The 127,294-nt window shown below is 39.6% G+C and overlaps 3 protein-coding genes across 3 annotated transcripts in view; 2 read left to right on the top strand and 1 right to left on the bottom strand.

Moving 5' to 3' along the window:
• The first annotated feature begins 5,698 nt into the window (after positions 1-5,698).
• Positions 5,699-105,952, top strand: LOC115762869 (protein bric-a-brac 1). The gene is made up of 7 exons (XM_030705244.1): positions 5,699-5,892; positions 5,968-6,883; positions 6,926-7,285; positions 103,194-103,251; positions 103,339-103,763; positions 104,466-105,050; positions 105,108-105,952. Exons 1-7 carry the CDS (start codon positions 5,699-5,701, stop codon positions 105,492-105,494), a joined length of 2,925 nt encoding a protein of 974 aa, XP_030561104.1. The 3' UTR covers positions 105,495-105,952.
• A 7,012-nt stretch (positions 105,953-112,964) lies between these two features.
• Positions 112,965-114,309, bottom strand: LOC115762614 (oxysterol-binding protein-related protein 11). The gene is made up of 3 exons (XM_030704912.1): positions 114,059-114,309; positions 113,551-113,947; positions 112,965-113,491 (listed from the first exon to the last, which is right to left on the bottom strand). The coding sequence occupies exons 1-3, from the start codon at positions 114,144-114,146 to the stop codon at positions 113,287-113,289; spliced, it is 690 nt and encodes a 229-aa protein (XP_030560772.1). The 5' UTR covers positions 114,147-114,309; the 3' UTR covers positions 112,965-113,286.
• A 247-nt stretch (positions 114,310-114,556) lies between these two features.
• The window catches only part of LOC115762604 (triple functional domain protein), a 61,632-nt gene continuing 48,894 nt past the window's right edge, over positions 114,557-127,294 (top strand). The window contains exons 1-6 of the mRNA XM_030704897.1: positions 114,557-114,711; positions 115,543-116,023; positions 121,644-122,199; positions 122,269-124,368; positions 124,684-126,597; positions 126,660-126,863. Coding sequence (XP_030560757.1) covers positions 115,845-116,023; positions 121,644-122,199; positions 122,269-124,368; positions 124,684-126,597; positions 126,660-126,863 — 4,953 coding nt within the window. The 5' untranslated portion in view covers positions 114,557-114,711; positions 115,543-115,844. The remainder of the gene's footprint in view (positions 114,712-115,542; positions 116,024-121,643; positions 122,200-122,268; positions 124,369-124,683; positions 126,598-126,659; positions 126,864-127,294) is intronic.

Raw genomic sequence — 127,294 nt, 5'->3', positions numbered from 1 at the left:
GGCGTTCATTTGTATATAAATGCGAGTGGAGAGGCTGCCGCCAAAGAAGCGACAATGGCCCAGAAGGGCGTGGCGACCAGGGGGGGGGGGGCGGTAGACCAGGGAGCTGCAGGATAGGCAATGCAATCAAATGGCGCAAAATTTACAAAAACTGCACAAATACACACACGCAGAGAGTGAAGAAGGGGGAGGAGGACGGGGGGCACACATGCAGCAGGCGCTGGCAACATGCAACGCACGCGAAAATCTTTGCCTGGGGGCGCAAGCACTGGACATGAACAGAGACAGCGAACGATTGGGGCTGCCTGGCCGGTTGTGTGTGTGTGTGTGTGTGTGTGTGTGTGTGTGTGAGGGAAGGGCAGTGGAGGGTGACCATGTGGACTTTGGAGCATGTTGCCTGTGCCTGGAGTACAGTTGCGTCTAAGCCAACTGCTGGCAGGAGTTGCAGCTCGTCCTGGACTCGGCTTTTGCCGCGTTCGTTTTTGCCGCGTTAACTGTCCATCAATGCGGGCAAGCGAGGGAGGGGGTCGGCTAGAGAAAGGTGGAGGCTGGCTGCTGTCTATTTGTTTGTCTGTGCGCCGTGCACCCCTCTACCTAGACTCAGCCTCCCACGCAGCAGCAGCCGGCGGCGGCGGCATCGTTAGCGCTGCCTCCGTTCGGACTTTTGCCTGCATTCGAACTTCGTTTGGATTTATACAAACTGGACACACACACACACACAGCGGCACACACACGAGCACACGTTAAGCCCTTTTTCATTGCTGCAGACACCCTTTGGCCCCAAGCAGCGGCACGGCCCCCGCCGTACCAAATCGTAACCCTGCCTCGAAGTTTGCGTTTGCGTTTGCGTTTTATTGCGCTAGGCAGAATTTTTGCATATTTGAGGCATCATCGCTCATCGCTTTTGTTGCGCGTAAGCTAACTTTGTGCAGCACACCCCCACCCCATCCCTCTCTTAACCCCCCCCCTTTAGCAGCTTGACCCCCTCTAAGCTGCAGTCGTCGTCTCTGCTGCACGCTTCTATTTGGCGCTTTAATATGCGGCATTTCTTTTTATTTTTTTGCTGTGCCCCCTCCCCCCCCCCCCACCCCCACGCCCATATGATGCCACGCCTACTGGCCCAAGCAGCTGCCCTAGAGTTTGGTCACCTTCACACACACACACACACACACACACACTCGCTCACACACATTTTATTTGTTTGTTTGCGTGTTCGTTCAGTCATGTGTGCCGCAAGCCTCTACAATCCAGCAACACCCTGTGCCATCCCTCAACACTCTACCCCCCCCCCCCCCCCCCCCTTCGCCCTGCTGTTGTCTGTTTGTCGTCTTTGCCTGCCCTTCTCCCCCCCTCCCACCACTACGCCGGCCATCATCATCAACGGCTGCCGCTGTCGCCTTGTCGCAACTGCCTTTCGTCGCGCCACACAACACCAACCCCGCCCTTTACCCTCCGCCCAGCCCTTGGCCGGCGCATCCTTGCCACATGCGTCCAGCATCGCGCGTCATCGTTTTGCTCGTCAGCGTCGTCGTCAACAGTTAAATACATAAATTTTCGTATAAACGCGTTTTGTGTCTCAGCGAACCCCAAAAAAGGCTATTTTCCGCATTTTCGCCAAACTGCACACAATTCTCTGCGATTGCCAACAACAACAACAACAGCAGCAACAATATTTGCAACAAAGTGCGTGTGGCAAGCAAAATTTGTTGCAAGTTGCAAATGCGACGCACAGTGCCGCGCAGAGCCAGAAGAAGAGTGCAAAAGGAACAATAAAAGGTAACTAGAGGATACCAGAAAGGCTTTAGAATTTATAAATAATTAAAATATTATAAATAATAGGAATATTATAAACTTCACTTACAAAGCATTCCAGATATGCTAACATTTTTCGAATGTAGCGAGAATTTTATCTAGAAAAAGAAAAATTTCTATATTAAAATAAGATTTTATGAACTCGATTAAATGAATATAATTAATATGGATAATATAAGCAAAAATTAAATTAAATAAAATAAATTAATAATAATAAAATAATTTAATTAAAACTAAAATTTAAACTAAAACTTACATGCAAATCAAATTACAAATAAAATTAATTAATAATATTAATATTTTTTTAAAAATATATATATACATAAATTACATGAAAATAAACTTAAATTAAAATTGAATTAAATCAAACTCATCATAAAAATCAAATTGTAATTACAATTAAGAATTAAATACGATAAAAATTAAATTTCATTAAAATTTAAGTTCAAATAAATTAAATCAAAATTAATTTAGCATAAAATAAAAATTAAACTTAAAAAGTAAACTTAAATTCAAATTTAATTAAATTAATATAAAAATTAAATGAAAATATGCATATAATTCAATAAATGCATATAACAAGCATTTCATTATCTTTCTATAAAACTTTTTGTCTATTTTGTCTGATAATAAGAATTCGAACTTTGTATTAAAACAAACTTGTGCATTGAAAGAAGAGATTTTGAGGAATTTATATATACTCAAAGTTTGAATAAAGAACAGCGACAGCAAAGGAGTTATAAAGTCTTATTCAGAAACGAGCGAAAATGTTAGCTGTGCGTCGGACGAACAAGCGAGCAGTCGCCGGTTCAAATCCAACGACAAAAGTCTATAAATGTAGCACAAAATTTTTTTAAAACGCTTTTGTCAACGCCGGGTAATTTCTGTTTCAGATAATTTAAGTAGGATTTTTAGGCAACCAAAAAAAAATAAAATACTGCAAAATATTCGCAACTCTTTTAAAATTTTTTAATATAATACCTGGGCAAATTAATATGTGTTCAAGCAATCGGCCTGAGATCTCGTGAATCTAAAAATTTTTCCTTAAAGAATATTGTTCAAATATTTTGCAACAAATAATAAGAAATTGCACAATATATAAAGAATATATTGATAATATATAAAGAATTTAAGCAACAATTAATAAGAAATGATTTTTGTTTCTTTTTTTTTTCATTAAAAGTATATTTTTTGTATTTTTGCATTGAAGTATTTCGAATAAAAAAAATGATGCAATAATTTTAAATATATGCAACAGCTAATGGGAAATTACAAATGTATTTTTATTAATATTATATTTTCATTAATAATAAGAATTAATATATGTATTTAAACAAAATTGTACAAAAATTAATAACAAATAATAAACGCTTTAAATAATGGAAAATTTCGCAAAGCAAACATTAAAAATAAATAAATTGAATGCTTCGTTAAATTAATGAAAACAGCTGCTTGAAATCTTTGCCAAAATCTATTTTCAAATCTATTCTCAGATCATTTTAGGCACAATTCATTTAGCTGCCTCTTCTTTATGTCTTTATCTGCGTGCCCCCCTCACCCCACACCCCTCTCTCAACGCCCTCTCACACGCTCATTCGCTCATTTTGTGCACTGTTATTTATAATAATGTAGTCAGCCGCCATTTGCTAGTCGCAAAAAATTTTGCATAATTTATGACTGGCTGAGGCTGAGGCTGAGCCGCAGCTGGCTGTCTCGCTCTGGCGCTCGCACTCGCCGCTTCGTTTGTCTCGCTCACGCAATGGTTGTTTTTTTTTCGCTTTGTTTTGATTTGTATTTTTCTTTATGTTATGCATTTTATGCCCAAAACAATAATCAAAATACAATTGCAAGACACACACACACACACACACGCACACACACACACACATGCACATGCACATGCACACGGAGTGACCAGTCTCCAGTGACAGCCCCGCAGTGTGGGCAGTTCCAAAAGGCGAACGAGCGAGCGAGAAAAAAAAAGAAAACGAAAAAAAAAACGTCGTCGCTCAAACTGCAGGTGCAATGCCACCTGTGTCGCGCGCTGCCCACCACCCACCCACCCACTCGCTGGCTCTCGCTTCCACAAACATGCACTAGCCGTCGTCTACTAAATGCTCGTGTGTCTTTGCGCCGCACGCAAAAGAGAAGTGTGTGTGTGTGTGTGTGTGTGTGTGTGCAAGCAGAGCAGAGCGCACAGTACAGCATTTGGTGCGTCTCTTAAAAACAAAAGAGCGCAACGTTCAAAGATTGCGGCGAATTGGTGTGCTGCCGCTGCTGAGAGCGCAGCGACTGCAGCTCAAAATTGAGCGCCAGCAACAGCAGCAGAACATACAAACGGAACTAATTAATGAACAATCTTTGCTGCTGCGGAGACGGCGACGGAGACGGCGACGGCGACGACGACGTCGGCTGCTGTCAACTTTTTTCTTATGTTTATCGCCGCGCCAAACATGCGTGTGCGTGTGTGTGTGAGTGAGAGAGGTATAGATTTCGGTGATAAGATCATTTCTTATAATATTTAATTGTATTTTTTAACATATTACATATCATCATAGAGCTGTTGCCTGTGCGCCTTTCGCCGCAGAAACTTTCAATTGTAGCTGCATTTGCTCACGCACTCACACACACGCACGCACACACACACGCGTGTGCTCAATTATTAGGCGACCCCCTTCGCACGCATTGCCGAAAATGCAGCGCGTTTGTCTCATCTCTGCGCCTTTGAACTAACGGCAACAACAAACAGCTGCGGCCGCTGCTGTTGCTGCTGCTGCCGCTGTTTTTTGGGGGTTGTGCGCGCACGCGGCGGTTTCTGTGTGTGGGAGAGCGAGCAGCGACGAGCGTACTTCGCCTCGCCTCGCCAAGCATTCGTTTCGCTTCGTTTTTCGTTTTGCCGAGTAAAGGAATTTTCAACGTTTGCCGGCATTTGATTGTCGCCGCACGCCGCACGCCGCACGCCGCTCTTTGCACTATTTTCGCTGACGTCGCTGTCGCTGCGCTGGCTGGCTGGCTGGCTGCGCTCCTTTGCCTTGAAAATGCAACTGCAATTGCGAGCTGCGACGTCGGCAGCGAACTATTTACGACTTGGGGTCTCGCGGCTGGCGTCGCGACGACGACTCAGCGAATTCGCATTCGCAACTCTCGACTCCAACAAAACGCGACGCGACGGCAACTACAACAACAACAACTAGGCAAGCAGCGCCTCTGCGTTTTCCGCCGTCGTCGTCGTCGTCGTCGTTGTCGTCGTCGTAGCCCCAATCGACGTCGTCTGCTGCTGCTGCTGCTGCTGCTGCCCGTGTGTTAAGTTTGTTTTGAGTTTTTCCGTATCAAAATGTGCAAAACGTTTTCAGTCTAATTCAGACACTCGTGCTGAAAAGACTTTTTTGGGGGCACGTTCCGTTTGCCAAATAACGAGACGAGACGTCACACGACGAGCCGCCACACAAGCACGCACACACACCAAACACACACAAACATTTATTTAGCAAATTTTAACTTAAAAAATATTTAAGAAAATTAAAAAAAAAAATTAAAATTAAATTAAACTAAAATGCACGCTACGTCGTGCGCGTAACGTAACGTAAGCCACACACACACACTCATACACCCACTCTCTCACACACACACACACCTGGGCACACTCACGTGTACGTTAATTAAAACGCGACTTTAACGCGAGCGCATGATAAACGCGTCGTCTCGTGCAAGCTCTAGTGTTTAACACACACACACACACACACACACACACACACCCATGCACACACCTCTACCGTTACATTTGCAAATGAAAGATTTGCCGCTCTCACGCGCGCACGATCAATAGACACACTCTCGCTCTCTCTGTCTTGATTCGCACACGCTCTCTTTTGAGCGCACACACAAAATGGCGTCAACGGAGACGCCAACGTCGCGACAAAGCAGCGATCGCAGCAACGCCGCAGCGACTGCGCAAACGGACAGCGAAACCTATGCAACGGAGCAGGCGCAAGCGGCGCAGCGACAGCGCAGCGGCGGCGGCGGTGGTGGCGGCGGTTCGCCAGCATCGCAACAGGATAAATCAAAGACCGTTAGCCCGCCGTTAACAACGCCACCGGACGCCAACGCCAACGCGAACGCCAACGCCAATGTCGACGTCAACGTCAACGCGGGCAGCTCCTCGCCCGGCTCCCGTTCGACGCCGCAGCATCAGCTGCCGCAACAGTTCTGCCTGCGCTGGAACAACTACCAATCAAATCTGACAACGATATTCGATCAGCTGCTGCAAAACGAATCCTTTGTCGATGTGACGCTCGCCTGCGACGGCCGCTCGATCAAGGCACACAAAATGGTCCTATCCGCCTGCTCGCCCTACTTCCAGACCCTGCTCGCCGAGACCCCCTGCCAGCATCCGATCGTCATCATGCGCGACGTCAGCTGGTGCGATCTGAAGGCCATTGTCGAGTTCATGTATCGCGGCGAAATCAATGTTAGCCAGGATCAGATTGGCCCGCTGCTGCGCATCGCCGAGCTGCTCAAGGTACGCGGATTGGCCGACGTCACCCAAATGGAGGAGATCAATACGGCAGCAGCAGCAGCGGCAGCGGCGGCGGCAGCGGCAGCAACTGCCTCCTCGACACCGACTGCACAACATTCGCCCAAGAATTCGCCGGCAGAGCGCGAGGGCAGCGAAGAGCAGCTGCTCTCTTTCATGCAGCCCGAGAAGAAGCTGCGCAGCGGCGACTGGGACTGCGGCGAGCTGCGCTTGTCGCCGCTGGAACGCCAGCAGAGCCGCAATGTGCGCAAGCGTCGCTGGCCCTCGGCCGACGCCATATTCCAGGCGCCCGCCAGCCCGCTGAGCAGCCTGATCGCCGCCGAGCGTTTGGAGCAGGAGCAAAAGGAGCGTGAGAGACAGCGAGATTGCGGCATTTTGACGCCGCCGCCAAAGCAAATGGCGCTGCCGCTAGGCTCATCGGGCAGCGGCAGCGTTACGCCGCGTCGTCTGACGCCCGCTGCAGCAGCGCTGGAAACGGCGCTGCACGGCCTGGACATGCCATCACCCGCAACAACGCCAGCGCCAGCTGGAGCGGCAGCGGCAGCGGCAGCGGGTCGCTGCCAACGCGCGCTCGCGCAGTCGCTGCCCAGCCCGCAGCAGCAGCAGCAGCAGCACCAACAGCAGCAGCAGCAGCAGCATCTGCATCACCTGCAACAGCATCAGACGCATCACGGGCTGGGCCATGCGCCCGGCACTTCCACTTCCGGCGCTTCCGTTCATCCCGCTGCCGCTGAGTCGCGCTTTCCGCTCGGCTCTGCCGCCGCCATGGCCGCTGCCGCCATGGAGCTGAGCGTCGCAGCCGCAGCTGAGCCGCGTCTGCCGCCGCCGCTGCCGCACCATCATCATAGCGGACCCCCCACCGGCGGCAGTGCAGCATCGCTGGCCGACGATATGGAGATCAAGCCGGGCATTGCGGAAATGATACGCGAGGAGGAGCGGGTGAGTACAACAAATACTCTCTTCCAAACTTTCAATTCTCTTCAGATATTTTTTCGCGCATTTCATTCACAAACGCGATCAGCTTTGCGCGCTCTCTTAAGTATAGTAGCAGCAGCAGCGCAGTTGCAGCGCTGCGCCGCGCTCACGCGTCAAGCAGCACTCACTCTCTTGCGCTCTGGCGCTCTCTCTCACTCTCTGTCTCTGTTTTGTTTTGATTTACGTTTCGCGATCTTCATTTTGTTTCGGCTGCCTTTTGCCGACGGCATTTCGCCGCGTGACGTCACGAACGCGGCTACCGTGGAATGCTGTTGTTGTTGTTGATGTCGCTGACTGCGCAGCGCTCTTGATTGACAGCATTCACGTGCTTCACGTCGTCGCCGGCGTGCTGCCGCTGCCGCTGCTGCTGCTGCCACTCATTGTTGTTGCCGGGCCACGTCTTTCCGCTCGCGATCGTTGAAGGCATTTTAAACATTTTTCGCCTTGTCGTAGGTTCCCATTCGGAATTCCTTGTCCCACACACTAATTGATCTTAAATATGAATACATTTATTTATGAATATGAATATTCATTTGTAGGCATTATTTACTTTGTTTTCATTTTACTGCAGCCCCTTTTTCGTCGAACGTGTTTCCTTTGAATTATTTTCTTAAGGATATATTTAATTAGCGAAAGCATTCAAAATAAACAAGGCCAGTGTTGAGTAGCGCGATGTACTAAGCTTTATAGGTCACAGCTCGATGCACAGTTAATATTCAAAAACTTTTTATATAAATATAAGTTTTAATTGGAAAATTTTGACTGACTAGTGTTGATTAAAGCCAATACTAAGCAAAGCTAGTGTTAAGTAACTCTTTTTTCTTGCACTTAGCATTAAATAAAGAAACACTAAATTAAATAAATTGACACAGAGTTTATGTTTGAGGCATTTTAGTCTATCACTACAAAAATAATCTAATTAAAAATCCTAACAAGAAAAAATATCATCTATATAATAAACCAAGTCAGTGTTCAACAACAGTATTTGTTTTCGTTTAACATAAGCATATAGAAAAAGTGTTGAAAACGGATGTGGCTCAGCTTAAATAAACTATATTTTGACTTTGGTCCATTTACAACACTCTTATATCTGCAAAAAAAGGAATCGGGCAACACTTACATTCGCACTTTACATGACAATAAAACAGGTGGGTATATAGAAGGATTTACCATTCCGAAAATCTATTCTTTATAAAGAAGCTAAAAAAGAACCAAGCCGGTGTTCAATAACACTTGAATTTATCAAATTAATGCTAAACAACACTAGAATTAAACAGTCTAGTGCTTCAAAGCACAAGATTATACCGAACCAGTGTTGAACAACACTAGAATTTACCGAGTCAGTGTTCAACAACACTAGAATTTACCGAACAAGTGTTTAACAACACATGACTTTACTCAATCGATTATGGAGTTACATTTTCTGGATAAATTATGAAGAATTTCTCAGACATTGTGCAACACTACAAACGAACAGTTAAGCTCTTCTCAAGAAACTGACTCATGGTCCTAGTCAAAAGTTATATTTGGAATATTATTAATGGAATAACATCAAATTTTAAGAGAAAGAGAGAGAGAGAGAGAAGGGAACTCCTCTGCATAAATTGTTGCAAAGTAATATACGAAATTGTTTGTTTCTCATGTCTGATTGATTTTTATCGGCTCCATCGAGAAGCTGCAGCTCACAGTTGCCCCTCCGCCGCCACGAACCGGTTTTGATGGACTAGTCGATGGTTATGGGGCAACAACGGCAACATGTCAACGGTTCGCCATGGTCTCTTCTAGCAGCTAGCTCCGAACGTTCCATCAACATTAAGCGCACCGCAGAATTCGCACTTTAATAAAAAATTTTCTTTATTTATTTATCTAATAGACGTCGACGAACCCAGTTTTCTTCAGAGTTCTTAAAAAGCCGTTTGGCTTCACATCAATTGAGCATTCACATTCGATTTGTGTGCAGTGGAATGCGATATTTGTTTGTCTGAACGATCTGGCACTCGACGCAGATCCCACTCCAGGCCCAGAACCCAGACCCAAGCCCAGACCAGGCCCAGGGCCAGGCCCAGGCACTCGGCAGCGTCCAGAGTTGCCAACTATGTTCGTTTGTTCTTGTTTATTGTCGCTTTCGAGTGCATTAATCAAATAAGCGAAGGCTGGGTTAGACTGCGACTTGACTGGGTTCTTGAGCGCATTAGCATGCTCATATGTTCGAATTCGAAAACGTTTGTTTATCTCATTTAATATTTTTATGCCCTATACCCATTGAAAAGGCGCTAGAAGGAGGGGTATATTGCAGTCTGAGACCAGAGGAGCTACAGACACAAAATATTGAAGGTGGATGATCGATTATCAAGGAAATAACTTATTTCGATAAATCGATGAACAGATTTCTAAAAGACAAAGAGCTTAAAACTGACCATATTAAATATAGTTGTTTCTTCCTCAAAAGTAGATGAACTGTAGTCTTTCTTCGATAAATCTTCGCATTCTCGCAAAATCGATATATATCGATTTGTACGTTTAAGAGCTCAACTTTTAAAATTTGGACTGAAGTGACGCGTTTGTGATAAATGCAGTCGTTCGTTCATCAAAAGCAGATAAACTGTTGTAATTTTTCGATAACACGTCACATCGATATTTATCGATTTCAAAGTCTGAGAGCTATAAACTTATAATGTTGAATGTAGTTCTTCGTTTATCAAGAACACAACAGCTGAAGAATTTTGGTAACAAGCCACATATTCCCGTAATCGATAAATATCGATCTCTTCAAGAAAAGCTAATAACTGAACATGTTTGGTGTATATATTCTCAAAATAAATATATATCAATTTCAAAGTCTTTTAAATGTTGACAACAATTTCTCGTCTATCGAAAGCACATCAACTGAAGCCTTTTTTTTCGATAACAGGTCGCATTTAACCAGAATCGATAAATATCGATTGAATGTAGTTTTCTCAATTATCCAAAGCACATTTTACTCAGATAGCGCGGGCAAAGTAGTTTTTCGTTTATCAAAACCAAATCAACTAAGGAAATGTTACATATTCCCAAAATCGATAAATATTGATTTACAAAAATTATCCTTTGGGATAATATGATTTAGAGTCACAAAACTATGCTAGCTGTAGTTAAAAATAGGCAAAGCAAGTGTATACCCCATTTTCGACAATTAAGTTCGAAATAATCCAACTAAGCACAACTCTAGGATAAAGTGAGCTACGTCGAAAATTCTCAAAGCTAAAGCCTTGACTTTTGGTATACAAAAATATTGGAATGTCAATTCAAACGCCCGAAAGTTTCACGATAATCGCACAAGAAACACAAGAGTTACAATAGGATGTATATACGAATCGATTGATATTTGACTGTTACAGGGTATCTCTTGGTCGTTCAATGATTGCGTGGCGCACGCTTTCTTGTTGCATTCCCGTTGGCTTGTTAGCGTCTAACTCGCTCCGTCTTTCATTTCTTCAATAAATATTTTGTTTTTATGCATTTTTAAATATTTTTTCAACGCTGACCGCTGGCTTTGATATTGTTGTTGGATTTTGATGTGCTTAGAAATTCTTTGGAAATGCATCTGCATCTGCATCGGCTTCTTGCGTCTTTGTTTGTTTGCCTTGGTATTAGTGTTGGCCATGTTTATGCTTTCCTGCTGTTTGCCTACCCAATTCTTATGCCACTTCTTCGTCTGCCCCTTCTGCTTCTTCTTTGTTCCTCGAGGCGTTTATTTACACATTTCATTTATTAATAAAAATCGCTGCATTTCTGCCCCTCTCCACTCACCCCTCACCCCTTGCTGTTCTGTCAGGCAATGCCATATATAAAAATCAAATATTGACAGGCGGCATCCGCATGCAAAATAATCAATTCCCATGCAGCCGCAGCTACTTTTCCTTACTTTTATAATTCTTTTTTATTTATTTACAAGTTTTTTAGACCCTGAACCCAATTCAAAATGTGTGGTTAGGGTATGATGGGTTTGGCATAGGCTGTGTAACAGGCAGAAGAATGCAGATCGGATTTTAAGTAGAGAGTATATATATTCTTGATCTTGAGAGTCGTGCTAACCTTGCCTCTAGAGAACAAGCGCTTATCATTTATGTTTCGATATTTCCTCTCATCTGCGAAATATCGATAAAAATCGATTTATAGGTTAAGTTTTTCAAGCAAATCTCGAGAAATATAAGAGATAGACACACCAAATTTTGTATGTAGAATCTCAATTAGCATATACATCTTAAGAAACTTCCACTTTTTGGATACCTCATTATATATTTTCAAAATTGGATGAAATTCATTTCTAAAGATAAACCCTTGCGCTTTGGTCCAGAAAATTGCAAAGAGATCGGACAATAAATTCCGAAGTTACCCAAGACTACATTTCCTATAGATAGAGAATGCTTCCAACAGCTGCTTGGCCAATGCTAGGGCATCTCCGAGTCGGCTCTCCGCTGCGCTTTTTGTTCTCCTTTGTGGCATGCCACACATAAGCAGATAAGGCCGATAAATGTCAGCCTTTGTCTCCATCAGCCGAGTTCCACATGCCACATTTCCCCTCGTCCCAGATTCTCGATCTCCTGCTTCGGTTTCTGTTGATTAATTGCACTTTTATGATATTTCTCATTTCTCGGCTCTTTTTGGCTTTTGTTAAAAGTCACTTTTGTTTTATTTTTATATCAATTTTTGGTTTTTGGTTTTTTATTCTCGCATCTTTCGTCTCTGCTGCTTCATCTTGTGCCTTTTTCATATTTTATTGCGGCTGCATTTTATGTGTGCATCATTAGAGGTAATATTTTATTTTTATTATTATTCCCAACGCTCGGTTCACTGAACTTTTTGCAGAGATCACCAGCGAGGGGATCTCTGCCCAGCAGCAGCCGCAGTCGCAGCCGATGTAGGTGTAGGTGATGAGGGTTAATTAAATTTTAATTGAATTATGTTGAAAGAACAAAAATTAATAATCGTATGTGTATGTCAGACGCAGCTGTTCATAGAGCTCACACATATTTGTTTAAGAGGCGGAAATATAACTAATTCAATATATTATTCAATTTTTATGGTTTTGATATTAATTATTAGCATTAAATTATTTCTAAATTTTTCCACTTTCGTTTAAAAAAGCTAAGTTCGAATATTAAAATTTAAAGTAATAGTGCGTGTTTTCCATATTCTCACCTATCTTTCACCCGAAGAAGTGTATTTCTTATGTTCGCCTCAGAAATGAATATCTTCATCAAATTGAAAGAGTTGTTTACCTTACATTGAGATTCCCAAAATAAAGTATTTTAACGTAAATTCACCCAAGTCAAACATTTTAGAACATTCATCTTAAATGTTTTCCATTTTTCACACATTTTCCGCCCGAGAACGTGGATTCCCTTAACAAAGCCTAACAAAAGCCGAGCCCTATAAAATAAAGCTATGTAGCATTTTTTGATTTTTTTTTACTATAAATACATTTCTTACAAATCAAAATCGCACTTTGAATTAAAATTTGGGCAAGCGCTGAAATAATGATAAACATGTTTTTTATGAGCTTACAAAGCGTCTGTTAATCACTTTCAATTTCGCTGCAGAAAAAAAAAAAAAAAAAAGAAGTAAAAATGAAGCAATATATAAGACCCGAGGCAATTGGTTGGCTGTCAATTATACAGAAACCAGGAGTCGCAATAACCCGCACGCATATCCTTATGATTCGCAGCCCAGTTTAAAGCTCAGACTGAACATAATAAGCGAGTGTAGCTTACAAAAAGTTGTGTAGACAAATTACCCCAGCTGGATATATAAAGAGGGGGGGAAAGGGGGCAAGTGAGAACAAATCCAAACGTGCCACATTCAAACTACTTCAGCACACAAAAAAAGTAGAAAGAAACACAAGAAGGACGCTTGAGTTGCAAGTGCAAGACTGGGAGATACCCTGAAACGAGAGACAAACTGACTTTACGAGCATTTTCGCAGACTTATACTCTATACTCTATACTCTATACTCTATACTCTATACTCTATACTCCAGATCAACTATACTCTATACTCTATATTCTTTTTGCCTTGGTTTCACACTTTGTATAGGATATACATCCCTGATTAACTCGGGTTTTTATAGTCCGATCTATTTAAATTTTCCCTGGCTTAAATATGTCATATAAGAGTGTGTGCATACCAAAGCTCAGGGCTCTAAAATGGATATTTCTTTCCAGTTTTAGGGGAATTAGGAGTTAACAAAATCGATATTTATCGTTATCGATCAAATTGCAAATTTAAAGCGCTTGCGACCGCCATCAACACAGACGGACAGAGGTATATATATTGACTCAACTTGTGCTCATCAAATATATATATATAAAGATTTATACACCTTTTCTGCCCGTCACATACAATGGCACGCCAGCATAGTACCCTTTCTGCACATTTGCAATGAATGCAGGGCATAAAAAGGTGAAGAAAAAAAACGGCAGCAATCAAAAGGCAGCAGCAGCAGCCGGGAACAAAATGTGTGGCATGCATAAAAATTGAAAAAGATGCAACTCACAAAAAAAAAAATGAAAAGAAAAGAAAAGAAGGAGCATTTGAATTGGTGTGTGCGTGTGTGTGTGTGCGTGTGTGTGTGTGTGTGTGTGTGTGTGTATCTGTGTGTAGGTGCGCAAAGGAAGCCAACAAGCCACTTAACCCAATCGACAAAAGTCATTACACTCGTCACTCTCGGCTGCCAGTTGTTGCCCCTCCGTAGCGCTCTCTCTGCAGCTTCTTGCCTTGAGTCGGAGACTGAGGCAAAATCGACGACGCTTCCGCTGTGCGTCGACGTCGACGGCGACGCCGACTGCGCCCGATCTTTGCCTGTTAAATTGGCCTCAAGTGGCAGCAACAGAGCTCGTCGTGGCTCTGCTCTCTATACATATATAAATAAATATATATATATATATATATGTGTGTGTGAATAAAATAAAATAAATAATGCAATTTATTACAAGCGCAGCGTGTGTTTTCTAATGTATCTGTATGTGTGTGCATCTGAGCATCTGAGTATCTTTGTATCTTTTAGCTGTTGAGGAGCGCCTGCTGCATCTGCTGGCTGCGCTATTGTATACAACAACTGCTCAATGCACATTGCTGCTTAATGAAAAATAAATAAATAAAATAAAAATGAAGAAATATATACAAAGCAAAAAAAAAATAACAAATGTTGAAGAAGAAGAGGGGCCGAAAGATGGGCAACTGCGGCGCGAAGCGCATAAAAATAAGAGCAAATATAAATTGTATAATCCGCTTTGATGTATCTGCCTTCTGTTTTATATTATTCAGCCATATTTAATTATACCCTCATACAGCCTGTGGCATAACGAATTTTTTATACATGTTGTCACGAATTACATCGAGGCCATTAAACTTAGAACTTTAGAATTGATAAGCTCCTTAACAATTCCAATTTTTCTGCCTGTTCGTTGTGAACTAATTTATGCTAGAAGATATCCTCTTGGACTTTGGTACAGCTGCTAAGTTTAAAGAAGATAGAGTATACTAAGCACAGAGTACAATAATATTAACTAGGGGAATAAATATTCAAAACATTTAGAAATGTTGGCTATATATTCTTGTTTATATTCAAAAGCCGCATATGGGCAGGCAACAAAATTGAAGTAATTTTACATTTTACGCCTTTTAACAGATGCAGATACAGATACAGATATGGGCTACAGATATGGACTAAAGATACAGATACAGATACAGATTAAGATACAGATGCAGATGCAGATGCAGATACAGATACAGATACAGATACAGATACAGATACAGGTACAGATACAGATACAGATACAGATACAGATACAGATACAGTTACAGTTACAGTTACAGTTACAGTTACAGTTACAGTTACAGTTACAGTTACAGTTACAGTTACAGTTACAGTTACAGTTACAGTTACAGTTACAGTTACAGTTACAGTTACAGTTACAGTTACAGTTACAGATACAGATACAGATACAGATGCAGATACAGATACAGATACAGATACAGATACAGATACAGATACAGATACAGATACAGATACAGATGCAGATGCAGATACAGATACAGATACAGATACAGATACAGATACAGATACAGATACAGATACAGATACAGATACAGATACAGATACAGATACAGATACAGATACAGATACAGATACAGATACAGATACAGATACGTGCTACATATACGGATTCAGATGCACAGATACAGATACAGATACAAATACAAATACGTCCTACATATACAGATACAGATACATTAATTTAGTTTCCAATTCTATAAACATTTAATTTAAAAGGAAAATCCCATAAAAAATAGCCAACATATTTTTGCTGCTGTTTATATTTATACAAAATAGAAGAGGTGGCTGAGGGAGGGGGAGGGGAGCAACATTTTAGCAATTTTCAATTTGATGGCTAAGCCAAATAAATGGTAAATATAATAGCCCAGCTAAATGTCTATATCTATGCATATCTTTTATTATTATTATTGGCTTTTTATTTTTTTTCTGTTGGGTTTGGGGCGAGTTGCAGCTGCTGCAAGAAAAAAGGTTGATTAATCTATAAAAATAAATTTGTATCTTGCGGAGAGCTCAGTTTGGTTACGCTCTCTGTGTGTGTGTGTTTATTCTAATCGGATTTAGAGAGTTGCCTGGTCTTCATTTATTTTATTTATTTTTATGCTTGTAATGCGGCATAAATAATTTATGCAGATAAATAACCCAAAACCAAAGCCGAAGCCCAAGTCGGAGCCGAGGCCGAGTCCAGAGCCAAAGCCAAAGCCAAAAGCCAGGCCAGCTCCAAGGGGCGCCCCAGCTGCACACAACTGTTGGGAGACTCAGGCAATGCCATCATAAAGCAAAACAACAAACTGACGCAAGAGTTGAAGCAGGGAAAGGGCACAAGCAAGGGGGGAGAGGGAGGTGGGGGGCAGCCAAGGAGGCAGCAAGATTGACTCCAAATTCAGAAGGGTTGGGCGGCAATCAAATCTTTTTCCATATGTATGCCTGTCCGTAGATATATAAACATATAAACCTATATATGTATATATATATATATCCTTCTACAAATATTTATTTATTTATTTTTCAACCCACACACACACACACACTCGCACACAGGCATTTATTTGTAACTTTGTATAAATTTATTATATTGCATTAGTTGTAAGTCAGCCTCCGCACTCAGGCCAAGAATTCTGGCTAGCCGAGTGTCTTGGCTTGTACTTGTTGTTGTTTCTGTTGTTGTTGAGGTTGCGCGTGGGCAGGGGTAGCCACAGTCCCGCTGCCAGTCTACAGACACAGGCACAAGCGCAAAAAAGGTGCGTAAAGAAAATAGCTTATTATAAATTACGGTTAAAAATGAAGGGGGGGAAAAAAAAATGGAACATGAAAAACTGAAAAACCCCGCAACCAAAAGGACCGGCTCGTAAAGTTAAGGTAACAACCAGGCCAGACTTAGATACATATACATATATACATAAATATATATATAGACGGGGCGAGCTCTCGATTTGCCACAACAGACAAATTAGTTCCAAGGCGAGCAAAGCTAACAAAGGGGAAAATTTAGCTTGTTATGTATGTATAATATATAAAAGTTAAATTTGTAAAATATAAACCCATCTAATATGGCTAAGAGTAGCCCATGGGGACAGGGACAGGGTATCCCCTTAGTCGAGCACTGCCGACTAGAGCACTCTTACTTGTTTTATATATATTTTCATATATTTTGACTTTTCAACTTTTCAACTGCACTAGATCATCTGCATGGAAGACCGCGATAAGCACCATGTTTAGGGTTTGAACCAGCGACACAATTGGAAAACATAAAGCCAGATTTTAAAATGCACTTAAAAGACAAGTTAAACGCGCAAAGAAAACATTTATGAGCAGCCTTTTTGAGTGGCTTTGTACGCTTATATTATCGATTTCAACCGTGCAACGCCGGTTAATTTCCTATATTTCTATCAAAATTAAAGGCACTTTTGTTTAAACCTTAAGTCATTTGCATTTGAAGTGCTCAAAAGTCTGGCAGCTTCGAGAATCGGCAAAGAATGTGCTCGAGAGCAGGTTCGCGCGCATTGCAGTGCAACAAACTAAAGACAAATATTTACAATGAGCAGCCGATTAATCACACATAGCGGCCCGGAGGGGCAGAGGGGGGGGGGGGGGGGGGGGGTGCAAGGGGCGAGGCAGAGAGTATTAAATAAATAAATTAATGGCAGAGCTATGGCAGGCAACGAGGACGGCGACAACATCAACGCAACAACAAAAGATACGTGTGAGCGTGTGTGTGTGTGTGTGTGTGTGTGTGTGTGTGTGTGTATCTTAAAGATGCAAGTTTTTAAGTTGGCTTTTGTCTTTGTGCACGAAGCTGGCTTTGTGACTGTGCGCGCCTGCAAACATATCGACAAAAATAAATTAATTAAAAATGCACGCGAACAAACAGTCCGTGGGGAGGGGGGAGGTTGAGCCAAGGGGCGGAGGGCGGAGGGGAGCGGGGGGGTTGCCTGGAACAGTGGCAAGTGGGAGGCTAAAGATACATATTTTTATTTATATTCCGTTGTTGTTGTTGTCTCTGATTGAAAATGCAGCTGTGAGTCGGTGCGTCAGCAACTTTTTATTTTTCTTTTTTTTTTATGTAATTACATTTGTTTATTTACAATAATTGCGTGGCGCATTTATTTATTTATTATCACTTTATAGAGCACAGAAACACGCTCGTGATAGCCATCGGGAAATTGGGAATCAGAAATCGATCGTTGCTTGCAAAACAACGTTGTTCTCTTTTTATTATATGGCCACGATTCGATAAGATAGCCTTAATGCGATTGGGTAATCTACGCAAGTAAATGTTGAGTGTACTGCAGTTGGGCGCTGCCTGACTAGACGATACCCTGTGCACAATTTGTGAAATATGCAATGACGAATGCTTCAAGCATTCCGGGTTAACTTTGTTGTTTGTGCTTCAATCACAATACAAATTTTAGGGTTTAAGTATAGCTTGCATAAGTGCGTACATACCAAGGCGCAAAGCTCTATCTCTCAAGACGAATGTTTGTAAGATTCGTGGAGTAGGGAGTGATATATCCAAAAAATGGAAGATTCTTCGTCTGGGTAGGCTCAAAAAGGACCTACATACCAAGTTTGATGTAAATAACTTTTAGAATCCTCGAGTTATGGCCAAAAGACATATTTTAAAAACCAATTTTTATCGATTTTATTCGAAGAAGAACGATAAACTCTAACGATGTCAGGCCTGGTAGCTTATATATATTTAAAATTCGGAACAGATGGACTCGGATCCCGGGTCTGAGCAGGAATATATATACTTTGTATAGCCAAAGATACTTTCCTCTTCTCTTTCTAGACACTTGCCTCTCCTCTTTCTACAGAAAAACATCTGCCCACACACCCTCTATACCCATATCCAATATTTTCCAGGGCATGAGACCAGAAACCTTGTCTTGAAAAACGATTTGAAATATATATATAAATATATGTTAAACTTTAAAATTAGTTCATGATTGATTGGGCCAGGCAGATAGAGCTTATCGTGGCCTAAAAAATAAAGTATTTCATAAATCTAAAGATTAGAAATGCAATGCGACAGGCGCACAGCTAAAAAGATACTCGACCAACAGCCCAAGATACTTAGATACTTTTTCTTTCACTTGTGCTCGTTTTGTTGTTATCTGTATCTTTATCGTCTTCCTTATGCCCAACGTCTGTTGTCGCACGCTTTTGGCTATTGTGTGTGCCTGTGTTGTTGCTGTTGTTTTTGTCTGTGCCGAGCCATAACCTGCCGCAACATTGAGCAACGCGTAAAACAACAACAAGCACAACAAAGACGCAGCTAGAAATACGTAATAGCGAATTTTGTATACTCTAACATATGAGAAATACTCAAGGAATACTTGAGCAATAACTACCACTCAAAATAACTATATAGGTACACCTTGAAATACCTTTGCCCCATTTAAAGCGTACTTTCTTCATATAATTTGCCTATTTCCACCAATATTCCACCAAATCTTGTGGATTTCTATACTGAAGAAACACATTTAGAGAATTGAGCTAATCAAATAACTGACAGAAGTGAAAGCTTGCGAGCGCGTGCCAAGTTGTCAGGCTTTAAGATACATCTAGCAAAAAAAAACTAGAAAATATTACCCGGCTTTGCCTGGCTCATTTTGCGACCTAAGTGCATTATATAGAACAAGAACATAGAAATATTCGAACTCCTACTGGATGAAAATGTAGGTCAAAGTAGAACCAACAAGCGAAAAGTTGCCGGTTCAAATTCAGTAAAAAATCTGGTCAAGGTCGAACAATGCAATAAAAACGGTTCGAGTCCAGTAAAAACTTTTAATATTTGTTCACAAGGGAAAAAGGGAATGGTAATAAATTTAAGCGTTTTGCAATTCTATCGATATATATATATATCGTTTTTATGATATGTTTTCTTAGGCATAACTCACAGATCTAGATAGATCGCATTTGGTATATAGGCTTACTTTTGCAATTAATACTTTATTTTTACAGCCCCTCTATACAAACACAAAACGCCTAGCACAGCTGAGGTAGCTCAAGGGTCAGGTTAATGAATCAGCGAAAACGGCAACAACTTTTCATTGATGTCGACTTTGACTTTGATGCGTTCGCCACACGCCGCACGCTGCTTGCCACCAACTGCCCAAGGCCCGCAGAGCGACTAAGAGAGAGAGAGAGGGGGGCAGAGAGTAGTGGAGGCGTAGCGAGTGCTTGGTGGGGGCGGGGTGGCATGCTCTCACGCTCCACTAACAACAACAGCGCGTGGTGTGTGCTTGGAGCTGCGTGTTAAGAGCAAATCGTTCGCTGCGTCGCTTTCATTCAATTAGATACATTTGTATCTTATGACATATATTTTCACACCTTTTGCGCTACGCTTTAATTGTTGCCAGTGCGGCAGGCGGCAGGCAGCATCAAAGGCAGCAGCAGCAGCAGCAGCTGTATCTTTGTATCCGTAAGATACATTAATGCTGCATTGTGCAATAAAAATAAATACAATTTTTTTTACATTTATTTTTTTTTTGTGTTTTTTTTTGGGAATTTTTATAACATTTAACATGGTGCAGAGCGCACATTTTTCTCAACTTATTTATGAGCCGAGGCACACAAAGCAGCACAAGAAGAAGAAGACGTTGAAAAAGAAGAAGAATGGGTGTGTGTGTGTGTGTGTGTGTGTGTGTGCGTTGATCTCCCCCAGCGTCTCGCGAACGCGCTGCGTGTGTACCTACGTTTAAATTTTTTATGAGTTCGTAATAAAGTTTCAACATTTTTCATCATTAAAATAAAATATAAAGCCGAAATTATATTTTATCGTCTTTGCATCATTCTTTTTCCTTAAATACATGGCACACACACGCGCACGCACGCACACACACACACACACACACACGCGAGCGCGCTCGCAGATACAAAGATACAGATACAAAGTTGAAGTTATGTGCAGCGAAGTCGCAGTCGACGTCGCGGCCGTCGCAGTCGCAGCAGCAGCAGCAATAATAATGAATATATATGGAGAAAGACAAGAAACCGCACTTTAAGCGAAGACGGGGCTACTCTTGCAGCCGAAGAGCGGACGGTGGGTAGGGGGAGAGGGGGGGAAACAAAAATAATAAATAAAATAACACAACCGAATAAAATAAGAAGCAGAAAAAAAAAATATACTCAAGATGAAGCAGTAAAAAGGCAGCAGAATGAAAGAAATATTCTTTAATTTAGACCGCGCCCCGCTTCTTGGGGGCGAATGAGTGTATCAAAAGGGAGAAGGGCAAAGGAAAAGAAAAAGAAAAAAAATATATATATATAAAACGAAAAACGTAATATAAAATAAATATTTCAAGAGCCACGACTACATTGTTGTTGTTGTTGTTGTACTTGTATTATTGTTGTTGTTGTTGTTATTGTTGTTGTAGTAATTTATAATATTCCTTAACGATGTGCAAAGGGCAAAAACTGTGCACACACGTTGCACAGTGGAATAAAGTGGATACAACACTGTGCGGCACAGTGGGACGCAATCAATAAAAATATATATAAAAATACAAGTATTTTGCACTTAATTAAAATAGTCTCATGAATAACTGATAAGTTGTAAGACTGATAATTTTAAAAATAAAGACAAAGATATCAAAAAAGATAATGATGTCGATAAAGATATCGATAAAGATAATGATAATGATAGCAATAAAGATAAAGATACTGATATATATAAAATTATAGATAAAGCTATGGCTAATGATATATTAGTAGATATATTAATAGATACAGATACAGATATGTATAAATAAATAAAGGTAGCTAGATTTCTATATATAGATAGTTATAGATTCAAATAGAATTCGATGGATTAAAGATGAAAAAATTTAAGATTTAAGGTTCTGCAGTAGATAAGGAATTATATACGGATAAGATTTAGATGAATAATAACACAAACTTTTGATTCCAATTGAACTACTTGATTATGATATAGCTGAAGATTGAAAGTAGAAATAGCAGAATAGTTTGACGATATCGCTTTTGATATGAAACTATATTCAGTTTGAGTTAGTCATAGAAAAAACTGAAGATTCTATCAAAAATCATGTGGATTAAGACGAAGTCTTATAATAGACATTTAATTATATGGGAAACATGTAATATTTCCAGAATAATTATTAGGAGATTTTGTGATAAGACTTCAATCTATTACTATAGATCTTATATTTAGTATAATTTTATGATAGGGTTTTATAGAGATTTGCAAAGTTATTAGAAATCAATTTATAAGTTTCTTTTACTTCCAGCTCAATCTATTTTTATAGATCACATTTCTGGTATAATTTAATAGAGATTTTGTAATATTTGTTGTAATAAAATTAAACATCGATATGAGGAAATTTAATACAAAGAGGTTAACTATATTTCTTGATGGATTAAGTTCTGGATTAATCCATTTTTATGGATATTTCTAGTTTTATAGAGTTATTGATAATCATTACACAAATTATATTATATATAGGGCTTAGATTCCATTTCAATACATTTTTATAGATTACATTTCTGGTGGAATTTAATAGAGATTTCGTAATATTGATAGCAATAATATATGGAAGTCTGTATTATGATATATATAAATCAAATTAAGGGGCTTTAATTCTAGTTCAATCTGATTTATTAAACCGCAATTAGTTGAGGTGCTGACAAAAATTATTAACTAAATGCGCATTTGACATTGAAATTGCCCAGTTTTAATTGTTTATTTTAACGAGAATAACAACAACAACAACAACAACATTAATAATAACAATAACAATAACAACAACAATTGCAATCTAGTTCACAATATCAGTTGAGGAATTTAGCAAACTCATGTGTGTCTACTGTGAATGTTAATTCACTTTATTATTCCGATTTTTTATTATTATATATATATATACTTTTTGTTGTTGTTGCTTTTGAGCTGTTGTATATATATATTTTTATACGCGCAGCTGTTAAGGAAATGATTTTCGAAAATTGAAGTTTATGACGATGAATGGAATAATTTTCTCTGCGTGTGTGTGTGTGTGTGCCAGCGTGTGTGTGTGAGTGTGTGTGTGTTAATACACAACGATTTATATTAATATTGTAAACAATAATTTTAAAAGCTGTAAACTTAAGTTCTGTGCCGCGGCGCATTGAACTTTGAACATGTATTGTATTTTGGCCCCTACAAGCACACACACACACACACACACACACACACACACACATAGTCACACTCACACACACACACACAGATAGAGAGAACCTGGCATAAGTATCTTAACACGTATTTACTTGTAGGTTTCTGGCTTTGAGTTTAATTTGGCTTAATTGCGTGCAAGTCGCCGCCTCTGCCGCCGCCTCCGTCGCTGCCGCTGCCGCTGCCTCTGTCGCTGCCTTGGCTCGTATCTCATTATCAGGCAGCGTCGGCGGCGTCGTGCGATTAATCAAATCAAACGAAATCAAATCAAAGGCGATTTAACTGCACACAGGCCGCATATGAAGTGCTCCCGCTCTCCCCCGCTCTCCCACTCTCTCTCGCTCCTTCTCGCTCTGCGACTGAAGTATCTGTGAGTCGAGCGGGCCGGGCCGGGCCTGGCTAGGAGCAGCTCATGGAGTGCAGCTATGACAAAGCATTTTTAAGCCATTTGATTGACTGACGTTAAAATATTCACGTGCAGCGATTTTAATCGCTAGCAAAACGGGCGCAGTGCAGTTTTTTTTATTTACTTTTTTTTAGCCATACCCTTTAGCATTGAAATGCATTAAGTGGGGTATGACAAGCTCTCTTGTTAGTTTGTAATAAGCGGCGGAAAAGAAAATGAAAGTAAAGGCAAGCTCCTCTCATTCTCTGTCTGTGTATCTGGCTCTCTCTCACTCTTCCTTGGCATCTCTCTTTCTTTCTCTATCACTCTCCCATTCCCTCATGCCTTCTGGTAGAGTACCGTTAATATAAGTGTTGGAAAACTGCAAGCAGCTTGTGCATTTTCAGTGTGATAAACTAATAAATTTCTAATGAAATAGTTAATTGAAATAAAGAGCAATGTTTAACCTATATCCTGTAACATTAAGGCACACATAGGTGTGTATGATAAGATTCACAACATGACATGTTACTTAGAATGTTAAAAAATTGCATATAGGGTAAGACCTAGTCCTACACTTTCATCTGGCTGGAGGTCTTAAAACACATTTAACAGGGTAACAGCTAGTCGCGCATTTCGCCTAACTATGTGGCTTAGGATCTTTAAGCAGTTAATGCAGGGTAACACCTAGTCGTTCACTTTTGACCAAGAAAAGCTTCCTTGTTGGTTTTCCCTACATTTTTTTGCAGCTCTTCAAATCTCTATGCAAAAAAATGAGAATAATTATTATTAAAAACATATGAGTGTGCGTGCATGTGTGTGTGCGTGTGCGTGTGTGTATCTATGAGTGTGAGTTTAACATAAAAAAAAAAAGAAAATATAAATGAGTGCAGATGCAGGCGCACAACGTTGTCGTTGTCAAAGTTGTTGCCGTTGTTGTTGTTGTTGTTGTTGCCTTTGGCTGCATTTCTTCAAGCTGTTGTTGTTGTTGTTGTTGTTGTAGTCAGTGCCTGGGGCCCTGCTCTGTATTGGGGATTAATGAATTTGATATAATGACATTTTAGATTGCATCTGCATAACATTTAATTGTGTGTGTTGCCTGTCACAGACAGACTGAGAGACGGACGGACGGACGGACAAAGCATTTCGCTGCAAACGCATTTTGTGCCTTGTCATTTAGGAAAAATGAAAATATTCTGCGCACTCTACAAATTGTATCAAATCGCTGCTGTGTGGGCGGCAAAGGGGTTGTGAGGGGGGAGGGGCATTTACCTGGCCCAAGTCGCAGGTCTATCGATTTTGTTGGCGCCCAAAACTTTTTCACAATTTTCATATGCAAATCGCGCACTTATTATACACATACATATATATATATATATATAAAGTTCATGCCCAAGACCTAGTTCTAAACTATATTCAGTTCTTCTTCTTTCTTTTTTGAGTGTATAGGTTTGTTCCAATTAAAAATCGTTGAGCACTGTAAATGCCTGTGTGTTCGTGTGTATTTGCCTAATTTGCCAATTAAGTTAATGGGCATTTATTATTTAGCAATAAAATATGCAAAGCAATTGCTGAAATGTGGCACAGACACAACTGAGCAACTGAACACAACTAACTGTTGTACGTATTACCACCACAAAAAGCAACAATAATACGTGAAATACTAACAACTACAACAACAACAACAGCAACAACTACGAAGACAACAGCGACAACCACCTGGCATAATAACTTTTACAAAATGACAGCCAACAAAGTGCTGCAAAAACAACACAGTGTAGAACACGACGCACTTTTAATGCTCTACAAATGATTATTTCCTAAAAGTACACATAGAAAACAGATAGTGTGAAGTGTAAAAAGGATAGGGTAGTGTAGTGCTGGGTAGTGTTGTGTACTGTAGTGTTAGATAGTGCAGTGTAGTGTTGGGTGGGGTAGTGTAGTGCTGGGTAGTGTTGTGTAGTGTTGTGTAGTGTAGTGTTAGGTAGTGCAGTGTAGTGTTGGGTGGGGTAGTGTAGTGTAGTCTAGTGTAGTGCTGGGTAGTGTTGTGTACTGTAGTGTTAGGTAGTGCAGTGTAGTGTTGGGTGGGGTAGTGTAGTGTAGTGTAGTCTAGTGTAGTGCTGGGTAGTGTTGTGTACTGTAGTGTTAGGTAGTGCAGTGTAGTGATGGGTGGGGTAGTGTTGGGTGGGGTAGTGTTGAGTAGAGTAGTGTTGAGTAGGGTAGTGTTGTGCTAAGTAGTGTAGTGTTGTTTAGCGTAAGTAGTATAGTGTAGTGTTATGTAGTACGAATAGTGTAGTATTGTGAAGTATAAATAGTGTAGTGATGGGTAGTTTAGTTTAGTCCAAGCTGTGTAATGTAGTGTGAGCTACACTAATTTGTTCTTCAGATCAAATCAGTTGATCACTTTATGGAATAATTTGTCTAACTAATGCAGCAGGCGAAGTTCGGGGTTCGAATCTCAGGATAATACATTTTCTTATGCCTAGTCTATATCATAGTTGTATATATTTCTTCAATAAAAGTAACCACACATACTTCCCAAAAGATTTTATACTTTTACATACAAAGTTAAGTATATTTGCCACACAGACATGTGAACATAAAAAGTTGCTGGTTCAAACCCACAGCTGCTGTATGCTTGCAGTCTTCTCTTAGACCATTGCCATTGCTCTTTAAGAGTAAGTCTGATACTTTTCTTAGCAAACTCTACACTAATCACACAAATTAAATTAAATATAAACAAATTTATTTTGTGTATACATTTTTGCTTTGAGCATGCGCTGTGAGCTCAAGAAATGGTTCTCTCAACAGGTAGAACAAGTTTAATTATTATTTTTATATTTTCTATGCATGTTTTCTCTCGAAAACCATATTTATGTTATAGATATAAATATGCATAGCTATAAAGTGCGCTTTTTTATTGTGTTTAGATTCTAATTTATGTATATAAATTCATTTGGATTCCTAAATATATGAAACATTTTAATATTAGTGCGTTTTGCATATATAGAAAATATTTATACGGATTAAAATATTTAAGAATAATCTATATATAATATGTAAGGAATACCTTAGGTAAGTTTCTATTGTGCCCCCCTCACTAAGTTTTATTAAAGCTTTAAATTTATGTTCCAACTGCAGCTGGTCAAGTTGAATGCCGCAGCTAAGCAACTCTTTGGCCAGACACTAACAAAAATAAATACAAAAGCTGCAGCGACGACTTCGAGTTTTGTTTCGACTTTGCTGAGCGATGCCGCGGACAAAACATAATTTACTTTCGGCTGCATAAACAATGCAATAAAATAAAAGAACCGATGCGAAAAGGCAGCCAGATCCAGTCGAAGAAAGAGGCAGAGCGAGATGCGAGTTAGGGGAAGCGGCAGTAAATAAAATATATGGCATTGGAATAAAATATTTGTAACAAAAATAAACGCAACGAGTTGGCCAAGACACCGTCGCAGACAGCGGCCGCCTTTTGCGGCCAGGCGGCGTTAGGAGCTCGAATCGAATCGAATTGAATCGAAGTCGAGTTGAGTTCGTCTCGAGTTGAGCTCAGTTCAGACTTGGCTCACACAAATTGGCAGGGCAAGGCAGAGGCGGCGGCATCAGTACTCAGTTATTAGGCGCAATCAAAATGAGAAGGAATTCAGAAATTATTATCCATAAGGCAAGCGGAAGGCGCAGCGGTAGAAAAGGGGGAGGGGGGGCATGCGGCATGCGGCATGCGGCAGTCAAGGTGCAGGACACGATGCCGCGGCGCTGGGTCCGCAATTTTCGATGCCGTGCGATTTGTTTTGTGAATAAAACTTTTTCAAATGTATCTGTATCTGCAACTGTATTAGCTGTATCTTTTGATGCTCCTTGAAAATGGGTTTAACGGGGTATATTGGTTATGTGGAAATGTTTACCTGTGACAAGCAGAAGCAAGCATGCTGTCGGGCATATACTATATTTAGTCTCGATCAATGAAATATACTTTGCGAGAGATGGTTATATCAGAAATATATATATTTAAAGGTATTTATATAAAAAAGTATCTATATAAAAAAGTGTTTGTATATAAAAGTATTGTATATATATAAATTTATCTTTATATATATATACGTATCTATAACAAAAGTATTTATATTTATATTTGTCTAGCTATGACAGTCTGTGTAAGCTTTGATATCCTTAACTATAAGAGCCACAGATATGTAGATCACATGAAGAACCAGTTCATCATTCATCTTAGCTCGAAGATTATAAAACTAAGGACAACGAGCTGAGCTAGAGTCAACTAGAGCCCAGAACTTCACACATGATATTTGCAGACCGAGTTTTTCATTCTATTTTAAATCAAAGATTATACGCGCTAGATACTTCCCACCACTCGTTTTCTAGCTTCTCGAGTAGTATACAAATATAAAGAGTATTTTACCTTTTGGATACCACTTTCCTTTTGCTGAAGAATTGTTAAAGCAGACTCAGTAATAATAGTGCCCTGTACATTGCTATATACCTACTTTTTTATTCCATATAAAGATGCTTTAGATTTCATAAAGATCGGACTATAAATGCCGACGTTAATCTAGTTTGCATTTTCCAAACATGGCGAAGAAGTTCCCAAAAAATCGAAAAGATCCATGTTTAAAGGCAGAGCAAATGCACACAGTTTACTGGCATATATAAAAGCACAGCAAACTTTATAATAATGATCGGACTCTAGAGTCCGAAGTCAATGCACTTTATCCACAAATTGGAACAAGGGACAGAAGAAGCACAGATGCGCAGCCTGCAGCCTGTGTGTGTACGTGTCTATAAAATCTAAGCGCTTGGTAAAGGGCATCTCTTAGTCGGCGACGCCCGACTAGTCTACTCTAGCTTGTGGCAAAGCTGTAGTAGTGGCTTCGTCTCTGCTGCGAGACGCACAAAGTTTTCTCTAGCTACCTTTCTGTCTTTTTTTTTTCTTGTGGCAAAATTCAAACAAAATATACGTGGGCCAATAAATTTAGTTAGCTGCTGCTGCTGCTGCTGCTTCTGTTCTTTTACGTTTTTTCGTTCTTCCTTTTTTTTTTTTAATATTTTATAAATTATTACACTTTTGCGCAATTGCTTGTTATTTTAAATATGTATTTGTAGGTGCTGCTGGCCGCTTCGCATTTTTATTGCATTTAGTTTTTGGGAAATTTTTATTTATGCGCTTATAAAATAAATTACGCATACGCTGAACGTGCGCACTTTGTGCTGCTCTACACAAACAGGAGGAGGGGCGGCTTCCCAAAGGGGGTTGGGGGGTGTGGCATGCCTCAAATAGTTTGCGCATAATTTTCAAGCGCATTAAATTTTATATGCGATTTTTTTTTTTTTGCTTTACGACTCTCAACAACTTATACATTTATTTTATTTATTATGTTTTTGCAATGGAAAATTGAGTACGCCGAAAATGCAATGAAAAATTATGAACACAATTTATGGCAGGCGCCATATTACCAAGGAAATAACAAAGCCATTTATATGTAGACACTGGAAAAAGTATTCGACAAACAACAGCCAAGATAAATAATACGCCGACAAGGTCTTTCAGCTACATGTTGTAATATATTTAGAACAGCAAAGAAGAAGAATTTAATTGTCGAACCAATAAACCATATATTTTGAAATAATTGAAATAACTAGAGCATGCGCTTTCTAACGTATGCCACAAAAATCCATAAGCCAACATTGACAAGCAATAAAAAAAAACAAAATTTTCCATTTAAGGAAAAGAAAAGAAAAAGAGAAAGAAAGAAAAGAAGAAACAGATCTTAACTAAATAGCACACAGCTTGCAAGAGTTCGTTTAAATATAGTTGAATGCAAATAAAATATGTTAAAACAAAGTAAACGCTGCACGAGTTTGACTGTCAAGACTGTCAAATACCCTGTAATAAATATGCGCTTCAAATAAGATTTAATTCATGAAGAGAATGCATTAAGAACCAAATAAATTCTTGAAAATTAATTTCAATAATTCAATAAAAATTACTTTTAACTTTTATAAACAGCTCTTAGGTTTAATAATTAAATATAATATATATATAGGCATATAATTAAATATCAAAGAATTGATAATCCAGAGTTGATACATAAACTAAAGCTAGTCATGAGCTTTATCTACAGGTATATGCGACCCATTTAATCAACTACTTCCAACTAAATTTTGACACTCTCTCGAACAAAACAAAAGCTGTTGCTACAGGGTATATGGAGTCGAGCAAGTAGATTTGAGACGTCGTTAACTGGAGCCCATTGAATAGACGCGCAGTCTCTCTAAAATACACCGTCACCAAGACCTAACCATTTGTTTGTGCAGTGTCTAGTTTGCCTGCGACTTGGCTGTGTCAATATTTGTAGCTGAAGTGCTTAAAAAAGAAACGAGCGTGCTCTAGGCGGGCGTGCGCGACTATGCAGATACCCTAGGTTTAACTGTGTCTATGAAGCAGATAGCCTTAAAAGTCCAGCGAGGAGCTGCCCTGAAACTGACGGCATTTCCGCCCTGGGTTTTATAGGGTATCTGCTAGTCGGGCATGCTTCGCTCTGTACAAAGGTAATCACACAAATAAACATACAGCAGCTGTGCTTCTTATATAATATTAATATAATAATTATTGGTCTAAATATAACATAGAAGACTCCAGCTCCCAAAAGCTGCAAGAGATGCTCAAAAACAGGTTATCGAAGTAACGAATTTGATCGATTTAACGTAAAAGAAGCAAATGATCGATAAATGTTAACAAATTCCATCTGCTCGGGCATGACTCAGCTTGTCATCTTGATCAACAATATATAAACTTAATTGATGCAGAGATACTTCCTTCTGCCTGTAACACGTATGTGCCTAAAATATCATACCCCATTTACAGATGCAATGGTAACAGGGCATAAAACGACAAAAACTTAAAGTTATTATCTAAATAGACTGAGATGTAAATATTGGAGTAAGTGTAAGGGCTAGCGGAGTAGGTTATATGTGGAGTACGAGAGTCGGGCAACGTCAATGGCCTGGCCATATATCCATATGTATATATATATATGGGTATATATATGGTTATATCTCGTAACGTCTCGCACACGTTCGACCCATTAATAAAACGACAAAAGTTACGAATTTCAAATTATTATTATAACAATAACATTATTGACATTGTTATTATTATAATGGCCCGGGCTCGACTTGGTTCAGTTTGGATTTGGCTTTGGCTCTGGCTCTGGCTTTGGTTTTAGCTGTCGCACAGGGGCAAGTGTCGTAAAAGCCAAAAGCAAATACAATTTGAATTTGTTTGCTGCCCATGCGAATGCCTTGCTGTGAAGCACCCGTCCCGCCCCGCCCCCACCCCACACTCACACTCCGTTTATGTCTAACTGTATCTGTGTTTGGAAATCCAATATAAGTCTGTAGATAATAATTATTTATATTTATAACTAAATGCATAAAGTTTTATTGCTCAGTTTGCTAGCGACAAAGTCGTCAACAAAACTGCGCATAAAAACAAATTACAATACATTTGCCATACTTGCTTATAAATATATATTGCGCATATATATAATACATATTTATATATATGCCAGGCCGATAAACAGTTGGCCCATAAGATATATATTGCACAATATATATTTACTAGAAATACTTGATGGGTTTCTTTTTTATTGCTATAAAAATACAAACAAACCTAATTCGAACTCAAAATACCCTAAAGTAGAGATATCTTGACTTTCTTTTGGGGCAAATGCAAAAATGTAATTTATATATAAATTAAATAATACATAAAAAATATATATAAATAATTGTTTTTCTAAATACGCAATGCAATTGCATTTGTTTTAGTTGAACTAAGCGACAATTTAATAAAATTTAAAATGTTAAGTAAATTTTTACTTATTTTAGTTCTTGAAGTAATTTAAATTAATTAATTTAATAAGCTTTAGTTTAATTGGAATAAATAATACAAAACTATTTAAATTTAACAGTAATATAATTTAATTTGGTTTTATTTTAACTAGAATAACATCAGTTAAATATAAATAAATTTTGAAAGTAATTTAATTTACCTAAATAATAATAACAATAAACTAAACTTGAAATTAAAAATTAAAGTAAAAAATTGAAATTTGTTTAAGTAATTCAACTTCAATCAACAAGACAAAAGCACTTCAAGTTTTAACGTAAATATTACGTTAATTTTATTTATTTCCGAATTATTAATATTAATTGAAATTTTAAAGATATGTAATTTATATTCCTTTGCCTTAACGAGAATCAACAACAAATTTTAATTGAAATATGATTGAATTTAAAATTTTTAAATTAATTTACTTAGAATCAACAATAATATACAATTAAATTTTTAACGTAATTGTTTTATTATTTAAAAATGTATTTATATGGAAAACATGTTCTTTATATATAAAGAAAAAAAACTTTTGTTTAGCAGACATTTTAGGCTTGCCAAATATTGATTTAAGAAAGAATTAAAATGAGTTCAATTAGTACATGGTTTAAATCTTTCTCCAATTCTCCAGAAATACTTTGGATCAAGCCCAAGAATTTGTTTTTTTTTTTTTCAGAAAGAAGTTGATATAAAAGTATTTTTTAGTTTCATTAATTTGCGGTTCTAAATATTAATAAAGTTCGTTTATATTTGACGCATAGTTATATATATATATATATATACATATATATACTTATTGCCTTAATTTTCTTTAGCGCTTCTTTTGCAATTTTCCATTATTTATTATTATATATTTTTTTTTATTTTCTTTAGTTATTTTTCTTTCATGAAATGTTTTCGGTATAATTCTTTTCATTATGGTAAAGTAATAAATAACAAAAGTGTATCTGGCTATAAACGAAAGTCAGGGCTAGGTATGGCATACTGTGTGTGTGTGTGTGTGTGTGTGTATTAGAGTAGGTGTAATAAAAATATTTGTGCTGCACATACAACATTTTCGAAATAAATTCCTTTTTTCTTTCGTTTTTTTATTTTTTTGTTGTATTTGCGGTCGTAAAACTCATCGGGGGCATTAGCACGCCATAGTTGTTGTTGTTGTTGTTGTTGTTGTAGTCATAGCCTGTGCGAAAAATCTAAACATCTGCCCCCTTAGTGCCACGCCCTTAATCAACTAAGTAAGCATATAAAAATGGCTCGTAAAATCGTCAAATGCAAGTTGCAACAGCCGCCTGCAACATTGTTGAGGCCAAAAGCTCTTGCCACTATATATAACAACAAATAACTGCCACAATTAACTTGGGCCAGTGTGCGGCACGCTGCCTGTGGCGCCACAGAAACAAAGCAGAAGAAGAAGACGAACAAAGTGTCGGAATAGGGAAAAATGCCCGATTTTATTGATTGCCATTTCATTTTCATGTCGCATATCATTAGAATTAATCATTAAAATGTAATAATATGGCGCATAAGTGTTGCAACATTGTGTGGCACACACAATAAAAGCCGCAGAACAAAACGCTGCAGCAACGCTGGCGCTCATTTTACGAGCTACTGCTGCTGCTGCTGCTACTGCTGCTGCTGGTGCTGCCTCTTGCCACTTGCTGCAATGTTGCCAGTAGGCAATGTTGCCGCGCAACATGTGACGCAGCAGCAGCAGCGGCTGCTGCTTGCAACTTTTTATGGCAGCGTGCAGCGTTTTACAGCTGAGCTGTGCGAACTGAACTGAACTGGCGGCTGCTTTGCCAGCCCAGCGCCAGCTTTTTTTATATTAAAAGTAATAAAAGTTAAAATGGCAGGCAGGCAGGCAGGCAGGGCAAGACAAGGGAGGGGGGGCACAATTTATGGTCTTAAAACTAATTTAACTTTTATAAAATTACCAAACACGCATAAACACAATTTTTATGCCGGACGCACGTTGCACGCTGCACCACGTTGCACGTTGCAAGTTGCACGTTGCACATTCTCCGAGCACTTACTGTATACTATGCAGAGCAGTAAACTGTTCTTCCTCTTGCTTCATCTGTTTGTGCCTTTTGTTGTTGCTGTTGTTGTTATTCATATAAATTTTATTTCATGCCATTTTTTGTTGTTGTTTTTTTATTTGTGCGCAATTTTTTATGAGCCGCAACTTTGTTGCTGATTTTTATGTGTTGCAGCAATGGGCGAGAAAGCGGCAAAACAGTTGGCCTACATCCCAGGGAAAGGGTGTGTGGTGGGGTATAAGGAGGTGGGGAAGGGTGTTGAGCTGGGCATTTGTCTAATTGATGATGTTGCCTGCTGGCGGGAGACACGATAAAGATCTTAATGCCAAGAGATTGACGCAACAACAGGAAATGCAACAAATTATGATTGCAATTGCAGCAACTATTTAATGAACTTAGATTAAAATAATTATTGCCAAGAATTTCTATATATATATCATTAAAGTGTCGGCTAGATGATTTAGATATTGCATTGATAGTAAACTTAACTGGGCGCTGTCTATTAAATGCAATAAAAATCAAATGAGGCAAGTCTTGCCATTAAAATAATTAGTTTGTTCAAGCGGGCTTACTTTTGACTTTTGCTAACTTTGTTAGGTTTTCAGCAGCTGCGTTCGTGAATCCCTTCAATTGTCCTTGTTCTGGCAGTTCTTGACAGTGTGACCACATTTTATGTTTGCTATCATCTGGCAACGCTGGCCAACGATCAAAGTTAGCACAAATCAACAGGTTCTCTCTCTAGAAAATACTCTCAACTGCTTGATATGCACCACAAGGGCCCATTACAAATATACTAAAATGTACTCTTAGCATCTTAAAGCTTTGAAAGCTTGAGCTTCAAAATGTATAGACCTTTGGTTATGTAATGAGCTTTACTCCGCTTAAAGCACAAATCAACAAGAACTTGGGGAACAGAGAAAGCACCTTTAATTCCAACGTAAGCTTTGATTAAGTACTCGAAAATAAAGCTCATTAAGAACTAAAAAATATACTTTTTAGGGAGAAGCTTTACAAGCAGCCTTAAAGCTTATAGGAGCTTAAGTTAAGCAACTAGCTTTAATCAGCTTAAAGCACAAATCGACACACAGATCCTAAGACAGCTTTCTCAATTAAAATAAAGCTCAATAAAAGCCCAAACTTACTCAACTGTACTTTCAATACAAGACTAACAGCAGCCTTTCGCTAAACTCACGCCTAAAGCTTTCCATCAAACAAATGTCAAAGATTTGTATCAGTAAATACGCTCAGTTATCCATCCAAATACAGGTCTATGGCAATTGGCATTTATAATAGATACATTTCGTAAACGGAAGCAATTAACATTTCCTCATAACAGCATGTAATTAAAATTATAATAAGATGCTTTGCCAAAGATAAAGAAAAATACAAAAAGCATGCGAATGCGATACGTGAGTGTAGAGCAGGGTTTGTGTGTGTGTGTGTGCGAGCTGAGATAAATTCGTGGAAAGACAAAAAGTATATGTATCTGTAACTATTGAACTATAGAGAGATGACTGCAGCGGTAAACAAACAGAGCAATTGCCGGAGGGAGGGGCGGAGCTGCGGGCTGGGAGCTGGGGCAGACAATTATTACGAGCATTTTCTACAAAATAGCGGCGATAAATTTCAATATCTCGCAGCAGACGTCGTCGTCGTCGTCGTCGTTGTAGCTACACGTATGTAGAAATGGAAAAATAATAACAATAATAACTAAAAACTACTTGAGTGCAAACACAGCAACAGCAGCAGCACCACCACCAGCTACAGATACAGATACAAATGCACGACGCATCAGATACAAAGATATGACGGCTACGAAAAAAAACAAAACAAAAAGATGTAATTAAATTCGTGTGTTGTTGCTTTTGTTGGCGTTGCTACATTTAAACAAATATCAAAAGTACGCACACCAACAGAATGTATCTATGAAACTTGCTCCAGCTGCAGCTACAGATACAGATACATTAGAGGTTCTTGCATCTAAAGCTAAGTACCACGCTTTATTTCACTTCTTTTTTTTCGTTGTTGTTGTTTTTGTTTTCATATTGTATTTAATTTTATTTCCACTTGTCAGGCAAGAAACTAAAGTAGGCTAATTGTTTTTGTTGTAGGAGTGCGCGGCTGTATCTTCAAGATGCAGATACTTCTACACACACACACACACTCGAGCAGAGCTCTTCTCGCTCATTTATTTGCTTCATTATATGGTTATTATATGGCTGTTGGCTGCGGCCTTCTTAGAAATAATGTACAACGAAAAACTAATATTATGCAGCATGTTGCCGCGCTGCAAAGATACAGATACATGTACAGCTACACAGATACACAGGTACAGCTAGTGCTGCGGCCTTTCTGCCAAACTACATTTGGCGTAATTAATGCCGGCAATCCAGACCTGAGCGGCCATGGTAACTAGAGAGAGGACTGCCCGACTGGTAGATACCCTAAACCATCCGGCAAACGACTTTCACGATTAATCCAGCTTCTATACCAGCCCAAATTCTCCGCTGGGAATAAAGTATTTGGTAATCGGGCGTGCCCGAATAACCGATACCCTTTACCCAGCTGCGAGCTACGATCACACTTGTTAAAGCTTCTAGCAAAAGTTTTTCTTTCATTAGTTTCATTCTAACTATAGGAGATGTTGACTTGAGTAGACGGCAGTGCCTGACTGGGAGATACCCTAAACTCATCATTCTAGCTTATATGCATACATGCATATAAGATCTGTTTCTCACTATCTATGGGATGTCTACACTTGATGATTGGGTTGTGCCCGACTTAAAGATACCCTTCTTGCAGCAGCAAGCTACATTTAGAATAATTCTAGCTGGATGTATATAAGATGGGATCAAAAATGAACAAAATATACTTAAGTCCTTCTAGTTTTGGTATAGAAAATTGCAAGTCTTTAGCTTTTGTAGTCTCCGACGCATTTTCAGATCAGGTAAGATAAACTCAGCTCGTCATGCTAATCGAAAATATATATACCTTATGGACAAAACGATGCCTTCTTCTTTCTATTACAAGCATTAGCACTCAGCCAATATAACTACTTGATCGTAATTCATGGATTTAGGGTATCATAAAGGCAGCAGCAGAGCGAGCGAGAGAGAGAGAGAGAGAGCGCAGCGGAAATTTGTTGTAATATTTAATTGAATTTCTTTCTCAAAGCCGCTTTCGGCCGCATCATTTGCCTGCCATTAGAAAAGCAACAAAATTATTTTGTTTTTTCTTGTTTTTTTTTGTACAATTTATAATAATAAAATGCATAAGTGCAGCGTCGGCAACGAAATTGATGTGAATGTTGTTTTAATGTTTACTTCAACTTCGTTTTGATGTTGCGGAGCAGCAGCAGGGACAGAGGGCGGCACAGGGGGGCGGGGGGGGCAGGGGCTGGAGCAGGCACACACACACATTTTTCATGGCAGCATGTGCTGTAATTTATAAAATGCATCTAAATGCAATTAAGTAAAGCATAAAAGTAAATTACAAACAAATGCGGAAGATGCTGCAGCACGGACGTAAAAAGTGGCCCAGTGGGAAACGAAAGCCAGGGCGTATTTATAAGCTGATTTTGATATTAAAAAGAAATACATATATATGTTTGTGCATGTTTATGATTTTCTTTGGCGCTGCACTGTTCGAAAATGATTTACAAATTAAGGCAGCTGGCTTTGGGCCCGACAGCACGGCCGAGACAGACAGTTGCAGATGGCCCGACGCAACTTTATTATTTTTAGATAAATATCTTTCGATTTCGTTTTTCCCATTGCTGCAGCAATTATTTATTTACTTGATTTTCTGTATTTACTTTTTTTTTTATTTTTTCTGTGTTTCTTTCTGTAATTTATTTTTAATGCCTGGCCAACTCTTTTGGCAGCTCTATTTATTATGCCGCTTTGGCTTGAAGATAAAGCTACAGCTGGAATAATATGTAGATACAATTGGACGACTGACTGCGCGCCGCACAACATTAAATTAAGTGAATGTGCCACCAATTGTGGCAGCTACTGTTACTAGCTAGCACCGACAACATAATTAATATATTACGTTTTTCAGAATTTTAACTGATTTATCTTGGCAGCTTTTTTAATTGTGGTACCTAAAAAGTATGGATATCTTCGATAGGCCGAAGATTTAATACCCTCTCGGTCAGCAGAGAAGCTCGTATATTCTGAGTTTGATGCTTATAGAGCTGAAAGTTCTTTCTTAAGGAAGATCTAGAATCTATAAATCTATCTATAAATTGATTTACACAATATATAAGATACATTGGGGGATACATGATCACTAGAACTTTTTTTTAAGTTTCTTAAAACAACAACTTCGATCTATAAACTAAGATCTAATGTAAGATCTATATGGCATATATGGATATAAGATATGGTAACTCTTATAGGATATCAAAGCTTAGTTGGATCTTTTTAAGTTTCTGCTTGGGTACTACGAGTCCTTGGAAACTACAGATCTGTAGCTAAATGGACTTGTAGGATGTTCAGTTTTAATGTGATCTATTCAAGTTATTTAAGTAATTTTTTCGGGTCTTCGGGTCTTTCATTAAGACCGAATGAACCAAGGATCTATTCATATACATATATTTATATATATATTCTTATATTCCTGTAATCCCTACAAAGAATCAGTCTTTCCTTTATTACTCGATATCTCCACCCGTTTTCATAATTTCGATAAATACCGATTTCGAGAAATGGTTTTCTATAGGATATGATATGATATGAGCTCAGGGTATTTCCCAGACGGCTTCCTATTTCATATCAGCCTCTGCCAGAGACTTCGAATTGGCCAAAATGTATTCTGACAATGTGCCTATATATGTCTTTCTTAGCTAGAAAGACAAGCCGAATTCCTCTACAAACTTGGCAGCTCTCGTTTAAGAAAACCTGATTTCCAAGATCCACTTTATACAGAGCTCAATTAGTCTAGATTAAACTTTACCTCCAGAAAAAGAGTATTGATTATCCTTCCAGGCCAGGCAGCGAGATTCAAAGTTATCAAAGTGTATACAAATATAGCTCAAATAGTTGCTTCTCTCTCTTCTTCTCACTATTTATTTTTACACCGGGCCAGTGTAAAAATATTGCCGGAATTAGTTATGCAGCTGGCAAAAATGCAACTAAACTAAAGTAAATTAGGCGCTGAGCACATATTTGATTTACTTACTTGCATTTAATATTCGAATGAATAACGAATGCCAGGGCCGGGCCGAGCCGGGCCCGGCCTGGTTGCCGTGTCGACAATATGGCCATAAATGTCAGCGACGTCACAAATTGGCTAAAAAGCTAGCAACAATTCAACGGAAGGCCTGGACAGAGGGAAATGGGTGTGCAAAATGCATGGGTCAGTTTTTCGGTAAGGGTAGCTGGGGGGAGGAAGGGTGGCAGGGAGGCAGGGGGGGAGGCTGGTGGAATGGCCAGCACGTCGACAAGTTGAAACGTCGAAAGCAATTAAAAATGTAGAAAATTCAATCGGAAAAATCTAATTCGATTTCTATGCCGCGTTTTGCCAATGGATGTTGAACCGGGGCTGCAAACGGAACACGGCGCTGGAATGTTGCACATACACACATATAGAGACACACACACACACACACACACAGAGAGACATACACTAAAGTAGAGAAAAGCAATAACTGCCAGGCTGTGTGTAGGCCAAGAAGAAATATGAACATCGCAACGTTTTTCTTGTCTCACAAAAAAATAGCAAGAAAAAATAGAAAAGCTAAAAAAAAAACAAGTAAGAGGTTCTAGTCGGCAGCTCCCGACTAGGGAATACCCTGAACCCTCCTTTTTCAACATCAAATGCATATCTATATTCTATTTTAGAAGCTATATGTCAAGTTTGGTGACTCTAGCTCTTATTATTTACCAAAATTGCCCAAAAACAGGATATCGATATCGATTTTTATCGATTGCTTGGAAACGGAGTAAGTTATCGATTATCGGAAACAAACTCGATCTGCGCGGGAACTAGGAACATCTACATCTAAAGTCTCTAGCTCTAGCGGACAGACAGACGGACATGGCTAGATCGACTCGGCTATTGGTGCTGATCAAGAATATATATACTTTATAGAGTCGGAGATGCTTCCTTCTACCTGTTACATACATTTGGATTTTTCACAAATACAATATACCCTTATACCCATGTTTAATGGGTTCAGGGTATAAAAAATATATAAAGGAAAAATGACAAACTGACGCCTGGCGCTATATTTAGAAATATAAATACTAATGAAATTATATGGCAGCGGGGACGGCATATATCCTGCCCAGGCGCACAGACAAAGCAAAAGTGCCAATAATAACATTTTAAGCGGGGAAATTACAAAATGTTACAGCCCACGTTTTGGCACCGAAAGAATGGGTGGCAAAAAAGGCAATTACAAGCGAAGATACAATGCTTGCCGTTGAGATAATTTTGCCGAGATGAGTTCAGTTTGATTTGTAGGTAGCATATATAAATATGTATTCAGGTAGGCTTAAGTGAAAAGAACTCCTGATAGAGCCTAATACGTATTACGCAAAGTTTAAGATATGGACGCCACGCCTTGAACAAACTCGGGAAACTCGTGCAGATCGGAAGAGATTTGACCAAGTTATAGGTTGGGCACGCATATATCCGAATCCTAGGGGTAGGATTTTGACATGAATTTCGACCCAAAAAATGTGTTGTCGGATTTAAATGCACGATTATTTAAGAGGGAAAACCATGAATAAAAAGCCAATCCTCATGCAAATCGGTTGATTTTTGGCCGAGTTATGGAGGTGGGAAATTTCGACCAATGTCCTTTTACGAATCCTAGGGGTAAGATTTGGACATGAATTTCGACCAAAAAATCGGTGTCGAGATTTGAATGCCACATTAATCTAGAGGGAAAACCATGAAGTAAAATCCAAACTTCGTGAAAATCGGATGAGATTTGACCGAGTTATGGGGGTGGTAATTTTTGAACCATGTCCATATACGAATCCTGGGCTAAGATTTGGACATGAATTTCGACCAAAAAATCGGTGTCGAAATTTGAATGCCATTTTGACCCATGTCTATATACGAATCTTGGGCCAAGATTTGGACATGAATTTCGACCAAAAAATCGGTGTCGAGATTTGAATGCCACATTCATCTAGAGGGAAAACCATGAAGAAAAATCGAAACTTCGTGAAAATCGGATGAGATTTGACCGAGTTATGGGGGTGGTAATTTTTGACCCATGTCCATATACGAATCCTGGGCTAAGATTTGGACATGAATTTCGACCAAAAAATCGGTGTCGAGATTTGAATGCCACATTAATCTAGAGGGAAAACCATGAAGAAAAATCCAAACTTCGTGAAAATCGGATGAGATTTGACCGAGTTATGGGGGTGGTAATTTTTGACCCATGTCTATATACGAATCTTGGGGAAAGATTTGGACATGAATTTCGACCAAAAAATCGGTGTCGAGATTTGAATGCCACATTGATCTAGAGGGAAAACCATGAAGAAAAATCGAAACTTCGTGAAAATCGGATGAGATTTGACCGAGTTATGGGGGTGGTAATTTTTGACCCATGTCCATATACGAATCCTGGGCTAAGATTTGGACATGAATTTCGACCAAAAAATCGGTGTCGAGATTTGAATGCCACATTAATCTAGAGGGAAAACCATGAAGAAAAATCCAAACTTCGTGAAAATCGGATGAGATTTGACCGAGATATGGGGGTGATACATTTTGACCCATGTCTATATACGAATCTTGGGCCAAAATTTGGACATGAATTTCGACCAAAAAATCGGTGTCGAGATTTGAATGCCACATTAATCTAGAGGGAAAACCATGAAGAAAAATCCAAACTTCGTGAAAATCGGATGAGATTTGACCGAGATATGGGGGTGATACATTTTGACCCATGTCTATATACGAATCTTGGGCTAAGATTTGGACATGAATTTCGACCAAAAAATCGGTGTCGAGATTTGAATGCCACATTAATCTAGAGGGAAAACCATGAAGAAAAATATAAACTTCGTGAAAATGGGATGAGATTTGACCGAGATATGGGGGTGGTAAATTTTGACCCATGTCTATATACGAATCCTGGGGTAAGATTTGGACATGAATTTCGACCAAAAAATCGGTGTCGAGATTTGAATGCCACATTGATCTAGAGGGAAAACCATGAAGAAAAATCGAAACTTCGTGAAAATCGGATGAGATTTGACCGAGTTATGGGGGTGGTAATTTTTGACCCATGTCTATATACGAATCCTGGGCTAAGATTTGGACATGAATTTCGACCAAAAAATCGGTGTCGAGATTTGAATGCCACATTAATCTAGAGGGAAAACCATGAAGAAAAATCCAAACTTCGTGAAAATCGGATGAGATTTGACCGAGTTATGGGGGTGGTAATTTTTGACCCATGTCTATATACGAATCTTGGGCCAAGATTTGGACATGAATTTCGACGAAAAAATCGGTGTCGAGATTTGAATGCCACATTCATCTAGAGGGAAAACCATGAAGAAAAATCGAAACTTCGTGAAAATCGGATGAGATTTGACCGAGTTATGGGGGTGGTAATTTTTGACCCATGTCCATATACGAATCCTGGGCTAAGATTTGGACATGAATTTCGACCAAAAAATCGGTGTCGAGATTTGAATGCCACATTAATCTAGAGGGAAAACCATGAAGAAAAATCGAAACTTCGTGAAAATCGGATGAGATTTGACCGAGTTATGGGGGTGGTAATTTTTGACCCATGTCTATATACGAATCTTGGGGAAAGATTTGGACATGAATTTCGACCAAAAAATCGGTGTCGAGATTTGAATGCCACATTGATCTAGAGGGAAAACCATGAAGAAAAATCGAAACTTCGTGAAAATCGGATGAGATTTGACCGAGTTATGGGGGTGGTAATTTTTGACCCATGTCCATATACGAATCCTGGGCTAAGATTTGGACATGAATTTCGACCAAAAAATCGGTGTCGAGATTTGAATGCCACATTAATCTAGAGGGAAAACCATGAAGAAAAATCCAAACTTCGTGAAAATCGGATGAGATTTGACCGAGATATGGGGGTGATACATTTTGACCCATGTCTATATACGAATCTTGGGCCAAAATTTGGACATGAATTTCGACCAAAAAATCGGTGTCGAGATTTGAATGCCACATTAATCTAGAGGGAAAACCATGAAGAAAAATCCAAACTTCGTGAAAATCGGATGAGATTTGACCGAGATATGGGGGTGATACATTTTGACCCATGTCTATATACGAATCTTGGGCTAAGATTTGGACATGAATTTCGACCAAAAAATCGGTGTCGAGATTTGAATGCCACATTAATCTAGAGGGAAAACCATGAAGAAAAAGCCAAACTTCGTGAAAATCGGATGACATTTGACCGAGATATGGGGGTGATAAATTTTGACCCATGTCTATATACGAATCCTGGGGTAAGATTTGGACATGAATTTCAACCAAAAAATCGGTTTCGAGATTTGAATGCAAGATTAATCTAGAGGGAAAACCATGAAGAAAAATATAAACCTCGTGAAAATGGGATGAGATTTGACCGAGATATGGGGGTGGTAAATTTTGACCCATGTCTATATACGAATCCTGGGGTAAGATTTGGACATGAATTTCGACCAAAAAATCGGTGTCGAGATTTGAATGCCACATTGATCTAGAGGGAAAACCATGAAGAAAAATCGAAACTTCGTGAAAATCGGATGAGATTTGACCGAGTTATGGGGGTGGTAATTTTTGACCCATGTCTATATACGAATCCTGGGGTAAGATTTGGACATGAATTTCGACCAAAAAATCGGTGTCGAGATTTGAATGCAAGATTAATCTAGAGGGAAAACCATGAAGAAAAATATAAACTTCGTGAAAATGGGATGAGATTTGACCGAGATATGGGGGTGGTAAATTTTGACCCATGTCTATATACGAATCCTGGGGTAAGATTTGGACATGAATTTCGACCAAAAAATCGGTGTCGAGATTTGAATGCAAGATTAATCTAGAGGGAAAACCATGAAGAAAAATCCAAACTTCGTGAAAATCGGATGAGATTTGACCGAGATATGGGGGTGGTAAATTTTGACCCATGTCTATATACGAATCCTGGGGTAAGATTTGGACATGAATTTCGACCAAAAAATCGGTGTCGAGACTTGAATGCAAGATTAATCTAGAGGGAAAACCATGAAGAAAAATCCAAACTTCGTGAAAATCGGATGAGATTTGACCGAGATATGGGGGTGGTAAATTTTGACCCATGTCTATATACGAATCTTGGGGTAAGATTTTGACATGAATTTCAACCCAAAAATGTGTTGTCAGATTTAAATGCACGATTATTTAAGAAGGAAAACCATGAACAAAAAGCCAATCCTCATGCAAAATTTCGACTCATGGTATATACGAATCCTGGGGGTAAGATTTTGACATGAATTTCGACCCAAAAATATGTTATCAGATTTAAATGCACGATTATTTAAGAGGGAAAACCATGAACAAAAAGCCAAACCTCATGCAAATTGGTTGATTTTTGGCCGAGTTATGGAGGTGGGAAATTTCGACCAATGTCCTTTTACGAATCCTAGGGGTAAGATTTTGACATGAATTTCGACCCAAAAATGTGTTGTCTGATTTAAATGCACGATTACTTTAGAGGGAAAGCCATGAATGGGAAAACCAGATACTTGTGTATCTATATATCTCTATCGATATAGCTTACATTAAATAAAAAATGAAGCAAGGCTTCAGACACTTTTAATGTTAAATAAGGTATACGCAGCTATATTTGAATTGTATACAAGTGTTCGCCTAGCTAGATACTTTTGCATGTAATTCAAGCTGGTTATATAATTGTATCTATTTTACCATATACCCATTAATTTTCTTTGAAGCGCAACTGCGAGCCTGGGTGCGTTGTGTGTTTCATTAACACTTTGGCCGAAAGGTGCGTAAAAAGGCGGCGCAGTGGCTGCCGCCTCCATCCAGGCCGGAACGCTTGGCTCGATGGCTGGGCATGTGTTTTAGCTTCACAAATGAATGCGTCTGGCTATTGCCGTCGGGTGCCTAAAGAGCTGATGATGCACCATGCCTCATGCCGCATGCCTCATGCGGCAAATACATGCGCGTATATGGTGTGTGCTGCATATGGATTTAGCTGTAGGGCCCCGTCATGGTCAAAGGAAAAAAGTTTAACGAATGTAACGTTGCGCCTGTTATTGGCAACTGGCAACGGCCCGTGTGTGTGTGCGTGTGTGTATGTGTCGACGTCGACTATTTGAACATGACCAACAGCTATGCCCCAGCCTACATGAGTCTCTGCGCCTTCGCTGGCGCAACAGAGACTCGAGTTGCAAATGCCGCACGGCTTGCACCTAATATGCAAACACACTCACACACACATACACGCACACACACAGAAGCCAAAGCAGACGCAGACGCAACGCAGAGGCGGGTGGGGCGTGGTTTTAGACAGGGGCTACCTCGTCTAACCATATCGAGCCGTGTGTCTGTTGCGGTCGCCGTTAGCAACGCGTTTTCTCTACAACTGCACACAGATACACACACACACACAAACTCACGCACACATATATTTATATATATATATATTAGATATATATAGATATGGATATCGTGCGTTAGGAAAATGCATTTATCTCTTGCAGTCTGCGCCTAGGCTCTAGGCTAGGCTCGGGTTTTTGGGCAGCGTTAAAAATTTTATGCATTTGGGCAACAGCCCGAGGGCGGCGGGGCGCGGCGGAGCTCAAGAGCAGCCCGCAGAATGTAGTCATCTGTCTGGAGTATATAGAGACCCACACACACACACACACCCAGGCACACACACATACATAGCTTGGCATTGCGTATACGCACAGGATGTGCGCGGCTGCACAATGTGCGCCCATAACTAGGCAGCAATAATTTTTACATCTTTGCCAATGCACACACACACACACACACTCAGATACACCTACATCTACACCCACACACACACACACTTAAGCAGGCTTTAATTGACGCTTGGCCACTTTACAACTATTTTGACGCGCAAATTGCCGTCCAAATGCAACTTGAGCTGGCGAAATGTGCGGCGCCCAATTATGCAAAAGGCGTTCCAAAGGGCTGCAGCACTTGCTGCCGAGCGTAAATTAATGAACACTGGCGCCGAAACAACAACAACAACAACCACTTGCAACAACAACAACAACGCGTACAGCACTTGCAACAATAATAACAAATCGCTGGCCAGGTCGATAGTAATTGCCAAAGCAAATAATGCAGCACACAAGTCAGCTGACTGCGCCGCAGTCCAACCCTCCCTGCCCCCTACCCCTCCCCTCATCAACACACTACAATAACTAACTAAATATATATATATATATATGTGTGTGTGTATGTGTGTAGAATTCACTTTTGCAATATGTAAATGATTTCAATAGAAAGCTGCCACACAGACCCCAGGCGCAGACCCAACGAACCCAACTAAACTCAAACTCAACAAAACAAAACAAAAAAAAATAGTATAAAATAAAGCAGAAAAGAAAACTAATAACAAATTACGACAAACGGCCAAGGCAAAGAAGAACAAGCAACGCAAAACTAGCACAGAGCACAACGAATCATGAATACTCTAAGCAGTTAAAGCATATTCGCAACTCAGCACCAAAAGGAACAAAATGTGCATATCTAAACAAATCAATGCCCAATCAACTCTCAGCTCTCTCTGATATAACTATACTTTTATCTCATATTATTAAAAACTTTCTAGTCTTTCTTCCTGTTGCATAATCTCAAAGTAATATGAATCTTACCTCAGCATAACTTCACCTTACTTCAATATAAATAGATCTAAACTTAGCCCGAATTATTTACCGAAACTTGATTTGATATGGAAGCTTAAGTTCTGCAAAAATGTCGAATTCCTTAAAGCTTGTCCCGGCACAATTTCAGCTTTCATTTTTAACCTATAAGATATTGGCTTCCTATCTTAACTTGAGCTCAACAAAATTTAACTTAATATATATAATATATTATAGCATATAGCTTACAATAAACTCAGCCTAAAGAGTTTGCTTATGCTGCATTTGTAAGAACCAAGATACCAAAGCTAGAATTCTATGCCCAAAACTTAAGGTGCATTATATGGTTCTATAGCGAGTCATGCTGGACAGAAAAGTGAATTAACTTGCCGTCAGGGTAAACGACATGAAAGCAAAGCCAAATGAGCTAGCTGCAAATGCAAAAACGCGCGAGAAATATGGCAACACAGCGAAAGAGAGAGCGACAGAGGGAGGGAGGGAGTGAGGGAGAGAAAGAGAAAAATTAATTCATATCCGGTACATGATTATACACCAAAACTCTAAGAAATCTATAATCTATGTGTGGATGCAATTTGTAATTTGTAATTCTCATTTCGCGCTGGCTACAACAACTAATTGAGTGTTTGGGGCAGCGATTACGTCGCCGAAAGGGGTTCACAAAATGGGCGTGGCGCAATGAAAGAAAATCCAAATGAATTTATATATATATACATGTGTATATATAAAATATGTAAATCGTAAAGCTCAAATAAGCCAGCGACGCATTTGGCTCAGTTTCAGTTGTTACAAAAGGTTGACAGAAGATATTTAAGCTAAGTGCAACCCCTAACAAAGGACGGGGCAAGGAAAAAAACAACAAGCTGCCACCACCAAAAGCACTTGAGGGCTATTTTGCATAATAATATAATATATATATATATATATACATATATATATATATATGTATGTGAAGCAAATAAAGTATTTGCGTTGCAGACAATGGCACATGTATAAAATAATCGCATAAGTTTAATGCAGATGGCTGCGAGATGGTCGCTAGCCCAAAACCGGGGGCGGCAACTTCATGTGGCATGCCACACACACACACGCACATACATAGTGTATTTACATATATTCATAATTTAAATGTGTTCCATATCTCATCGGCGCGCAAAGTGCGTGGCTTAATAATCCTGCAACCCGTTGCCGCACACACCCTGCCACGGGTTAGCACTCGATTGCAGAGCAACTGGTAATTTATAAAAAGAGATTTCAAGTTGACGATAAGAATAAACAAGTTTGGCTCAAAAAACAAATAGAAATATTCAACCTGTACGCAGGTCGAAGGCGTTATAGGAAAAGGGATTGCAATCGGAATTTGTAATTTATTTGCGAGCGGAGAGTTAGTTATGAGAAGTCTTTGAGCTATAAAAGTAACTATATATATATATAGTATATATATATGCTCACTTTTTAGCTCTGACGCTTACAATCTCCCAGTTCAATGAGGTCATGCAGTGCACAGGGGAAGGAGCACAGCTTTTGTGTAGATAAGTATCTCGTGACTTGGCTATTGTACAGATAGATTATATATATTTAGCATAATGAGCACAGCTCTTGTTTAGATAATTATCTAGAGATTGGGCTATTGTATAGATTGATGTGAGATAAACTTTATGGGGTTGAAGAAAAACTTACATTGTATGAAGAAAAAATCTCTGAGATTGAATGCGTCACACATTCGTCATGAATGTGTATAGATCTATATCTCTATATATCTGTGTCGATATATCTATAAATATATATATTTTAGATATTTTCGTTCAATTCCCAGATTTATTATGAAATTCAGTCTCCTTTTGTAGACATAGACTAATAATATATAACTATTAAGAACGGTTTTTTAAAAAAACTCACCTTATTGTAGAGGAAAATATCTTCTGGTTGTTTAATTTATCAGCTATTACTCTTTCATTGCTAACACACACACACACTTAATTACTAATAATTAATTTACTTTTTGTAAAAAAAGTTTAACTGAAAATAAAATAAAAAAATAGTGCACTTATTTTTCTTTCATTTTCTTATATAATATAATTCACTTATTGTAAAAAAAAATTTATTAAAAAAAAATAAATAAATAAACAAGAGCACACTCTTATTCTTCTTTTTTTCACTTTTTTCACATTTTTGAAGATTTTTTCACACTTTTTTCCACTTTTTCACATTTTTGCACTTTTTCACTGTTTTGCACTTTTTCACCTTTTTGCACTTTTTCACTTTTTTGCACATTTTCTCCCATTTTCACTTTTAGTTGCGGCTATAAACACTGAAAGAGACAAATAAAGAAAATTGATTAATATAATATTATAACAAGAAAGTAGGGAAATATTCGTGTAGACATTTGCCTTACGGTTTTGCAGATTTGTAACACATTAGACGCAAGACATTTTATGACAAAATTGTGGTACCCTCTACAAAAGGTTGCCAAAGATTAAAAGCTCCGGCTCAGCATAATATATGCTTAAGTATCAGATTTAGCTAAATAATTCTATGCCTAGAAATTAAATTTTAAATCGATGCTAAGCAAGTTCATAGTCTACTGAATATATGTTAAGACAATAGTAAAGCTCAATTGAGCTAAGAGGAAATTAAAAAAATAAAGTTTTTGCTTTAAAAAATTATGTTTGTACGACTTCGAAACGGCAAAGTCCCGTCCGCAAGCAAAAAGAGAGACAACTGTGCGAAGTTCCTTTTTTGAGAATTCACCCAAAATTAAGGTTGAAGCTAACCATAAAAATAGTTATCTAACTAAAATATATGTATTTCTTATGTCCTTACCTCGGCAAAGACTTAAACTTCCATGAACCTGTGGGCAAGTGCATTGCCTTCTTCCACACGCACACACACACACGCACACACACAGCCATAATTCATAAGCAAAACTTTTACAAATATAATAATTCAACTAAAACAAAATGAAATTGTTTTCCCAACAATAACAAACGATATAACGCAGGCTAAGAAAACTGCGTGCAGCATCTGAAAAACTTTTTCACACGTTGCAGGCAACTTTTCAGCGGGGGCGAGAGGTTGAAGGGGCGAAGAAGCCGCGCGCGGGCATAAATTTCGCATGCAACGGATTTCTCAACCCTCCCGCCCTCCCCAAAAAAAGAAAACAAATGCTTGGAGTACAGAAAATGCTCAAGAGCAGCTGATAAAATCGATGCGACAGCGAATGCAACCAACTTAAGACAACTTTGAACCCGCAACCTGCTCACATTTTATTAACCGCGCAATGGCATCGGGGGTATTTTTTTTTTGGTGCGTGCTGCTGCATTTCACGTGCGGTTGCAGTTTTTTCCGCGCCGCAGTCGCACACACAAAAATGCAGTTGAATGCAGATGCTGCGCCAAAACCAGGCGAGCAGAAAAACCAGCCGGCAGCTGCCCTCCGATGTGCAGCGCAAGCTTTCGAGGTCGACGCCAAGCGAAATGCAGTCGCAGTTCGCAGTTTCAGTCTCAATTTCAGCAGCAGTTCCCCCCTCTCAGCCCTTAAGCTGCAGTTCGTCCCACACACTTTGTTTGCAGACGCAATCGCAGTCGCACTCGAAGTCGAACTGAAAAGTCGCCGAAGATGTTCGCCTTAAGAAAAGCGCGCGCAAAATTTAGCGTCTGCTTTGCGAGTGTGTGTGTGTGTGTGTGTGTGTGTGTATATATAAATATGTGTGTGTGGAAGGAAACTGTGTAGCGCAAGTATATGACGCCATCGTCGTCTCAAGTTTTAGTTGAGTTTTCCTTTTGAATAGCTTTCGGTTTTGGCTCGGGGGCTGCCCTTTGCTTCTAACGCACTTGCAACACACAAAAACAACAACAACAACAACAACGAGAAGAAGAAGAAGAGCAACAACTACCGACTATACTTAATTTGTTTAGTTGGCTTTCGTCATCAGTTTTATGGAGGTTACGTCTGATGGGTTTATTATACCCTATGAAAGCGTGTGTAAGCACGCATAGATCCCACAATTATATACATAACATTAACTGAATAATATACTAATATATAATATTAAAGAGTATTTGCGGACGGATAGAAATTTTGCTGTAAACACTATACACATACTCTCATTCTTGACGCATTTCACCATCAAGAGTGGAAAATGTGTGAAAAAAACAAACATTAAATTTATGTGATATAACTTCGAACGGGTTTGAACTTGTATTTGAATTGAGGTCATCTTTTTTTAAATTATTTTTTATATTGTAATTTGTATATTTAAATATTATAAGTGAAATATTTGTAATGCTGATTTTGAGGACTTTCCATTAAAAAATAAATATTCTAAGCTTGCTCGAAGTCCCGAGCTTAATTAAAATGGAACAGTATAATATTCCCAAAATATGCATTCATTTCCACAGCCAAAAGAAATCCAAATATTTTCAGTTATAGACTACAATTGATTGTAATTTTATACAGAGAGATATACGACTGCAATCTATTCTGAATATTAGAAAGCAAGAAAGCGTTTCTAATGCATCAACTTTTATTTGAATGCAGGGTATGCTAAGGTCAAAGTGGCTAGAGTGTAGGGTATGTTTAAGTCCACGTGGATAGAGCAAACTTTAACAAGTAGTTTGACTTGTGTTTCTTTGACGCTATTATTTGACTCTCAACTACCCTTCGTAAATGGATTTATTCATGAGCTCAGTTCTTGTTGTTGTTCTTGTTGTTGTTGTTGTTGTTGTTATCGTGACTTTGTTGTGCGTGTGCAGCAAGTTGTCTGCTGTTGTTGTTGTTGCTATTGCCCTATACAAATAATCAATAAATCTAATTCAATTATTATTATAATTATATTTTGAACATTCATAGACATTTGTATAAGGCTGACTAAGCATTTTCTTGGTAAATAACATATAATAATATTATGAGCGTGCACACACACGAACGCACACACGCACGCACACACGCACACGCACACACACACACACACACACAGTAGCAAGGGCTGAGTGACACCCTCGTTAATTATTCAAAAGCCAGCACCCAGTCGCAGGATTCACGAGCCTACCCAGGCCCACTAATAGCCCTCTATAAGTGTGTGTATGTTTGTGTGTGTGTGTGTGTGTGTGTCTACATAGATAACGCATGTAAACTAACTATTGTTGTTGTTGTTGCTGCTGCTGCTGTTGGTATTGGAACAAAATTCATTAGTCCGCATAATGAATAAACATAAAGACAAATAAAATTATTCCAATTAAAATAAATTGCGCAGCAATATTAAAATAAATTCCCATTTCAAGGCAATCGCCCGCAACTGATGACGCCGCATCTAATTAGGGGAAAACATGGGGGCATATATCCATATATATATATGTATATTTGTAAGATATATATATATATATATATATATATATATATATATATACATATATGCATAGAAGAAGAAATGGTTCGACGTCGTCCGGGTCAAATGAATGAATGTTGAGAATGCAAGTAGCTTGTGTAATTCGCGTTTACCTCAGAACGAAAGAGACGGAGAGAAAGAGAGAGGGCGAAAGAGAGAGAGAGAGAGAGAGAGAGAGAGAGAGAGAGAGAGAGAATGCCGTAAGCGCTCTATCTATCTGAACATCTTGTCTCAGGCCAAACACGCTGCTCAATCAACGGGTTTAACATTTCTGTTAAATTTGAACCAGCGATTTCTCGCTTGCTAGTTCGACGCTCAGACTTTGCGCTGTCAATCAGTCAACCGTCAGAGCACACTCTTTAACACATATAAATATATGTTTTTCAGTTCAAGTCGAAGTTCAGCAGCTTCATCCAATTAATCCGGCTCAAACCTGCTCGGTTCAAACTCCGTTTGCCGCCTCGGCTGATATGTTGCATGCTACAACAAAGTGCTGTTCTTTAAGTGCTTTTGCACATCAAAATGGAGCAAATATTTTATTGTAATTATGCACCTGCAGGCAATACCTCCAGCCTGGCCCCCTCCACCCTCCCCCATCCACCATAGGACACGCCAAACAACCCCCCTTTGACAATTAAACTTTTACAGCGCAGCGCAGGCATTTGCCAGTTTCTTCAACTTCTAATGCCGCCATCTGTAGTCGCAGCTATAAAACTGGCATTGTTGCTGAATTATATTTAATTAAATTTTATTGCACGTCGTCTTCATTAAAGTATAAAAAGTTGTGCGTGTGTGTGTGTGTGTAAGTGCATTGCATGTTGCAGCTGCACTTGCCGCTTGGGAGGCCGCTTTTGGGGCCAGTCTTTTAATGCTTGCAACAAAATATTCCTATTGTAAATACAGCAAGTCGAGCGCCAGCAACAGGCCAAACCTCACCCAACCCCCCTTTTATTTATCCTTAAGCATCAGTTGCAATTTCATGCCCCTCATCCTGCTCCTGCTTCTACTCCTGCTCCCCCTCTGCCTCATCAATGTTGCTGTCGTCGTCGCCGTCTTGGCGGCCATAAAAGCATTTCTAGCTTGTTTAATGTTTATTTTATAGTTTAAGTTTGCATTTATTTGGTCTTTTAGTTTTTATACGCAGTCGATGATGCCAAAGACAAAGCAACAAAGTGCACACAAAGTAAAGCAAAAATGTCACGAATTGAAATACCCTACAAAAAATGCGAGTTACAATATAATACAAATAAATTGTTGCCTAAAGCAAAGCACAAATTGAGAATATGCCCAATTAAAATTTAAATAAATATATATATATATATATATATATATATATATATATATATATATATATATATATATATATATATATATATTCAAATCCATTAATTTAAAGAAAATATAATAAAGAATAGATAGATAGATAGATAGATAGATAGATAGATAGATAGATATCTTGATTTTAATGTGGATTAAATTATTTGATTTAAATTAATGGATATCTTAATTTATATCTCATATAATATTCCAACAAATTCTTTGCTTGATATCTGTATATAAATTAACATAGATAGACGTCTTAACTTTCAAGTGAATTAAATTAAATTCTTCTCTGATTAATATCCAAATAAATATTCATAAATTTTACGAAAAAACTCTCGACTTTTATCTTAATACAAATCTTATCTTCAATTGATTTTCATTGAATTTTATTTTGTTGCACATGCCACATGCAACAATAGGTAAAACCAACAAATAACTAAAATAACAACATCAATGCAGCATTGTCGAAAATGACTTTGGCGTTGCCCATGGCTAGCAATTAACTATTTGCGTTGAAAGAAATCAACGGAAGCCGTTTATTTGCTCAGCCTTAATTACAACAAACAATTACAGCCCAAAAAAAAAAAACACACAACAAATACACACAAATATATATATATATATATATATATATATATATATATATAGAGATATTTATATGTGTGGAAAATAGTAAAGCAACCCCTTAAAAGCAGACAAGTCGCGCAGTTAAAATAACAATAACTAAAAGGGAAATAACAAACTAAAATGACAATGACAAAATGAGGGAAAAACAATCGAGCGAAGAAGAAAAAATTTGTGTGTATTTTTTGTTTCTTTTTTTTTTGTACATTTAGTTTAAATATGAGGGCAAGCCCCACGCGCTCTCAACATTACACACGTATTTAAGTTAATTATATTGCAACAACAAGCATTGCAGTCAAATGATAATCAACACAAGCAACAAACACATAACTCAACTGGAATATACCCTGTAAGGTTCTATCTAACCATATATACATACTATATATATATCATTTTGATGTTCGAGAAACATAACCTTTATAAAAGTTTGATATTCAAGAGCGCACATACAATATTCCTCAACTCCAGCTCGAATAGTTCCCGAGTTTCCATCGACTTCTTATAGTTATAAAAGGTGCCTCTTATATGTTCTAGCAAAATCTTAACATACCCATTTCGTATCAATTGCCACCATAGACAAACTATTTTAATATCTTCAATCTAGTTTCCGTATTTCCTGAGTTCTGACAGTTTCTTTTATAGTTATAGTTTGACTGGCCTCTTAGATGTATATAAATATATTCCTCTTCCTATAAAAAACAGGGCATTTTAATTTCTTTAATCTAGTGCTCGTTTTTCCTGAGTTCCGATTGTCTAGAGCCACTTTTATAGATACATATTTACAGGCTTCTTAGTTTTATAAATATATATGTCCCTTAGTTCTACCTAAGCCTTAACATACCCATTTCATATCAATCTCCAACAAAGACAGGGAATCTAAGTTGCTTTAATGCAGCTCTCATGGTTCCCGAGTTACGATAGACTTCATCGACCTCTTTTATATATAGATTGGCGGACCTTTTAATTTTATGTTATTATTATTTTCCTGCCTGTTCAATATTTTGGCAATACATTAACACACGCATGTTATAGACATCCCAAAAAAAACAGGGTATTTAAACATATTTAATCTACTTCTGGTAGTTCCCGAGTTTGAATAGACCTGATCGACTCGCTTTACTGACCTTAAGGATATGGCTTAACTGACCTGTTAATCTAATCGATACAAAAGTCTCTCTACACGTTGCATATACCCGTGCATCTCACACAAAAACGCAGGGTATTTTCAGTGCAGCCTGCCAAGAGGAACACTTAATTTACTGTTAAAGGTTTTATATTTTTGTGATACTTTATTCTTTTTTTGTTCTATTCATTGCTTTCCACAAATTACAATAAATTATTAAGCATGCCACACGGCGCTGTATCATTATTTATATTCACGAGTAGATTGCAGTTCCTCGCGTTCTGCCGCATTTTCCTTCAAAGTCCATTTTTATTTACTTTTTTCCCATTTTTTTTTTTTTTATTTTTTGTATTTAATATTGTATTTGCTCTGTCTGGCTGAGCTGGCGCGCATTTGGCTTAAATATTTCGTGTCAAACAGACATTTGACATAAATTTTATGTTTGCATTTAAATACAGACAAACACAGTTATAAATGTGACCAGGCAGGCAACAAGGCATTTATATAAATTGTACAACGAAAATAAAATAAAAAGAAAATAAATAGTATAAAATATTAAAAGAAATTGCGCTGACAAGCGGAGCAACGGTGGCAAAAATAACGATAAACCACACGATTGAAAAGCCAAACTTTAATATGTTTGGCTCACAGAACAAATACTTTTTTTTACAAAACTTCACTTGCGGAATAATAGAGAAATACAAAAGTAATTCAAAAATATAAATGAAATAATTAAAAAAAAATAATAATAATGCATTAGAGAGCTTCATTAATATAATACAAGGATTAGATTAAAGATAAATATAAAATAATAACAAGAAAATAAAATAATAACACTAGAAATAATTTGTAAAACAAATTAAAAGAGTTTTTAAATTAGAAACTAATATTTACAAAGAAAACCAATTAAAAAAAAATCAATGAAATGATTTTCAAAATATTAATAATACACTTGATATATATGGAAGCCTCATATGAAATCAAAACAAATCTAACTTAAAAAGTGAAATAGAAAAATGCACTCGAATTTGGACTAAGTCTTGAGAAGAAAGGCGTCCTTTAAGGGCGACTCCTTTTTCTTTTTGAAGGGGAACTGCTGGCAATTCCAAGACTCAAATTCTGCAAAAGTGCCAGTCTATGACCTTAAGAACTATTACGGGTGCTTCTTGGTATATGAACAATCATGATATACACAAAGGCCGAAACAAGTCCTGTGTAAGAAATGAAATAAATGAATGTGCTGTGAGCTATATGAATAGGTAACACAATCATAAAAATAACCTTGGCTCTTGAACTCTTAGACAATAGAAGGGATACCCTAGACGCTTGAAAAGCTTACACCAGCAGCTGGAAGCCAAAAAAAAAATATATATATATATAATGTTATATATTTATGGGATCTCAAACAAACTGTACTTTGTAACTAATTGATTTATTAACCCAAGATAGTTTAACAAATAAAAAACGAAGTTAAAAAAATATGATTAAATTATATAGAAATATAATACACATATTACTCCAACGAGCAATATTCTTGCTTTAATCTCCTTAGCTTTATGATAATTATTTAAATTTTGTGCAAAAACCCTTCGCCAACTGTTCAATTTTTGTTGTCGCTTTTTTTTTTGGTTCGCCCTGCAACCCTCCGGATTAGCTGGACACATGAGAAGCCTTTGCATTTGGATTTGCATTTGCATTTACTTGTATCTAAAATAATTCATATCGAGTGGCTTCTACAGTGTGTGCTAAAATTAAACTTCCCAAGCTCGTCTGGCCAAAAAAAAGAAAATGTTTCGCAACTGTGGCGACTGCGGCAATGGCTGCATATAAATTATTACCAGTCATAAATATGCCATAATGTCATTTATTATATACGCTATATATATATATATATATATATAAATGTATATAAAAAAAAATGTTTTCTTCGCGCCACGTTTTCTTTTGGCTGCGTCTCGCCCGCATGGGGAAAACGCAGAAAACTTTTATTGCCAAGTTTAATGAAAAATTATAAAAGGCGGCGACGCTGGCATCGACAGCGCCGTTGATGGCGACGTCGACGGCGACTGCGACTGCGACGTCTTCGTCTGCGTGTTTAATATTCAAATTCAAATACTCGCTGCATAGTTCCACCTTGTGGCTCTCTGCCACCCCGCTCCCCTTCCTCTCTCACCCTCAGACCAAGTGTCTCGCCCTTTCTGTGGCCTCAGCTGAACCCAACTGTTTTGTCCTATGCTCCATTTTCTAGTGGGTATTATTTAAATTATAAATTATTGAATATTTGCCGCGCATTTGGGCCGTCGCATCCCAATCGCAGAGCCAGACCCACTTCCCCTGCCCAGCATTATAAGTATTATATTTATATTACATATATGTATTAATATTATATGTTGGCAATATTGCCAACAAAATGGTTTCATTGTTAGGCGTTACGTTGATTTGTGCCCGAAATTTTAGGGAATTAACTTTCATTTGCTCTGATGCCCTTTCTATAAGATCTTGCGATATTTTTATGGTAATATCTTAAAGGTAAGCCTTACTTTCTACTGTCAAACGAAGTTAAATTCGTTGTTGATATATATGTAACATATATTGAATCCGATACTATATAGATGTCTTTGGGAATTGAACAGGCGCCTTACCGCTTGCTAGTTTGACGCTCGGTCACTTAAGAAGCAAACCAAAGTTATAAATTTTATTGAACCCGCGACTTGCCGCTTGCTAGTTCGAAGCTCACTTCCTTCAAATCTCAAAATTGAGATTTTAATTGAACCAGCGACTTGCCGCTTGCTAGTTCGACGCTCGGTCAGCTAAGCCTCGCAGGCTCAGCCATCAATCACCTTGTCGTTCTCTTTTGTCACCTTTGACATTTGAATTATTTGTGAAGGGTATTTTAGCTTCGTTGCGCAAAGTTGAACTTATTTTTATTTTATTTTCATATATTTCGTCGTCATTTATTTTTTTTTTTCATATTTAAATAATAAATTAAGCCAGGCAGGCAGGCAGGCAGCGAGGACTCGGCATTAAGAGTACGGCGCGGTGGTAGCTGCTTTTGGGCACTGTGGTATATACTCGTATCTGTATAATCAGGGGTTGATTTCTGTGTTTTTATGTATTTGCATTATTAATAAATTCCTTGCTATAATTTTTTCGCTGTGTTTGTTTGTGTGTGTGTCTCAAGCCTGGGCAGGCGTTTGCGTTCGCGTTCGCGTTTTCGTTCGCATTTCACATTTCGCGTTTCGTTTTTTTATATTTATTTTATAAATTGCATAAATTTATGAAATATGAGGGCAGCCAAGGTCTTTTGGGCGTTAGGGAGGGAGGGGGGTAACAAACGGAGGGGTGGTGGTTGCTTTGTGTCTGCTCTTGTTGCATCTGGACAATGTTTTGTTTGGACACTCAAGCTTTTCACTTTTAATTAAAAAGCAATGACACTGGCTGCCTTCTTGTTTGGGTGGTGTGTGTGTGTGTGTGTGTGTGCGCGGGTGGTGGTTGTATAATCAAAAGTGGAAATTGACATAAATTGATTTTATCGCTGCAGATTTAATGACAACGAAACACTTGCCCCCACCCCCGCCCCGCCAATGCAATTTTTGTAATGAAAATGTTTAAACGCATAAAAATCGCCATTGCCAACGGCCAAGAGAGAGCCGCGAGCCAAGCCAAGTCCTCGCAGTGAGGAGACCAGAGGCTAGGGCCAAGGATTTTTATGCACTGCTGTCGCATTTTCGCGTTTACATTGTAAACTGGCTGACAAGCAGGCGGGGGGCTGGGGGCGAGGCTGGGGGACTGGGCGCGCCCAAACGGAAACGGACCAGGCCTGAGTCATAGCTACGCGACTTGGTCTTGGACTTGGGCCTGGGCCTGGGCCTGGGCTTGTCTGCCAGAAGGTGGCCAAGAGTCCTTAAAATGTCAGTGCTGCTCATGTGCAGCAGGCGTGAGGGGGGCAGGAGGGGAAGGGAGGGCGTGCAGTTGGCAAAAACGCAAATATTTTATTGCGCTTCAGACTTGAGTAGTTCAGCTGTAAATTTTACTGTTTTACGGCGCTTGAATTGTGTTTACTTTCAATGGATATGGTGGCCAACGAAGTCAGCGACATGAACATGACTGCATTCTATATATATATATATGTATATATATATATAGTAACTGCTGATATCCGGCGTGCTTTGGTATTTCGCATTTCCATTGAACAACAAGTAGTTTGTAGTTTAATAATAAAGATAAATTATAAAAATAAAAAGTTCCCTTGCAAGAGATCAAACTCGCAACTGACCGCCCTCTCTACTGATGTTAATGAGAAAATAAAAAACGAATTAAAATATCAGCACAGAAAACAATACAATCGCAGGTGCAATGCTGTTGATAGAATTCGAAGCAGACGCGCATGAATATGTGTGTCTTTATGTATACAGAAATTCTTGAAAACACATTTTCTTTTGTATTTCTAACCGATCTTATTGTACCATAGAATATGTGTGTATTATTGTAGTTTGAATTGGTTGGCAATACAAGTTGGGTTATTAACTGTATTTATAGTTATCTCGGTGGTATCGTGGAGGTGGATAGCTATAAAATGAAAGATACTTGATATATATATATATATATACTATTCTAAGTAGTATTATATACCCAATTTGCTCAGAAAACAGAATTTTGATATCGATTGCCTGGAAACGGAGTAAGTTATCGATTATCGGAAACAAGCTCGTAATGCGCATGGGCTCGGCGACCTACAGTTCGAGGTCTCTAGCTCTTATAGGTTCTAAGATCATTGTGTTTATATACACGGACGGACCGACAGACAGACGGACATGGCTAGATCGACTCGGCTATTGATGCTGATCAAGAATATATATACTTTATGGGGTCGGAGATGCTTCCTTCTGCCTGTTACATACATTGGCACGAAATCATTATAACCTTTTTTAAACATTTTTAATGGGTTCAGGGTATAAAAACACACCGATTAACAGACGAACTGCTCGTTAGGCTGTGCATTGCTGATCAGTCAAACAATCAGTCAGTCAATCAGTCAATCAGTCAGTCAGTCAAATAATTAAATAGATACTCTTTAAAGCACAGATACAATTGAGGCAACGTATGGCAGCGTGTGGGCAGGTGTGCATGCGATAATTGCAAATGATTAGAAATTGTAAAGTTAAGCTGTCATTTAATCAGCATTTAACTAGAATCTTATCATCACATATCATTATCATTTACAGTTGGCTCAAATGTTTTGCAGCTTTATTGATTCAATTAATCGTTGGAATTATTTCACATAATTACAAGAAACAATGGCATTTCTTACATTGCATAATCACCCCTAAGTAATGTGTGCCAAAATGTACATTAAATTGAACTTGCACACACTCCAATAAACACACACACATACACACAGATACACACACACGCACACACAGTTGCGTGTAATAATCGACACGTGCATGGCACATAAATATTGAAGACATTTTAAAGTTTAATACGCCACTTAGGCACGAATTAGCATACAAAGTGAATTAATTACGAGTGTTATACAATTAAGTAAATTTCATTATATTGAATTTTTAAAATTGTTTCGCTGCACCGAACGTAATTGGAAACCCAAATATGTATAATTATACCCACACACACATACACACACACACAAGCGCACATACACACATTTGATGTACATTTATAGATTTAAATGTGGCGCACACAACACGCACCTTGTCTCTGTTCAGAGCCTCCTCGAAATACTTCCATTCTACTCATGTGAGAGTTCATAACGTAAATAAATAAATACACAAATACCTTAAAAGTCCATAACTCGTTTTTATACCCTGAACCCAAGGGTATATTGTATTTGTGCGAAAGCCAAATGTATGTAACAGGCAGTAGAAAGCAACTCCGACCCCATAAAGTACATATATTCTTGATCAGCATCAATAGCCGAGTCGATCTAGCCATGTCCGTCTGTCTGTCTGTCTGTCCGTCTGTCTGTCTGTCCGTCTGTCTGTCTGTCCGTCTGTCTGTCCGTCCGTATGAATGAACGCAAGGATCTCAGAACCTATAAGAGCTAGAGCTAGAGCTAGATGTTGGAAGAAGAGGGTTCAGGGTATCCTCTAGTCGGGAGCTCCCGACTAGAACCTCTTACTTGTTAGTAATAAACGAGAAGGTAAGGATATCTTACGGGTTTGCCGATATGTGAGAATAGTAAAAGCTCGTTAAGGCTGAGTTTGATGAAATTATCTTAGAAAACAGAACATTTTGGCAAATAAAAACTAATTTTCGACCGATTTCCCCCATATCGTGGTATATTAATAAAAATCTGTCAAGTTGCATGGAAATTTGTGTTCGAATTTAAAGAAAAGAAAAATAATAATCCACAAAGAATCAAAATTGTTTTTGTCACGATTCTTAACAAGCTATAGGAACTGATTTATTAAGGAACTAAACAATTCTTAAGAAATTTTATTAAAAAAGATAATAAACATTTTTTTGCACCCAAATAATTACTAATTTCGCGCGGAAATCGGGTTTTGTTCTAACCGAGTTTCGCGAAAGTTTGGGTAGATTCATTTACTATGGCACCTTTTTTTTTGTTGGGGTTTTTCGTGCCACGCATTCTATTGACATTCGCCGTGGTGAGCCTGGGGCGTGTGTCCTTTCCTCAGTTCGTGGCGTTGACTCTTGCGCACAAGGATCAAATTATAATTTATTTTTATAATATTAAATGAGACGCCAGGCACTTTTTTTTTTCTGCATAATTTTCGTGCCAGCCACGCCCTCATAAATTGTGTCTTGTATAATAATTAATATGCCGTCAGCTTTGTCCTTTAATTTTACATTTTACTGTAGGTACTCATAATTATATTTATTTTGAATTTAAGCGCATTTTAAATCTAAAGTAGACGACGAAAGCCAGCAACAACAACGACGACTACGACGGCGGCGGGCAATTTAAATGACAAAATTATATATATTTAGTGCTTCTGCTCCCCCCCCTCGCGGACCACCTTTTGTTCCTCTGCCGCACCGTTCCCTTCCCCCATCGAATCGAAGCGACCTCGACTAGAAACCGTTACGCTGTCTCTTTTTCTATGTATTGTAAATGTAATCAAAAATATCGATCGGTTTTATGCAAATTGACTGCGCGTTGCCCAACACACACCCCCCCCCCCCCCCTCCTCCCGCTCCCCTCACACGCCCTGCATTACCCTCTGCAGCTCCCTTGCGTCTTGGCCTGTCCCGTTTTTATTCTAATTTTTTTCTATGTCTATTTATGCTATAATTTAGCAAGAAAATGGCGACGAAATCATAAAATTACATTATAATAAGCAACTACGCTCGGAGCTGGACTGCCGATGCTGCACTAACAGATACCCTATATTAAGTTGTATAAGGTATCTGATGATAGAGAGGCGATAGTTTTTACTTTTTACAGTAAGCTTTTATAATGATTTATAGTTAAGTTGGGAATTGGAAAAAAAATTAGAATTAAAATGTCTTGAAAATCCATTTTTCAAATTACATTTTTAAATTTTTTAAATTTCATTTTTTTATTCCAATTCGTATATATTTAAAATAATCAAAAAATTATTTAAATAAAATAAATTAATGATTGAATAAACCTTTTTTTTTTTTGTTGCTTTGTCACATTCATTATGAGGCTCACAGATCAAACCTTTTCGAGCACACTTATAAATTTAATTGTTAATCATTAACAGAAAGCATTTCCTTATTCCGAGCAATGCATTTTTCTGGACGTTACAATTTCCGATTGCTCAGTTTTCTCATTTAGTTATTTGAACGCTTTGCTTGGTGTCGACCTATCGAGATTTTGTTCCAGTGCCTTTTTGTGACTTTTGCTTTACAATTAAATTGCATTTGTATGCCCTTGCAGAGGGTATTACAACTTTGTCGTGAGATGTGTAACGCATTGAAGGATATATGCAAACTAGTCTCTCAGTTAAGTCTGTTTTAAATCTATGTTCTCTTATCAGATCTTATTAAAATCGCATAACTATATCCTATAGCTGTCATAGGAACGATGCGAAGGATCTTCTTCTATGCGAAGAATCTTTCTTAATTAGTTTTTGTATGGCAAAATATTCTCTTATCCCAAATATTTGCATCAAGCTCAGCATTTAAGATCTTCACTCTGCTCACACATCTGCAAAGCTTCAATACAAATCTCTGCAAAGTGTATCAAATCTTCACGCTCTTTTTTTTTTTTGCTGCCGCCAGAGTTGCCGCTTTTTACAATTTAATATTTTTTGCTTTGGTCACCTTTGCATTGGCTTTGTTTCTGTTGTCCTCCCTGTTGCTGTTGTTGTTAGCTGGTTGCATTTCTAGTTGATTGGAATTCAATTAATTTTATTTGCTTTACTCTGCAATTTCCTTAGCAGTTTTTATTATGCTTGTATTTATTGGCACACACACACACACACACACACACACACACACACACACACAGACAGAGCGACCGCAAAAACGCGGTCTGCTCGGGCAAAACTTCAGTTAAATGGACTCGTTTTTTGTTGGCATTTCTTTTCTATTTTTTGTTTTTTGCCTTTTGCATTTGTCGCCAATTTAGTAAATAATAAAAATGGGAGTCACTCCTTGCAGTTCGCACTTAGCTGCTTCTTCCATTGTTGTTGTTGTTGTTGTTGTTGTGGGTCGTCAGCTCTGCGGACACTTTGCGGCGGGGCCGCGGTCAACATTTGTTTGCACTGACTTATTGCGGGCTTGAATTAGTTGTGGCCCGCCCCGCCGCCGACCACGCCCCGCAACAGCAGCTGCTTCATTGATTTGGCTCGCGCTCCATGCGGCGTATACGTAATCTGCATTACTCACTGCCATCGACGGAACCAGCACATTTAATTGTATTTCATTTATAACAATTTGTGTAAAGCGAAGAACAAATAAAACTAAAACTGAACTGGGCGCCTGTAAAGCCCAATAGAAACCAGAAAGAAGAGGGCAAAACAAAATATTTTTATGAAAATAGTTTAACAGCATGAAGTTGGAATACCCTAGCTATAAGCTTAACTTTTATGCAGCGCGGTTTGCTAAGACGCAACCTAGGCTGAGAGTCGAACCGGAAAGCCAGTTGTTAAGTTTTCTAAATAACTTAGACACTGGGATAGTTGCTTACAACATTTGAGCTTAAAGGTAAATCCTTCTGAATGTAAGAAAAAAACACTTTGGTTAAGTGCAAAAAAGTTTCTTTCCCTTAGGAAGAAGAGATCGGGCTTAAGGCAACATAAATAGGACTTACAGGACAGCTCAGTCATGAATGTGCTTTGCCAGCATGAAGTCAGAAGCTTGTGAGGCAAATAAATCTGAGCATCGAACCAACAGCGAGAAGTCGCTAGTTCAACTTCATGTTTAACTAATTTGTTATTATGCACAAGGAAAAAAACAGCATTGGGCTTTCATATTCTTAAGTTCCCAAGCTGTTTAACCCCCTAGCCTGCATTCAATTTCAACTAGTTGTAATATAATTTTCTGCTGATCCGTTTACTTAAAAACTATTTTATTCACTTGAACAGTATCTAAAGCCCTTAACAAATGAACTAAGCCCACATATAGAGTGTTTGGCTAACAATACTTAGCCGGGCTGCCTGGCCAGGGCCCAGGCAACAATGCGCTCATATATACACGAGCACGTTGTCCTCAGCCATAAAAGTAAATTAATTTAGTTGAAAGCTGTAAAGTTAAAGCTTTGTTCACAGCTTTTTACTTTAGCCACTTTTTGCTTGCCTTGGCTGGCTGCCTGGGCGGTTAATTCTGAGCCGCGAACTTCATGACGTTGAGAATGACGCCATGGTTGGGCGCAACTTGGCCAACTAGTTGGGCTGAACTGTGCTGAGCTGTCGCATAGATTTTTATGCTGGCAGTTTATTTAAAGTTTTGTTAACGCCCGTTTGGGCCGTGTCATGTGACAAAGTGGCGTTTGCCCGGCGATAAACTTTGATATTGTTGCGTACAAGTCAAATGTTTGTGCACGGGCTGCACTCGCCGCAGGAAGCACGCAATTAAGTGTCATTAAGTTGCCAGCATAATTTGCATAAATAAAAAATAAAACAACAATAAAACACAAGTATAAATTGTATAAATATAATATATATATATATATACATAAATAGATGTATCTATATGCAATGTGAATGCTGCGGCGATTTTAATCACATGTGAAAAAAAAGCTGGCACATTTTATTGTTTAGTTTTCAGCGCAAATAAATTACATTTGCATATAAATAAATTTCATGCAAAAAAAAAAAAAAAAAATGCCAAGTCAAAGGCAGCATTTAAAAGTCCAGTTCATGGCAGCTGAGCCAAAAATTAAACAACAAAAAAAAAAAAAATTTGTACAAAAAAAATACTACTAGCTACTAATAACAATTTCCGGCGCGCTGCATAATGCAAATGACTTTTCTCAACAACAATAACAGCTTTTCTTTGCATTGACTTACGGGGCCTTTTGTCAGCGCAAAAAAAAAATAATTGCATACAAAATGTGTGCGATTTATTTGAGAAATAACTACAACAGCAACAGCAGCGGCAGCAAAAAATTGTAATGAAATTAAAACAGCAGCAACTGGCAGCAGCAGCAGCAGCGGCAGCAGTTGCATCACATCCTCAGTTTTGCTAAGTAGAAATTATAATGCAACAATAAAAAGACAACAAAAGACCGAACGGGCGAGCGAATGAACGAACCAAGCGGCAAAGCAACGCATTACAAAAATAATAATAAATAAATATGCAACAGCAACAGCCACAGCAGCAACATTTAACAGCGCGCCAGTTAAGAGTGAACGACCAGCAGATGCCTTATATATTTACACACAAGCATTCGATTCGCCCTTCTTTGCGATTCTCATGAGTTCAAGTAATACTTATTGCTTATTAAATGTCATTTAAGAGATGGAGAGGTGGAAAGATAAAGACAGATAGCGATTGAGTTAGAGAAAGAGATAGCAGGGAAACAGATAGAGATAGATAGATTAAGAGAGCGGCAGAGAGAGGGCAGCAAACTATAGAGCGAGAGCAACATATAGACTTAACCACAGAGAAAGCAAGAGATAACTGATCCAGAGAAGGCAACTGGAATATATATAGAACAACTGAGCGTGAGAGTCAAAAAGAGAACTGAGCATAAAAAATGTTTTAAATAATATTAAAAATATTGAATAATATAATAGGGCCCCTCTATGCGATTCTCATGCATTTAAGAATACATATCAGCTGTAAAGTTCCAATAAGAATCGACAGTTCTCAAATGGACTTTCAAAAATATGAGAATAAACTTCATATGCATACGGAAAACAATAATTTCCATTGGAAACTTGAGTCTTATATCTCAGATATAGATACTGACTATCCTGGCTATATTAACTAAGGGTTTGGAGATGTGCCCATCTGCCTGTTGCTAACATTCTCGAAACTCTATACTACCCTAGTTAATTGATAGAGGGTATTTAAACAAGAGAGATCTCTCAACACTCGGTTAGCAACGATGTTGATGATGATGATGACGATGACGAATGTTGCGGCTCGATTGCCGCCTCCTCGCTATAGTTTTATGTAGTATAATTATGACAGCATGGCGAGGGGTCGCGCACAGACACAAGTTGTGGTAGACAGCAGCAACAGCAGCAAGTATTACACATATAATTTAAATTTAGTTTAATTGTTATTCTCCGGTGCTGAGCGCACAAGCGAGCAAACTGTTGCGGTTGCACTTTGCCGATGCTGCGGCAAGAAAGACAGAAAACACAAGTAAAACAACAAAAAAAAATACAACAAAATAAAAGGCTAAATACATGACAATTGCAGTTCAAAATGAAAATGAAAATGAAAATGAAAACATACGAATACTAATTACAGCGCGTGTACCACATGCGAAAAATTAAATAGGTGCAATTAAACATCCGCTAAATAATCAAATTTTCAAAATGCCAACGACAAATGTTGGCGACGTCGCGACTGCGGATTTTAGGGCGCAGGGCGTGGCCGGCTGCAGAGGGGGGAATGGCAGCATACAATTAGGCGCGCACAAGACGCCAAAGACAGTGTCAGCAATAAATATGCGCACAAGTCGACAGCGCGGCACTTAACATAAGAAATGTCTGCCCATCAAAATTGAACTCAATTTCAAATTTTCTCTATTTAATTTCTTAATTAGCAATTGCTAAATAGAAAATTCTGTAAATTATATATAATATAGAATATAAACAAAATTAAGCAACAAAATTGCGTCAGGGTTTGAACCAACGACCTTTTGGCAGCTGGTTCGTATCCAAGTTCGAAGCAAACGCAACAAATGTCTTGTGAATTTTATATTGTTTCACATTACTTACAGGGTATTTGATAGACAAGCATCTTTATGGACAGTTTTGAATAACTATTGTATTAGTTTTTGAAAAGGTTTTTATACAAACTGTATAATTTACACACACGCACACACGCACACACGCACACGCACACACACATGAGTGCCAGATAAACTCTAGAGAATCAGTCGTAAAATACAAACGCTGGCAAGATTGTTGCCAAGGCCCAGTCAAGAGCCATGTGCAGCAGCAGCAGCAGCAGCCATCGTCTTGGTCTGCAATAAAATTTACAACCAATGTGGGTGGTGTTTGGCGGTGGTTGCATTGCTCTGCTGGTGGTGCAGCGGCACGACCAGGGGCACGGTCAGGGGCAGGGGCATCAAGTCCGGGGCAGGTGCAGTCGCACTCGCAGCCGTAAAAGGCTGCCGTATAAAATGCATCGCCTCGTAGCCATAAAAATGCAGACGCCAACGTTCTTTCTTGGTTTGGTTTGGTTTTATTTATTTAAAATTTTGTGTATGCTGCCAAAATATATATATGCTAGCAAAATTACCCGGCGTCGCTTGGAAGAATGTTGAAATTGCACGTGAAACGTGGAAATTGTTAAATTTTTTTCGCGCAAATACATTCGTTTATTGTAGGGCTCGAACCCTACATTTATTAGGCGGTTCGAATATAACACTTTGAGCTGACTGTGCCGCTGCTTATCCTATATAGACATAGGTCCAAATTTCCCACCTCCATAACTCGGTCAAATCTTAACCGATTTCCACCAATTGGTTTTTTGTTCATGGTTTTCCCTCTTAAATAACACACATTTTTAGGTCGAAATTCATGTCAAAATCTTACCCCTAGGATTCGTATATAGACATGGATCAAAATTTCCCACCTCCATAACTCGGCCAAAAATCAACCGATTTGCATGAGAATTGGCGTTTTGTTCATGGTTTTCCCTCTAAAATAATCGTGCATTTAAATCTGACAACACATTTTTGGGTCGAAATTCATGTCAAAACCTTACCCCAGGATTCGTATATACCATGAGTCGAAATTTCCCACATCCATAACTCGGCCAAAAATCAACCATGGCGTTTTGTTCATGGTTTTCCCTCTAAAATAATCGTGCATTTAAATCTGAACACATATTTTTGGGTCGAAATTCATGTCAAAATCTTACCCCTAGGATTCGTAAAAGGACATTGGTCGAAATTTCCCACCTCCATAACTCGGCCAAAAATCAACCGATCTTCACCAGGATTGGCGTTTTGTTCATGGTTTTCCCTCTAAAATAATCGTGCATTTAAATCTGACAACACATTTTTGAGTCGAAATTCATGTCAGAATCTTACCCCTAGAATTCGTATATAGAGATAGGTCGAAACTTCCCGCCTCCATAATTCGGTCAAGACTCAACCGATTTTCATGAGGCTTGGCATTTTGTTCATGGTTTTGCCTCTAAAATAATCGTGCATTTAAATCTGAACACATATTTTTGGGTCGAAATTCATGTCAAAATCTTACCCCTAGGATTCGTATATAGACATGGGTCGAAATTTCCCACCTCCATAACTCGGCCAAAAATCAACCGATCTTCACCAGGATTGGCTTTTTATTCAAGGTTTTGCCTCTAAAATAATCGTGCATTTAAATCTGAACACACATTTTTGGGTCGAAATTCATGTCAAAATCTTACCCCTAGGATTCGTATATAGACATGGGTCGAAATTTCCCACCTCCATAACTCGGCCAAAAATCAACCGATCTTCACCAGGATTGGCTTTTTATTCAAGGCTTTGCCTCTAAAATAATCGTGCATTTAAATCTGACAACACATTTTTGGGTCGAAATTCATGTCAAAATCTTACCCCTAGGATTCGTATATACCATGAGTCCAAATTTCCCACCTCCATAACTCGGCCAAAAATCAACCGATTGTTATTAGGCTTGGCATTTTGTTCATGGTTTTGCCTCTAAAATAATCGTGCATTTAAATCTGAACACACATTTTTGGGTCGAAATTCATGTCAAAATCTTGCCCCTAGGATTCGTATATAGACATTGGTCGAAATTTCCCACCTCCATAACTCGGCCAAGACTCAACCGATTTTCATGAGGCTTGGCTTTTTTCTAGTGGTTTGGCCTCTAGATCAATTTGGCATTTAAATCTGGCAACCTTATTCTGGGTCAAAATTCTGCTAAGGATTACACCCTCAAATATTTCATATAGACATAGGTTAAAATTTCCCACTCCCATAGCTATTAGGCATATATTTGCACACGCATGTATAAATATAAATTTGAACAACAAAGTTGCTTGGGAAATTGCATTATTTGTATGCCCAAGTCGAACCGAACGTTTTTCTCTGGCTGGCATCGAAATTTGATTAAGCAGCAACTCGACGCCCAATACAGGCACTCAGTGCTCGAAAAGTAGACTCGCTCTCGAGACACACGCCCACAAGAACAGGGCGTTGAAGAAGTCATCGATACTTTTGCGCAATCAGCGCAATTTCTACGACGTCACAGAAAGAAAAGTCCTTTTGCCTACCGCAGCGCGGACTGAAAATCAAATTTAATATTATTATGATTCACTTGTAAGTCAAACGAAGCAAGTGATGTGCCTTGTGCTGCGACTACCCAGCTACCCGGCCGCCCAGTTACCCGGCTACCCGGCTAACCGGCTACCAGTACCAGTTCCCAGTTGCCTGACGCTCTGGCGGTGATTGACTCGACTTGAGACTCAGTCATGTGCGCCCGCCAAGTGTATAAAGGGTGTCTCATTCCCAACCCTTGGACTAGGAGGCAGTTGCTCTCTGCGCGCACAACAGGGTGGTGGCTCTCGTTACGGATGGCACGGGCGTGTTGCGTTACACTTGATTATATATTCCAACATATTCACGGCTCAATAGATCGACCAGCACAGAGCAGTCATCATGGCCGGGGCGGCAACATTGTGTGTGCAGTTGTGTGTGCGTGTGTCGATTTCCTGTGCGAAGAAGGCTCAATGTTTTTTTATAACCTTTACCCATTCGAAAATGAGCATGAGTAGGGTATATTGCACAGAAGTGGGCTGAAGGATGTATGAGTATATTATATTGATCAGGCTTCTTCATGGACACCTGAATCCGAGCATTTGAATTTTGTAGTAAGGCTTATCGCATTCCAAGGCATTTCTTTTTTCAAACATATCTTAGAGATCAGAAGAGTTATGATACGATTGATATAAGGACCAAAAATAGATCGGGTATATTTGATAAAACTTTTCTCTAGCTTTTCCCATAATAAGACAAATTACTCAGCTTTGATTATTTTTATAAACACACACATTTAAATGTCATCTTAAAGGCCTGACTTCCAGACAATAATAAGGAAATTTATTTAAGTTTTCATAATATGGATATTTTTTTTACTAATGTTTCCTAGCTAAGTAAAGGGTATATTCTACAAGTCGAAAAGAGACATTTCCCTTTCAAGAGCATTTCTCCACTTTCCCCACAAGAACAATCGAGGCAGCTTGGATTTATATTATATATATATATGTACATATACACATTTAAATGCAAATCTTGCCTAGTAAACTAAAGGGTATCTTCTCGTAGTTCACACTTGACTTAAGCACGCTTACTACTGTATATATACCCTGCACATAACAACAGCCAAGATCCCAACGACCAAGAGGCAAGAATACCACACTTTGCTGGGTATCCCGTAGTACATACAAGCCCAAACCGTTCTAATGCCATGTTTTTTCTTGCTTTCTATGTATGAAAATAATAAGTGAAAATATGCATGTTTGGTTTTAGCGCACAATTGCGCACGTAAGCCCCCTTCAGAAAGTCAGGCTGGTGGAGGAGGGGAGAGGGCGGCGAGGTTTTGATTTCGATTTTGTAACGCCTTGTGGTTAGAGTTCTGCCTCAACGGAATGGTAGAAAAAGGGCGTTCCAGAGGGCTGAAGGGGCGCGAGTGCCTTGCATTATTTATTGAGTTCAGTTTGCGACTGGCGCAAGTGAAGCCTTTTACAATTTAAAAAGTTAATAAAATTGCCAACTTTACTGGCCCCAGATCCAAGGCTAATTTACGATAATTTGTTGCCATAATTAACAGCTAGAAAATGTGGAGCAATCAATGTACATTTCGCATTTTACCAGACAGGAATAGCAAAAAAAGCCAGTTGCCATTTGCCAGGCATAAATCAAAACCCAGCAAACGGCGACAAAACGCCAAAGTCTGTCAGCTAATAAGTCCAGGGCTTCAGGGAAAAAAGCAAAACCTGGCCACAGCAGTTGCATCAAGAACTCTGTGGCACATACGCAAAAAAGCAAGCTGCCACAATCCTTCTTAGTTAAGCCCTGCAACAACTGTTGAAGAAGTTGACAAAAAGCAGTTAAATGAAAATCGAGTAGTTCTAGGCGCACACAACAAAGAGAAAACAAGTAAGAGGTTCTAGTCGGGAGCGCCCGACTAGGGAATACCCTGAACCCTCTTCTTCCAACATCAAATGCATATATATATTCTATTTTAGAAGTCAAGTTTGTCAAGTTTGGTGATTCTAGCTCTTATTATTTACCAAAATTGCCCCAAAAAACAGGATATCGATATCGATTTTTATCGATTGCTTGGAAACGGAATAAGTTATCGATTATCGTAAACAAACTCGATCTGCGCAGGCACTTGGAGCACCTACATCTAAAATTTTAAGTCTCTAGCTCTTATAGGTTCTGAGATCCTTGCGTTCATTCATACGGACGGACGGACGGACAGACAGACGGACGGACATGTCTAGATCGACTCGGCTATTGATGCTGATCAAGAATATATATACTTTATGGGGTCGGAGATGCTGCCTTCTGCCAGTTAATATACCCAATATACCCATTTTTAATGGGTTCAGGGTATAAAAAGAGAACAAATATAACAAAAACAAAAACAATCAGGTTGCAGCACAAGAAAGCGCTATAACTCAGCTGAGACAAAAAGTGTGCTGGGTTTTATAAAGGAATTCCCTTCTTAAATAGTAACTCAAGGTAAATTTGCTTAAAATACCATCAAATATATTTAATTGCTTTTCATTATCGAGAGTAGAGTTTTTATTTACTTAAAATAAGCATCAGAATATTTCTTGGAATTTTCGCAAAACAAATTACAATTTAAAATGGATATTTTCATAAAAAATAAAATATTTTTAAATTCCTACAACCATAAATATTACCATAAAATATTATTCTAAAGTTCTTTAAAGCAACTAAATACAAAATATAGCATTTCTATAAGTTTCCCCGAGCAACATTTACTGAAAATACCATAAAATATATTTATTATTTGCCTTTGATTATCGATTGTGAAATTTAACCCAAAGAATGTCTTGTGAAATATATAGAAAGAAATCTTACGCTTATTCTTGTGATTATCTCCCATAAATTAGGTTTGAGGAACGCAGGCAAAATAAGAAACCAACTAAACAATATATGATTAAGTGATAGTTTCTCATAAGTACGAGCAATAACTAAAGCTCTGGCTATATATAGACAATATAGAATAGAAGAACAACTCATAATGCCAATCTTACATCTCTGCATACATGATGTAGCAGCTGACTTTTAATGCATATCAAACATCAACACATCGTTTTCACACACACACACACACACACACATAGCCGGGGCAAGGCCGATGCAAAATGAAAACTGTAAAACATTTTCCACTTGTATCTGTGTCGACAACGTTTCCCGTTGTACGTAAGTGTGTGTGTGGGTGTGTGTGTGTGTGTGTGTGTGTTGGGATTTTTACATTTTTAGATTTTAACATTTTATATTGCACGTCATTACAGACAATTAAATGCAAAGTAGTTTCCTGCACTTGCTTTTCCAAGCGAGCGTCCAGCTCCTCCAGCTGCCACTTTCCCCCCGCACGACCCCTTTTCCACAAACGACGCCCACGTCAAACGGACAATGCGAAAAAAAAGTTGAGAAGTTAAATGCCGACACATAGTGGCGTGTAGCAACAACAGCAACAACAGCAACAACAACAACAACAACAATGTGGAGGCATTCATTCATATGTGGCACAACAAACAACAACAACAAGAACAACAACAACAACACTGCGAGTGATTATTGCCGCAACAGAGCACATAACACATGTTGTTGTCGTTTTTGTTGTTATACCCTATAAACAGCGCATATGTTTACAAAGGGTATACTCGTTTTGTGCAGCTGTATGTAACAGGCTGACGTGTGCTCATCAGAAACTTTTCAACATATATATTCCTGATCAGCATCAATAGCTCAGCTAAAGAGCTGTAGATTTAAATATTTAAACGCTGCTTTTCCTATTTTGCTTCATTTTACCTACATCGATAAAATAAGAGCTTGAGACACTAAATTTTGTATTTAGACTCTTGAATAGTAGACAGAAATCCGGCACGCTTGGATTGTTGTTTAACTGCCACGCTTTAAAATTAAAATATTGAATATATTGCCATGAGCTTTACTATATACACACATGTTCTTTCCTAAAATTACAACAAAATTGGACCTATAACCTTATGCCATAAAAGTTTCATAAAAATAGGACTATATGAACCGTAGTTGTTTGAGAAGGGTCTAAAAGAAAAGAAAAGTAAGCACAAGCTTCTATCTATTCAGCTAAAGGGGGTATTTAGAATATTTATAGCGACAGCTAGCAGCTGTGTCTAGGGTATTTTTAAGTCGGCCACACTCCCCTTAAGAGCACTCCTACTTGTCTTTTTTCTGCTCTTTTCAGTTGCTTTCGTCGGCCGGCGCTTTGCAGTTGTTGTTGGTCGTTGATTACAAATCTACATACGTCACATATATATGCATATATCCATATATCCACATATATATATATATTTAGTAAACCCGTATGCTACTCTTTACTTATATATGCAGATAAATATCAGTGACGCGGAGGGGTCTGCGGCTGGGGCTGGGGACGGGGGTTGGATGTTTTTTAAGCTGGCAATTGCTGGCCACAATCGTCGCTTTCTTTCGCCTCCTCTACGCAATTCACTTTGGCCTACCTACGACTGCACGGCGACTACTTCCGCCACAACGCCGCTTGAATGAGGCTGCAATTTATGCCACTTGCCACTTGCCAGTTGCCGCTTGCCGCTTGCCACTTGCCACACTTGCGACATTGCCACTTTATTATTATAATACAAAACAAAAAAATGTTTTAGTTGTTTTATTTAGTTGCTCTGCTGCTGTTGTTGCCGTTGTTGTGGGCCGCTGAACCTGCCGTTGATTTCCTGCATTTTCTTTAATTGCTTTCTTAACGGTTCAGCAATTGTTAGTCTTGTATTAGAATTAAGTGCCACATATCAGGCACATTTATTCCATTTCTCTATAGTCTCTATATAACTTGTCAGTATTCTTGGACAGCAGAGTAAACATTATCGAGACATATACACCTGAAATCAAGGATTTACCTGTGTAACCCCATTGACTGAAAGTTCAAGTCCATAAAGAGTCTGCCAATGTATTTTGTTTGTTGTTTTATTCCATAAAGCGACGGTCTAACAAGCCGTAGATCGCTGGTTCAAATCTGTCAGCAATTTTCAGCTAGATTTGAACCAACAATCTGTCGCTTGTTAGTTCAACGCTCAGCTAGCTAAGCCCCTACATTAATTTTATTCGAAAATCTCATCAATATAGGCCCTAAATTAAAAACTAATAATGATTATCAAATGAATTACTTACGAAATTCACTTAATCAAAATCAGTTAACAATTTCAATTAATTACACTTCAAAATGCTTAACAAATTGCATTAAAATCTGCCACATTCCGTGATAAATTGCCTTAAAACAAAGCCAGCTAAATCAAAGCTCAGCAAAAAAAAATGGAAAGAAAAAAATATATAAACAAAAAAAGATGCAATTGCAATTGAGCAATTAGCTAAATGCGCAAAAACCATTGGATTACATATATTTATAAACTTTGTGCGTGCAACAAAACTAGAAACATGCAACAAAATTATTTCGACAAATTGACAAATGGACAAAAAATATCAAAAATGCATAACATTAAACACGAGCAAGTGTGAAGCTGGTTGATGAAAAATATTGAAACAAAATATTTTAACAGCTAAATAAATGGCCTATTCAATGGCTTAATGTGCGTGTAAGTGTGTGCGTGTGTGTGTGTGTGTGTGTGTGTGTGCGTGTGTGTGTGTGTGTGCGTGTGTTGTCAATGAAGTGTCGTCGCAGTAAATCAACAAATTAAAATTTTGCGTTTGTGCCGCAAAATAAAAAACAACAGACGAGCGCAACAAGTGGATGTAAATGCATGTGTGTGGGTGTTTGTATATGTATGTGTCTATGTATGTGTGTGTGTGTGTGTGTGTGTGTGTGTGTGTGTGTGTGTGTGTGTGTGTGTGTGTGTGTGAATGTGGTTGCCAACTAGAGCATGGACCATGTTGTCTCGCAGGCAATAACGTGGCACGCGCTGCCAAACTCTATTTTGAAACTCACAAACACAAAGGCGACGATCTCTAAATTCGAACTACAGTAAAATGATTACATTCATCATTGGGAGTGCACACTGTAGACACATATATAAATAAAAATATGTAACATATGCTTATATGTGTATGTTTTTCAACATTAAAGAGTATACATTATTTTCCATTTCAAGGATTCACGAACGCTTTCTGGTCGGTAACAAACACTTATGCACTATCTTTGCCCCAGACCCAGTCGATAGTTTCCAAGTCTAAACTCAAATTCTTAAACAAGACTTTGTCGAGCTTCTCCGAATATGCAAAAAAAGATTAAATTAGAGTGTGGGAACTATATAGATACTGAACTGTTATAATATTAAACAATAAAATCACGTTTGGATGTTTTTAAAATTTTGTTAAAAGCGCATAAGTTGAAAATTGCGCAGACTTTAGCCTAGGGCATGGAAATTGTCTGCATTTCAGCTAACATTTTTTAAGGCATGCGTGCTTTGTTATTTTCGTGCTCGTGCCGAGGTTGTGCTCTACAAATGCGGCACGTGTCCATCTCTAGTGTCAACGGCGCTTGCCAAAGGTCCGGCAACATGTTGCGCTTCTGCTGTAAAACCACAAAAACCCGGAAACCACAAATAATTGTGGCACAAGCAGCAACAAAAGCCAACAGCTGTCAGTTGTTGTTCTCGTTGTTGTTTAAGTTGTTGTTGTAGTTGTTTTAGTTGTTGTATTTGTAGTTGTTGTTGAGTTGCGTAAAAGTTGCATAGGCTCGTCTAAAGCTCGCACGCACACACATTTGAAAAATATGCCGAAATCAACGCAAACAGATTTTACCAAGGCAGCAGCAAAGCAAAGACAGCAGCCGCAGCAGCAGCAAAAGTTTAAGGAGCTGCTGAAAAATACAGGGTGAATGGGTGGGGGCGAGAGACTGTTGGGGGTGGGGGGCGTGGATGCAAGGAAAATCAGCAGACAGCAAGTGGCAGCTGCTTTGGCTGTGGCTGTGGCGTTTTCTCTGCCAGCCTGGCACAACTTACAGTCGCACAAACACACGCAAAATCACAACATGTTTGTGTGTGTGTGTGTGGCAGCAGCAGCAATACACACACAGGCGCACACACAGGCAGACACACACACAGCCAGGCACACACACAGGCATGCACACACATTTACCCCAAAAAGTATGCTGCATGTTGTCTCACTCTCTCCCTCTCATTCTCGCTCTCTATCTCTCTACCGACGCCTTGGCATTTAGCTCAAGGTCAAGTACAAGCCACCCTCTAGAAAAAAAGAAAGGCAAGCCACGAGTGCCTGCCACACAGATTGCTGTGGCAGACGACGCATAGCCCGGCCCAAAAAAAAGCAGGCAGCAAACATGCCCCACCCAAAACTGCCCCTCAGCAACTGTCTTGCAACCTTTTGCGGCACTTTGCCAACATTTTTCGCTTTGCGCTTTGCTCAGCTACTTTTTGGCATTTGCTTCAAATGTGGCAGCAGCAGCAGCAACGGCAAGTTGCCACCTTGGTTTTGGGCGTGTTGACATGCTGTTTTCATGGATATATTTTTATTGTCTGTGATTTTGTGTACGCCCCACAAAAACAAAACTGGCAGCTTGTCTGTGCCTCAGCTTTGGCCTTTGCCCTGATTTTTCATTCCATTTTCTCCCAATCTTTTTTCTGCTTATTTGTTTGTCCTTTGTTTTGTTTGTGTAGTTTGGCTGCAACTTGTTGCGCCTCAACAGGCTGCAAGCCTTAAAAGTCAAGTGAGCGGCAAAGTGGACGCTGCACAAAGGAGAGAGAAAGAGCAGCCGCTAGCTGCAAGGACATTTGCCTCAGCCCGAGACGCTGCTGCAGCTGCCGAGTTAACTGTCTGTGGCAGCAACATTACACATCCACACACCCACACACACACACTCGAACACACACAAACTTAAGCAAGGGCCCAGCCAGCTAGTTGCCAGCGGGCAACATTTTCCATTGCATACTTTGCGGGCGCACATTTGTGGCACATTCGCCTGGGCGACCAGCAAAAGCAGCCCAGCCGAGCAGGCAGCTATCTGCGTCCTTAAAAGAGTGTGCCGTTTGTGTGTGTGTGAGTGTGTGTATGTGTGTGGTGTACTCAAGTGTGCACTTAAGTGTGCGGTTTCATGGCTAGTTAAGCGTCTGTTTCAAGCACCGCACAACAATTTTCTTAACCCAAAGAAAACCTCATTTGAAAGAGGCAAAGAAAGCTTTATATATATGTATATAAATTGACTGAATTACTGATTGACTGACTGATTGACTGACTGACTGATGGCTAGCCAGCGCACAGCCCAAGCTGAACTTTTTACTGAAGCTATCTTTCGGGTCGCAGCTGAGTGAAAACTTGAGCGTCAAGTTGAGGCAAACTTTGGTCAAAGTTAGTCAAACTCAAAGGTTTTGAGAAACATAAAAAAACGCAGCGTTTTTTGACGTATGACGCCATGAGCCTGCGTAGCTTATTTGCCTGAGCGTTGAACTAGCAAGTGAGAGGTCAACGGTTCAAATCAAAAAGTAATCAACTTTCTTAGAACCAACAAAAAGCAAATTTATTTGCTTATTATTATTATTTTATTTAAAAGAAAAGAATAAAAAAAGAAGGGCAGCTTGGAAAAGGAATTACAATTTTTCCTTTTCTTACGACGTTTTCCAACACTACAAATCTCTGATATGTGCTCATTGAGAGTCCTAATCAAATCGCTTGCGTCGTGTTTGACAACACTCAACTAACTTCACAGTCTTTTCCTATATTTTCGATATCCTTATTTCAAAGTCCAATCACTTCGACAAATCGCTCAGAAGTCATTTGAATGTCTTTACAATTGCAACATCGATACAACTCATCATCAACATCAATATACCCTTCCTAAAAATATACCCTTCTTACAAAATAACAATTTTACTACTGCGAAACTTTTTACTTAAAGCTTTCAAATTTGTATCAAGATGCGAGGCACAAAACTCTCGACATTTTAATCAGACAAATGTGTATACTATATACAAACACATATATCTGTATATAAATATATATATATATATATATATATATATGCTTGCTTATAAACATATGCAGGCATGTTTTGAGTATTTTGTATTTGTTGTGCATATGCTATAGTATGTTCTAGGCATTATGCTTTTGTATCAATGATAATTATTTGTCTGATGTTGTTGTTGTTGTTGTTGTTGTTGTTGTTGTTGTTGTTGTTGTTGTTGTTGTCGTTGTCGCTGGCTGCACACACAAAAGGAATCAAACAAAACTTTGTGCCTTTGTCTTACAGGGCAGGTATGTGTGTGTGCTTGTGTGTGTCTTTCTGTGTGTGTGTCTGTCAAATTAAAAGTGTGAAACAGATGCGGCAGCAAGACAAAGGTGCCAAAAGGTTGATGTCTGCCAGTTTTCCGGTACTTCCCCCCCAGCTCCGCCCGACTTTTTAATATACTTGTAGCTAACGCGTGAGCGAGCTTTTCCCTTTACTTTTGTTTCACACACAGCCACACATACTCACCCACACTCACCCACACACACTCGCTAAACTTATGCATATGAAACAAAAGCGGGCGCAAAATAATAATCATAAGCACGGATATGTATAAGACACTCATAACACTCAGATAAAACAGAAAAAGAAAATAAACGAAAAAGAAATGAGCTGTATAAATTCGAAGACAATTTCAAAAGAAAATTCAAAGGAAATTTTATTGAAAGGAGTGTGTGAAAATGCGATGCCCAAGTCGTATATTTTTCTGATTATGTTTTTCCATTTCATCTAGCTGATTGTCTTTTTATCTTTAATAATTATTTTAATTTCAATTTTAATCAATTTTTATGCTCTTTCGCTTTTTATATTACATTTTATTTATATATATATATATTATATTTGTTTTCAAAATAAGTAATCTCTTTATTTTTAATTGTTTTTTTTTAAGTAAATGTTTATTATTTTTTTATTTTTATTGTCAATATTTTTTTTTAAGTTACTTAGCCTTTTATTTTTAATTTAATTTTTTTTTTGTATTTTTAACTTCTTATCTTAAATTATTAAATTATTATTTAATTCTTTATGTATTTTGTTTAAGTTATGTTTTTTTATTATTTTAGTTATTTTTTATAAATTGATTTTAATAATTATTTATATTTTATAGTTATTTTATTTTTATTTTATTTGATTTATATGTTATTTTATTTATATTTTATCTTATTTTTGATTTTGTTTTAGTATTATTTTTGTTTTCGGTATTATTTAGTATTTTATCTTAAATTTTGGCCCACTGTAAAAAAATAGAGCATCTTCATGTTAAAGCACAGATTAAGAATTAAATCCATAGCACCAGCAAATATTTTATTTTATATTAAATTAAAAACAAAACACATTCCTTCAATATAAGACGAAAATTTCTATTGGTCTGTTACTTAAATTCCTTTCTTAAACAAATTAATTACAATTTTACTGCTTTGAACCAGCGACCTGCCGCTCAAATAACTAAGGATTGTTTTTTTTCGGTTCAGGTTTTATTGAAGAGCAAAATGGGAAAATAAAAGATTTCTCTTATTGAACAACAGATTTTGACAAATATTGAACGTATAGTTAAATTAAGTTTAATAAGCGCACAAATTGTAACTGAAATTTATTATTAATTTGCGATTGTTTTGCAAACAGACATTAAAAGCATATTGCTGTTTACAGTTATTAGAATGGACATGCATCAGAGGAGCTCGACAGAAAACTATAAACAAATTATGTTATAGACAAATCGGAGAGTGTGTCCAATGAAGCCATCAATTTATTATAAATTAGTTGGCCAATAAATGATTTATGCTTTTTTGCAAACACGAAACGAACGCGAGCACGAGTGAAGGCGGAGAGGGAAGTTTGGCTCGAGTGTGTTTTCGGTTGTTCAATAATTTATTAATCGTATGTTATCAATCAAATGCCAACAAGCAAGCCCAATATAGACGGGTTAAGCTGGCAGCTGGCAGACAATGAGCCGGCGCCCACATGGCGTATGCGTAATGCGCAAATCAAAATCACTAATTTCGGGTCAGAGGACAGGACTCCTCTCTTGCTCAGGTGGGACGACGCTGCGGCTACTTAGCAGCAAATTCGATTTGTATGCCTGAGTTTGTCTACGGCTTTGCCACGCGCACAAACACTCAAGATGGTGGCACAAAGCGCCTTTGAGCCGGCCGGCCGGCCGGCCAGACAGGACAACACAAGAGAGGAGAGAGCAGGGCAGAACGGTGCAGGACAGGACAGGTCAGGAGGCACGATTGCACGGTTGCACGATTGCAGTCTGCAGGTTGACAGCAGACTGTGCTCCTGCGGCCGTACTGTGGGCTAGTGTCAGTTATTAACGCAATTAATTCAATCATTATTGAATCATGCAATGCGCAAATGCAAAATGGGCGCACTTCAAACACGATAAACAGCGTGCACCGACCTAATGCTCATTATTATGACTGTATCCTGATAATCATAATGATAATGATAATGATAATGATGATTCTGTTGCCCGGCCCGGCTTCATTATCGTGTACTGCATGTGCTGCAGTTGCCGCCTCCCTCGTGCCTGTTTGTCCTGCATGCCAATGCACATATTTGTCATGTCAAATCGCAACCAAAGTGTTACGTCAAAATCAACCCCTACCTCTCGCACACCCCACACACACACACACACACACACACACACACACACACACACACACACACACACCATTTGGCAACATTTTCATTAAATATGCCCAAAGTGAAGTTGCCATTCCCAGTGACAGTTTATCAAATGCATTGCACAGCTTCCCACACTCTACCCTACACTCCACCCTCCTTTATGACAACTCCAATCCGTACGCTCTGCTTCCTTCCTCTCGGGCTCTGAGCTCTCCTCCTAACCATTGGCCGCCCGGGCACATAGCACAAATTAGCTCTGAAATTGCTTTACTCATATCAACGGCGGTAAAAATTTGCGACCAGAGTGCGGAATAAACACCACACGATTCGCCAATCCCCCAGTTTACAATTTTCATAACCAGCAAAGAGTTTTCTTCTCTTGCGAGGCGCATCCCCTAAAAAGTCCTTTGTGCTTTGCATCGTGATTCGGGCGACAAAAAAAAAAATACAACTAGAGTTTATGTGTGCATTTTCCTTGAATATTAAGGTTTAAGTAATTGCAAAGCGCAAAGATTCTGGCTGAAATAACAAATATCTTGACTTAACCACAAAATAAGTTAGACCAAACAATTACGAAAATGTGAAGAATGGAAATATCTTAAAAACTTTTCAATCTTCAAATATTTTCAAACGAGAAAGTAATGAAATCTGCAACAGAAAGACGGATTAATGCAAAGTTTCAATACGATAGCTTTAGAACTGGTGAATTCTTCGCATAGACAGACATTTCTATATAAAGTTGACTGTTGATGCTGATCTCTTTATATTATGATAAAATTATAATACCCTGTACAAGGGCAAAATGTCGAAAATTGTTTTGCAAATATCTGAGACAAGATGTGAAGCTCGCACCTACTGAGTTTGGCGAAGATATATTGAAAACCCGAAAATGTTAGTCATACGAAATTCGATTTTCTAGCCAATTTTTATACCCTGAACCCATCAAAAATGGGTATATTGGTATATTGTATTTGTGCAAAATCCAAATGTATGTAACAGGCAGAAGGCAGCATCTCCGATCCCATTAAGTATATATATTCTTGATCAGCATCAATAGCCGAGTCGATCTAGCCATGTCCGTCTGTTTGTCCGTCCGTCTGCCCGTTCGTCCGTATGTATGAACGCAAGGATACCAGAACCTATAAGAGCTAGAGACTCCTAGTTCCCTCGCAGATCGATTTTGTTTCCGATAATCGATAACTTATTCCGTTTCCAAGCAATCGATAAAAATCGATATCGATATCCTGTTTTTTGGGCAGTTTTGGTAAATAATAAGAGCTAGAGTCACCAAACTTGACATATAGCTTCTAAAATAGAATATATATATGCATTTGATGTTGGAAGAAGAGGGTTCAGGGTATCCCCTAGTCGGGAGCTCCCGACTAGAGCCTCTTACTTGTTTTTTATTGCTTTAAAACACAAGGTATTCGTCTGAAAAATTTGTCTATGAGCGTTCTTTAGTTGTTGCTTGACATATTTGCTTTTTACCCTTTAAAAAAACAACATTTCAAAATGATTTAATCTTTAATTATTTGAAATATTTTGCGTACAGCCTTAATGTAGGCAACAACTTTCCACACACACACACACACATTCACACACAGTTAATTGGAGTTCAATAATTTTTGTAGGCTTTCAGAAATGCAACAAATCCTACAGACAACACTAACAGATGAGGATGGGAGCACTTTATGGAATTTTTAATAAGCATATTTTGGCACTCGAGCAAAAATGCAAAAAAGTGCGACATTTGACGCCAGACGCCACGCGGTCGAGTATGGGCTGAGAAGGGAGGAAAGGGGCGGCAAGCGGCTGCAGTTATTATTTGTGTTATTTCAATAATTGCATTCCCCGTAAAGCAGCGCAGCGCAATGCAATAAAAATAGGTACACGCACATATAAATATATATACATATAATGCATATGTACACAGATACTTTTACAGACTTTCCAACTCGCAGCGGGCGGTATTTCAAGTCGGCATTTTTAACGTTCTACGATAAAGAGGCAATTATTCATGCTGGAAATCAATTTGTTGTTTACATAATTGTAAAAAATGTTTTTCAATAAACAAATTATTTGATTATTATGGCCGCCAATTAAAACAAAGGCGCACAAAATCAACAAGTAAGAAGTGCACGACTAGCAGTTACCCTGGCTGCGTGCCATGTCCTACTTCTTCTTCTTCTTCGCTTTCTTCCCTACATTCTCGGGAAAAGGCATTCTTGATTAACTTCGGTGCTTCATGTCCGATCTTAATGCAATTTTCAAGAAATTATTATGACATACAAATGTGTGTGCATGCCAAAGCGCAAGGCTCTATCTTTAACGAATGTTATCTCTTCAAAAGCTTGGCAAATGGAGAACTATCGAAAAAAAGAGTTATTTTCTTATCTGTATATACTATACGAACGTCCACATACCAAATTTGGGTTATCTAGTTCTTATAGTCTTCGAGTTATGCTTAAAAAATCGAATGTCTAAATCGATATTTATCGATATTACGATAATATAATAAGATATTGAGAGAGAGAAAACTCGTTCTGCGTATGGTCTACGGCAATATATATCACAAATTTCACATATCTAGCTTTTACAGCTTTCTAAATAGATTGACGCACAATTACGGACTAGATGGACTCAGCTCTTCCAAATCAAGAATAGTTATGCCTAAAGGGCTCTGCTGCCTCTTACAAGCTGTTTTACATAAACAATCTACCCATTTTGGTAATTTTCAATGCCCTGCATAACGAAAAAAAAATAACAATGGCCATGGGCCCGCAGCACATGCCGTAACAGCAGCAACAACAGCAACAACAACGGCAGCAACATCTGAAATAAAGATCAAGCGACAATTGTTGCCCACAAACAGATGCAGTTGCAGTTGCAGCTGCTGTGGCAGTTGCTGTTGCAGTTGCAGATACAGAGCCAGAGAGTTGCATGCTGACCGCCAACTGGCAGGATAAAAGCTATTGTTGTTGCTGCATCTGCAATTGTTGTTGTTGTTGCAGTTATTGTTGTTGTTGTTGTTGTGCCCGGTAAATGCTGCCACTCCGCTTTGAGCTCGACTCGGGCTTTTTTTTTGTGTCGGATGTGAGAGGCGTTGCGGCTTGAAATATTTAATTGCCTTGTATTGCGGTTGAATGCGACGCGTATTAAAAAATATTTACCCACAAGCGCCACACACACAGCCACACACCCTCACACACACGTAGGCAGACAGCTGCTCATCCAATTGAAGCTGAGGTGTCTGAGTGTTGGCGTATTTCACACCATTGCTGGATCCGTTGTCAATGCAACGACCCGGCCAATAATGCCTCTCCCACACCCAAAAAAAGATATCAATGTTGTTTGACTTGGTCGCGGATGCTTTGAGCAAGAAGAAAGGGCAGGAAGTTGGTTATGCTTCACGCTCAGTTATACCCTGCACACTATGGCATGTATTTACTTAAATAATTATACGAATATCTCAAGACTTTGGCTGGAAAAGTCTTGGCCATCAGGTTTCGTTTTGAAGAAAGGGCTTAAGTTTTGTAGCAGGCGAATCGTTGAACCCAAATGGGATAGCTCTAATCCTTACATCATTTAAGATTCTACAGAAAATCACATACGGAAATTGGATTGGTCTGCGAAATGCCTTTAAACTGCGTTGATTCGAAGCTAGAAGGCAAGTCGAGAGCGTTTGATTGGGAAGAGTACCATGCACGCTTTAATAAATAGTTTCTTAAATAACTTACAAATATATAAGCTTTGGCAGAAATTTGTATAGTTATATGGTTGTTACATCTATATATATGTTGACTGACTGACTGAATGACTGACTGACTGACTGAATGAATTACTGACTGACTGTCTGACTGACTGAGACGCCAAAGCAGGCGCTCGTGTTGCGCTGTGGGCTAAGCTTTTTAGAGGAATTTAATGCCTGGGAAGAGAAACTAGTTTCTTTTTTAATAAGAATATAAAAAAGTAATCGAAACTTCACTTTGTGAGGGTAAAAAAAATATTTTTATAAAAAAAAGAGAAACAGAAAATAAAGAAAGTAAGTTTAACCAGCGTAAAGGCAATATAAATATTATTATTTACATTTGTTAAGGCATATTTATTTTGTTGTTTCTGCAAGCCTGAATTTTCAACATTATTTAATTGGGCTATACGATTTTTTTTGTCTCATATAATTTAAGCTTATTTATTGCACTTTAGTGTGCAGTTCATAAAGCCTTCATGTCGCCAAGGAGCAGATTTTATGATCTTTAAGATCTCAAAGGAAGCTTTTTAATAGATTGGACCAACTAATCTAACTAAACCACATTTATATACTTAACTTCCTTTCAAGTCAAGTCAACTTTTCAAAGCTTAACAATTTGTTTATACACATTTTCGTATGCCTCCCTTTCCAGCCTGCTTTTAAATATTTGTGTGCAGTGCATTTGCACCCGTGCGCGATTTAAAAGTATTTTCTCTCCTTTTTTTTTTTAAATACTTAACTCTAAATTTAAATTAATTGCCTTTTGCTGCATGCATATTTAATAAACTGCTTCCACTGGCTGCTTTATGCATATATATATATAAAAATATATATATATATTTTACTACGACTGTATTATCCGGGCACATCATCAGCATTATGATAATGTTGCCAGCCCGACTCCGACTCCGGCTCTGCATTTGGTCGTACAAACAACACGTCATGTTGCTCATTATTTTTAAATCGAAGTTTAATTTTTATGAAGTCACGATTATGGAAATACACCAAGCCAATTCCTGACCAGCCACCCCCCCTCCCTCATAGCCCCTGCACGTCGCTCCCTCCAGCAGCTGCTATTAAATTATTTTCATTTTGGTTGTTTTTTTTTTTACAGCCCGTTAATATTGAATTTTAATTTGTAAGCCTGCCCAGGTCAAGCTGCATATGTGAGTGTGAGTGTGCATGTGTGTGTGTGTGTGTGTGTGTGTGTGTGTGTGTGTGTGTATCTTTGAGCTGTGACAGATTGCGCGGCGTATCTCTGGCGACGCCCCTTGAACCCCGCGGCCAGGCCAGCCCATACAACAGTAAGTTGTCAATTAAATTTGGCCAGCCGCATCAAGCTGAGCTGCTGCTGCCCCACTCTCAGTCTCAGTCTCAGTCGCAGTCGCTGCCTCTGCCGGCGTCGCTGCTGGTCAGGCGTCACTCCGATCGGCCCGTTTGCTTAATTTATATGTATCGCCCGTGTAATTGTCAATATGCCAATAAGCTGCGTGTGGCAATCCACACATACACACACACATATATATATCCACATTTATATATAAATGTATATGTATATAAATAAAAATAAAAATTAAGAGACGCTGCAGTCGAGGTAAAATGCGGTGTGCTATGGCAGATTGTGGTGTAAATGCAATGGAACAGAGTTCGTTCCGATAGATTGAACGGTTTGTTTGTTTCGAGTTTATTGAAAGCAGACAAATCAATTGAAAATCCAGTTGCTGCCCAGGGCTGACAAACACGACTGCCTGACAGGGCAGACAATGGTTGGCCAGAAGTTTTTTTGCTGATTGATTGATTGACTGACTGATGATCAATGCACAGTTGAAGCTACAGGAGCTGGAAAGCTGGAGACTTTGTCTATTGTTGTAGATAAATATATACTGAATAAAATTATATAAAATTATATATATATATATATATACATTGATTGATTGATTGATTGATTGACTGATGATCAACACACAGTCGAAACTGTGAGAGCTGGCGAGCTGGAGACACTGTTAAATGTTGCTTGAAATTCCAGAAGCAAATATGAAAATTAATAATTTGAACTGGCAACCTCTCGCTTGCTAGTTCGACGCTTTATGCCTAAGCCATGCAGGCTCATCGTGTCACAATTATTTTGCTTTGAGATCGAAACACTCTTCAGGAATGTGTTGAGGTATTTCTACTTATCTAAAGCTCGCCGGCTCGAGGTCAATGTTGATTACTTTAAAGGTCTAAAGTACCTTTTGGATAATATTGAATTAACAACAAAATTGTTTAATTTTAAAAGGTTTACATGTTTTAGCCTGTATTTTAATCTATATAAGGTACTACCCCACACTCCTTAACACCTGGATCTCTTCTTCAGTTCGAGCTAAGAATGTCCACTTGCCTAGCCTAGCATACTAACAGACAATAAACTCTTGAGTCTTTTCCTCCGGTAAATTTCCCAAACTTCCACTATGTAATAATACATTTTGTAAAAACAAAAGAAGGATAGCTTGTTCTGCCATACGCTGCATTATGTTCAAGCATTTACGCAGCCCTGACAGTTGTTGCAATAACAACAATAATAATAATAAGTTACGTATACGCAACGTGTTGGCCGTAAGTAGCTCAAAAGTGTTAAGGATTCAATTAAAGCGATACAAACACACGCGACACACACACTCACGCACACACACACACACGCACACACTGGCAGCTGGGAAACAAAAGAGCCGCAGCTCTGTAATTCGATTATGGATTTTCCGCCATATTAATGCGAAATATTTGCAGCGCAGTCAAAATGAAAGCAACAGCACACACACAGTTGCAAAGTCTGTTATAATAAGCGACAACAAAAACAACAACACACTAGCACACACACACACACACACACACACAAGCAGCGTGACCATAATGGCAACACAAATTATAAATTACGCGACAGATGAAATGTCAATGAGTTGACGCTTACTTATTGCATTTATTTAATTAAATGTGCTTCAAGGAAATTTAAATATATAAACAAAGTAGTTTAAGAGAAGCCCCCCTCTATTGAGAAATCTGCTAAGCTGTCGAGAAAGCTATCGATATCTCGAATAGAAGCTATTGTCTCCCAATATCGAGACAATTCTTTACACTCTCGATATCTTCGAGCTATTAACCATGGTGATACTAGAAACAATATTGATACTATTCCTTAAAATATCAATAAATGCAAGCTCTTCTCAACAACGAAGCCAATAACATCGATAATACCGAATATAATATGTTGTGTCTCAATAACGATAGAGCTCTTTACACTATACTATCGATAGCTATTCTCGATATCGAAACTAGAAGCGTGCATCATTAATTCATTTGGATCGAAGTCGGACACTCAATTGATTTAATTGAAGCACGCAGACTGGAGCTTTTAGGTAACGGTTGATTCATCGAACTAAGTTCGATCTACTCGAGTCTGCAACATGTTTGAGCAACATGTTTGAGCAACATGTTTGAGCTAGCCGATGTAAGTCAATACGTGTGCACATGTATGATTAGCTTGAACAAAGCCGAATGAGTTGAATTGAAGCGAACTTGATCAGGATCGAGCTTTTATTTGCGATTGCATCTGCAACTCAAACAGCTCAAGACGTAATATTTGAGTCGTTGTTCGACCGAAATGTTTGAGCTAGTATGCCAAACGCATTGCGGCTGACACGATGCAGAGCTCTAACTTAGATTCTTCCAGTTAACTCATATATCCTTATTAGATCATAGAATTTGCTAAAGATCAAATAAAATTTGCTAACATGTATGTACATACAATATTCTTACTAAAACTATCGTAAACATCGAAACACATTAACCATCAATAGTGAAATAGCTCCAACGAGCACCCCAATAATAAACATGCGGCGTTAACATTTAGCCCGGCTCGTCTTGGCTCGGCTCGGCTCTCAATGCAAATTTCGCCATGTCAGTTATACAAATAGAAATGCACTTGCCAAGTAGTTTTTGGCTTTGGCCGTGCTATAACTAAAGCTAAAACTTAAATATGCAACAGGAAATATACGCCAATCAAGTGCCAATCTTGAAACCTGACGGCGGCAACAACAGCAACAATAACAATAACAACAACAACGGCAACGGGCCAAAAACAAAAATAACAAAGTGTGGCCCGCACATGAAATGTCTTTAAAATAGAACGAAATGTTGAACGGCGCTTTTAGCGTAACGTCTTATGACCTAAAAAGAGAGCCCAGCCCAGCCCAGCCCAGACCGGCCCGGCCAAAGCCAAGCCAACCAACTAACCCAACTAACCAGCCAACAAAACAGCCATAAACTCTGGCCTATAACAACAAAAACAATAATAGAAACAACAGCTACAACAACAACAACAATAACAACAATATTGGCAAGCATAGTATGCTGTTTACAGCGTTTGCCACTTTTACTATGCAAAATACTTTTGCCTGCCTCTTGCATAGATTAACACAAAAACTGTTTTCCGCTTGGCTTAAATAATGTTCCCTGGCAAAAAAAAAAAAAAGATAACATACTCTCTAGTTTAACTAGATCGAAGTAGTAGATATCATCTTAAATATTTAACAAAAAAAATATATATTTAAAAAAATTAAATAAATATTAAAGATATATTTAATACATATTACTTTTCGATTCTTCGGCTAAATATATAAATGTATATTTTCTGCTGGGTTTGAACCAGCGATCTACCGCTTGTTAGTCTAACGTTTGCCTATGCCCGACAGGCTCATAACCAACTAGCCTCCCATATTATATATCTACAAATTAATGCTATAAACAATTGACAATTGGGAAAACACTTCCTTTAATTTCCTACTGGGTCTGGTCATCATTAACTTTATATTTATACATAGTTTAATTCACTTTATAAATATATATATGCTATATAGAATTGGCAGTTGGAAAAACACTTCCTTTAATTTCCTACTGGGTTTGAACCAGCAATCTCCCGCTTGTTAGTCCGACAAGATGCAAATTTTGCAGCTGGGTTTGAACCACTGTCTTCTCTCTTCTCTTTAATAAATCTGACACGCTCAAATACCTATGACCAATTTTTCCCCTTTCACCCTTTTAATTTACCTGATATTAAAACATTGAAAAAATGGGCAAATATTTATTTGAATTTTTGCTTGATTTACTGCTGGTTTGAACCAGCGACTTCCCGCTAATTGGTCTTAAGCTCAATGCCTTTTAGGCCAATATCCAAATAGTCTCTTCGGACCATCTATTTTATATATATACATACTTTTATATACTTTATCTATTCATAGTGAACATTTATATGAATTTTATCAAATTTTGTTGTCGATTTACCTACAGCAAGATCTCTCATCTCTCATCTCTGACAAATCACAAGTGGCTTTTCAACAGCTCGGCTCGTCTCTTCGTGTATCAACTTTTGGCTGCCAGCACTTTCTTGTTTTTACAAATGTGCATTTGGCCGGCATAAATAATTGATTACATTTTATTGCAGAATAACAACAAACGACAAGTGCAACAATGACTGGAATCGAGACTGAAATGCGGCTTGTCATGTTGTCTGCTACAAGCAAAATTTTTGCCCGTAATATGCCTACAAAAACTGCAGCAAAACTGCCAGCAAAGTGTCTTCTTCCGGCCGCCCACCCCCCTCCCCGTCCCCTAACCCCGTCGACGATAACCACCTTCCGACGTGCCACATTTGCCACGCTGCTGTCCTATATAAAATGCATGCCACACATTGAATAATTCATCAAGAATTGAAATATTATACATAATACTCGTTTTGTTCCAGCATTTTGAAGAGTAGCGAAGGGAGGGGTAATGGGGGGGAGGCTATGGCGGGGGGATGTAAGCAGAAAATCTTACATTTTCTCGTCCAGCCAACATTTGGCAAATTTTCTTATGCAACTTGCCCCGTTGAGACGCCACCAAGTGTTGGCGGACTTAATTGTTTTTCATATTTTAATGCCACAAGTTTCAGGACGACAACCCCCCCCCCCCCTTCCCCTTGCCCACTCTCTCTGCAGAAAGGGGCTGCTCCGCCCTCATCCCACACCATACACTTATTTTTTGATGTGCGTTCATAAAATTTAAAATTAAATTTGGCTACGCTTCAGCGCAACGCCGCAGCGCAGACACTCGCCATTTTTCATCAGAGACAGACAGAAAGAGAAAAAGAGACAGAGATAGAGAGAACGGGAGAGAGAGAGAGAGAGAGGCAGATGGAGTTCAGGGATTCTTAGATAAGATAAAATAAGCAAGCAAGGTAGCCAAGGAGTTAACTGGCAGATACAACAAAATGGCCAAGTAAAGAAAATATTATAAAAGTTCTTGTTGTTTTTTTTTTTTTGCAAGCTTTCTTAATTTTCTTTTATACGAAATTAAGCATTAATTAAGACACGAATTTAAAGTAGGCTAACTGACAAGGAGTATTTCTATGGAGCTTAGACAAGAACCAAGTGGGGTTTGCTCGACTAGAAGATGGCCTGTAACACGCCTGAGCTACCTTTACAATTAGTCTAGCAAAGATAAGTATATGCTTGATTAGCTTCGGTCTTTATAGTCCGATCGTATTGGCTTTTCAGAGCTTGACCGTGGCATGCAACTGTTTGTACAGACCTGAGCGCAGGTCTTTTGAGAATCTTAGCCAATTTTTTGAGGTTGGGAACAACTCGTTCCAGCAGACAGGTTTTGCTCGACTCAGCTTTTCATCAAAAATATATATCCCTTATGTAGGAAGATATGTTTAATACACCCAAAAAGGGATTCTCCAACTCTTCAAATAATTGACAGGCTCTCTATCTATATGTGACTCGCGCTTGATTACAAAAAAAAAGGCAGCCAAGCTCGCGACCGTGAAAAGTATTCAATTTCCGGCAGTGTTTCGAACACTAGACTACATATATCACATTTTTTTTACATGCTCTCCGGCTAATAGCTTACAAACAATGTGTATTGTCGATTAACACTTTCTCGTGCCGTAAACAAAAACCCGGCTTATATATATATATATAAATGTGTTTATATATATACATTTATTTACTGCCTCCATTCATGTTGTTGACCAGCCAAAAACATTTAACTTACAGTTCATGCAAAGCGCTGGCAGCATATTTTTTTTCACTGTGGCCAGTTATAAATCACGAATCTTTAATAGTCTGTGTCCAGGGAAAAAATAAATGAGAACAAAAAACAAGCCCAAGCGCAACACTAAAAATATTGAAAATCATTTGGCCAGCGATTTTACCTACACACGGGGCACACGAATGCCAATAAGCCTTTCGATATACAAATTGTTGCCTATTTTTCGGCGCACAAATTGCAGCAGACGCTTTTTTATGCATTTTGTTGTCGTTGTTTGTTGTTTATTGTTGTTGCTTGTTGGTTGCTGTTGTTGTTGTTGTCAGCACATAACGCGGCGTGCAGTGCACTGCCAAAGGCGTGTCAGTCGCCCATGCAACCAGCACGTGCCGCACATCAAAAATCGCTTGGGGTGAGAGCGTGGCAAAAACGCAAGAGCGAGCTATTTAGCCGGGAGTGCACGACTAAATGATACCGACTAAAAGATACCGACTGAAAGATAGCGACTAAAAGATACCGAATAAAAGATACCGATTAAAAGATATCGAATAAAAGATACCGATCAAAAGATACCGCCTAAAAAATACCCACTAAAAGATACCGACTAAAAGATACCGACTAGAAATTACCGACTAAAAGATACCGACTAAAAGATACCGAATAAAAGATATAGATTAAAAGATATCGAATAAAAAATACCGATCAAAAGATACCGCCTAAAAATACCCAGTAAAAGATACCAACTAAAAGATACCGACTAGAAATTACCGACTAAAAGATACGCTAAGCCAAGCTTTAAGTCCAAGCATTAAGAGATTCCTTCTATACAAATATGCAACAAAACACATTGACGCACGCACGCACGCACGCACGCACGCACGAGCGCACGACTGTGCTTCTTCTTCGTTATGCCCCACACTATATATAGGAAATGCATCTTGCTTAACTTCGCTGTTTATAGTCCGATCTTTATGAAACTTTCAGGGCCTGAAGATGGCAGCGAAAAGTGTGTGCATACCAAAGCCCAATACTATGACATCAAAGATGCATATTCCGTTTCCATTTTCAAAGCAAGCAAAAAAGTGGAAAATTATAAATTGACTCTAGTTCCCCACGAACGAAACATGAAAAAAGAGGCAATTGACTAGATCAACTTCTCTGTTGATGCTGCCTAAGATCATATATACCTGCATAAAAGGCCTTCTCCTTTTTGTCACATGCCTTGCCCCACAATCAACATACCTTCTCTGCGCATTTTCAATGGGCTCGGGGTATTAAAAAAGGCCGACTGCCATTGCCCGGCCGCGTGGTTTTTAATCTAATAAGCAATCAATGATGTGAAAAAATGACTGCGAAACCATTTTAAACGCTGCGGTGCACCACAGCGTGCCACAAGTACGTGCCACATTGGACGCGGGGAGGGCATGTGGGCGATGCCGAAAGCAAGGGATTTGCCACGTTTTGCTCTCACTTGTTACCTCTCTTTTTTTTGGACATTTTGCATTTTGTTTGCGGCGGCTTTTTTGTGTTTCCTGTTTTTTTGGTTGCACTTGCACACAATTGTTGCATGCAACTCGTGCGGCGCGTGTGAAAAAAGCGACAGCAGGAGACAGGAAAACACAGACCAGTGTCCAGTGGCTGCCCCGTGCGGCTTTTCTGTGTGCAACGAGGGGCGAGGGGTTGAGGAGATGCGGCAATATGCACATAAACTGTAAATGCCGCACAATGACAGTCTTCCAATTTATTAGGTGCCACAATTTATGACGTCAGCTACGATAACCAAATGACCAACTGCCTTGCCTCGCTGCTCATCCATATTTTTATTTGGTTTACATTTGCAAATTTCAGAATTTGTAACTTATTGAAATTTGGTAGTTTTATTCAATGGAACCATTTAACATTGATGAAAGGGTATAATACTTTAGTGGAAGTGTATGTAACAGGTAGAAGGAGGCATAAAGAATATATATTCCTGTTCGGGAGGACAATTTCAGCCAACTCCGTTTGATCTCAGAAACTACAATAACTAAGGTCTCAAAATATTCGAAATATATATTCTGCTATATATATATATATCTGTTATCTGTATCTGCTTCAATTTGTATTCTATCAATTTGTATCTGTTATTGATATCTTCTTCAATTTATCGTATATCGATATATATATTGATGTTAAGTCTTGAACTTTCAAGCAAACCTCATAAATTTAAAGAACTAGATACATCATGCTAGGTTCACTTAGGTTCTCGTGAAGTAAAAGATTAATTATATATCAAATGTTTGGAAACCTTTTCCATTATTGAACAAGCAAAACCCTAATTTTCAAGAGTAGGATCTTGCGCTTTGTTCTGCATATTTACCTGAGTTAATCAAGAATGCAATTGCCAATTATTATCCCTTGGAAGATAAGAATGCGATAGAAAACATTGGCTACAAATTACAGTTAGAGTTATTTGAATAGAACTAGCCGAAGTTAGGCAAATTGTTGCGTATCTTTGTAATGCGTATCTTTGTTTATAACTGAGTGTGTGCGTGTGTATCTGTTCGACCGTGTGTGTGTGTGTGTGTGCATGTAGAATGCAATATTTTAAACTTTTATTGTTGCTATTGAGGCTGTTCGGGGGGCAGCAGCTGGCTTGGGGGGCCATGTCTAGGCCTAATGCGCCTTTGCCTGGGCAATACTTTTTTACCTAATCGCTTTTCCGTGCACACAAAGTTCCTCGTGTGTGTGTGTGTGTGTGTGTGTGAAAAGTTGCGTGTGTGCGTTGCAGTTGTGCGGCGCTTTTTGAAAAGTTAACGCATTATTTTGTCGATTGATTGCCAGCCCCTAGCCCCTAGCCCCACCCCTACGTCGCCTACCTCTGCTAATCGGTTTGCTTCATTTTAGTCTGTAAAAGTTTTTTGTTTTTTGTTTTTTGCTGTCGGTTGTATAAATTACCGCAGTTTTTAGCAAACAATGATAAAAAATTAAAGTTTTGTTCTGGTTTTTATTGAGCGCAAGACGACGCCGGGCGGGCCAAGAGTTCAGTCAGATTTCGCAATTGCAGGCAATTAGTCTGCAAAGTGCACAAAAAAAAATAATAAAAACAAAGCTCAGACTGAAAGGCAAAACAAATTAAAGCTCAATGATTAGTTACAGTATTTGAGCTTAGGTCTGTGTTTGGCTTTAAGAAAGACCTTTTAATTGTGTCGTGTGTTTAAGGACAGAACTGAGAAGGAGCTGGATTTTCAATTATGCGCAGCTTTAACACTCTTTCAGGCTTCTGTAAGACCTGCGATATATTTTCTATTCCCAGTTAACTTTACTTGACTTCAAATTAGCTTTACTTAACTTTTGTTAACTTTTTTGCTTCCTGAAGGGTGTATAATAATCCGATATTGATAAGATAAGCTTTATATAATAAAACTTTTCCTGCCTAGTTTGCTGAGGAAGACTGCAGAAGCAAGAATGTAAACGTGACCACAGAGACCTGCGTGGCTAGAATCTTAAGCGTCGAACTGACAAGCGAGAGTTTGGTGGTTCAAATTCTGCAGAATTTCTAAATTCACATTTCCTTCTATATGCCCTTGCAGAGGATATGATAATTTTTGTCTCGATATTTTTTACCCTAGGAGACATCTCCGAACCCATAAGGTATATATATATTCCAGATCCGCATCAACAGCCGAGCTTATATGTATCCACCTGTTAGTCTATACGCAATTTTAAGAACTTAACTTCAGATGAATCGTTTCAAAGTCAACTGTCTGATAAAGTTTGTCTGATAGAGTCTGGCAGATATAGTATATAGTATATATATAGTCCGACCTCAATGTATGTATATACTTTCTACAATCCAAGACAATTTAAGCTTTATAAATAATAAACTTACTAGCACGAAAAAAAAACACAGACAAAGACCAGAGACAAGTCTTCTATTGTTTGTTGCTGAAACCTTTCTACCAACAAAATACCCTGTTATTACTATACAAAATACCCTGTATTATTATAATACAATTTTATTGACTCGTTTATGCACATGCACAACTATTTGCCGCTCACTTGAGCTTTATTTTTTTATTACATTATTCAAAATGTGTTTCTTAAAATGTGTTTCTGAATTTTCCGATTGTTGGCTAAAATGCAAAATTATTGAACTGTTGTCTGAAGTACTTAACGATTTTTCTGTTATTATTGCATAGAACGTTTTTCAAATGCAACAAATCCCGGCAATTGCCCCCACACCCCTCCCCCACTCCCACACACACACACACAAACACATGCACATGCACACAGAGAGCATCTTTTATAATGTGGGCAACGTTTCACATTTTGCCATATAAATATACTTATGCACCGGCAACATTTGCCTATTATCGTGTAAATCGAGTGGGCGTGGCAAGGGGCGCATATACATTCTCATATATACGTTAAGCTGTTATTGCCGATCGGCATACACACACACACACACACACACACACACACACACACACACATATGCACACGCATACACAGTCGTGCATATATGAAATATAATAAAATTGTACAGGAAATGACGAACAAGTGCAGAGCAGAAGTCCTCATGTACCCACGATTCCCCTGCCTCGTATAACATTTTAACCATGGATGGTTTGATTATTAAATCCATGAAGTTTTTATATACCCCGGACACACACACACACACATGCGCACATATTGAAATTCACTTGATTGCAGTTTTCAAGTGAAATCGTAGCACACTTCAGAGCGCTTGTTGGCTTGCCTAAGGGTTAAGGCGGATAAGGGGCTTTGGGGCCTGAGTGGGGAAGAGGGGAAGCTGGGGGAGGTGGTTTAGGGGGCTGGGGCATCGGAAATATGCCGCTTGTTGCTGTCGTAGGCGCCACAGCCTGCTGCAGCTGCCGTTGTAATTCATGTTTCGAGTAGCAAAATGCGCGCCAAAAACTTTATTTGTTGTTGCACGAATTTTAATGAAGCAGCAAGTTTTGCGACTAAATCAAATTAAAAGTGCGGCACACACACTCACACACAGACACAGGAGCACACACACGGTTTGGCTGAGGAAATGAGCTCGACGTTGGGTTACAAAACTAATGCAAGTTTTTGCCAGCATCCGTCTTCGTATTTGGTTTGTCAACTGCCTTTGCCTGGCTTAAGCACTCAATAATGCTTTTCACGCTAATTAATTTTTGGTTACACGCAAATTCTAGTTGGCACACACCCACACACTCAGACACACACCCATATTCACACACTTAAATACTTTGATAATTTCCTGCGCAACATCCTCGAAATTAGAATTGATTTGTTCAATTGAGCATGCAACCTAGTTCTAATTGAACATGAACATTTCCACTGGCATGTGTAGAATGGAATGAAAATGGAATGGAAATAGGGCTAAGCACTTCATACAAGTTTCAAGTCATCGGGGAAGGTTTTCCCCATATCTTTCCGACTGTCCTTCTGTATGAACTTAATGAGCTACTTGGAAACTAGTTCTAAATTGCATTTACGTAACAATTCCACTGGAATGTGTGGAATGGAATGGAATGGAAGTATAATGGAAAAATTTTTAAGCAAATTTATGTTACCATCTACCCTCTCAAATAATTGCACTCACAATTAATTCCACTGGAATTTATGGAATATAAAGGGATTGGAATGGAAATGAAATAGAAATGGGGCTTTAAAACCGCATTATATATTTTTAAAAATGTATGCAACCGGGGATAAATTTTTACGTTAAGTGTAAAGTTTTTCTCAGACTTACCATTTATCCAATATCCAATCCAATATTTTCAATCTTGATAGTCCAAGAAAACGAAATCATTTTAAGATGAAGCAAAATATTCCTGTGTATTGTATATACGATATCCTGTAAAAAGGGAAGTTGCTTTTGAAGTAAAATATAATAAAATGGCTCAAATTAATTTAGAAAGACGAACACAAAAAATTCAAGTCGAGTCAGGCAAGCCGCAGACTATTTTATTTCATTTCTATTAATATTTTTTGATGATTAGAAAAGAGTTTTGCGCTTTGGCCACATGTCGCTATTTCCTGCTGTGAATTTGTTTAAATTGCATTGCGTTCGCTTTGGGCTGAGCGAATCACAAAATTTGTGGCAACAACCACCGCACTCGAGTCGTGCGACGCCCCGCGGCCAAAACTAGAGCGGTGCCACGCCACACAAGTGCCGCAAAAGTGGAAGTTAAGAGCATGGAGAGGGGTTGAGTTTGGGCTTAAGAGGGGGTATGAGTGTTGGGCTAAAGTGTGAGATAGGTTAGGACGAAGAGGCTGGCAGACTGTTTGCCACTTTTTACGCCCAATTGATGTGGGCTTAACGCCTCAATGCTTACGAGCTGCCATCTAGAGGGGAAAGAGAGTTGGGACGAGAGAAAGCGCCGTCTCAAAGGTTTCAATTGCGTTGACTGCAACGCCTTTTTCCTGGCTCCTTGACACTGGGGGCGTACTTTATTTATTACATTTAACGCAGGTTTTTTTTTTGCTTATTTTTTGGCGTAGACGTCTACAGCAACAAAATGGCGGAAACGCCAAAAATTATGGATAATTTAATTTAAAGCGCGTCGTCAACGGAAGGGTCTCAAATGCAGAGGTTGTTGTCGTTGTTGTTGTTGTTGTTGCGGTGGCTGCAAATCTTAATGCCAGCGACTATTGAGACTAATCACGCTAATGCGCAAGTTTGTCGCAAAGACGAACGACAGATGGCGCTACAGCTGTGTGAACCTGTGTGTGTGTGCTGTGTGTGTGCTGTGTCTGTGTGTGTGTGTGTGTGCCTGTTATCCAGCTGCCTTCAATAATAGGTACGCCAAATGCCAAATAATTTATTTATTATATGTGCAACTGACCAAAGCAGCACACACACACACACACAACGACACACTCATACACACACACACACACACACACACACACCTGTACACACACACATTGAGCGCGCTTTTGCAGCACACGCACTGAACGAGATTTCATTACAACTCATTTGACAGTCTTGGTGCACTCGACGCTGCCAAAATGTCATACCTGAGTGGCAGCAGTGCCACGCCCCTAACCCCTACTCCTATCCTACCCCCACCCCTAATATCGTCTAACAGCCTCTGCTACAGATTAGCGCGCAACTGTGTGTGCGTGCGTGTGAGTGCGGAGCCAACGCGAAATTAAGCGAAATGAAGTTGACCACGTTTCGATTTTGCATCAAAGCCAAACGCAGTCTCGCAGCCGCTGCTTAACTCGACACACACCCGCCCGCCCCGCCCCCACACGAAACACCTTGACCCATCAACATACACCCGAACAAAACACCCAACAGTGTTGTCAAACGTCGCCGAGTCCAATGTTAAAAACAGCTCCAACTGGCTGCATTTGCCAAATGCTTAAGCTTTGCCTACTGCCAAAAAGCAGCTGAAGACGCTAAAAACTGGCTAAAAAAGGCTAAATTTAAGCTGGTTTGAAGTATTTTATTGAGATATTTTCTAGGTCAATATACTTTTAAAAAAAATGTAAAAAGAAAATAACCAGAATTACAAGCAGCTGCAAGCTTCAACAGTTTTCGACTAACAATCTCTGAAACTAGCCGAATTTAGCTATAAAAAGCATTGTGTACTGTCAAAAAGCAGCTGAATACATCTAAAAAATGGCTTAAAAAGCATTTAGCTATCATGTTGACTTGAAGTGTTCTCCTTAATGCAAAAAAAATAGAATAATAGAAATAGAATTAGTCGCAGCTTTTCTTATGCAGAGCTTAAAGTCTGGATTTTCCAGCCAAGCAGCCCGCTTCCAGCTTTTGCCTAGCTTCTTTTAGCCTCTTTTTAATGTTGAATTCAACAAAGGGCGTTATTATAGAAAAATATATAAAATCGTTAGCTTTTTGATGACAGAAACGTAAAATTATACAGCTAACAATGTCTGTAACTAGCCAAATATGGCTAGAAAAACAATTGTGTGAAGCTGAACACCATAAAAAAAATCGGCTTTAAAAAAGCTACATTTAATTGGCAAGCTGAGTTGAAGTGTTTCATTTAGGGACACATCTTTACGGCCAAATGACTTTTACAAAAACAAAAAGGAATATGGCCAAAGTTGCAGGCAGCTGCAAGCTTCTCTAAAGCTAGTCAAATTTAGCTGGAAAAAAGCTGTATTGGCCGCACTGACCACCACGCTCTTACGCCCAGTTCTCGCAGTTCAGTGGCCAGCGGCTCGGCTCAGCTGCAGCAGCAACTGCAACTGCAACTGGCTGGCCCCATGCATTGTTAATACAATTCGAGTCCAACGTCAATAACCAAGTGCCACGAATGGACCATTAGTTGGCTGCGTAGTTGATGTGCAACATGCAGCATTTGTTGTTGTTGGTGTTGTTGTTGCAATTGCAGTTGGCCCGCTTTGATGGCTGCAACGTTTCTTCGCTTTGCTGCACAAACACACATAGAGAGAGATATGCACCTGTATATACATATCTGCATTTATGTATTCTATATATTCACATATACACGTATGATTATGCGGCTTAGCTATATCCTATTTGGTATCTCTCGATTCGAACTGCGGTCTCAACAACCAATTGAATAAAGCAATTGCCAGAAATGCACGCACAAATAATAAGCGATCAATTAATATGGCAATTGATTCGAAAATATACGCTATGAAAAGTTTAGAGGGAATTCATTTTATTAACTGAGCTTATTTGTGAGTATTTGGCATTGTTTTTTTTTCAATTCAGAGGCCCACATTGGGCGCCATATTAAAAACTGTTTACTGATAAAAGCATCGGAAACTGTAGTTCAATAAATAAAGTAATACAAATTTCAGAAACATATTGCTCTGTGAAGAACAATCCTTTACATATATTTTGTGCTAATGAGATTAAGACTGGAGTTGAACTAGTGAATTCTTGCTTGCTGGTCAGACTCTCTCAGACACCTAAGCTACGCAGGCTCATAACCTTTGCAAGGCTCAGTTTTATGACTATGTTGTTGTTAAAACAAAACCCCGTCTTAGGTCTGACGTTGGCCGCCAAGTGGATGTAATACAACAAAATGTTAAATTACACATGTAACTACAGAATGTTTATTGCCTAATTTTTTTACTAAAATGTAAATTTAATAATAAACTAAAAGTTCTGCTCAACAGAACTCAAAACTTCTCAGAATAACTCTGTCTAGCATTTTACTTAATGTTCAGACATTTCGGCCAAATAAAGTAATTTGACTTTTGGGCTACAAAAGATAACTAAAAACAACTTAATATTATATATAATTTATATGCAAGAGTAAATGGCGAGTCTTGAGACTTGTGATTTGCATGTCTGGCGCCCATAAAAGTATGCAACAATTTTCGGCCAACATGAGAGCAGTGCGCATTGTCTGGCAGCTGTTATTACTCAGACGAGGAAGCGGCTAAAACGAGAACAACAACAACAACAGGAACTTAACTGCCACTCAGCCACGCAGTCACATGGCAAACTTACAAGTAATACTTAGCCTAAATGGGCACAAGTGGCCCGTCGAGTGGCCTCACGAGTCGGTGCCTAACTACTTGATATGTTATATGATGCGAAATTTTTGTAATGAAGTTATTGACAGGCCCCCCCACAGCCTCCCCCTTCACTCAGCCAGATGGGACCCAGCAACGTCTAGTGGGCATAGTTAGACACGTTTAAGGATATGTGGAACAATATGCAAATGTTACTTTGTTATGCAATTAGTGAATTCAATACGAGGCACTCGGCAAACGGTACTTGGCAAAGAGACAGCGTCAGCAACGGTAAAAGCAACGGTTACAATAACGGTAACGGTAGCCGTAACGTCAACGTCAACGACAAAGCCACTCGAACAGGCACTGCAGTTAAATGTACCGTTAGCATTCGGAATCGAAGCTATTATATGGTTACGAACTGGTTCGAAACTATTAAAACTACAATTATACGAACAAATAATGCCCTGCATTTAACCTAAATTAAATATTATACAATTTGAAACTTAGTCAGCAGATTGGTTCCGATAATAATTGGCCCCAATATCAACCTGATATGGCCCTGCAATTTGCAGTTATTAAGTTAACTGGCACAGAGTTCGTTACAAATTGACCTTTAGCCTCATTTTGTTCTTTGTTTGTACTATGAACCGTTATAAATTAGAGACCTAACCTAAATTTGTTAATTTACAAATCGCAAATTTTATAATAAAAGAATTTTGGATAAAATATAATCAAATCAGATAGAATAAAACTAACATCTAGAGAGTTAATCAAGAATATCTGATGATAAACATAAGATAAGCTTGAACAAAGCTAAAAGCGGGTAATACCGGATCATTTTCTTTGGAGCTTCTCAGTGGATTGCATGGAATCAGACAAATAAGAAAGCCATATCAATTCGGCTGTGGATACAATTACATATTGTAGTAGGATAGTGACGTCACATTATCAAGGGCTGTTCTTAACAGAAGACGGTCACTCTGACAGTAGTTCCCATGTATGTTAAAGCTTATGTTAAATATTACTGTTAAAAGTCAGCCTGTGACTATCGCTGAACATGAAGAGAACTGCAGCAAGAATTGTACACGTATACATATATTTGATTTGATTGAGACGGACATAAATCAACTTGATCATCCTCTCACAATTTATACATATTTTATGGCATCGCAGAATTTTCTTTTAATGCTTTCAAATGTTCTCCACAATATTATAAAACGCTCTGAAAAGGTTTAACATTTTTGTAACAATTAAAAATGTTATACTCAAGTTTAATTATCGAGCGATCCATTTGCAGGACATAATGTTGAAGAAAATAAAAAAAAAAATATATATACTCTTCCTCAAAACCCATATGCCCAAGCTATTCATTTACAGGTATTTCACATTTTCGTACAAAAAAATAGGTCGATCATAACCTCAATGCGCAGTTATGCAATCAATTCAATGCTCACTTGTCTATCTCGCTTTCGCCCACTTTCTTACATTTTCGTCCGCCTCTTCTTCACTTTCTTCTCGACAATCAATTCAATGCACACATATATATCTATCTCGCTTGCGCTCCCTTGCTAACATTCTCGTCCTCTTCTTCCTTTTCTTCTCGGCAACCAAATGCAAATGCCCACATATACATATATCTATCTCGCTTTCGCCCGCTTTCTAACATGCTCTTCTTCTTATCTTTTTTTTCGGCAGGCAAAAATGATGGAGAACTCGCACGCTTGGATGGGCGCCACCGGCTCCACGCTAGCAGGTTTGTACGACGCAAAAAAAAACTGTAAGCTTCTTGCACTTACCCGAGCTTTATGCGCCGTTATGTTTTGTTTGCCACCTCCAGCAGACAGCTATCAATATCAGCTGCAGTCGATGTGGCAAAAATGCTGGAACACCAATCAGAATCTGATGCATCATATGCGCTTTCGGGAGCGCGGCCCGCTTAAGTCGTGGCGGCCCGAGACGATGGCCGAGGCCATATTCAGCGTGCTGAAGGAGGGCCTGTCGCTGTCGCAGGCGGCGCGCAAATATGATATACCCTATCCGACGTTTGTGCTGTATGCGAATCGGGTGCACAATATGCTGGGACCGTCGATCGATGGCGGGCCCGATTTGCGGCCAAAGGGGCGCGGGCGGCCGCAGCGCATACTGTTGGGCATCTGGCCGGATGAGCATATTAAGGGCGTCATCAAGACGGTCGTGTTTCGCGATACCAAGGACTTAAAGGACGACAGTTTGGGCGCGCATCTGCCACCGTACGGCCGCCATTCGGTATGTAGCAGGAAAAACACTAAACAATTCACAAACACAATCACTTTAAACAAAAATATTACACACACGCGAGTTAATTTGCGCAGCCATTTTTTTCCGATTAATTCGATATCGATTAATACGTGACAGCTGAGTCCTCTTTAAGCGGCCTGTTAAGCTTTACATTCGATGTTAGATCAATTCAGTATCGAGTAACACCTGTTTCTGGTAGATAACAGCGCTGCCTCTAAGCGGCCTGTTAAGCTTTGCAAGTAATGTTAGATCAATGCAACTTTTTATGTAGGTAGATAACAGCGCTGTCTTAAGCGGCATGTTAAGCTTCACATTTTATGTTAGATCAACACGAAATCGATTAACAGCATCAATCCAGCCACAGGCATCGATGCCCTACAGGGCCAAATTGACTAAGCTGTGCCTGAGTGCTTAGCTGTACAGTAGCTACGGTACTTCACACGAATTTCTAAGCAGGGATCTGTTTGTGTTGAATTTGTTAAGCCAAGCTAACAGACATCGATGCTGCCAAACTCAAATGTTAGCTCAATAGAAAATATCGATACTTGTTGTCGTTAATCGATTAATTGCAACCAACTTCACAAGCTCCCAATTCGAAAGTGCCAGGTTTTTGTTTTTTAGTCATTTCTATTAAAATGGCCAACACATGCACTAAACTGTTGATCGGGTTAGCCCGTGTTTCCCTTGCAGGACATGACGTTAAGCTATCCAGGCGCTAGTGGCGGCATGCCGGTCGGCGGCGCCGCCAGCCTCAGCGCTCTGGCCTGCCCGAATGGCATGGGCAGCGGCGGTGGAGGAGGCGCTGCCGTTGGGGCTGGCGGCGGTGGTGGGGATCAGCAAATGTCCCAGGAGCAAATGTCGGCGGTGGCCGCCGTTGCGCACAATATACGTCAGCAGATGCAAATGGCCGCCGCAGCGCAGCATCAGCACGGGGAGGCGGGGCCGCCGCCGCCGCCGGGGGCTCTGTTCAATTTGCCGCCGCATCTGGCGGGTGGCGGCGGGCCGGGCAGGGCCAGCATATCGCCGGCACTGAGCAGCGGCTCAAATCCCTCAATGGGACCGCGGCATGCACCCTCGCCCTGCGGTCCCGCCGGCCTCATGCCGAATCTGCCGCCCAGCATGGCCGTTGCACTGCACCGTGATCCGGCCGCCGCCGCGCTGCTCAGCCAGCAGCAGCAGCATCACCTCCAGCAGCTTCAGCTGCATCAGCAACAGCAGCAACAACACCAACAACAACAGCAGCAGCACGCTTTACACCAGCAACAGGCGCAGGCAGCGGCAGCAGCAGCAGCTGCTGCGGCGGCGGCGGCGGCGCATCCGCATCACATGCAGCCACACAAATCCGGTTTCGGTGCCAGTTCCATGCCCACAGCCAGCGCTGGCTCCTCCGTTGCCCAGCAGCAGCAGCAGCAGCAGCTGGACAAGTCCAAGTCGAAGGGTAGTCCGCTGCGCAGCGAGACGCCGCGCCTACACTCGCCGCTCGCCGAGCTGGGCCTGGAGCTGGGCTACAAGCGCGAGTTCTCGCCCACTCGCCTCTTTGCCGAGGATCTGGCTGAGCTGGTGGGCGTGGCGCCCGCCACAACAAGCAGCGCAGCGACGCCGTCAACAGGCCAACCCACAGCCGGAGCAAGTGGAGCGACCACCACGGACATCTGCTCCGGCAGCAACAGCAGCGGCGGCGGCATCAAGGTGGAGCCCATTACGACCAGCAGCGAGTAAAGGGCCTCTCAACTCAAACTAAACAATCAAAACGCGCGCCAGAAAAAGTGCTGCCCATTTCTGGTGCGACAGCTTTGCAGCAAGCGCAAGCAGCATTAAAGTGTTACCCATTTCTTTCAAGCAATTGAGATTTGAGAATTGAATTTTTCAAATGTTTGATTTAACTTTTTACTAAATAGTATTTAAAAGGAAATGCATATATATTTATTGATGTGCATTTCGAACGCGCGTTCCTCGTTTTTTGTCGGTCCACATGAATTTGATTGCATAGTTTCTAATTTCAACTGAACTACGTATTAAAAACTAAATCAAAAGTATTATTATGTTACATAGCGCCTAAACTTAAACAATTAAATAGCGATCTCTTTAATTTATAATAGAACACGCAAAACTCTAAAATACCCCGGAACATTCCACAGCAAACACAGCACGAAACCGTTTTTCAAAACCTAAAACTAAAAAATATAAAAATCAAAAACAAAAACTAATATTTAAAACAAAAATAAAATCGTTGTGTGCCCAGTTTTATTTAGTTTTTAATACCAAAAAATATGTACAAAAAATTAAAAAAAAAAATTAAAACTTTTGGATGTGCATTAAAAAAAAAAAAACAAAAATTAAGGAGAAAACTGAAAATTGCAACTAAATTTAATGTTTAGGTCTTAAAAAAAAAAAAAAACAAACAAAAAATTCACAAAAAATGCCTTTCGGAATTCAATTCAGAGACAAACAAAAATGAGAAATTGTTACATTAAAAAAACACAAAAAATGAAAAATAAACTAAATTTGTAAATGAAAACGTGAATTTTTTAACAAACAAACAACTTTAAGGTATTTATACAAAAAAAAAAATAAAAATAAATTTAGCGAAAATTGTGAAAATCAAATTTAGAAGCAAAATTTACTCAAAACGAAAGTTGTTGTGCACTCAAAAAAATTGGGCAAATATATTTTTTTTAATATTTAAATAAATTAAAATGTATCTCAATTTAATTTTAAGCTCGAAGTGTTACACAATTCGTGATGACATTTTAATACCCTGCACAAGGGCATACAAATTTTGTATATTGCGAGGATTAGGGTATTTTCTAGTCGGTCAAGGCCGACATTTTTTTTAGTTAACAAATTCTGCTCCACTTTCATTTTCTACTTATCTAAAGTGCCTTTTCTAGCCTTAATTTGAACTTAGGCGCATTTCAAATTTTTATTTTATTTTTTTTATTTTTTAATATTTTTTTTTTTAATTTTTTAATATTTAAATTAATATGAACAACAACTTTCGTGAACTTGTTTAGCAAAAGTCTGGCATATACATAAATACTAAAAATATATATTTTTGAATAAAAATAAAAGTATTTGTTTCTCTGTTAAAAAATAAATGAAAACCACTTTTAGGCGTACTTTCGGCAACATTTTTTATATATTTTTTAATGAAAAAAAAACAATCAAGAAGAAGAAGCAGCGGCCCTCATTTAAAGCACACAATAAAAAATAAAACGATTTAAAAGAAATGTAAACGTAAAAAATAGAAAAACTTTTTACCATAAAAAAAACAAGCGGCAAATAAAAATCAAATCTAAAAAAAAAAAACTTAAGTATTTAATATACAGCAATAGCCATAGCCATATAGACAGACACATATATATATGTATGTATGTATGTATGTAATACCCATATGATAAACCACGCCCCCCCAACCGCCCCTCAGCCCTCCAACCACTTAAATAGACTCTAATGTTCCACATAAACAAAACCCTTCCAACTTTGGTCTATTACGAGTATTTAAAAAACTAAAAAAAATAATTTAAAAAATAAGTTTTTAAAGCTAACCCGAATTCTCCAGGAATTAAATATCATTATTATTATGCGAACCGGACACGTGTCACGTTTTTCAGTTTTCTATCAACTTTAGTGCAAAACTTTATGTTCAAATTAACTTTAAATATCGAAATGAATGTTCTTATTAATCTAATAACAAAACGAACAAAAAATAAATGAAAAAAATAAAAATTAAAAAATAAAAAATAAAATTAAATATTTTATAAAAACAAACTGAAAAAGAGTTTGAGTTGTGTTTTACGGGACTTGTGGAACCATTCGACACGTTTGGGCAATTCCACCCGCATGTGTGGAAAAATCGCGGAATTCGTTTTAATGCAATTTTTTTAACCGATCGGTTTCAAACTCATTTTCTTTGCGAGCATTTTTTTAATTCATGGCTCTGGCAAGGCCGGAAATATACCCTCAGATATATATATATATATAGACATGAGTCAAAATTTCCCACCTCCATAACTCGGCCAAAAATCAACTGATTTTCACCAAGATTGGTTTTTTGTTCATGGTTTTCCCTCTAAAATAATCTGGCATTTAAATCTGAACACACATTTTTGGGTCGAAATTTATGTCAGAATCTTACCCCTAGGATTCGTATATAGACATGGGTCGAAATTTCCCAACCCATAACTCGGCCAAAAATCAACCGATTTTCATGAGGATTGGCTTTTTATTCATGGTTTTCCCTCTAAAAGATTCTGGCATTTAAATCTGACAACACATTTTTGGGTCGAAATTCATGTCAAAATCTTACCCTAGGATTCGTAATGGGACATGGGCCGAAATTTCCCAACCCATAACTCGGCCAAAAATCAACCGATTTTCATGAGGATTGGCTTTTTATTCATGGTTTTCCCTCTAAAAGATTCTGGCATTTAAATCTGACAACACATTTTTGGGTCGAAATTCATGTCAAAATCTTACCCCTAGGAATCGTATATTGACATGGGTCGAAATTTCCGACCTCCATAACTCGGCCAAAAATCAACCGATTTTCATGAGGATTGGCTTTTTGTTGATGATTTTCCCTCTAAAATAATCTGGCATTTAAATCTGACAACACATTTTTGGGTCGAAATTCATGTCAAAATCTTACCCTAGGATTCGTAATGGGACATGGGCCGAAATTTCCCAACCCATAACTCGGCCAAAAATCAACCGATTTTCATGAGGATTGGATTTTTGTTCATTGTTTTCCCTCTAAAATAATCTGGCATTTAAATCTGAACACACATTTTTGGGTCGAAATTCATGTCAAAATCTTACCCCTAGGATTCGTATATAGACATGGGGCGAAATTTCCCACCTCCATAACTCGGCCAAAAATCAACCGATTTTCACCAAGATTGGTTTTTCGTTCATGGTTTTCCCTCTAAAATAATCTGGCATTTAAATCTGACAACACATTTTTGGGTCGAAATTCATGTCAAAATCTTACCCCTAGGAATCGTATATTGACATGGGTCGAAATTTCCCACCTCCATAACTCGGCCAAAAATCAACCGATTTTCATGAGGATTGGCTTTTTAATCATGATTTTCCCTCTAAAAAAATCTGGCATTTAAATCTGAACACACATTTTTGGGTCGAAATTCATGTCAAAATCTTACCCCTAGGAATCGTATATTGACATGGGTCGAAATTTCCGACCTCCATAACTCGGCCAAAACTCAACCGATTTTCATGAGGATTGGTTTTTTATTCATGGTTTTCCCTCTAAAATAATCTGGCATTTAAATCTGAACACATATTTTTTGGTCGAAATTCATGTCAAAATCTTACCCTAGGATTCGTAATGGGACATGGGCCGAAATTTCCCAACCCATAACTCGGCCAAAAATCAACCGATTTTCATGAGGATTGGCTTTTTATTCATGGTTTTCCCTCTAAAATAATCTGGCATTTAAATTTGACAACACATTTTTGGGTCGAAATTCATGTCAAAATCTTACCCCTAGGAATCGTATATTGACATAGGTCAAAATTTTCTACCTCCATAACTCGGCCAAAAATCAACCGATTTTCATGAGGATTGGCTTTTTAATCATGATTTTCCCTCTAAAAAAATCTGGCATTTAAATCTGAACACACATTTTTGGGTCGAAATTCATGTCAAAATCTTACCCCTAGGAATCGTATATTGACATGGGTCGAAATTTCCGACCTCCATAACTCGGCCAAAACTCAACCGATTTTCATGAGGATTGGTTTTTTATTCATGGTTTTCCCTCTAAAATAATCTGGCATTTAAATCTGAACACATATTTTTTGGTCGAAATTCATGTCAAAATCTTACCCTAGGATTCGTAATGGGACATGGGCCGAAATTTCCCAACCCATAACTCGGCCAAAAATCAACCGATTTTCATGAGGATTGGCTTTTTATTCATGGTTTTCCCTCTAAAATAATCTGGCATTTAAATTTGACAACACATTTTTGGGTCGAAATTCATGTCAAAATCTTACCCCTAGGAATCGTATATTGACATAGGTCAAAATTTTCTACCTCCATAACTCGGCCAAAAATCAACCGATTTTCATGAGGATTGGCTTTTTATTCATGATTTTCCCTCTAAAATAATCTGGCATTTAAATCTGAACACACATTTTTGGGTCGAAATTCATGTCAAAATCTTACCCCTAGGAATCGTATATTGACATGGGTCGAAATTTCCCACCTCCATAGCTCGGCCAAAAATCAACCGATTTTCATGAGGATTGGCTTTTTATTCATTGTTTTCCCTCTAAAATAATCTGGCATTTAAATCTGAACACATATTTTTGGGTCGAAATTCATGTCAAAATCTTACCCTAGGATTCGTAATGGGACATGGGCCGAAATTTCCCAACCCATAACTCGGCCAAAAATCAACCGATTTTCATGAGGATTGGCTTTTTATTCATGGTTTTCCCTCTAAAAGATTCTGGCATTTAAATCTGACAACACATTTTTGGGTCGAAATTCATGTCAAAATCTTACCCCTAGGAATCGTATATTGACATGGGTCGAAATTTCCGACCTCCATAACTCGGCCAAAAATCAACCGATTTTCATGAGGATTGGCTTTTTGTTGATGATTTTCCCTCTAAAATAATCTGGCATTTAAATCTGACAACACATTTTTGGGTCGAAATTCATGTCAAAATCTTACCCTAGGATTCGTAATGGGACATGGGCCGAAATTTCCCAACCCATAACTCGGCCAAAAATCAACCGATTTTCATGAGGATTGGATTTTTGTTCATTGTTTTCCCTCTAAAATAATCTGGCATTTAAATCTGAACACACATTTTTGGGTCGAAATTCATGTCAAAATCTTACCCCTAGGATTCGTATATAGACATGGGGCGAAATTTCCCACCTCCATAACTCGGCCAAAAATCAACCGATTTTCACCAAGATTGGTTTTTCGTTCATGGTTTTCCCTCTAAAATAATCTGGCATTTAAATCTGACAACACATTTTTGGGTCGAAATTCATGTCAAAATCTTACCCCTAGGAATCGTATATTGACATGGGTCGAAATTTCCCACCTCCATAACTCGGCCAAAAATCAACCGATTTTCATGAGGATTGGCTTTTTAATCATGATTTTCCCTCTAAAAAAATCTGGCATTTAAATCTGAACACACATTTTTGGGTCGAAATTCATGTCAAAATCTTACCCCTAGGAATCGTATATTGACATGGGTCGAAATTTCCGACCTCCATAACTCGGCCAAAACTCAACCGATTTTCATGAGGATTGGTTTTTTATTCATGGTTTTCCCTCTAAAATAATCTGGCATTTAAATCTGAACACATATTTTTTGGTCGAAATTCATGTCAAAATCTTACCCTAGGATTCGTAATGGGACATGGGCCGAAATTTCCCAACCCATAACTCGGCCAAAAATCAACCGATTTTCATGAGGATTGGCTTTTTATTCATGGTTTTCCCTCTAAAATAATCTGGCATTTAAATTTGACAACACATTTTTGGGTCGAAATTCATGTCAAAATCTTACCCCTAGGAATCGTATATTGACATAGGTCAAAATTTTCTACCTCCATAACTCGGCCAAAAATCAACCGATTTTCATGAGGATTGGCTTTTTATTCATGATTTTCCCTCTAAAATAATCTGGCATTTAAATCTGAACACACATTTTTGGGTCGAAATTCATGTCAAAATCTTACCCCTAGGAATCGTATATTGACATGGGTCGAAATTTCCCACCTCCATAGCTCGGCCAAAAATCAACCGATTTTCATGAGGATTGGCTTTTTATTCATTGTTTTCCCTCTAAAATAATCTGGCATTTAAATCTGAACACATATTTTTTGGTCGAAATTCATGTCAAAATCTTACCCTAGGATTCGTAATGGAACATGGGCCGAAATTTCCCAACCCATAACTCGGCCAAAAATCAACCGATTTTCATGAGGATTGGCTTTTTATTCATTGTTTTCCCTCTAAAATAATCTGGCATTTAAATCTGAACACACATTTTTGGGTCGAAATTCATGTCAAAATCTTACCCCTAGGAATCGTATATTGACATAGGTCAAAATTTTCTACCTCCATAACTCGGCCAAAAATCAACCAATTTTCATGAGGATTGGTTTTTTATTCATGGTTTTCCCTCTAAAATAATCTGACATTTAAATCTGACAACACATTTTTGGGTCGAAATTTATGTCAGAATCTTACCCCTAGGATTCGTATATAGACATGGGTCGAAATTTCCCACCTCCATAACTCGGCCAAAAATCAACCGATTTTCATGAGGATTGGCTTTTTATTCATGATTTTCCCTCTAAAAAAATCTGGCATTTAAATCTGAACACACATTTTTGGGTCGAAATTCATGTCAAAATCTTACCCCTAGGATTCGTATATAGACATGGGGCGAAATTTCCCACCTCCATAACTCGGCCAAAAATCAACCGATTTTCATGAGGATTGGCTTTTTAATCATGATTTTCCCTCTAAAAAAATCTGGCATTTAAATCTGAACACACAATTTTGGGTCGAAATTTATGTCAGAATCTTACCCCTAGGATTCGTATATAGACATGGGGCGAAATTTCCCACCTCCATAACTCGGCAAAAATCAACCGATTTTCATGAGGATTGGCTTTTTAATCATGATTTTCCCTCTAAAATAATCTGGCATTTAAATCTGACAACACATTTTTGGATCGAAATTCATGTCAAAATCTTACCCCTAGGATTCGTATATAGACATGGGTCGAAATTTCCCACCTCCATAACTCGGCCAAAAATCAACCGATTTTCATGAGGATTGGCTTTTTATTCATGGTTTTCCCTCTAAAATAATCTGGCATTTAAATCTGAACACACATTTTTTGGTCGAAATTCATGTCGAAATCTTCCCCCTAGGATTCGTAAAAGGACATGGGCCGAAATTTCCCACCTCCACAACTCGGCCAAAAATCAACCGATTTTCATGAGGATTGGTTTTTTGTTCATGGGTTTCCCTCTTAAATAATCTGGCATTTAAATCTGAACACATATTTTTGGGTCGAAATTCATGTCAAGAGAAAAATGTAATCCCATCAAGTTGAATGGGAAATCTTTTATTTAGTACAGAAAATACAGTTAGTATTTTTGGTATTTATTATTATTTATATATATATAAGTTTTTAAAGTTCGAAAAAAAAACCAATTTGATGTGATTGATTTAGCTAGCAGTTGGTATTTTTAGTATTTTTTGTGGGTATTTTATAAAACCCGCTAAAATTCAAACGAGAAAAAGAAGCGGCTAATTTTGCGCTCTTGTATTTTGTCAAGGCAATTAAATGGAATCAAACAGTATTTACAGTATTTGCTTAGCATACACACACACACACACACACAGACATATACGCACACACAGACAGACACATAGAACAAGGCGAATTTATTGCTTTGATTTCATGAAATGCTTAGCTGAGCTAAAGTAGCAACTGCTATTGAAGAGCCAGCCCCATGCTCGGTGGCGTCAGCTCGCCCGAGGGCTGATTGATCTCCTGATGGCGCTGGAGGAGACTGAGACACTGATGCAGGCACTGGGTGCTGGCCGTGGAGATGGCCTTGAGCAGCAACAGATCCGGATCCGTGGGCGAAAAGGAAGCACAGTCGATATTCTCAATGGCACGCGCCAGCGAAGCATTGCTGCAGGAGAAACAATTATCAAGGAGCAAACAAAGGAAGTGTGTGTAAGCTGGACCTACCACTGCTCGGTGAGGAAGAGCGCCTGGCGCGCCGAGACCATCGCATCGGAGGCGGCCAGCAGCTCGCGCGGCGGCAACGGCGACGAATTGCTTATGTCCATGGCCTTCGTATGGCTCTCGACCACGGCGCGCAGTCCGTCGACCCATTCCTGGCGCGCTCGTGCATCGTTCGCACGCAGCTTGACCGTATCGCCGGAGGCGCAGGCTATGGAGAATGTCCGTGAATCCTCATCGCTCGGATAGACGACGGCGCCGGCCAGCTGCACCTGGCCGCGCGGCGTGCTGGCCAGGACATGCGGCGATGGCGCAATATCCTCGCCCACCGACGACGAATCGCACAGATAGTAGCTGAGAAAGCCCGTCTTGGCGTCCACCGTGAACCAGCGGTACTGCCAGCCTGCAAGAGAGTTGAACCAGTTACTTTTTGTGGATGCAAATGAAGTAGCAGCTGTTAAAAGGAAGCATCTGAAGCCAGGGCCAGGGCCGAGAGAGAGAGAGCGTGACATACCCTTCATCACATTCGTGTACTTGCTGAGCTGGCCGCTGAGCGGATGACGCAGCGACTGATTAATCATGCGATTCAGTTGGCTATCCATTTGGCAGCTGGAGCTGTTGGCGGCGGCGGGCTCCTTTTTCCGGGCGTCGTCCTGGTGACAGCTGTGCTTCGTCTCCGGCTGTGCCTGTTGCTGTGCTGGCTTTTCTTTTAGTCGGGGCTTTTTACGTTGGAGTGCCGCTTTGATTTTGCGCAGAATTTTTGCAATTTATAGTGGTTTTAAGAAGAAAACAAAAAAATATATAGAAATTATAAAACGCTTATGGCAAATTTATTATGGTTGCAGTGTTGCCAGCTTGTCGAAAACAGCTGTTGCAAGCAGCTGGTAGCCTAAAAAATGACCAATACCACATTTTATGTATGCTCTAGCTATTTAAGCGCTACGCCAGGCTGGTCACACTGTTTGCGCAGTTACATTGCCATTTTGAGTTTAACATGAGCAGCCAACATCATTAACAGTGCAACAACAAAGCGAGCGAAGGCGCATAAATTTCGCAAAATTTTGTTGCTCCGCAAATTGTTTAAACAAAAACGCCCAGTGTAAACAAAAATTATGTGAATGTGCACAGTGTCGCCGACAATGAAACAATGCAAACGCGCGTGCAATGGTAATGTGTGTGTGCATTCAGAACAAACGCTTCGTCAACGAGTGAAAAAAATCAATTTGTATCCCAGAAGCGTTTGTGGTTGAGTGAAGAAGCAGAAGAAGACGAAGAAGTGGTAGAAGGTGGAAAAGAGAGGGCGACCAGACAAGACGCAGAATATCTCAAACGAATTGAAACGAAACTCTGTGAAAAGATGTGCTGCTGCGGCCGCTGGGCGCTGATGATGTGATGTTGATGGAGTTCATTGCGTTTGATGCTACATAAAACCAAAAACACATATTGTAAATGGCAATTAAAAGCGACGCGAGCAGGCATTAAAAATTATTAAACTTTGCGCGGGTTGTGCAGCTGCAAAAAAAAACAAAAAAAAAATCAGATTTGTTTGTGTCGTCGCCCCCCTCTGCCACCAGCTTGTGTTTTAAAAATAAGAATAAGCGCATATGTGTGCGCGCGTGTGTGTGTGTGTGTGTATACTTACATATATATATCCGCGTTTATGTTTTATGCGGCCGTTGCGTGACGCGCCGTCGAGTTGATTTATGACATTTAACATTTACCCGCTATTTGGTGGGGGTGGCTCCTGTCGCATGTATATGTGTGTGTCGCCCTATCTGTCTGTGCATGCGTGTGTTCGTGTGTGTGTGTTGTAGGGGTCGAATGTTGCCCATATGATAAAATTTGCTTAAAATGTAATTAATATGCTGCACGTTGAGTGTGACCGTTTGTAAACTTGCCTAATTTTTGTCTTGTGCTGCCTTTTTCATTCTCCAAACAAACTACCCACACACACACATAAACAAACACCCACTCATACACGCACACGCACACACACAGAGCCGCCGCTGCTGCTGCGTTGACCATGAAAAATGCCAGCGAGAAATTTGCGAAAATCAATGAAAGCCTTCAAAGCAAGCAAAAGTGTAACACTAATAATAGCAACAACAACAACAAAAACAACAACAATAATAAATATTTCAAATTAAGTGAAATTGAAGGCGATTCCGTTATGCTGCGCTGCCCTCACAATAGTTAAAGACTATTAAAAACAGCTCGGCCTCAGCTTTAACAGCTGCTCCCTACCCGCCCCCCCATCCTCCTTCTCCTCCCTCGCACACATCAACAACAACAACAACAACATGGATGGTCAGCGTGCTCGCGATCTGCTGACGCTGCTGCAGGAGCGCGTCGTATTTCTGACTGGCGGACGCGACAGGCGCGGCGGGCCGTTATTATGCTTTCCGGCAACGCCGCGCAGGGATCGGCTTAAACCGGAGGATTTGCGTCGCCTGCTCAGCTACTTGATTAGCATACCGAGGTGAGTACAAAGTAATTTATGTAAACAATCGATACTCTGCATAACTGCGCAATCGATTCCTTTTTATTTTGGCAAGAAGCAGCAGCAGCTGCAGCAGCAGTAACAGAACATGTTTATTTATACGACGTTTGCTCTCTCGCTCGCTCGCTCGCACGCACGCACAGCCCGGCAGCCGGCCCCATGGCGCATTCACAATGAGCAGCCATTGTGTCAGCTGACGTCGACTGCGCTGCGCTGCGCTTCGTTTGCGGTTTTGGGCTGTCGCGCCTCACCCGCGCAGCTGCAGCTGCATGCATTCCACTTGATTTTCCAGTTCTTGCATGTTTATGAATCATCCAACAGCCGCAGCAGCAGCAGCAGCAGGGGCTGCGTCGACGTCGACAATGGCGAACAGCACGCACATTGTTGTTGCAGCCTAGGCTGACATTGAATGCAGCTTTGTGTTAGTGTCAAAGAGCGAACGGGTGAGAGGGAGAGAGGCAGACGTGCTGCTTCTTCGCTCGCCACTTGGCAAAAACTCAATAGCAGTAACAGAAGCCAAGGTAGCAGCAGCAGCGCAGCAGCAGCAGCAGCAGCAAGAAGAAGAACAACAAATTGCATAAATCTGTGCGACAGAGAAAGCAATAAGAAAATACATAACAAAAGGAAATGGCATAAACCGGCAGCAGTGTGCCCGGCTTCAGCGCAAAAGAATGCGGCAAGCCGAAAGCTCTGTTAAATGAATGTTGTTGTTGCTGTTGTTGTTGTTGTTGTTTCTGGCGAAAAAAGCGGCCGAGTCAAAGTGCCAAAAAAAAACGAAGCAAAGCAAAGCAAAAGAAATGAAAGGTGGAATGCGTTGTTGTTTTTTTAATTTATACACTCGCCATGTTATTTAAATGAAGCTTAGCTTTTTACCTGGAATTGATTAGAGTTTGGCAAAATTAAATAAAAATCGAAGCTTGGCATTAATTAGAATATGCGATTAGATATGGCGCAAAGTCCATAATAAAGAGATCATACAAAAGATTAGATCAGAAAGATATTAAGTAATTAGAGCTTTAAGAACTTAAAAACAGGAATGAAAAACAAAGTGTGGGAAGTCGACCTTTAAATACCCTAGAAAATACATGCCTTGGCATATCAACTTATTATATAGAGCTCGATAATATAGTAGTCCGATGTTGATAAGATATGTCGAATATGTGGAAAGCAAAGTAGAGCTCGTAAGATCCAAGTTTGGCTAAGATATATTCAAAAAATATGTTTACTTCTACTTGTCCAATTTGAATATAGGGTATAAAGTCAAAATTAGCCCACATTACTCGATAAGGGTAGCATTTGATTCGCTATAAAGTATTTTTAGAATTCCCGTTAAACTCTCTCAAAAAACCGATGCTACCTTACTCTTGTCCAATTATAGGGTATAAACTCAATGTAAGCCAACATTACACAGAAAGGGTATTATTCGCTTTAAAGTATTTTTAGAATTCCCGTTAAACTCCTAGGATCCAAGTAATGTTAAGATATAGTCGAAAAAGAAGCTTCCCACTTCTTGTCCAATTTGGTTATAAGGTATAACATAAAAGTGACTTTACATAGAAAGGGTAGACTTTTATTCGCTATTATATATATTTATAGAATTCCTGCTAAACATCTTTCAACTGAAATGATCTTCCGCTTGCCATTAAAAGCCCGAAAAACATGCCATCAAAATCACGATCACGAGCATCCAATCAAATATTGCGACACACGGTAGCATTTTATTTATTTTTTATTTTTACGGATTATTCATTGGGAAATTCGTGGCTATTTTCACAAGATTTTTCAATCGCACACACTCGACGGAACAGAAAGACCAAAAGGAAAATCAAGCTAATGAACGTGAGCTTTTCGTTTTGGGGCACGAGTTTCCCATGTTCTTTCCCAAGCCCACTTTCTTATCAGTCGGGCACCTATCCGAGGGGGGGGGGGGGGGTTGCCCCCTATTAGCAGTCGCTATCTCTTTGGCCCATATGCGTGCATTTAAACTGGAATCTTGAAATGCTGACGCCTCAACTTTTCACTGATAAGCGAGGCAATCATTTGTTGTGCTTAGCGATGGGTGAGGGCGGGTGCTAAGAGGGAGTGAGGGAGGGGGGGGGGGAAGGTTTGCTGACGACACGACGCGTCGTCTTATCGCCGCGCTGTCATTTAACGTTGCGTTGTCTGTTTGTGGTTCTCTCTCTCTCCCTCTCTCTCTTTCTTTCGCTCTGCCGCCCGCCCCCGCCTTGGCAGCTTGCCCAGTGTGCACTTTATCGCGGCATCGTGCTGCTTCTTCTTTTTATACCCTGTACTTGCTGGCGGTGTGCCAGTTAAGGGGTATATTGCAAGTGTGCAAATGTTTGTAACGCTCCTTTCGATAACATTCCCAAGTTAACGATTTTGCACTTATCGATCAGTTAAAATCGATAAATATCGCTTTACAGCTTTCTTAAAAGATCATGAAGTCATATCTTAGAGTTTGTATATATGTATTGAAGTTTGCGTTTAAGATACGCAGACTACGTTCCTTACCCCATAACTATCTCATTTTCTTAAAATCGATAACTATCGCTTTATAGTTTTTAGGAATTCTTAAAAGATCATGATATCATTTTTTTTAGTTTGTATATATGTATTAAAGCTTGTCCTTAAAGATACGGAGAACATATTTATCTCTTTCTTATCAGCTCACCCGCTCTTTTTCTAAAAATCGATAAATATCGATTTACAGCTCTCACTGATTTAAGCGTATCTTTACAGATCAGAGAAGCTACAAACTTCATATGTATTGAAGAACATGCTTTTAACTATTCCCAATTCATTCCTCCCGCTAACGCGCATATTTTCTAAAAATCGATAAATATCGAATTGGGTTTTTTAACATATCTCTGGGATTAATAGAGCAAGAGGCAATTAATTTGGTTTCAGTTCGAGATAGAGGGTATCTGCCAGTTGATCAGCCGCAAGCAGCAGCAATCTTGATATTATTTTTTTCCCTCGGTTTTTTTTTTTGACTTTGTTTTGTTTCTGTTTTTGTCTCTTTTATTTATTTGGTTTGCCTGTGAAGCATTTTTGTTTATTTCTTCGCTCTGCTGGATTTCTCTTTGTCTCTTGCGCCAAAAGGGGCAGCTGAGTCGCACGTCAATGCAAATTTGTTGTTTAACCCACAGCAGAAACAACAACAACAGCAACAACAAAGGAGACGAAAAACAATAAGTTCTCAACATTTTAGACACGTTCGAGGCCAACTTCCTTTGGCGCTTCGTTTGGTTCCATTTCTGAGTCCCTTGTTTAATTTCCAAACAGATTTATGGGTTAAATAAACGATTTTTGATTAGTTCGAATTTGCTTTTGGTATTTTTCGGGCTTTTCCTTTACTGCGGGCGACATTTCAGATATTCCGTTCCGTTTTTCTTTCTTTCGAGAACAACACGAACTTTTATGGCGTCACATTCGATTCGAACAGTTCGTTTCCCCGATGCCAGCTGTTGATAAACATTGTATAAAATTCTTTAAACAATTTTTGCCTCTCCCCATAAATGTGTCGTGCAGCCAGAGTTCTTGTATTAGTCATTCTGGAACACACACAATGTGTGTGATTGACTGCAATGAGAACACAGAAATGTTCTATACACATAGCTCGTAATACACAGCTTTGCACGAGTTTTAGGTTCCAGCTCGGGTTTTCACTTGTATTTCGCCTTTTGGTGTGGATTACAATAGTTTATCATATAATTCAGCTTTCTAGCTTTTACAGTTTGTGATATGTGTTGCTTATCAATCAATTAACTAGTCAGTCAGTCCATAAGTTAGTCAATCAGTCTGATAATCGTTGAATCAATTAGTAATTCAATAAATCCATCAAACAACCAATCAGTCAGTCAGCCAGTCAGTCAATACGGCAGTCAGTCAGTCAATCAGTAAGTGAATCAATCGGTCTGTCATTGAATCAGTGAGCCAATCAGTGCTTCAATCAATCGCTCAATCAGGCACTATCACTAACTTAGTCAGTCAGTCATTTGATTAACCAGTCAATCAATTTGTAAGTCAGTCAATAAAGAAGTACGTAAGCCACTCAGTCAATCAGTCTGTTAATGAGAAATTTTGCAGTGGTTCAGTCAATCAATCATTCTGTCGATCAATCAGTCGGTCAGTCAGTAATCAGTCCATCATTACCTTGGTCTGTCTGTCATTCAATCAATCAGGGGCGCAGTCATTAAATTAATCAAGCAATCAGTCGGTCAATCAACTAGTGAGTCAAACAATTAATCAGTTAATCAATCAGTCTGTCATTCAATCAGTGAGCCAATCGGTCAGTCAATACGGAAGTCAGTCTCTCAAAAACTTAGTCAATCAATCTTCAATTCATTCAATCAGTGACCCAGTCAATCAAATAGTTTGTTAGCCAATACAGCATTCAATCAAACTGATTGATCAGTCAATGAGCCAACTTAAAGCTCTTTTAAGGAAAAGATATATATATATTTTTCTTGGTATGATTTTTTCCACTATTATGCAGCTCTTTTTGCGCAGTGTAGTGCTGGTTTCGGGTTCTAAGCGCGTCTTCGAGGGCAAATCCCTAGAAATGCGCTCGCGCCAACCGCACGAGAATCCCCAGCGAAACGGCAACAACGAGGCCAAGAAATAGCGGCCCAAAACGACATTGTTAAAAAGCGTGTAGCAGACATGACAGCCAGAAAGAAAGAATGAGAAAGAACAAGAGAGAGTCAGAAAGGGAGAGAGGGAAAGGGGTATATCAATAAAATAAAAATATTTATAGTTAATGGTGTGATTAAAATTCAAATAGAATGCAAATCAGAGCGCAAGACACGACACAAGCGGCACGTCACAATAGCGACAGTTAGATTAAGGAGGGAGCGGTAGCGGGGTGAAGGAGTAGGGGGATATAGGGAGACGGTGCGTCGGAAATTATTAGCCGAAATTGGTGTCAAAGCAATAGAAAATGTGCTCGGTCCCAGTGAAAAGTCATAATTTATGCAAAAGACGTAAACAGAGCAACGAACCAAAAGCAGAATCTAAACAAATCGAACTAAAATGCACGAAAAGAACTGTTGACTGTTGTTTTGGACGAAGATTGAATACCCTTACGGGCAATAGTAGGTGGCAGCTAGGATTTGGCATGCTACATAAGACTAGGGGCTAGGAAAACTTCCATTAGTCCTTTCGTTCTTTCTTTGCGATATCTTCTTGCATTTTCATATCGCTCGTATTTCTCGTATATATATTTCACTTATCAGATACCTTTTCCCCTTTCCCACCAAAAATCCCATACATACACGCTTTTGTATGAAAGTTTCAAAATGATCGGACTCTAAACATCGATCTTAACCAAGTATGAAGTAACATAGCATAATGTGAGGCAAAGGGAAGTGACAATAGATTAGCGTAAAATTCAATTTGTAAGCAATCGATAATAGTCTTAAGATATAGATATATATATGTATAAAATTAAAGAATATAAAGGTCGCCAAAATCAGCACTATATAAAAACTTAGTTGATAACAAATTGCATATGCCCTCTGCTAGGGTATAAGAACAACAATACTCTCACTGACGCTTGGCTCTCCGTTTGATTTGAATGTTCGCCTTTCACTTGCAGCGATGCGGCCAAGAATCTCGGCTTCACAGTCATCATTGATATGCGCGGCAATGGCAACTGTTCGACGAACGTGAAGACAATACTGAAGGTGCTGCAGGAGCATTTTAGCGCCAACATACATAACGTGGTGATCATCAAGCCGGACAATTTCTGGCAGAAGCAACGCGCCTCGATCAGCTCGAATAAATACAAATTCGAGACGCAGACGATATCGATTGAGGCGCTCAACAAGATAGCCGAATCGCATCAGCTGACCTCGGATTTTGATGGCCAGCAGCCGTACGATCATCAACAGTGGACGGACGCACGGCTGGCGATTGAGGATTTCTTTTGGCAGGCCGGCGATATGGCCGATCGCATCGACGATCTGCAGGAGGATCTCAATCGCAACGATTTCGCCGAGGACGTCAGTCTGGCGCGGCACGCCATCGATCATCACAACGAGATGCGCAAGAAGATCACCAAGCTGCCCATCGAGGATCTCGATATGCAGGGCAAGAAGCTGCTCACCAAGATCAATATGGCAGCGGCAACAAATGCCGGCACAGCCGGACAGGTATACTTTGGATCTCCCTTTCTATATATATATTATGCACACATATTAATCCAAACTCTTCTCTTGCAGTGCGCTGGCGGCGCTGCCACCTCGGACTGCTCCGACTCGGGCACCTCCTCCGCCGGACAGCAACAGCCAGGCACGCGCTCGGCTGGTCACAACAATCCGGACATGTCGGCGGCGATTAACAAGGCGCTGCGTCAGATCGACCTCATCCATTCGGGCCAGGAGCGCCTGCTGATGCTCTGGCAGCACAAGAAAGTGAAGCTGGATCAATGCTTTCAGTGGCGCCTCTTCGAGCAGGACTGCGAGAAAATGTTCGACTGGATCCTGCACAATCGTGATGTATTCCAAATGAGCTACGTGGAGATCGGGCACAATTATTCCGGAGCCAAGCTGTTGCAGGATGAACATCAGAAATTTGCCGTCGCCTCGATGAATGTCAATGTGAATATCGATCGGATTCTGGCCGTGGCAGCGCGTCTCATCGAGAGTCAACATTATGCGGCGCAGCATATCAAGACGTTGGCGCAGCGCTTGGATCGCACGTGGAAGGATTTCGGCGCCGGACTGGACGAACGCACCGCCGTCCTCCAGCTGAGCGTGCTGTTCCATCACAAGGCGGAGCAGTATTGCAATAGCGTGGCCAGCTGGGCGGCCGCCTGCCAGGCATCGCAGCCGCTGCCCTCGGATATCCAGAGCCTGGAGACGGCGATACGCACACATCAATCCCTGTACGAGGCCATGTGCCAGGCGTACACGGAGGTGCATTCGACCAGCAAGAAGCTGCTCTATCAGCTGGATCATTTGGTGCATGTGTGCAATCAGCCGCCGCCGCCGGGCGTGCCCGATCATCGCAAGAATAGCGGCAACAGCGGCTACAATAAATACGAACGCCAGGATCCGGCGGCGGACTATAGCGAAGGTGCCAGCCATGTCCTTGCGGTTATACACCAAATATTGGGCCATCATCGCACGCTGGAGGCCAAATGGCATCAAGAGAAGATACGGTTGCATCAGACGCTGGCGCTGCGTCTGTTCCAGGAGGATGTCAAGCAGGTGCTCGACTGGCTGAAGAATCACGGCGAGGTCTTTTTGCGCAAGAACACGGGCATCGGCCGGAATCTACAGAAGGCGCGCGTCTATCAGAAATCGCACGAACACTTCGAGAATGTGGCCCAGAATACGTACAGCAATGCAGAGAAGCTGCTCTCCGCGGCGGAGGAACTGGCGCGCAGCGGCGAAGCCGATCCCAATGAGATCTATTCGGTGGCCCACGAGCTGGAGCTGCAGGTGGCCAGCTTTGCGGAGCGCGTCGAACAGCGTCGTCGGCGACTCGAAATGGCCGTCATATTCTATACGCACGAAAAGGAGGTTAGCGCCTGGATTGAGTCGCTGCGCACGGATGTCAGCACGGATGAGACGCGGTTGTCGCAGGAGAATCTCGAGGGCATCGAGCGTTTGCTGCAACAGTATCGGGATCAGCAGGAGAGCACGGTGAATACGTGCATGACTCTGATTGCCCAGGGCGAGGCGCTGCTGCAGGAGATGCGCGCGCTCGAGTATGTGGACAATACGGGCTCGCTGGCCGCGCTCGAGGCCACGCTGGAGAAGCTAAGCAAGCAGAAAATCGAGGTCGAGGAGCTGTGGTCGGCGCGCAAATTTCGCGCCGATCTCATTCTGCGTTTGCGCTACTTTGAGCGCGACGCCATGGAGCTGTCCTCGCAGCTGGAGATGTGGTCCGAGGAGCTGCAGCATGCGGATCTGTCGCGGGACTATCAGAAGGCCGAGCAGTTGATACGCATGCATAACGAGTCCGTCACGGACATACAGAACACCACGTACGAGGTGCTGCAGCAGGGCCAGGATCTGTTGCAGCTCTTCGAGAATGCCGGCTTCATATCGATGGCAGATGCCACGCATACGGCGCAGGCACGCATCGAATATCTGTTGGACTTTTTGCGCGAACGCGAAATCGATCTGGAGGAGCTGTCCGAGGCGAAGCGCGCCAAACTGGAGCAGGCCGTGCAACTGTGCCAATTCCAAAATGATGCCAATCAGGTTATCTCCTGGATACGCAACGGCGAGGCGATGCTTGTGGCCAATTTTCTGACGCCCAACAGCCTGCAGGAGGCCGAGCAGTTGCGCAAGGAGCACGAACAGTTTCAGGTGAGTTTCTGTTAACTCCTCCAGCTAAGCATATGGTAATGTGACGCTGTTAATGTTAATGTTAACTGATGTTAAATATAGATAATAACTAAATATGTTAATGTGAATGTTAAATTATAAATTTATAATCTAACGATGTATGTTAAAGTGACGCTGTTAATGTTAATGTTAACACTAGCATAACAGCATAATTAACATAAAATATGAACATTGTTAACGTATGTATAAGAAAGTTGCATTTTTGAGGTTCTGCTTAGGCTAGAGTTGAGTATTATCCAACACTTATCCTATCTCTCTCTCTCTCTCCCCTTGCAGATTGCCATTGAGAAGACGCATACGTCGGCTGTTCAGGTGAAATACCGAGCCGATGCGCTGATCAATGCGAATCACTATGATCCGAAGTCGATACGTGAAATCAGCGACGATGTTACCAAAAAGTGGCAACAACTGGTCACCTATGCCGAGGAGCGGCACAAGCTGGTGACAGCCTCCATAAATTTCTATAAGACCGCCGAGCAGGTGTGCTCCGTGCTAGACAGCCTGGAGCGTGAATATCGGCGGGAGGACGATTGGTGCGGCGGCGGCGGCAGCAGCGACAAGGCGCAGACCATCGTGCAGCTGATATCGAAGCATCAAGAGCAGAAGGAGGCATTTTTGAAGGCCTGCACGCTGGCGCGTCGCACCGCGGAGACATTCCTGAAGTACGCGAATCGATCGCAGCAATATTATCAATATCCGCAGGGCAATTGCGAGGCGCACGTGAAGAGCAAACTGGACAAGCTGCTCACCCAGGAGAATCAGGTGCTCGACTTTTGGACGCTGCGCAAAAAATCTCTGGATCAGTGCCAGCAATTTGTGCTGTTCGAGCGCAGCGCCAAGCAGGCCATCGAATGGATACACAATACCGGCGAGGGTTATCTCTCGTCGCGCACCAATCTGGTGGGTATAACCCGGGAGGAGACGGAGGGTCTGCTTAAGGAGCACAACGAATTCCGAAGCACCGCGAAGGAGACACGCGAACGGGTCAAGCTGCTCATCCAGCTGGCCGACAGTCTTGTGGAGAAGGGTCATGCGCATGCAAGCTCCATCAAACAGTGGGTCGCCTCCGTGGATCAGCGCTACAAGGATTTCAGCAATCGCATGGACAGCTACTGTGAGCAGCTGGAGAAATCGCTGGGCATGTCCGCCCAGCAGCAGCTGCTCCTGCAGCCGGATGGGGATGCAAATAGCTCGATAAGCAGCGCCTCGGGCGCGAGCAGCAGCACGGATCGTCATTCGGATCCGACGCTGGAGGCGAAGTTGACCACGTCAGCTAGTTCGGCGGCCAGCAAGGAGATCAACGAGGAGAAACGCAAATCGGCGCGACGAAAAGAGTTCATCATGGCCGAGCTAATGCAGACGGAGCGTGCCTATGTCAACGATCTAGCCACCTGCATCAAGTGTTTCCTCGAGGAGTTTCGCAGCGGCCGGAATGTGCCCGCCGCTCTGCTCGGCCAGGAGGACATCATCTTTGGCAATATCCGTGAACTGCATCATTTCCATCAGAAGATCTTTCTGCGTGAATTGGAAAAGTACGAGACCATGCCCGAGGATGTGGGGCATTGTTTTGTCACCTGGGCCGTCAAGTTCGACATGTATGTGCATTATTGCAAAAATAAGCCGACATCCAACAATTTGCTTGTGCAGCACGCGGGCAACTATTTCGAGGAGCTGCAGCGACGTCTCGAAGTGGAACATCCGCTGCCGGCTTATCTGATAAAGCCCGTTCAGCGTATCACCAAGTACCAGCTACTGCTCAAGGATTTGCTCTCTTGCTGCGAGGGCAGCCACGGTGAGATTAAGGAGGGCCTCGAGGTCATGTTGAATGTGCCCAAGAAGGCGAATGATGCCATGCATCTGTCGCTGCTCGAGAACTGTGATGTGTCCGTGGATAAGCTGGGCGAGGTGGTGCTCCAGGACGCCTTCCAGGCCTGGGACACAAAGCAAATCATACGCAAAGGACGTGAGCGTCGCGTATTCCTCTTCGAGCTCTATCTGCTGTTCGCCAAGGAGGTCAAAGAGTCGAATGTGGTCAAGTATCAGTTCAAGAGCAAGCTCATGACCACCGACATGGGCATTACGGAGCACATCGAAGGGGATGAGACCAAGTTTGCGGTCTGGACCGGCCGTTCGCCCATGCTCTCCGACTGTCGCATTGTCCTCAAGGCGAACAGCCTGGAAACGAAACAGGTCGGTCCCCCATTCTCCCTACCTTTTCACTCCTATACTAATATATATTTTATATTTTTCAGATTTGGGTTAAGAAACTGCGTGAGGTCATGCAGGAAACTTGTTTCTCGGGCACCTCGCTGACGTTGCCAAAGTCACCGGCCAAGAATTCGGGCTCCTCGCAGCGTTCCTCGCGTGATCTGGACGAACCACTCACGGAGAATGATCACGACCGCTGCTCCCTCGCCAGCTTTGGCTCGGGCAATACCACAGATAGTGATAATAAGGTGAGTTTTTAATTTTCTTCATTCCCACTTTTTCAATTGGCTAACATTAGTTAATTTTACACATTTAACAGCCATTATAGTTAACAGCTGTTGTCTTAACAGCTTCTCCTTTACAGTATACAGCATAACAGTTGAGTTTACTGTTAACAGCTGTGGCTCAAACTATTACATTATAACATTAGATTCAGCTAATATTTTGAAATGTCCGTTGACAAGATTGCCCCCTGTCCGTTTAACCATACAGTGTCCATTTGAAAGCACACAGCTTAGCAGCATTTGAACAGTAGCCATGTCTGTTAATTTATCTATCACCAGCACCTTAACAGTTGATTCGTCTGTTGTCTTAACAGCTTCTCCTTTACAGTCTATAGCATAACAGCTAAGTTTACTGTTAAATTAATAGCAAAGCCTCAATTTGTTTCATTTTGTCT

This window comes from Drosophila novamexicana, unplaced genomic scaffold (assembly GCF_003285875.2).
Source record: "Drosophila novamexicana strain 15010-1031.04,08,12 unplaced genomic scaffold, DnovRS2.1 tig00000644-arrow-pilon, whole genome shotgun sequence".
Taxonomy (NCBI): domain Eukaryota; kingdom Metazoa; phylum Arthropoda; class Insecta; order Diptera; family Drosophilidae; genus Drosophila; species Drosophila novamexicana.
Note: the sequence above shows the minus strand (reverse complement) of the source record. Positions and strands in the feature narration are given on the sequence as shown.

What these genes read in the sequence shown, in the direction of transcription:
- LOC115762869 (XM_030705244.1), top strand. Translation starts at nt 5,699, where the DNA reads ATGGCGTCAACGGAGACGCCAACGTCGCGACAAAGCAGCGATCGCAGC. An exon ending in TCAAAGACCGTTAGCCCGCC is followed by an intron (nt 5,893 to 5,967) that starts GTTAACAACGCC and finishes CAACGCGGGCAG; the next exon opens with CTCCTCGCCCGGCTCCCGTT. An exon ending in ACCAGCAACAGGCGCAGGCA is followed by an intron (nt 105,051 to 105,107) that starts GCGGCAGCAGCA and finishes CATCACATGCAG; the next exon opens with CCACACAAATCCGGTTTCGG.
- LOC115762614 (XM_030704912.1), bottom strand. Translation starts at nt 114,146, where the DNA reads ATGGATAGCCAACTGAATCGCATGATTAATCAGTCGCTGCGTCATCCG. An exon ending in GTACACGAATGTGATGAAGG is followed by an intron (nt 113,948 to 114,058) that starts GTATGTCACGCT and finishes ACTCTCTTGCAG; the next exon opens with GCTGGCAGTACCGCTGGTTC. An exon ending in CTCTTCCTCACCGAGCAGTG is followed by an intron (nt 113,492 to 113,550) that starts GTAGGTCCAGCT and finishes TTTCTCCTGCAG; the next exon opens with CAATGCTTCGCTGGCGCGTG.